This window comes from Notamacropus eugenii, chromosome 1, assembly GCF_028372415.1.
Source record: "Notamacropus eugenii isolate mMacEug1 chromosome 1, mMacEug1.pri_v2, whole genome shotgun sequence".
Taxonomy (NCBI): domain Eukaryota; kingdom Metazoa; phylum Chordata; class Mammalia; order Diprotodontia; family Macropodidae; genus Notamacropus; species Notamacropus eugenii.
Window position 1 is genome coordinate 13640625 of NC_092872.1, and position 120358 is coordinate 13760982.

General features: G+C 42.6%; 2 protein-coding genes across 5 annotated transcripts; both read left to right on the top strand.

Annotated features, from left to right (window-relative positions):
• The first annotated feature begins 16887 nt into the window (after positions 1-16887).
• On the top strand, positions 16888-71149 carry LOC140533854 (antibacterial peptide PMAP-36-like). Of its 4 annotated transcripts, none has more exons than XM_072654178.1 (6): positions 16888-19159; positions 20341-20448; positions 20706-20777; positions 45648-45755; positions 46009-47143; positions 55404-56461. In XM_072654178.1, the coding sequence occupies exons 1-5, from the start codon at positions 18974-18976 to the stop codon at positions 46108-46110; spliced, it is 576 nt and encodes a 191-aa protein (XP_072510279.1). In that variant the 5' UTR covers positions 16888-18973; the 3' UTR covers positions 46111-47143; positions 55404-56461. The 4 variants fall into 4 exon arrangements, with proteins under 4 accessions (XP_072510279.1, XP_072510288.1, XP_072510293.1 ...); XM_072654187.1 differs by lacking the exons at positions 46009-47143; positions 55404-56461 and adding exons at positions 63862-63985; positions 70648-71149 and having other exon boundaries at positions 16891-19159; XM_072654192.1 differs by lacking the exon at positions 46009-47143 and having other exon boundaries at positions 16902-19159.
• Positions 71150-77935: 6786 nt separating this feature from the next.
• On the top strand, positions 77936-81127 carry LOC140533887 (antimicrobial protein CAP18-like). The gene is made up of 4 exons (XM_072654234.1): positions 77936-78154; positions 79334-79441; positions 79699-79770; positions 80913-81127. Exons 1-4 carry the CDS (start codon positions 77969-77971, stop codon positions 81033-81035), a joined length of 489 nt encoding a protein of 162 aa, XP_072510335.1. The 5' UTR covers positions 77936-77968; the 3' UTR covers positions 81036-81127.
• Positions 81128-120358: the final 39231 nt, after the last annotated feature.

A 120358-nucleotide genomic window follows, 5' to 3' on the forward strand; every position in this document is an offset into this window, starting at 1 on the left:
GGTCTCATGAGCTTCAAATAACATCTTACCATGTAGGATTTTAACCAGTTCAACTTTAAGAATTTCCTTAAGGCTTTTTCTTTCTGTTTACTTTTTCTTGTTTCTCATGATTCTTGTATTTAAAAGTCAAATTTTCTATTGAGCTCTGGTGTTTTCTACAAGAATGCTTGGAAGTCCTTTATTTCACTGAAATTCAATTTTTTCCCCTGAAGTATTATACTCAGTTTTTCTGGGTAGGTGATTCTTGGTTTTAATTCTATCTCCTTTGACCTCTGGAATATCATATTCCAAACCCTTCCATCCATTAGTGTAGAAGCTACTAACTCCTGTGTTGCCCTGATCATATTTCCACACTGCTTGAATTGTTTCTTTCTAGCTGCTTGTAATATTTTCTCCTTGACCTGGGAACTCTGGATTTGAGTATAATTTTCCTAGGAGTTTTTCTTTTGGCATCTCTTTTAGGAGGTGATCAGTGAATTCTTTCCATTTCAATTTTACCCTCTTGTTGTAGAATATCAGGGCAGTTTTCCTTGATAATTGCTTGAAAGACTATGTCTAGGCTTTTTTTTGACATTGATTTTCAGGTAGACCAATACTTTTTAAATTTTCTCCCCTGGATCTATTTTCCAGGTTGGTTGTTTTTCCAATGAAATATTTCCCATTGTTTTCCATTTTTTCATTCTTTTGGTTTTGTTTTATAATTTCTTGGCTTTTCATGAAAGCTTTCATCCATTTTCTATTTCTAGGGATCTGTAAGTTCTCAGTTTCTCCAAGGCAATACAATGAAGGGAGAGGAGTTTATGCCTCTTCTGGGCTGAGCTCTGTTCTGAGAGCAACCACAAGCACTCTTTTCTGCCCAGGATCTGGGAGTAGGATTACCTCTCCAGAGCCTCCACCAGCTACACCATGCCAGTGCTCCTCCTCATCTGAGGACTGCCACTCAGGACTGAGACCCAGATGAGCTACTCGATTCCCTCATGGTCTTTAGACCAAGGGATCCAAAAGTGGATGCTGCTGTTGCAATGGCTGCTGCTGTGGGACTGGACCTGTGGCTGAAAGGCATACCCCTCTCACCCAGATGAAATAGCTTTCTCCCTGACTCTTGAAGCATTCTTTGGCATTTGTGAGTTGAGAAATCTGGGAATCACAGCTGCTATCCATGATTCCCTGCCCTGAAGTCTGTCCTTTTCATGTGGTACAGCCAAGGCTGGTCTGGGCTCACGCTGAGCTCAGTGCTGTAGATGTTTCCTGTCAGCCTTCCAGGCTGTCTTGGGCTGGAAATCTCTTTCACTCTGTCATTTTGTGGCTTCTGCTGCTCTAGAATTCATTTAGATTCATTTGTTGCAGGTATTTTATGGACTATGGGGGGAGAGCTACCACAGGTCTATCTTTCTACTCCACCATCTTGGCTCCACCTCCCTCAAACTCATTCTTAAAACAATATTTCTGTTGTTATAGAAAATAGTCTCTTGATTCTGCTCGCTTGACTCTACATTTCATGCAAGTCTTTCCTTGCCTTTCTAAGATCAGTGACTTCATTATTTCTTGTACACAGGAGTACTCCATCACAACCATGCATCACAACCACTCCTGCCATTCCCCAGTTGATGGGGATCCCTGCAGTTTCCCGTTCTTTGACACCACAAATAGAACTGCTTTAAACATCCTATTCACATTCAAAGTTATAATCACTGTTTGTGAATTTCCCTCCATCTTATCACTATTTTCACTATTTTCTTTCTCTGCCCTTCTTTTTACCCTGTCCTTGTTACTTTGTTTTCACCCCCTATCCTCCCATCCCCCACTTCACTCACCCCTCCAAGAGTCTACCCATCCCTTCCTCCAATCTCCATCTTCACAGTTCTCCAAAATGTCCCACCTACTTTCCCCCCACCCTCTTCCATTCCAATCCACACACCACTCTAAAAGTCCATTTTCTACACTTTCCCAATATTTTCTCACCTCTTTACATATTCAGAACACTTCTGTAACCTTTGAGATATCCATGCCCTTTCCTCTTCAATACAGATGAGAGGATGGTTCCAACTTTAGTAAACTTCTACCCCCACTTGGTTCCTGCACATTTGTTCTTTCTTCCCATTTGTTCTTGCCTCCCTTTTACCTTTTCCTACATAATTTTGTTTTTTATGATCACTCTATTACACATAACTCAATCACAAGTTTTCCTTCAAACTAACATAGGATTGATGACAGTTTTAAAAATTCTGATAACATTTTCATGTTTATAATAAGGAAACATGTTGACCTTCATGAGTGATTAATAATTGGACTTTATTGTTATTCTTATATTGGTTCTGGATCTTTTAAATCAAATTTTCCAATGAATTCTTATCTTTCTGTTACAGATAATTGGAAGTCTTTCCATTTGTTGAACGACCATTTTTTTCCCTTTCAACTTTACTGACTAAGTTGATCTTGAATATGACTTTTGCTCTATCAGATAGAATGTTCTAAGACCTGCTTTGACAGTCTTTTGGAGTAGATGTTGCCAAGTCTTGTGAAATGCTGACCACGTTTTCACAGGATTTCAATGGTCCTTTTCTTTTTTCCCCAATTTATTTATTTATTTTTAGTTTCCAACATTCCTTCCCACAAAACTTTGAGTTTCAAATTTTCTCCACATCTCTCCCCTCCCCACACCCCAGAACACCTTGCATTCTGATTACCTCTTCCCCCAACCTATCCTCCCTTCTATCATACCTCTCCTTTCCCTTATCTCCATCTTCTCTCTGTTCTTTAGGGCAAGATAGATCTCTATACTCCATTACCTGTATTTCTTACTGCCCAGTTACATGCAAAACCAATTCTCATTATTTATTCCTAAAACTTTGAGTAATAACTTCTTTCCCTTCCTCCCTTCCTTCCCATCTCCACTGAGAAGGCAAGCAATTCGGCATAGGCTATATATGTGTAGCGTTGCTAAAGACTTCCATAATAGTCATGCTGTGAAAGATTAACTACATTTCCTTCCATCTTACCCTGCCCTCCCATTTATTCTATTCTCTCTTTTGACGTTATCCCTCCTCAAAAGTGCTTACTTCTAATATCCCCTCTCCTCTCATTTCCCTCCCTTCTATCATCCCCCCACACCCTACTTATCTCCTTCTCTCCATCTTTCCTGTAGAGTAAGAGAGATTTTCATACCAAATTGAGTGTGCATCCCTCCTTAAACCAAATGTGATGACAGCAAGTTTCACTTTTTCCCTCTCACCTCCCCCCTTTCCCCTCCATTGAAAAAGCTTTTTTTTTTTGCCTTTTGTATGAAAACTAATTTGCTGCATTGCATTTCACTTTTTCTCCTCCCAATATATTCCTCTGCCACCAATTAATTTTATTTTTTACATATCATTCCTTCCTATTGAACTCACCCTGTACCCTCTGTCTATATGTGTGCGTGTGTATGTGTGTATGTGTGTGTGTGTATAATCCTTCCAACTACCCAAATACTGCGAAAAGTCTGAAGAGTTACAAATATTATCTTTCCATGTAGGAATGTAAACAGTTCAGCTTTTGTAAGTCCCTTATGATTTCTCATTCTTGTTTACCTTTTCATGCCTCTCTTGATTCTTGTGTTTGAAAGTCAAATTTTCTATTCAAGTCTGGTCTTTTCATCAAGAATGATTGAAAGTCCTCTATTTCACCAAATAACAATTTTTCTCCCTGAAGTACTATATTCAGGTTTGCTGGGTAGGTGATTTTTGGTTTTAATTCTAGTTCCTCTGATCTCTGGAATATCATATTGCAAGCCTATTGATCCTTTTATGTAGAAGCATCCAGATCCTGTGTTATCCTGATTGAACTTCCACACTACTTGAATTGTTTCTTTCTGGCTGCTTGCAATATTTTCTCCTTGACCTGGGACTTCTGGAATTTGGCTTCAATATTCCTAGGAGTTTTTTGAATCTCTTTCAGGAAGTGATTTGCGAATTCTTTCAATATTTATTTTACCCTCTGATTCCAGAATATCTGGGCAGATTTCCTTCATAATTTCATGAAAGATGATGTCTAAGCTCTTTTTTTGATCATGGCACTCAGGTAATCCCTTAATTTTGAAATTCTCTGTCCTGGATCTATTTTCAGGTCAGTTGTTTCTCCAGTGAGATATTTCACATTGACTTCTATTTTTTCATTCTTTTGGTTTTGTTTTGTAATTTCTTGGTTTCTCACAAAGTCATAAGTCCATCTGCTCCATTCTAATTTTAAAGAATTCTTTTCTTCAGGGAGCTTCTTAACCTCCTTTTCCATTTAGCTAATTCTGCTTTTTAAAGCATTCTTCCCCTCGTTGCCTTTTTCGTCCTCTTCTGTCATTTGTGTTCGTCTATTTATAAAGGTGTTAATTTCTTCAGCATTTTTGGGTCTCCTTTAGCAAGGTGTTGACTTGTTTTTCTTGCATCGCTCTCCTTTCTCTTACCAGTTTTTCCTCTACCACTCTCACTTGATTTTTGAAATCCTTTCTGAGCTCTTCTAAGACCTGAGAGCACTGCAAATTTATTTTGGAGGTTTTTGATGAAGAAGCCTTGAATTGTAGGTCTTCCACTTATGGTATGCATTGTTTCTCCTCATCTGAAAGGATGGAAGAAAATACCTTCTCACCATGAAAGTTAACCTCTATTGTCTTATTCCTTTTCCAATTTTTGGTCATTTTCCCAGCCACTTACTTGACTTCTGAGTTTTGTCAAGAGGAGGGTATATTCTGTTGACCTGTAACTTCTCAGTTCCTCTAGGGTGGCACAATGAAGGGAGAGGAATTTGCTCCCCTCCTGGCCTGTGCTCTGGTCTGTGAGCAGGGTCTCCCCTCCACAGCTTCTACCAGCTCCACCATGTCAGCCCTCCTCATCACCCCAAAGCTGCCACTCAGGCCTGAGATCCAGGGCAGCTGCTCAATCTCCCCAGGATCTTTAGACAGAGGCTCCAACAAGAGAAGCTGCAGCTGCTTGGAGCTCGGGCTAGACTGTTGTTTTCCCTTCTCACACAAGTGAAAGAGCTTTTTCTCTGACCTTTGAAGCTGTCTTTTGCATTTGTGAGTTGAGGAATCTGGGACACGAAGCTGCTGTTGGTGATGCCTTGAAACCTGCTCCAGTCCTGTCCTTGCTGGGCCACAGCCAAAGCTGCACTGTGCTGTGCTCCTCACCCGGGTGTGATATAACTTGTCTGTCAGCCTTCCAGGCTAGAAATCTCTTTAACTTTGGAAAAGCAAGGATAGAGACAGTGGGGGCATTAACAGGATCAGGGAAAGGCTCACAGTAGAAGTTGAAGTGAATTGAGCTTTGGGGAAGATAAGGATTCTGAGAGGAAGAACTGAAGAGGGACTGCACTCCAGGCATAGGGGATAGCCTGGGTAATTGAATGACATGCAAGATAGAATTCAATTTGGGGACCTGGGTGAGGATTTCAGTTTTGCTAGAATGCAGACTTGATACTGTTTATTCATTTCCTAAATGCCTGTCTCTGCATGACCTTATTTGGGGTACTTTTGGCAAAGATACTGGAGTGGTTTGCTAGTACCTTCCCCAGCTCATTTTACAGAGGAGAAGACTGAGACAAACAAGGATAAGTGACTTGCCCAGGGTCACTCAACTAGTAAGTGTCTGTGCTCTGACTTGAAATCAGGTCCTCCTGACTCCAAGCTTAGCTCTCTATGGGCTGCACCACCTATCTGCCCCAGAATGCAAAGTATATTAACTTAATTGAAGGAGTATCAGAAAAACATGAAATGCTATCAAGTTGGCCCAGGAGGCAGGGAGACATGGGTTCAAGTCTTGCCTCTCACACAGACTGGCTGTATCACCCTAGACAAGTCACTCAGTGGTTTTTTGGAATTATTTTTTTTAATTAATTAATTTTTAGTTTTCAACATTCATTTCCACATTTGAGCTCCAAATTTTCTCCTCATTTCTCCCCTCCCTCCACCCCAAGACACCATGAACTCTGATTACTCCTTCCCACAATCTACCCTCTCCTCTACCACACCCCTCCTTTCCTTTCTCCCCATCTCCTCTATTTTCTTGGAGGGCAAGATAGATTTCTATATCCCCATTGCCTGCATTTATTATTTCTCACTTACATGTAAAAGCAATTTTTAACATTCATTTTTAAACCTTTGAGTTCCAACTTCTCTCCCTTTCTCCCTCCCCACCCATCTTCACTGAAAAGACAAGCAATTCCATATAGGCTATACATGTGTAGTTATGCAAAAGACTTCCATAAGAGTCATGCTATGAAAGACTAGCTATATTTCCCTCCCTCCTATCCTGATCACTATTTATACTATTCTCTCTTTTGACCTTGTCCCTAACCAAAAGGGTTTGCTTCTAATTACCACTTCCTCCCATTTACCCTCCCTTCCATGATCACCCCCACCCTGCTTATCCACTTCTCCCCTACTTTCCTGTCGTGGAAGATAGATTTTCATACCAAATTGAGTGAGCATGTTATTCCCTCCTTAAGCCAAATGTGATGAGAGTATGCTTCACCTTCCCCTCCACCTTTCCCCTCCACTAAAAACTTTTTTCTTGCCTCTCTTGTGAGAGATAATTTGTCCCATTCCATTTCTTCCCTTCTCCTCCCATTATATTTCTCTCTCACCCCCAAATTTTATTTTTTTTTTGATATCATTCCTTCAAATTCAACTCACCCTGTGCCCTCTGTCTATATGTATCTAATTCCTCCAACTACCCAAATATTGACACAAGTCTCAATAGTTACAAGTATTATCTTTCCATGCAGAAATGTAAACAAGTCAAATTTAGTAAGTCCCTTATGATATCCCTTTCCTGTTTACATTCTCATACTTCTCTTGATTCTTGTCTTTGAAAATCAAATTTTCTGTTCAGTTCTGGTCTTCTCATCAAGAATGCTTGAAAGCCCTCTATTTCATTGAATGACCATTTTTTTCCCCTGAAGTATTTTACTCAGTTTTGCTGGGTAGGTGATTGTTGGTCTTAATCCTAGCTCCTTTGACTTCTGGCATATTATATTCCAAGTCCTTTGATCCCTTAAGGTAGATGCAGCTAGATTTTGTGTTCTCCTGCTTGTATTTCCACAATAGTCCAATTTATTTGTTTCTGGCAGCTTCCAATATTTTCTCCTTGCCCTGGGAATTCTGGAATTAGGCTGCAATATTCCTAGGAGTTTTTCTTTTTGGACATCCTTCAGGAGGTAGGATTGATGGATTCTTTCAATATTTATTTTGCCCTCTGATTCCAGAATATCTGGGCAGTTCTCCTTGATAATTTCATAGAAGATGATGTCTAGGCAATTTTTGAACATGGCTTTCAGGTAGTCCCAGAATTTTTAACTTGTTTCTTGTGGATCTGTTTTCCACGTCAATTGTTTTTCCAATGAGATATTTCACATTGCCATTTTTTCATTCCTTTGCTTTTGTTCTGTAATTTCTTGGTTTTTCATGAAGTCGTTAACTCCTATCTGCTCCATTCTAACCTTTAAGGAATTATTTTCCTGAGTGAGCTTTTGGATCTCCGTCTAAATCTAACCAGTTCTGCTTTTTGTGGCATTTTTGTCCTCATTGACTTTTTGGATCTCCCTTGCCATTTCAGTTAGTCTACTTTTTGAAGTGTTATTTTTTTCAGCATTTTTGCATCTCCTGTAGCAAACAGTTGACTCATTTTTCATGATTTTCTTGCCGCATTCGAATTTCTCTTCCCAATTTTTCTTTGTTTCTCTTACTTGATATTCAAAATCCTTTTTGAGCTCTTCCATCACCTGAAAACTCCAATGTGGATGGAGGAACTTTGACTTTGTTTTCTTCTGTTTGTATGCTTTGGTTTTCCTTGTCACCAAGACAAGATTCTATAGTCTGATTCTTTTACTGGTTTTGCTCATTTCCCAAGTCATTTGCTTGACCTTTGAGCTCTTTGTCAAGGCACTTCTCTGCTTCCAGTGGGGCTAGGGTAGTGTATTGTCAGTCATGGGATCCCCCACAATCTGTGGGGGTAGAACTCTAGAAAAAGTGGCTGCAACTGTCAGTGTTGCTGCCATGGGTGCTGTGGGTTCCTTTGCATCTCTTCCCTCAGGGGGAATTTGGGTTGAGGCCAGAGCACTCCACTCTCCTGCTCTGGTCCCAGAGGTATTTCCCACTTACCTGCCAATCTATCCTCAGTGTTTTGGTGTCATGAAGTTTGGAAACCACCACAGGTGCCTGAGATTCATTCCCCCTGAGGCCTAAAATGGTCTCCTCCATGCAGGCACAGCCCATGGTGCACTGTGTTCTGCTCACTTTCCAGCATGAGAGACACATCCCAGGGACCTACCAGGCTGTCTTGGACTCCAGATTTGCTTCCCTTCATCATTCTGTGGATTCTGCAGCTCTAGAGTTTGTTTAGAGCCATTTTTTACAGGTATTTGGCTGAATTTGGTGAGAGTGCTCTGGAAGGTGAATGTAATTACTCTGCCATCTTGACTCTGTCCCCAGGAATTCATTAAAAATAAACATTACTGATGTCAATCAAGAAACTTCTTTTCTTATTTTATAGTATTTTTCTAATTACATGCAAAGAAAATTTTTAGCTTTGCTTTTTTATAAAGTTCTGAGTTCCAAATGTCCTCCCCGCTTTCCTTCCCTCTCCCCTCCCCAAGCATTTTGATATAGTTTATATATGTGCAATCCTGTAGCACCATTTTCATATCAGTCACATTGTGAAAGGAAACAGTTTACCAAAATAATTGTCCTTTGGAAAAGAAGAGAAATCATGGAAATAAATAAAGTAAAAACAGGAACTTTTAATCTGCATTGAGTCCATCATATCTTTCTCTTGATGCAGGGAGCATTTTCTACGATGAGTCTTTCTCAACTGTCTTGGAGGTCAGTTCACATTTATTAAGTGCCTACTATGTGCCAGGCAATGGGTTAAGTCCTGGGGTTACAGAAGGAGGCAAAAATAGCTCCTGGTTCAAGGAGCTCACAATCTGATGAAGGACACAAGGTGCAAACAAATACAGAGAAGTTGAGCTACATACAGTATTAAGAGGAACTAAGTAATAGAAGGAAGGCACTTCTAGGACTTCAACACTCTGTAGGGAAGCCATCCTGGAAACGAAGGCATTTCAGTGGGGACCTGGAGGGAACCAGGCAGGTCAGGAATCAGAATGAAGGAGGGAGAGCATTCCAGGCATGGGGCAGAGCCAGAGAGAAGGCCCAGAGGAAAGAGATGGGGGTGATAGTAATTCAGGAATTGAAGAGCTGTCCTGGCAGATAGGGATTAGACTGGTTCAGTTCAGCCTGAGAAGAGAAGACCAGAAGTAATGGGTGAAAGTGTGAAGTGCCAGATTTAGACTGAATAATAAGGACTGACTTGCTGAGGAGTAGGGCTCTCCTGAAATGGAATGGGCTGCTCAGAGAGATGGTGAGTTCTCTAAACTATCCCTTTCATCTTCTGATTGGTATAGCATAAAAACTATAAATGAACTTGGATAGTTTTGTGATTTTCATAATATTGGCATGACCCAGCCATGAGCACTGAATCTTCTTCCTGCTACTGCAGTTGGGTTTTGTTTCTTTAAGGAGAACCTGATATCTGTGCAAGTACTGAGTACAGTGATAGATAGACCATGCTCAAATTTTATGTATTTGGTAGTTGTTTTCAGTGGGATTTCCTGATATCTTAATGCCTCTTAGATTAGTCATTAGATTAGTCCAATGGCAAGAGAAAAGTCAAGATGAGTGGTAATGGCTTGAGAAGCAATGGCTGAACTTGGCATCTGATGTCTGATCAAGCTCTGCGAGTACCACAGTAGCTGCATCAGCCACCTTTGTGGCCTTTGGAGAAAATTGGTTTCTTCAACCCCTTGCACTGGGGAAATCTTTACATGCTTGGGATAGAAAGTTCCCCAACTTCCCAATGGATTTAAATCACCATAAACCTTATTTAGTAAGTCTGCCAAGGTAGTTTTGGTATGATGTGGTCTCCCCACTGCTACAGTTTTTGGAATCACAAGAGAGATTTTGATGTCAGATGGACAGAGACAAATGGATGAGTATCCCTCTGCAAGTCTTCATAACACAAATCCTAGCACCCTCAGAAAATCCCATCCACTCTGATATGGTTAGACTTGTTGAAAGGAAGAATATTTTGGCATTTTTGCAAACTATGTAGAGTTGGATATATAGACAAAATCAGAAAAAGTTAAGTCCATTTGCCTAAGAATCAATGAAAGATTGGTCTTTCTTCCTAATTGGACTTCTTGGAGAGAAAAGGGAATTATGTATTTTTTTCTATCTGGTCGATGAAAATCAGCAAACCAGGATCTCTCTTTGCTCAGGCTCTTACCAACTCCACCCATTGCATAAGTTCAGCATATAAAGAAATCAATCTCCACCAAGCTAGAAAGTCTTATGCAGATCATCTTTCATGAGAGGGTTACATAAACAACATTTTTTACACAAAGAGAATACACAGGGAGACCATACTAAGATTTGAAAAGGAAGAGATCATTTCTAGGTGGAGTGATCAGAGGAAACTTTGTAAAAACATGACCAATGTTTCTTATAGAAGAGCAAGGATGTCAGTAGACATAAATGTGTGAGGAGGGGAAGTTTTCTTGCAAGCAGATGGCACCTATGCAGCCTATGCAAATACATGGAGAGGGGAGAGCAAAGGGTGGAATGAGAGAGCAACAAATAATACAGCTTGTCTAGAGAACAGAAAATGAAAAGGGGAGAATGGGAAAATGAGGCTGAAAGGATGTCAGACTCTCCCTCTGTCATGCTGGGGGCCAGGATGTCCCCTCTCAGCTTCTCTGCCCTTTCTCTCCCTTCTCCCCTTTGACATCTTTCAGGCTCCCCCTCAGTCTTTGCTGTGACACTGTGCTTCAGATTAACAGGTCATTTTCTTTCATGCAGGGAAGTAGTTTCTGGGCTGGGGAGGAAGAAACCTGTATTTAGGCAGGAGAAAAGAAGTACAGTCTGGGTTGGTCTCAAACCTAGTTCTCCCCTCTTCTGGGGTCAAGCTCAGGCTTAGAAGTTCCCCAAAGGAGTCTGAGGCATCACATTCAAAAATTGTATTGGAAATATTCATCTCTGATCACAGGCATGTGGACAGCACCAAGGGAAGGTGAGTATACTGCAGTGAGTGCTGGCCTTGGAGTCAGAAGGTGAGAGTTGAGGTCTTGGCTCTGGTATTTACTGGCTGTGTGATGCTGGGTAAGTCCCCTGCTGATGCTGAGGCTCAGGTGCCTGATGCATATAATCAATAATAGCGTCTGTGCTACCTACCTTAAAGGAGATAATGCATGTAAAGGGATTGGTAAACTTTCAAGTGCTACAAAAATCTGTTATGACTGAAGGTAAAGACAAGTAAGGCAAGGAGAGTGGGGAAGAAAGAGAATAGTGTTGGCTCCAATGGCCCAGGAAGGCTACATGTGGATAAGAGAGCATGACGATCCATAGAATGTCAGAACTGGAAGGGATTTTGGGGACCCTAGAGATCAACTGATTCAGGTTTGTACCCATAATGTGTTTGACAAGGAGTGATTGAATTAAAAATTTCTAGGAAGCCTCTGCAATGTGAAAATTCCTGTTCCAGGTGCTGGAAAAGGTGAAAAAAATTAAAAATTGAAGCAAGAGTAAGAGAAACATAGAGTTGTTTCCACTCCATTATCATAAAGTAATGACAGGGATAAGTAAGAGGGTGAGAAATTCCAGAAAGAAAGAATATCTTCCAGTCACATTTAATGTGTTGGTAGAATTTGGGGACTGCCTAGTTTAACAGCAAAGTCACTAGGTCTCAGAGCCTGGGACAGGATGTATAGGAAAAGTAGGAAGCTTCAGGCCAAGGCAACCTCAGTTGGGGGTGGGTGGAAGTGAGATTAAAAGATTTTCTGTGCCAGGTAAAGTTGTGTCCCGTGCTCTGAAAGAACAGATGATGGTGCCCAGACCTCCACTCCGTAGGAGGATGTGGCAATGTGGTGAAAGAGGGAATGGGCTGTAGACAGGGGTACTCTAGGAATATAAGCCCAGGGAGAAGGGTCCCAGAAGAGGGAGAGCCTGAGGAGATTTGGTGTCAGCCTGGTGCCAGATGAGGGAGGGGAAACAAGCTGGAGGACTGCCAAAGGGACTAATCATGGCTGCAGAAGTCCATTCCATGGACAAAACCCCCACCACTCTATCCTAACTATAGCTCCGCCTAGATTCCTCTGTCAGGCTACAACTGGACATACATTGAGAAGCATTCATTGCCTTGATCCTGCTGAAGAAAAAGCAGTACTTGGAGAGATTCTCTGACATTTGAGTTGAGTCTCTGTAGAGATGAGAATGAGGAAATGTACAGGAAATTTGGGAGTTCTGATGACTGTTTGCCTGTCTTTAGCGTTGGGATAGGGAGTCTCTAATTCAGAGTATTGATGATGAGTAAACACTAGGGCAAGTGAGGGGTTTTCCACCCAGACAATCTGAGAGGCATTGGTTGAACTGTGATATTGGTATAGGGAGTAGGGACAAGAGATCTGGATCTGATTTCACTTCTTGCTTGCAAAATTCTCTTATTCAAAGGGACAAGTCTTCTTTTCCCCTCTCCCCATTCACACCCCAGATGACTTACTCACAAGAATTACTTGATTTGGATAGCTAAAGTGACTTGGGTCTAAACAGGCAGCTCATTCCCAAGACAATGGAGCCAACTTTCACTCTGCTTTCAGATGGCAGATCTCATCAATTGTCCAGAGCAAGCCCTCGTCACTTTCACCTACTGTGATCATCTCCTCACTGATCCCCCTGTGCCTAATCCTAAATTTCTCCATTCCATTGTCCACTCAGCTTCCAATGAAAATATGTGATCTCGTCACTTCCCTCCTTAAAACAAATAGTCAAAGAAGCAAACAAAAACCTTCAGGAACTCCCTAGAGTCTGTAGGATAAATGACAGGCAACTCGACAACACATGATATTTAAGACCCTCCTGGCACTTATACCACCTTACAAACTACACCCCTTGAAATATTTTGCTGGCAAACTAGATTTCTTGCTTTTCCATAGTCTTATCTTGATGTGTCTAAAGAGAGTTCCCTGTGCCAGGAATGAATCCCTTCTCATCTCTGCCCACTGAAAGCCCTCTGTTCCTCCAAGGCCCAGCTCAGACATTGCTTTTTTCATGAAGCCTTCAGAGGTCTATTGCCCCTCCAACCCCACCCCACAGTCCTACCCATGAAGCGATCTCTCTCAGACTGTCTTGACCACTTAGTCTCTAGGTGTTGCCTGGTCCCAATCCCTGATACATGTTCCATTGTGTGTTTCGGATTCTGCTCCCGCTCCCATGCTTCCTAGATTCTCAGCCACTTTAGGGGAGACATTTGAGTGGGGTTTTCTTTCCATCTTTTATGTGCAGTCTAAGAGTACATGAGAAGTCCTTAAATGAGAAAACATGGAGGCAGAAAGTATAAGTGAAGGGCAAACTGCAGTAAGTAAGAGACCTGGGAATGAACGAATGAACAAATGAATGAAGGAATGAAAAGACATTGATGCTTTCAGTGCTTTCCTCTCTTCGTGATTTCCTATTTATCTGCTAACACCTTGGTTTCTGTACATTCTTTTGCATGTTGTCTCCCTCTCATTAGATTGTAAGTTCCTTGAGGGCAGGGTCTGTCTTTTGCCTCTTTTTGGATCTCCAATACTAACAGAGTTCCTGGCACATACTAAGTTACTAACAAATGTTTAGCAGTTAATTGAATGCCTTGCTGTGTCCCAGAAACAATGCTAAGTACTTGGAAAGCAAATATAATCCATGTATTCTGGCTCCAAATCCAGAATCCAAATCCAGGCCCCTCAAACATTTGCCTTCCTCATGAGAAGCCTTCACAAGAAGGGCTTCATCTTCCTCTGCCTTCACTGACTGCTCCAACTCTCAGAGATCTCTCCTCCTACCTGGTTTCATACAGAAATGGCAAAACAAACCTTGGGACTTAGACCAGAAACCTTAGGAAAAGCCCCACCTCTGTGACCTCAGGCTGCACCATCACTGCTCAGTTCTTCATGTTTCCAATCTATAAATTGGGGGCTCCACAACCAAGTTGGAGAGGCCCTGTGAGGTAGTAGGTTGAGGACCCCCAGGAAGGAGTTAGGAGGCCTGGATTCCAATCCCCTCTGACACCATGGGCATGCTGTGACGTTGGACTAGTTGCTCCAAGCAACCCTCCAAGACCACAGACTTCAGAACAATTGCCTGTCTGAATGGGTCCTGGGGGATTCTTCATTAGAAACTCCCTACATCAATCAAGTCACAGATCTCTACTGCTCCCCTACCCCGCCCCCACCCTTACCAAATCAGAATATAAAGTCACTCTGTACTTTACCAGATCATTGTGAGAGAAGACTCTGTGATTGTTAAAGTGCCATCAGAATAGCACATGTCAGTATGTCCTAAAATACCACCTGTATACTATTTTATTTTTATTTGATGATTTCCTTTGTGCCTACATTATCTTCCTCACTACCCAGAAGGATGAAAGTTGGAGACTGAAGGCACTGGCCCAAGAGAGAGGCCCTACTAAGCAGCAAAACCAGGATGGGCTTGGTTAGGGTCTCCTCATTTGGCCACCCATATTACCAATGTGATACTCACAGCAGTTGCTATGAATACACAGGTGTATTTCCAGGGTTGAATTACAGAATATAAGAAACTGTCTTCCTCAAAGGTGAAACCAAGGTACTGATTCAGATACCGGAAAAGAAATTCTACCATGGTAACAAGGCAGTTTATACACATCACCAACCCAGGGAGCACAGATATCCCCAAGCCTTCCCTCCCTTAGGCCTCCCCACAAAAAACACTCCCCTAGGCAAAATTCCTCCCTCTCTCACTCATGCTAGCTGCTCTCTCCCAGCTCTGCCTCCCTGTCACTTCCTGCTCTACTCATTTGGAAAGCTCCTCCCACCATGGCCTACATGTGACTCAGGCTCCATCACAGAAGTCAACTGGATCTGAGCTCAAAGCTGTTCACATAGGCCTATTAATGGGTAGGAAAGATCTTCCCATTCTATTAACATTACATTCAGCCCCAAGATCTTTAGTGTCCATTATACAGGTCAATGGGAGATTAGGGCTAAATGGTATCAACAAAACTTCACACCAGTAAAACTGGGATAACACAAAGTAAACATATAAAACAGTGTTTTAGGGTGGGGGCTTAGGCCTAAACAGTCCATCTTTCTTCCTCAAATGAATGGGACCAAAAATCCCTTGGAGTATTCAATGTTAATTAGAGAGCTAATGATCTTCTCCACCCTGATGGTCCTCTCCATTAAGGGAAGCTTGATGAGGGGAAGCCATATCTATTGTTTATTTCCAATGAGGCACTGGTTCTCAAGAGTTGTGATGCCATCTGGTTCTGAAACGTGTATAAATATTCTTAGGTGAGGTTTTAGTTTGGGGCTCACTCATTGGAAGTATTTGCTTGGCCAGATCAGACTCTGGACAACTCCTAAGGAGTCCCCTTGCTTTGAAAACCCAAATGTTGGTGCTTCTCTCTCTGGTAACTAACTATGTATGTATGGTCAGACAGCTGGACCTTTCGGTTGATCTGTGATGTATGTATTGCTTACAGTCACACAATTGGAAACCCTGTCTGTTGGCTAAACTTTATTTCTGTGCTTGTCTTTTCTCTGAAGTTCAGGGTGCTGAATTTTTACCCTGAATTAAGTGAATGACACATGTGCTTGATTAAAATGATTGTTGACTCCTCAAAAGTTGTTTTCCTTTTAGAAAAGCAGATTAAGAACCTGTGTAGCTGGCCCTCCTGTGTAATGTCAGGGTCCTTGCTGTTACAGGGTAAGGTATCATCCTTCTACAATTACTTCCTGCTGAGCTTGGATGGAGAACTGTCCCTGCCATGACAGGTCCCATTCAAGGGTTCAGTTCTTTAACCAGCATCCAGAGCTTGGTCGATGCCAGGTCTAGGCATGATGGATCACAGTCTTAGACAGAGAAGGACATCAATTAAGCAGTCAGTCATCTACAGCTGGAGGGCAGTAACCTGAAGGAGACAAATCTAGTAAAGAACTTGAGCAGACAAAAGCCAAAAGGAATAAAGAGTAATAATGAGAAGCAGGATGGTTCTGGAGTTCATGAAGCCACTATCATAGCCTTATTCACAGTAAAATATATGAGTTAAGGGCACAATTTGGTAATCATCAAGTCCTTGATAAACAGCAGTTACTGTATTATCTTTTCCATGTGCTATAATCTCTGTAGCCTTTGGAACACCATCTGGCTTCTGTTTTACTCATCCTTTAGCTCCCAATTTTATTCTATCAGTGGAACCAAATCCTTTAGTTCCTCTGACAATGACTGTGGAAGGAGGGTCAGTTTTCACAGGGGATATTACTTCATCAGGAATAATGATCACTTGAACAATTCTATCATTTTTACAAAACTATATAGGTTCTTCACCTAAAGTTGGGAAGATCAATAATTTCTTCTTGATAATGAGAATCTATTACTCCAACCAACACGTGTTCCTTGAGCTGCTAATTCTGAGTTAGGTAATATTTGTCTAAAATTATTTTTAGAGATTCTCATACATATTCCAGTAGAGATTTTTCTTATTTCTTTTCTATCCAACAAAAAGTCCTCTAAACAATGTAAATCATATCCTGCTGAACCAGGTGCTCCTAGATATGGTGCTGTGACATCTTGCCTTATAGTCCAGTACTCAATATTTGGGATCTCATGGGTTTGCTCTTTTCTTTTTTTTTTTAGTAGGATGAAAATTTTTATTTTTAAGTAAAACTATAATTGTTTTTGGAGAGGGCAATCAATTGATGTCTCTAGTTGTTCTGGTGCTAAAAGCCTGGGATTATATTAGGCTCACAAACTTTTACTTAGCACATAGAATTCTGAGACTTCACCTGAATGCCAACAATGTCCTTATATCAAGGACCTGTGATTTCAGCATTTTGAGAAATTCCTCCAGTGTGCAACCCAGTGTAACTTACAGACTTCAAGAGTTTCCTAGGCTCGCAGAGATCAGGTGATTAGCCTGCCATCACACAAATGTTCAGAAGCACGATTTGAACCCAGATCTTCCTGATTCGCAGTCCTTTACTCACCAAATTATGTTACCTCTCATTCACAGGCAAGAGGAGTAAAATGATTGTAGATAATGAGCTCCATTAACAGTTCAGTGGCAAAACCACCGCACCTTTTCTCTTAGCAGCTAGCAATGATTGTTTTCTGTATTTCACTCACAGAACAATTTTTGATACTTATCTAGCACACTTAATCTAGCCAAAGAGGAAAAGTTAGCTTTACTTCTTACAACTTCCCATTAAATCTAAGATCAGCTCCTTCCTTTTTTTTCTATGAAGCAAAAGCAAAGAAGAGATGTAAAATATATGCACTCATTTAAAAAGTAAAAAATTAATTCTATTATGAGTAAAATCACCTCAGTACAATGCCTGCCTAACAAAGCTATTAAAAGGTGTAAAGAGTTACGTGGAAAAAGGGGAGGAGAGTGTGACTTTCCTCTCAAGAAAGAGGGATTCTTGTTGAGGCATAGCTTGAATTAGATGACCTCTGAAAAGTCTGTCCCCGAAGCCTGCTGGGAACTGTTCCTCTTGGTGCCGCGCAGCCAAGCCAGGGCTGGGCTCTGCTCCGGGTCTGGTGTATGATGGACCTTTCGAGTCAGGTTTTCAGGGATCTCTGGAACAGAAATCTCCTCAGCTCTGTTGTTCTGTGGCTTCTGGTGCTCCAGAATTTGTTGGGAGTTCTTCTTTACAGATATTTTATGGGCTGTGGGTTAAGAGGTAGCATATGTGTGTCTTTCTACTCTGCCATCTTGGCTCCTCCCCCCGACTGTTCCTTCAATAATCCATTCATTCTTCCAATTAAACCAGATGTGTGTGGATAATATGGAATATGATATATTCATTCTCTTTTGCTTAATATACAATATCTCTTCATTTCATTACCTTTCAGATGTGACCCATTGTCACTATGAATCTGTATTCCATAATAAAGACTTACAATATCTAGAGTTTTAGAGATGTTTTTCTGGGTCACATTCTCATAATGACAAGCCATTGTTACATCTCAATTGGTGTCAACACAAGTGCATATAAATTTACATCCTTTATGTTGGGGTAGGAGTCCAATATAATCCATTTGTCAAATTTGGACTAGGACTTTTCTCCTTGCTTTCTTTCCATTTACTACCCAAGGAATAGTTCCTTCCTTCTCCAGTTGACATATATGACATTCCTCTGCCACCTGTTTCAGCAGTGAATGAGAGATAGCAATACCTCAGTCTCACGCCCACTGGTAGGTGGCCACCCCTAAATGGCCAACTGTTGCTGGACTCATTTTGCTAGTACCAGATGATCAGGTGGTTTCAGAGTAGGGACAAGATGTTGAGTAGCAATCTTTGCTAGTCAATCAACATATGCATTGTACTCATGTTCCGGTGTATTGAGGGCCACGTGAGGATCTACATGAAAAACTGACTAATTAGTAACCTGTGGCCTGAGCATTTGGGAAGGATTAGAGTAGAATACAGAGGTCAGTTTAAACAACTCTAACTCTGTTGCAAAGTTCCTTGAGTAACTAGAAAGACAACCCAATATGGCAGCTGACTGAACCATCCACTCATCTGCACATCCTCTAGGATTTTGTAAGACAGAGAGAGGTGGGGAACATATTTATTTCTTCATATCCCTGTGCCTCTCAAATTTACTGTCTTCCTCCTCTACTTTTTCTCCATACTTCCCCTCTTTCCCCAATCCTTCCTTTTGATTAAGTCAAGGGCTATATGATGAAATTGAAGGAGACTGCTAGCCCTGGGGACAAGAGGTGACCAATGACAGAAGAATGGAGGAAATCCCAGACCTCACCTCAGGGAACCGTTAGAGGCCAGTGGCTGGAGGTATCTATTGTCCTTGTGTAAGGGTGGGGAGGAGCCAGTAAATAAAAGACAGTTTCTTTCTGCCCAGAGCATTGAGCACAAAGAGGATGAGGGGCTCAACCATGCAGGTAGTCTTATTGGTGCTGGGGCTGCTCAGCCTGATGACTCCACTTGCCTGTGCCCAGGACCAGGCATACCAGGATGTGGTGAATAGATTCATTCGGGAATACAACGCAAAGTCAGAATCAGAAAGCCTCTTTCGTCTCTCAGTCCTGACTCTGCCACCACAGGAGGTGAGTAGCATTGGGATGATGGGGGAGGACTCCCTCTGCCAAGATTGTGTAACACGACCCCTTCACTCCAGAAAAACTTGATCTCCATTTGGGGAGCCATTGAGATACAGTGGAAAAAGTCAGGCAGCTAGGTGGCAGAGTGGATAGAGCACTGGCCCCCAAATTCAGGGAGACCTGAGTTCAAATGCACTCTCACACACTCACTAACTGTGTGGCTGGGCAAGTCCTTTTACCTCTGGTTGCCTCAATTTCTTCCACTGTGAAATGGAGATAGTAAAAGCCTCTACCTCCTAGACTTTTTTTCAAGGTCTAATGAGATAATAACAGTAAAGCACTTAGTACTTTGCCTGGCATGTAGTAGCCAGGCACATAAATATATGTGTGTGTGTGCATGTATGTGTGTACATATGTACACGTATGAATATGCACACATGTATTTGTATAGATGTTTGCTGTTTTTATTGGCATTATTGGCCTCAGAAGATCTGAAAAGGCATTTCTGGATCCAGTGCTTTCCCGTTCTTCATGATTTCCTATTTATCTGTACACGGCTTGCTTTGTGTATATTCCCTTGTTTGCTGTCTCTGTCTCATTACATTGTAAGCTCCTTGAGGGCAGGGACTGTCTTTTGCCTCTTTTTGGAACTCTAGTACTTAGCAGGTTGCCTGGCACACAGTAGGTGCTTAATAAATGTTTAGTGATTGACTGAATGCCTTGTTGTGTCCCAGGAACAATGCTAAGTGCTCAGAATACACACAAATTCCAGGTCTTCAGACTCCACATACAGGACTCTTAACCCTACTGAAACAGTCATATGGCCCAGTGCAGGTTTAAACTTGTATTGGTTTTTTTCCTTTTTGAGAGTTTTAGTCTCCCTCCCAGCCTGAGGTGCTCCCTGAGGACCAGGAATGTGGAAGCTGAGCACATGGGATGCCCCCAGGTCACTCAGTGTTCTCTGTTTGGAGGAATGACTGTTCTGGATGCCCCTGTTCTGATCCTGCTGCCAGTGTGACCTTGGGCAAGTCACCTAACTTTCCTAGTTCTTAGTTGCCTCATCTCGAGACCCATGGGGTCAGACTAGATGGTGTCTAAGGCCCTTTCAGCACTAACTAGCTTGCTGCTGGCCCCGGAGGTGCTCATAGGGGCCTAGCTCTAAAAGGCTGTCCTGCCTTCCTCCCCAGAGCAACGATCCTACTGCTCCACAACTTCTGCAATTCACCATCAGAGAGACTGTATGCTCTAAAACTGAACATCGCAATCCAGAAGAATGTGATTTCAAGAAAAATGGGGTGAGAGTGTCCTGGGCTGGGGAGGGATTCTGACTGAAGGAGTCTCTTTCTGGGAACATGCACCCCTTGGGGCAGGGTGGGTGCTGAGCTCTGCTTTTCTGCTGCCCTGAGGAAAGTGATTTGTCTCACATGAGAAGCAGAAAAACTGTCCCAGGGGGCTGGCTGGAGACAAAGTTTGAGCTTGTTGTCAGTCCTGGCCTGTCAGGGGCAGACATTACAGACTGGCAGTCCTGAACTCTCTCTGCCACCCTTCACAGCTGGTGGAAGAGTGCATTGGAACGGTTGACCTGTATTCCTCCAATCCCTCTGTTGATATTTCCTGTGATGGGGTAAGTGATGAATCCTTCTTGGGGGTCTGGGAGAAGAGTGCTAACCTCCATTCCCCACTAGGGGTCCGTGGTGCCTTCCCTCTTGGGGGCTGCTGGGATTGATGTGTAGCTAGAGGGGATTGGGATCAACTTTGACCCTTCTTCCCTCTTTCCAACCTTAGTCTCTGCCTAGTCTCCCTTTTCTTCCTCCAGGCTCCAAGAGGCGATGTAGATACAGAGACAGGACCATTTCTCTCCCCTCTCCCCTATCCAGTTTCCTCAACCTCACCTCTGGAGCTAGAGAGATCTCTGACTTCAGAGTCCAAGGGAAAGAGGGAGAAGTAAAGAAGGCCAATTGTACAGGAAATGTCTAGATAATGTGTTTTCAGAGAATCACTCTGAGCAATTTGAATTGGAGGAAGCCTTAGAAATTATCTAGTCAATCACCCCTCCTTCAATTTATAAAGACAATGAGGTTCAGAAATATGTAGTACCCATCCCCCAAGTCATAGTACTAGCTAACGTCTGAACTGAAACACTTCTTCTGACTCCACCTATCTTGGTAACCCCAAGAGCTCAGCTCTGGCCCCAGTGATGAAATGGGTTAACAGAACTAGGGTGGGACGGGCTAAGGGCACAGGGAGTGACCCTGCCAGCCACTGTGAAGTGGGGGCTATGAGGCCAGGGGAGGTTATGTCAAGGGCAGAGTCAATGAGACCTGGTCCCAGGGTGTTCCTGGAGGGCAGAATCGTTGAAGGGGTGGTGTAAGGCTTTCTTGTTCTCCTTTGCATCTCCTGGGCACAGAAACAGGAGGAGGGTGTCCTGAGAAGCATTTCAATATATTTTCAAAATGAACATGAAGAAGCCCCTGAGGATTTAGCTTTCTGTGCTGGTGGAGTGCTGCTGTTAGAGTAGAAGGCTGCAGATTTGGGTTCTACTTCTGAGTGTGTACCCTGCCAGCTGTGTCAGGATCTGTCTCCTGTTTCCTCTTTTCCCATGGGGAGGTTGCACCAGATGACTGTGGAGGGTCCTCCAAACTCGGAGTCTCATGAAGCTCTAAGTTACTCTATGCCCCTGGTGGCAGGAGGGCTGGTTTTTCTTCCCTCTTCAGCAGGACCCCCAGAGGCCCTGGACTAAGGGGCTCTGTTTGTCTTCCCTCTGCAGCCTGAAAAGGTCAAGAGAGGAATTGTGCCGTTGATCACACACGGCGTGAAGATAATTGGAAAAGTCCTTGGGAAAGTACTTCCAAAAGTTAACATTGGATGGAGTTTCCCACTGCCATGGCAGTCTTCTTGATGATACTGAGTTTCAGTTTCTATTTTAAGGCCTTGTACTATGCCTTGGTCTGCTCAGATTAATAAACCCCAATTTTACACTCTCTCGATATTTTCTCGGACTTCCTCCTCCACTCAGTTCATTTCTGACTGAACATTTAAATACTTATCATCTACTCTTGGACTGCACATAAAAAGGTGAACAAGCCCTACCCATCATGTCTGCCCTGAAGGAGTTTATAATGGAGGAGGGGTGGGAGCAGGAACAGGACTGCAAGCATACAATGTTATGTGTGGCAGTGGGTTGGGACCACAACTCACCTAGACAATGTGATCTAGGCAATCTGAGAGAGATGACTTTGTGGTTAGGCCTGCAGGGGAGGAGGGGGTGATTGGGAGGGGGAATGGGTGGGGGTGGGTGGGAACACTAGACCTGAGAAGGCTTCAGGAAAGAAGTGAGGTCTGAGCTGGGCTTTGGAAGAAGAGAAGGCTTTCAGTGGGCAGAGATGAGGAGGGACCAATTCCAGGCACAGGTTGAGGAAACAAATCTAGTTTGCCAGCAAAATTATTAGACCATCAAGGAAAGTAGTTTGTAAGGTGGTGTAGGTAGGCTGGGGACAAGAGGATCTTATTAGCAGGTGTTCTCCATGCATTTGTAATTTATGTTATAGAAAATAGGGAGTCCCTGAAGGTTTTTGTTTCTTTCTTTGGCTCTTTGTTTTAAGCAGGGAAGTGACAAGATCATATGCTTTCAAGAGGAGAATAATTTCATTAGGAAGCTGGGTGGACAATGGAGTGGAGCAGGTTAGGATTAGGCACAGGGGGACCAGTCAGTAGGTTATTGCAGTAGGTGAAAAGTGATGAGGTTTGCTCTGGGTTGGTGGTTAGAGCAAAGGAAAAGAAGGTTTGGATGGGAAAGGTGAAGTGGACAGGACAAGAGGGAGAACCGACCAGATTTGGTAACTGACTGGATGAGGTTCATAGTGGAGAGAAAGCAGAGTGAAAGTTGACCCCATTATCTTGGGAATGAGCTGTCTACTTAGAACCAGTTTCCTTTAGAGAACCTAATCCAGTGGTTCTTGTGAGCAAACCCACCATAGTGTATACAGGAAGAGGGAAAAGGAAGACTTGTCCCTTTGAACAAGGAAGAATTTTACTAGCAAGAAGTGAAATCAGATCCAGATCTCTTATCCCAGTTTCCCAAACCAATATCCCACTAGGCCCCAAAGCCTCTCAGTCTGTCAGGGCTCCATTCACAGGCTAGGATGGCAAACCCCTCACTTTCTCTATTATTTACCCATCACCATTTCTCTGAATTAGATACTCTTCCCATTCCACATTTAAAAATAGGCACACAGTCAACAGAACTCCCAAATTTTCCCACGCACTCCCTCACTGTCACCTTTAGTGAGAGTCACCTCAAATACCAGTGAATGTGATAGTGAAGACTTCTCAGGGATCTAAGTCTAAAGTAGATCTGACCCTAAGCCTAAGTTTCAATTTCTTGGGAATCAAGTGATATAGGGGAACTCGAAATTGTGAAACCACCTGAAACCATCCCTCTCCCTTTGTTCACCATTTCCTTATTCCTTGGATCTGGGGCAAATTTCTGAAAATAAGTTACTTGCCCAAGCTCTTGATCAAAAGTGTAAGGGGGGATGGGTTTGTGGGTTTTGGCTATATAACCATGCTTCTGCTTCTCTATTGCATCTCCCTTCTCTAGACTGCCTAGTGAAGGTGACACCTGCTTCTCTTGGGAACCTCATAAACCACTTTTGGTTTGTACCTTGAGATGCCTCTGAGTAGACAGTTTGAGAAGGGGTCTCACCACCCCACACACCAGGAAGCCTCAAAATCTACTGCTTTTTCTTCAGCAACATCAAGGGAATGAAGGCCTATGAATGCATGGCCAGTTGTAGCCTGACAAAAGAACCTAGACAGAGCCATAACTAGGATAGAGTGGTGGGGCTTTGTTCAGGGAATGGACTTCTGGAGGCATGATTAATCTCTGAGGCAGTCCTCAAGCTCATCCCCCTGTCCCTCATCTGGGCCCAGGCTGCCACCAGCCTTCCCCAGGGTCTCACTGTTCTAGATCCCTTCTCCCTGGACTTCTACTCCCCAAACACCCCTGGCTACAAGCCTTCCCCTTCCCCACCCCATTGTCAGATCCTCCTAGGGACTGCAGGTCTGGGCACCATCATCTATTCTTCCAAAGCATGGGCCACAACTGTACCAGGCATAGACTATCTTTTAATCTCAGCTCTACCCATCCCCAACTAAATTTGTCTTGAGCTTAAGATTCCTACTTTTGATTCAGATCCTGTCCCAGCGTCTGAGGCATAGTGACTTTGCTTTTAAACTGGGCAGTCCCCACATTGCATCACACACATTCAAAGGACTGGGAGAGAGTCTTTCTTTCTGGAATTTTTCACACTCTGACTTATGTATGTGATTATCTTATTATAAGGAAGCATCTCTGTGTTTCTCTTACTCTTATTTCAAATTCCTTGAATTTGTCTTTTTTTCCAGCACCTAGGACAATACTTTGCGCATTGTAGATGCTTCCTAGGTATTTTTATTTGAATACCTACTTATCAAACACATTATGGGGGATAAGCCTGAATTGAATAAGAGACTGAACTCTGTGGCCTCTAAAATCCCTTCCAGTGCTGACATTCCATAGATTGTCATGCCCTCTAGTGCACCAGCAGCCTTCTTGGAACATTGGAGCCAACATTATTCTCTCTTCTTCCTCACTGCCATTGCCCTACTTCTCCTTATAGTCACTAGTGAAAGCTTTTTGTAGCATTTTAAAATTTAGTAAGCCTTCTTCATGCATTATCTCATTTAAGGTAGCACAGATACATGAGGCACCTGTTACTCAGAATCAGCAGGGGACTTCCCCAAAGTCAAACATCTAGTAAGTACCAGAGCCAAGACCTCAGCTCTCATCTACTGAATCCAAGATCAACATTCATTGCATTATGCTCACCTTCCTTTGGTGCTGCCCATATGCCTGTGACCAGAGATGAATATTTCCAACAGAACTCTTAGGTGTGATGCTTGAAACTTCTTTGGGGAGCTCCTAAGCTTCAGGTGGACCCCTGAAGAGGTCAGAAAAAGGCTCTTGCTCAACCCACATGAAAATATTTTTTTCCTGCCAAATGCAGGTTTCTTCTACCTGTAGGAACTACTTCTCTGTCTGAAAGAATATGATCTGTTAGCCTGAAACAGTGTTAGAGCTAAGGCTCAAGAGGAGCCTGAAAGATGTCAAAGGGAAGAAGGGAGAGAAAGGGCAGAGAAGCTGAGAGGGGACATCCTGGACCTCAGAACGACAGAGAGAGAATCTGACATCCTTCCAACCTTCTTTTCCCATCCTCCTCTTCTCATTTTCTATCCTCTAGACAAATTGGACTGATTTTTGCTCTCTCACTCCACCCTTTGCTGTCCCCCAACATGTATTTGCATAAGCTGTGCCCTGTTCCTGTAAGAGAACTTCTCCCCATCACCCATTGATGTCTACTGACATCCTTGACCTTCTATAAGATCCACTGATCATGTTTTCATGAAGTCTTCTCTGATCCCCCCACCTAGAACTGATCTCTCCCTCCTCAAATCTTAACATGCTCTCCTTGTGTATTTGATTTTTATAAAAAAGGTAGTTTATGTAACCCTCTGATCAAAGATGATCTGTGTAAGACTTTCCTCACTGGTGGAGATTGAATACTTAATAATCTGAGTTTGTGAGATGAGTGGAGTTGGTAGCACCTTGAGAGAAGAGACACCTTGGTTTTCTGACTTCCAGCACCTAGAGAGAAAAAAAAGACAACATGGTTCCCTCTTCTCTCCAAGGAAAGGTGCCTTTAGGATCAGAGAAAGGCCAATCTTCACTCCTCAGCTGATTCTTATGCAAATAGACAGATTTTTATATGTTTTTGTCCATAAAGGAAATTCTACTTGGTTTGTAAAAACGCCAATATATTCGTCCTTTGAAGAAGTCTAACTATGTCAGGGTCTATGGAGTTGTCTGGAAATGCAAAGATCTGTGGTATGAAGACTTGCTCAGGGCTACTCATCCATGTTTTTTCCCATCTCATACCAAACTCTCTTGTGGTTCCCCAAATCTGCAGCAGGGCAGAGATAATACCTTACCCAAACAATCTTGGTACACTGACTAAATCAGATTTAGAGTGATCTTTAGGCCTCATATCCATTGGGAAGTCAGGGAGATTTCTACCTCAGGTATGTGAAGATGTTCCCCCTTAGAATGCATTAAGGAAACCAACTTTTTCCAAAGGCCATGAAGGGGGCTGATGTAGCTTCTGTGAAACTCACAGAGCTTGGTCAGAGATCAGATACCAAGTTGATCCATTCCTCCTCCAGCCATTACCACTCATCTTGACTTTCGTCTTGCCATTGGACTAATGTAAGGACTAATCTAAGAAGAATGAAGATATCAGGAAATCCCATTCAAAATAACTACCAAATGCATAAGAGTTGCAGGTGGTCAACCTATCACTAAACTCAGTACTTGGACAGATATACCTATAAAGCACTCTTTGAATAAATAAAATCCAACTTCAGTAGCTGGAGGAAGATTCAGCGCTCATGCCTGGGTCATGTCAAAATTACAAAAATGGCAAGACTATCAAAGGTCATTTATAGTTTTTATGCTATATTAATCAGATGATGAGAGGGATGGTATAGAGAACTCACCATCACTCTGACCAGCCCATTCCATTTGGGGAGAGCCCTATTCCTTAGCAAGTCTTTCCTTATTATCAGGCCTAAATTTGCCTCTTTGTACTTTCCCCCATGCCTGGATGGCTCTGCCTCCTTTCTTTTGATTCCTGATCTATCTGGATCCCTCCAAGCCCCCTTTGAAATGCCATCTTTTCCAGGAAGCCTTCCCTACTGTGTCTTAAGACACCAGAAAGTGCTTTCCTTCTGTTATTGGTTCCCCTTCATCATGTATATAGGTCATCTTGTCTGTATTTGTTTACTCTGTGTGTCCTTCATTAGATTGTGAGCTCCCTGAGTCAGGTCCTGTTTTTTGCCTCCTTTTGTATCCCCAGTGCTTAGCATAGCGCCTGGCACATAGTAGGCACTTAGGAAATGTGAACTGACCTCTAAGACAGTTGAGAAAGACTCATGGTGGACAATGCTGCCCACATCCAGAGAAAGATCTGCTGGACTCTTCATGCATGTTAACGCTTCCTGGTTCTCTTTATTTATTTTCGTGATTTCTCTTCTTTTCCAAAGTAGAATTATTTTGACAAACTATTTCTCCTTCCAGAACATGTCTGATATGCAAAAAGTGTCACAGAATTGCATATATATAAAGCATATCAAATTGTTTGAGGAGGGGAGAGGGAAGAGAAGGAGGGAGGACATCATTGGGAACTCAAAATTTTCCCAAAAAGGAAAATTAAAAGTTTTCTTTGCATGTAATTGGAAAAATATTATTACGAAAGAAAGGGTATTTCTTGGTTGATGTCTGTAATATTTAATTTTAAAGATTTCCAATAGGCACTGTGTGACTTGTCCAGGGTCACACAGCCAGTCTGTGTGAGAGGCAGGACTTGTACCCAGGTCTTCCTGCTCCTGGGCCAACTTGACAGCATTTCCTGTTTTTCTCATAATCCCTACATTGGGTTACTATCCTTTTCATTCTGGGGCAGCTGGGTGATGCAGTGGATGGAGAGCCAAGCTTGGAGTCTGGAGTACCTTATTTTAAGTTAGACCTCAGACACTTACTAACTATGAGACCCTGGCCAAGTCACTTAACCTTGTTTGTCTCAGTTTCCTCCTCTGTAAAATGAGCTGGAAAAGGTAACAGAAAACTACTTCAGTATCTTTGCCAAAAACACCCCAAATGGGATCATGCAGAGTTGAACATTTAAGAAATGACTAAACAGCATCTGGACTCCATTCTAGCCCCAAACTGCATTCTATCTTCCGTGTTACTCGAATGACACAGGCCATCCCACATGCCTGGAGTGCACTCCCTTTTCAGGTCTTCCTCTCAGAATCCTGATCTTCCCTTCAAGCTCAACTCAGCTCCAACTTCTCCTGTGAGCCGTTCCCTGATCCCCTGTTAATGCCCCCACTGTCTCCACAGATCTACTCACTTTTCATTTTGGGAATGTCTGACTGGCCGTACTGTGAGGGCAATATCGTTTTGCTGGGAGAAGAGAACATGATCTTAAGTACAGATATGTAATGGACATGCTTGTAAAGCCAACCGCTATATATGGTCTTTCAGTCAGTAATCAGCTCTACACACACAGGGGCACCTGCTCACACAGGTTTTTTGATCTCCTTCTCTAAAAGGAAATGGAATTTTTTTTTTGACTTATTCATTTATTTTTAGTTTTCAACATTCATTTCCACAAGATTTTGAGTTCCAAATTTTCTTCCCATCTCTCCCCTCCTCGCATCCCATAACACCATGCATTCTGATTACCTCTTATCCCACTCTACACTACCTTTTATCACACTTCTCCTTTCCCTGATTCCCATCTTCTCTCTTTTCTTTTAGGTGAAGATAGATTTCTATACTTCATTACCTGTATTTCTTATTGCCCAGTTACATGGAAAATCAATTCTCATTATTTGTTGCTAGAACTTAGAACTATAACTTCTTTCCCTTCTTCCCTCCCAACTCATCCCTATTGAAGAGGCAAGCAATTCAACATAGGCTATAAATGTGAAGTTTTGCTAAAGACTTCCATACTAGTCATATTGTGAAAGACTAACTACATTTCCTTCAATCCTATCCTGCCCTCCCATTTATTCTATTCTCCTTTTTGACCTTATCCCTCCCCAAAGTGTTTACTTCTAATTACCCGTCTCCTGTCATTTCCCTCCCTTCTATCATGCCCCCACACCCCACTTATCCACTTATCCCCTACTTTCCTGTACTGTAAGATAGATTTTCATACCAATTTGAGTGTGTAGATTATTCCCTCATTAAACTAATTGTGATGAGAGCAAATTTCACTTTTTCCCTCTCACCTCCCCCCTTTCCCCTCCTTTGAAAATGCTTTTTCTTGCCTTTTGTATGAAAACTACTCTGCTGCATTGCATTTCTCCCTTTCTCCTCGCAATATATTCCTCTCTCACCAATTAATTTTATTTTTTACATATCATTCCTTCCTATTCAACTTACCCTTTGCCCTCTGTCTATATGTGTGTGTGTGTGTGTGTGTGTGTGTGTGTGTCTGTGTGTGTGTGTGTGTGCGTGTGTAATCCTTCCAACTACCCAAATGCTGAGAAAAGCCTGAAGAGTTACAAATATTCTCTTTCCATGTAGGAATGTAAACAGTTCAGCTTTAGTAAATCCATTATGATATTTCCTTCTTGTTTACCTTTTCTTGCCTCTCTTGATTCTTGTGTTTGAAAGTCAAATTTTCTATTCAAGTCTGGTCTTTTCATCAAGTATGCTTGAAAGTCCTCTTTGAATAAAAATTTTTCTCCCTGAAGTATTATATTCAGGTTTTTTGAGTAGGTGATTTTTGGTTTTAATTCTACTTCCTTTGATCTCTGGAATATCATATTCCAAGCCTTTTGATCCCTTCATGTAGAAGCATCCAGATCCTATGTTATCCTGATTGTACTTCCATACTACTTGAATTGTTTCTTTCTGACTGCTTGCAATATTTTCTCCTTGACCTGGGACTTCTGGAATTTGGCTTTAATATTGCTAGGAGTTATTTGAATCTCTTTCAGGACGTGATCTGTGAATTCTTTCAATATTTATTTTACCCTCTGATTCCAGAATATCTGGGCAGTTTTCCTTGATAATTTCATGAAAGATGATGTCTAGGCTCTTTTTTTGATCATGGCTTTTACTTAGTGCCATAATTTTGAAAATATCTGTCCTGGATATCTTTTCCTAGGTCAGTTGTTTTTACAATGAGATATTTCACATTGTCTTTCCATTTTTCCTTCTTTGATTTTGTTTTCTCATTTCTTGGTTTCTCATAAAGTCATTAGCTTCCATCTGCTCCATTCTAATTTTTAAAGAACTATTTTCTTCAATGAGCTTCTGAACCTCTATTTAGCTAATTCTGCTTTTTAAAGCATTCATCCCCTCATTGACTTTTTGGCCCTCTTTTGTCATTTGTGTTAGTCTATTTTTAAAGGTGTTAATTTCTTCAGCATTTTTTGGGGTCTCCTTTAGCAAGCTGGTGACTTGCTTTTCTTGTATTGCTCTCCTTTCACTTCCCAATTTTTTCTCCACCTCTCTCACTTGATTTTGGAAATCCCTTTGGAGCTCTTCTAAGACCTGAGACCATTGTATATTGATTTTGGAGGTTTTGGATGCCGAAGTCTTGACTTTGAGGTCTTCCTCTTATGGTATGCATTCTGCCTCCTCATCTGAAAGGATGGAAGAAAATTTCCACTCACCAAGAAAGTAACTTTCAATTGTCCTATTTTTTTTTTCAAATTTTTGGTCATTTTCCCAGCCACTTACTTGGCTTCTGAGTTTTGTCAAGAGGAGGGTATACTCTGTTGACCTGTAACTTCTCAGTTCCTCCAAGGTGGCACAATCAAGGGAGAGCAGTTTACTCCCATCCTAGCCTGTGCTGTGGTCTGTGAACAGGGTTCCCTCCACACAGCTTCTACCAGCTCCACCATGCCAGCCCTCCTCCTCACCCCAGGGTTGCCCCTCAGACCTGAGATCCAGAGTAGCTGCTCAGTTTCCCCAGGGTCTTTAGACCAAGGCTGCAATAAGAGAAGCTGCAGCATCTTGGGGCCAGGGCTACACTGTTGTTTTCCCTTCTCACCCAAGTAAAAGAGCTTTCCACTTGACTTTTGAAGCTGTCCTTGGCATTTGTGAGTTGAGGAATCTGGGATATGAAGCTGCTGCTGGTGGTTCCTTGAAACCTGCTCCAATTCTGTTCTTGCTGGGCCACAACCAAGGCTGCACTGCACTCCACTCTGCACCCAGGTGTGATAGAGCTTTCCTGTTGGCCTTCCAAGCTAGAAATCTTCTTAACTCTGTCATTTTTCACTTCTGCTGCTCTAGAATTTGTGAATAGTCATTTTTTACAGGCATTTTATAGACTTTAGGGGTGAGTTAAGAGTAGATCCATCCTTCCATTCCTCCATCTTGCACTAGTGGCAAGAGCACTAGGCTAAGAGAGGCAGATGATCTAGTGTCAAGCTTTGGCAATTACTGTCTGAGGAGTTTATGTGAGATAAGGGGTGTGTGTGTGTGTGTGTGTGTGTGTGTGTGTGTGTGTGTATGTGCATATAGGTACGTATATATACATATGTATGCATATATTTAAACACTTCAGAAGCATACTACATTAATTTTATCTGCTATTATTCACGAGAGAAAAGTACAGTGTTTCCCTATTGTTCAGGCTTTACATGTTACAATAAGAGCAACATGTATATTGTTGAGATAATTGCAAGGCGGTTTGAAGGCTTGGGTGGGTGACTGAAGCATTTCATGGAGGATGCTGACCCCAGCTGCAGTAGAATTCTGCAACAGAAAAGCAATACATTGTTAGGTCATTTTAAATCCATCCATCCTTCTTTCTTTACCTTGCTCAATACCCTGTTCCATTACCACCACGTCCCTGTGGAAAAACTATCCAGGCTTGGAATGAAAGAGCAGCTTGGTCTCCACACTTTCTTTTATCCTTCCTGATAACCCAAACTTGACAACTTGGAAAAATCACAAAAGTTTCTTCAGTCTGTTTACTACTCTAGAAAACGGGGAGAATCAGACTTGGATTACCATCCTCACATGACTCGGTTGAATTCCATTCAATTCATCTTATTCAGAAATGTTGTTTAAGAATAAAATCTGGATTTCAGGACAACAGCTGAAAATATGGAAATAAAAGGCTTCTACTCAGAGATGGAAAGCATCTAAGAAAGCCTGATAAGATTTTCGGCACCTGTTCCTGTCCTTTGCTCTCACGTCTTTGCAGAGATGAAGGACAATGGCTATGACATGATGCCTATAACACCATTTTTCAATAATTGGGGTAGTTTTGTTGAAGTTTTTTCCCCCTGAATTATTTTTATTTTGTAAAGGTTGACTTCATGGAAGGAGGGAAGTGGAAACATTGTGACATATAGTTCATATAAAAAATATAATATGTCAACATTTCATTTAAAAACTCATAAAAGCTGTGTTCCATGAGGGAAGGAGAGGAGTGAGAGAATACCTGTGATTACAGTCTGGTTAATTTAATCCACTTGACAAGGCAGGTAGGGGTAATGCTGTGTATTCACTAAGCTAGAGACCATAAACTGTGGTTGGCTATAGGAGCACATCCGTTACATATATGTATTTAGACACATGTTCCCTTCTCCTTGGAAAGCTAAACTCCTCAAAGGAGTTTCTGAATAGTTGGGCAACTGTTTCATTTTTGCTTTCTGGCACAAATGACTAGCAGAGCAGTTTGCTCAGAATACATTTTCCACAAAGATAATTGAAATCGAATTCATGTAATCATATGATCTCAGAGTTAAAGTGGAGCTCAATTCATCCAACCAGTACCTGAACAGGAATTCCTTTTATCTCACTCCCTACAAAGACCTTGCAACCTTTGTTTTAATGCCCTCCAGGGATCATCTCTACAGAACATCCAATACTCTACCCAGCCTGGCTATTGTCATCTGAACATCTCCTTCTGCACTAAATTGTCATCTATCCCTGCAATCCTCCAGGGATCACCTGAAAGTTCATTCCCCTGTAGTACTGCCTATTTTTCACAATCTAGGTCCACAAGCTGCAAGAGGACAAGCACTGCTGTCGGTGATTTCAACCACCATTCCTTTATGCCTGAAATTCCACATACTGCCCTTTCTCTTTGGTCACACTCTGAGCCAAACCATTCTGGAGCATCTTGGGTCAGAAACCAACCTGAAAATTCTCCTGACCTGGCATTCCCTATGGAGACACTGTTTCATGGGGATTTGACACACACTGAGACCTTGTAAGATGGCATCATTTCCTGTGTGGAAGTCTCTTCTGAAAGGCAGGAGAATTGGGTCATTCAAGGACATTCTACATTGGCCTATCAAGAGGTAGGAGATTTTCTTCATTGACAATTTAGTGGGAACTTTTCTGGGGTTTTTAATTTGTCAAGCTGTGGGCTTATTTTGTGTTCCACCCTGAGACTGTGGCCTGCCTCCTTGTTGCTTTCTGTTTAGGTCATGTGGCCCCTGGAAATGATCCAGTGGCTTTGACTTTGGCCATTCCAGGAGCAAGGAATGAATTCCCCAATCTGAATACCAGGCATCAGGGAATCCAGGCTGGGGGTCACAGCCAACTCAGCAGAGAAATGCTGTGGAATAATGATCTGGGAACCATATCCCAGCAAGGCTTTGGATTTGAACTTGGTGGATTAATGTTACATAGAAACTAAGTTCTACTGTGAACTTCACTTCCCTCTCCAGGGACAGGTGGCGTGTGCCTGAGGGTGAGGACTCTCACGTCCTGAGTGGAATGTTGGTATGTTTCTTTTTGCTATGTCTTTGAAGTAAACATCCCTGTGTCATAGCTAATGGGGATATGAGTGTTTACATGGAAATGGGGTACTAGTCCCTGCACCCATAATAACTGGGGTAACTTAATGCAGACCAAAGTTGATGGCTCAAAAGAGAAACACATCAGTGTACTGGAGAGGCCAACTGAATGCAATATAACCGCTCTTGCCCTCAGAGTAGGGCCAGGACTGTTCGGTTACCATATCCTGTCACAACAAGAATATCCACTCAGACGTTCCCAACATGAAAAGCAAGGACAGGGACAGTGGGGCATTAACAGAGGATCAGGGAAGGCTCACAGAAGAAGTTGGAGGAGAATTTAGCTTTGGGGAAGATAAGGAATCTGAGAGGAAGAACTGAAGAGGGACTGAACTCCAGGCATAGGGGATAGCCTGGGTAGGTAATCGAATGACATGCAAGGTACAATTCAGTTTGGGGAACTGGATGAGGATTTCAGTTTTGCTAGAATGCAGACTTGATGCTGTTTAGTCATTTCCTAAATGCCTGACTCTGCATGACCCTATTTGGGTTATTTTTGGCAAAGATACTAGAGGGGTTTGCTATTACCTTCTCTAGTTCATTTTACAGAGGAGGAATCTGAGACAAACAAGGATAAGTGACTTGCCCAGGGTCACTCAACTAGTAAGTGTCTGTGCTCTGACTTGAAAACAGGTCCTCCTGATTCCAAGCTTGGCTCTCTATGGGCTGCACCACCTAGCTGCCCCAAAATGCAAAGTATATTAACTTAATTGAAGGAGTATCTGATAAACATGAAATGCTATCAAGCTGGCCCAGGAGGCAGGGAGACATGGGTTCAAGTCTTGCCTCTCACAAAGACTGGCTGTGTCACACTAGACAAGTAGCTCAGTGCCTCTTCGAATTATTTTTTAATTAATTAATTTTTAGTTATCAACATTCATTTCCACATTTGAATTCCAAATTTTCTCCCCATCTCTCCCCTCCCTCCACCCCAAGACACCATGAACTCTGATTACTCCCTGTCACAATCTGCCCTCTCTTCTACCACATCTCTCCCTTCCCTTGTCCCCATCTCCTCTATTTTCTTGGAGGGCAAGATAGATTTCTATACCCCCATTACCTGCATTTATTATTTCTCACTTACATGTAATAACAATTTTTAACATTCATTTTGAAAACTTTGAGTTCCAACTTCTCTCCCTTCCTCCCTCCACACCCATCCCCACTGAAAAGACAAGCAATTCCAAATAGGGTATACATGTGTAGTTATGCAAAAGACTTCCATAACAGTCATGCTATGAAAGACTAGCTATATTTCCCTCCCTCCTATCCTGCCCACTATTTATTCTATTCTCTCTTTTGACCTTCTCCCTCCCCAAAAGTGTTTACTTCTAATTACCACTTCCTCCCACTTGCCCTTCCTTCCATGATCACCCCCACCCTGCTTATCCCTTTCTCCCCTACTTTCCTGTAGTGGAAGATAGATTTTCATATCAAATTGAGTGAGCATGTTATTCCCTCCTTAAGCCAAATGTGATGAGAGTATGCTTCACTTTTTCCCTTTCACCTAACCACCTTTCCCCTCCATTAAAGACCTTTATCTTGCCTCTTGTACGAGAGATAATTTGTCCCCTTCTATTTCTTCCCTCCTCCTCCAATTATATTTCTCTCTTACCCTAATATTTCATTTGTTTTAGGTATCATTCCTTCCCATTTAACCCACCCTGTGCCCTCTATCTATATGTATCTAATTCCTCCAACTACCTAAATATTGAAACAAGTCTCAAGAGTTATAAATATTATCTTTCCATGTAGGAATGTAAACAGTTCAACTTAAGTAAGTCCCTTATGTCTTCTCTTTCCTGTTTCCATTTTCATGCTTCTCTTGATTCTTGTGTTTGAAAAACAAATTTTCTGTTCAGTTCTGGTCTTCTCATCAAGAATGCTTGAAAGTCCTCTATTTCATTGAATGACGATTTTTTCCCCTGCAGTATTACACTCAGTTTGCTGGGTAGGTGATTGTTGGTCTTAATCCTAGCTCCTTTGAATTCTGGAATATCATATTCCAAGCCCTTTGATCCCTTAAGGTAGATGCAGCTAGATCTTGTGTTCTCCTGATTGTATTTCCACAATAGTCCAATTTATTTGTATCTTGCAGCTTGCAGTATTTTCTCCTTGACCTGAGAATTCTGGAATTAGGCTACACTATTCCTAGGAGTTTTTCTTTTTGGATATTCTTCATTAGATAGAACAGATGGATTCTTTCAACATTTATTTTGTCCTCTGATTCCAGAGTATCTGGGCAGTTCTTCTTGATAATTTCATGGAAGATGATGCCTAGGCTAATTTTTGATCATGGCTTTCAGGTAGTCCTATAATTTTTTACTTATTTCTTGTGGATCTGTTTTCCAGGTCAATTGTTTTTCTTTTCTTTTCTTTTTTTTTTTAAATTTATTTATTTATTTAACATTTAACACTCATTTTCACAAAATTTTGGGTTCCAAATTTTCTCCCCTTTTGTCCCCTCCCCCCACCCCAAAACACCGAGCATTCTAATTGCCCCTGTCACCAATCTGCTCTCTCTTCTATCATCCCTCTCTGCCCTTGTCTCCATCATCTCTTTTGTCCTGCGGGGCCAAATAACTTTCTATACCCCTTTACCTATATTTCTTGTTTCCTAGTGGCAAGAAGAGTACTCAACAGTTGTTCCTAATACTTTGAGTTCCAACTTCTTTTCCTCCCTCCCTCCCCACCCCTTCCCTTTGGAAGGCAAGCAATTCAATATAGGCCAAATCTGTGTAGTTTTGCAAATGACTTCCATAACTGTCCTGTTGTATAAGACTAACCATATTTCCCTCCATCCTATCCTGCCTCCCATTACTTCTATTCTCCCTTTTGATCCTTTCCCTCCCCATGAGTGTTGACCTCAAATTGCTCCCTCCTCCCCATGCCCTCCCTTCCATCATCCCCCTCACTGTACTTATCCCCTTATTCCCCACTTTCCTGTATTGTAAGATAGGTTTTCATACCAAAATGAGTGTGCATTTTATTCCTTCCTTTAGTGGAATGTGATGAGAGTAAACTTCATGTTTTTCTCTCCCCTCCCCTCTTTATCCCTCCACTAATAAGTCTTTTGCTTGCCTCTTTTATGAGAGATAATTTGCCCCATTCCATTTCTCCCTTTCTCCTCCCAATATATTTCTCTCTCACTGCTTGATTTCGTTTTTTAAAGATATGATCCCATCCTATTCACTTCACTCTGTGCTCTCTGTCTCTGTGTGAGTGTGCTTGTGTGCGTGTGTGTATGTAATCCCACCAACTACCCAGATACTGAAAAGTTTCAAGAGTTACAAATATTGTCTTTCCATGTAGGAATGTAAAGAGTTCAACTTTAGTAAGTCCCTGATGACTTCTCTTTGCTGTTTACCTTTTCATGCTTCTCTTCATTCTTGTGTTTGAAAGTCAAATTTTCTTTTCAGCTCTGGTCTTTTCATCAAGAATGCTTGAAAGTCCTCTATTTCATTGAAAGACCATTTTTTCCCCTGAAGTATTATACTCAGTTTTGCTGGGTAGGTGATTCTTGGTTTTAGTCCTAGTTCCTTTGACTTCTGGAATATCCTATTCATGCCCTTGGATCCCTTAATGTAGAAGCTGCTAGATCTTATGTTATGCTGATTGTATTTACACAATACTTGAATTGTTTCTTTCTAGCTGCTTGCAATATTTTCTCCTTGACCTGGGATCTCTGGAATTTGGCCACAATGTTCCTAGGAGTTTCTCTTTTTGGATCTCTTTCAGGCGGTGATCTGTGGATTCCTTGAATACTTATTTTGCCCTTTCGTTCTAGAATCTCTGGGCAGTTTTCCTTGATAATTTCACGAAAGATGATGTCTAGGCTCTTTTTTTGATCATGGCTTTCAGGCAGGCCCATAATTTTTAAATTGTCTCTCCTGGATCTATTTTCCAGGTCAGTTGTTTTTCCAATGAGATATTTCACATTATCTTCCATTTTGTCATTCTTTTGGTTTTGTTTTGTGATTTCTTGGTTTCTCATAAAGTCATTAGCCTCCATCTGTTCCATTCTAATTTTGAAAGAACTATTTTCTTCAGTGAGCTTTTGAACCTCCTTTTCCATTTGGCTAATTCTGCTTTTGAAAGCATTCTTCTCCTCATTGACTTTTTGAACCTCTTTTGCCAATTGAGTTAGCCTATTTTTCAAGGTGTTATTTTCTTCAGCATTTTTTTGGGTCTCCTTTAGCAGGGTGTTTACTTGTTTTTCTTGCTTTGCTTGCATGTCTCTCATTTCTCTTCCCAGGTTACCTCCTCCTCTCTAACTTGATTTTCAAAATCCTCTTTGAGTTCTTCCATGGCCTGAGCCCATTGAGTGGGCTGGGATACAGAAGCCTTGACTTCTGTGTCTTTCCCTCATGGTAAGCATTGTTCTTCCTCATCAGAAAGGAAGGGAGGAAATATATGTTCACCAGGAAAGTAACCTTCTATAGTCTTATCTTTTTCCCCCTTTTCTGGGCATTTTCCAAGCCAGTGACTTGACTTCTGAATATTCTCTTCACACCCTCTTCGCCTCCAGATCCACCCAGACAGCAGCTTGGGGTCTGAGATTCAAATGCTGCTTCCCAGTCTCAGGGCTTCGGATCAAGTTCAGGTGTTTAGGTGCTCAGGTGGGGGCAGGGCCACCTCACAGGCTCAGTTCCCTCAGGGGGTTTATGCAGAAACCTTCAACAATGGATCCAGGCTCCTGCCTGCTTGGGGAGCCCAGGTCTGCTGCCACCTCTGCTGCTGCCTCCTGAGGGGGCCTGAGTTATGGGGGCACTCCTCCCCTCTCAACCCACCAAAGAGACCCTCTCACCGACCCTTGTCACCTGTGGGTGGAGGGACCCGTGCGGCCACTGGAGATTCCATCCCTGAAGCCTGCTTGGTTCTGCTCCTCTCGGTGCAGCACGGCCAAGGAGGGCTGGGCTCCGCTCCCGGTCTGGTGCAGGAAGGACCTTTTGTTAGAGGTTTTCAGACTCTCTGCAACAGAAATCTTACCTGCTCCATTGTTCTGTGGCTTCTGATGCTCCAGAATTTGTTAGGAGTTCTTTTTTACACATAATTTATGGGCTGCAGGTTTGGAGCTAGCATATGTGTGTCTTTCTACTCCACCACCTTGGCTCCGTCTCCTCAATTGTTTTTCCAATGAGATATTTCACATGGCTATTGTTTCATTCCTTTGCTTTTGCTTCATAATTTCTTGATTTTTCATGAAGTCATTAACTCCTATCTGCTCCATTCTAATCTTTAAGGAATTATTTTCCTGAGGGAGCTTTTGGATCTCCGTCTAAATCTAACCAGTTCTGCTTTTTATGGCATTTTTTCCTCATTGGCTTTTGGATCTCCTTTGCCATTTCAGTTAGTCTATTTTTTAAACTGTTATTTTTTTCAGCATTTTTGCATCTGCTTTAGCAAACAGTTGACTCGTTTTTCATCATTTTGTTGCCTCACTCTCATTTCTCTTGCCAATTTTTGTTCTGTTGATCTTACTGAATATTCAAAATCCTTTTTGAGCTCTTACATGATCTGAGACCTCCAATGTGGATGGAGGAACTTTGACTTTGTTTTCTTCTGTTTATATGCTTTTGTCTTCCTCTTCAGCAAAGGAAGATTCTGCAATCTCATTCTTTTACTGTTTTTTCTTCATTTCCCCAGACATTTACTTGACCTTTGAGCTCTTTGTCAAGGCACTTCTCTGCTTCCAGTGGGGATAGGGTAGTGTACTGTGAGTCATGGGATCCCCCACAATCTGTGGGCCTAGAACTCTAGAAAAAGGGGCTGCAACTGTCACTGCTGCTGCCGTGGGTGCTGTGGGTTCCTTTGCACCTCCTCCCTCAGGGGGAAATGGGGCTGAGGCCAGAGCACTCCACTCTCCTGCTGTGGTCCCAGAGGTATTTCCCACTTACCTCCCAATTTATCCTCAGTGTTTTGGGGTCATGAAGTGTGGAAACCACCCCAGGTACTAGAGATTCATTCCCCCTGAGGCCGAAAATGGTCTCCTTCATGCAGGCTCAGCCTATGCTGCATTGTCTTCTGCTCACTTTCCAGCTTGAGAGACACATACCAAGGACCTTCCTGGCTGCCTTGGACTCCAGATTTGCTTCCCTTCATCATTCTGTGGATTCTGCAGCTCTAGAGTTTGTTTAGAGCCATTTTTTACAGGTATTTGGCTGGGTTTGGTGAGAGGGCTCTAGAAGGTGAATGCAATTACTCTGCCATCTTGACTCTGCCCCCGGGAATTCATTAAAATTAAACATTACTGATGTCAATCAAGAAACTTCTTTTCTTTTTTTATAGTATTTTTCTAATTACATGCAAACAAAATTTTTAGCTTTGCTTTTTATAAAGTTATGAGTTCCAAATGTCCTCCGTCCTTTCCTTCCCTCTCCCCTCCCCAAGCATTTCGATATAGTTTATATATGTGCAATCCTGTAACACTATTTTCATTACAGTCACATTGTGAAAGGAAACAATTTATGAAAATAATTGTACTTTGGAAAAGAAGGATGTCATGAAAATAAATAAAGTAAAAAGAGGAAGCTTTAATCTGCATTAAGAGTCCAGCAGATCTTTCTCTGGATGTAGGGAGCACTTTCCACCATGAGTCTTTCTCAACTGTCTTGGAGGTCAGTTCACATTTCCTAAGTACCTACTATGTGCCAGGCACTGGGCTAAGCCCTGGGGATACAGAACCAGGCAAAAATAGCTCCTGGTTCAAGGAGCTCACAATCTAATGAAGGACACAAGGTGCAAACAAATACAGCAAGTTGAGCTACATACAAGATGAAGAGGAACTAAGTAATAGAAGGAAGGCACTTCTAGGACCTTAACACATTGTAGGGAAGCCTTCCTGGAAATGATGGCATTTTACTGGGGGCTTAGAGGGAGACAGGGATATCAGGAATCAGAATAAAGGAGGGAGAGCATTCCGGGCATGGGGAACAGCCAGAGAGAAAGCAAGAGAAAAGAGGTGGGGGTGACAGTAGTGCAGGACTTGAAAGACTGTCCTGGGGGACAGGGATTAGATTGGATCAGTTCAGCCCGAGAAGACAGGACCAAAAGTAATGGGTGAAAGTGAGAAGTGCCAAATTTAGGCTGGATAATAAGGAAAGACTTGCTGTGGAGTAGGGCTCTCCTCAAATGGAATGGGCTGCTCAGAGAGATGGTAAGTTCTCTAAACTCTCCCTTTCATCATCTGATTGGTATAGGATAAAATCTATAAATGAACTTGGATAGTTTTGTGATTTTTTAATTTTGGCATGACCCAGCCATGAGCACTAAATCTTCTTCCTGCTACTGAAACTGGGTTTTGTTTCTTCAAGAAGAACTTGATGTCTGTGGAAGTACCGAGTGCAGTGATAGACACACGATGCTCAAATTTTATATATTTCTTAGTTGTTTTCAGTGGGATTTCCTGATATCTTAATGTCTCCTACATCAGTCATTAGATTAGTCCAATGGCAAGAGAAAAGTCAAGATGAGTGGTAATGGCCTGAGAAGCAATGGTTGAACTTGGCATCTCATGTCTGACCAAGCTCTGTGAGCTCCACAGTAACCGCATCAGCCACCTTCATGGCCTTTGGAGAAAATTGGTTTCTTCAACCAATTGGGGAAATCTTCACATACTTGGGATAGAAATTCCCCTAACTTTCCAGTGGATTTGAGGCCTGTGAATTACCATAAACCTTATTTATTCAGTCTACCAAGGTAGTTTTGGTATGATGTAGTCTCCCCACTGCTACAGTTTTTGGAATCACAGGAGGGATTTTGGTGTCAGATGGACAGAGACAAATTGATGAGTATCCCTCAGCAAGCCTTCATAACGCAGATCCTAGCACTCTCAGAAAAACCCATCCACCCTTATATGGTTAGACTTGTTCAAAGGAAGAATATTTTGGCATTTTTGCTAACTATGTAGAGTTGGATATATAGACAAAACCAGAAAAAGTTAAGTCCATTTGCATAAGAATCAGTGAAAGATTGGTCCTTCTTCCTAATGGGACTTCTTCTTGGAGAGAAAAGAGAATCATGTTTTTTTCTCTCTGGATGATGAAAATCAGAAAACCAGAATCTCTCTTTGCTCAGGCTCTTACCAACTCCACCCATTGCATAAGTTCAGCATATAAAGAAATCAATCCCCACCAAGCTAGAAAGTCTTATACAGATCATCTTTCATCAGAGGGTTACATAAACCACATTTTTTACACAAATAGAATACAGAAGGAGACCATACTAAGATTTGAAAAGGAAGAGATCATTTCTAAGTGGTGGGATCAGAGAAGACTTCATAAAAACATGACCAATGGGTCTTATAGAAGGGCAAGGATGTCAGTAGACATAAATGTGTGAGGGGGAGAAGTTCTCTTGCAGGCAGATGGCACAGCCTATGCCAATACATGGAGAGGGGAGAGCAAAAGGTGGAAGGAGAGAGCAACAAATAATACAGCTTGTCTAGAGAACAAAAAATGAGAAGGGGAGAAAGGGAAAATGAGGCTGGAAGGATGTGAGACTCTTCCTCTGTCATGCTGGGGGCAGGATGTCCCCTCTCAGCTTGTCTGCCCTTTCTCTCCCTTCTCCCCTTTGACATCTTTCAGGCTCCCCCTCAGTCTTTGCTGTGACACTCTGCTTCCAATTAACAGGTCATTTTCTTTCATGCAGGGAAGTAGTTTCTGGGCTGGGGAGGAAGAAACCTGCATTTAGGCAGGAGAAAAGAAGTACAGTCTGGGTCGGTCTGAAACCTAGTTCTTCCCTCTTCTGGGGTCAAGCTCAGGCTTAGAAATTCCCCAAAGGAGTTTGAAGCATCATACTTAAAAGTTCTATTGGAAATATTCATCTCTGGTCACAGGCATGTGGACAGCACCAAGGGAAGATGAGTATAATGCAGTGAGTGTTGGCCTTGTAGTCAGAAGGTGAGAGTCGAGGTCTTGGCTCTGGTATTTACTGCATGTTTGACGTTGGGTAAGTCCCCTGCTCATTCTGAGGCTCAGGTGTCTCATGTGTATAATCAATAATGGTGTCTGTGTTATCTACCTTAAATGAGATAATGCATGTAAAGGGATTGGTAAACTTTCAAGTGCTACAAAAATCTGTTATGACTGATGATAAAGACACGTAAGGCAAGGAGAGTGGGGAAGAAAGAGAATAGTGTTGACTCCAATGGCCCAGGAAGGCTACATGTGGATAAGAGGGCATGACGATCTATAGAATGTCAGATCTGGAAGGGATTTTAGGGACTCTAGAGGTCAGTTTTTCATTTAATTCAGGTTTGTCACCCATAATGTGTTTGACAAGGAGGTATTGAATTAAAAACACCTAGAAAGCATCTACAATGTGAAAATTCCTGTTCCAGGTGCTGGAAAAGGTGAAAAAAATTAAAAATTGAAGTAGGAGTAAGAGAAACACAGCGATGCTTCTACTCTCTTATCCTAAAGTAATCACATGGATAAGTGAGGCTGTGAGAAATTCCAGAAAGAAAGAATATCTTCCAGTCACATTGAATGTGTTGGTAGAACTTGGGGACTGCCTAGTTTAAAAGCAAAGTCATTAGGTCTCAGAGCCTGGGACAGGATCTATATGAAAAGTAGGAACCTTAAGGTAAGGCAACCTCAGTTGGGGGTGGGTGGAAGTGAGATTAAAGGATTGTCTGTGCCAGGTAAAGTTGTGTCCCATGCTCTGAAAGAACAGATGATGGTGGACAGACCTCCACTCCCCAGCAGGATGTGGCAATGGGGTGAATAAGGGGATGGGTTGTAGACAGGGGTACTTTAGGAATATAAACCCAGGGAGATGGGTCCTAGAAGAGGGAGAGCCTGAGGAGATTTGGTATCAGCCTGGCGCCTGACGAGGGAGGGGGAACAAGCTGGAGGATTGCCAAAGGGACTACTCATGTCTCCAGAAGTCCATTCCCTGGACAAAACCCCCACCACTCTATCCTAGTTATAGCTCTGCCTAGGTTCCACTGTCAGGCTACAACTGGCCATAAAATGACAGGCATTCATTCCCTTGATCTTCCTGAAGAAAAGGCAGTACTTGGAGGGACTCTCTGGCATTTGAATTGAGTCTCTGTAGAGGTGAGAGTGAGGGAAAATATGGGAAACTTGGTAGTTCTGATGACTGTTTGCCTGTCTTTAAGTCTAGTGTAGGGAGAGGGAGTCTCTAATTCAGAGTACTGATGATGAGAAAACACTAGGGCAAGTGAGGGGTTTTCCACCCAGGCCTGTGTCTGGTGCCCTGACAATCTGAGAGGCATTGGCTCTACTGTGATATTGGTATGGGGAGTAGGGATAAGGGTCTGGATCTGATTTCACTTCTTGCTAGCAACATTCTCTTATTCAAAAGGACAAGTCTTCTTTTCCCCTCTCCCCATTCACACCCCAGATGACTTACTCACAAGAATTACTCTATTTGGATCTCTAAAGTGACCTGGCTCTAAGTAAGTAGCTCACTTCCAAGACAATGGAGCCAACTTTCACTCTGCTTTCAGATGCCAAATCTGGTCAATTCTCCCTCCTGTCCTGTCCACTTCACCTTTCCCATTCAAGCCCTCCTTTCCATTCCTCTAACCACCAGTCCAGAGCAAGTCCTCATCACTTTTCACCTACTGCAATAACCTGCTGACTGATCCCCCTGTGCCAAATCCTAAATTTCTTCACTCCATTGCCCACCCAGCTTCCTAATGAAAACATGTGATCTTGTCACTTCCCTCCTTAAAACAAATAGCCAAAGAAACAAACAAAAACCTTCAGGGACTCCCTATTGTTTATAGGATAAATCACAAACAACTGCAGAACACATGATGTTTAAGACCCTCTTGGCCCCAGCCTACCTATACCACCTTACAAACTACACCCCTTAATGTTCAAAATATTTTGCTGGCAAACTAGATTTCTTGCTTTTCCATAGTCTTATCTTGATGCGTCCAAAGAGAGTTCGCTGTGCCAGGAATGTGTCCCTTCTCATCTCTGCCTCCTGAAAGCCTTCTCTTCCTCCAAGGCCCAGCTCAGACACCACGTCTTTCCTGAAGCCTTCACAGGTCTATTGTCCTTCCACCCCCCACCCCACAGGCCTACCCATGAAGTGAACTGTCTCAGATTGTCTTGACAACTTAGTCTCTAGGTGTTGCCTGGTCCCAATCCCTGCCACCTGTTCCGTTGTGTGTTTTGGATTCTGCTCCTGCTCCCATGCTTCCTAGATTCTCAGCCATTTCAGGGGAGACATTTTGAGTGGGGGGGGGATTTCCATCATTTTATGTGCAGTCTAAGAGTACATGAGAAGTCCTTAAATGAGAAAACATGGAGGCAGAAAGTATAAGTGAAGGGTAAACAGCAGTAAGTAAGAGACCTGGGAATGAACGAATGAACAAATGAATGAAGGAATGAACAGACGTTCCTGCATTCAGTGCTTTGCCTCTCTTCATGATCTCCTATTTATCTGCACACAGCTTGCTTTGTGTACATTCTTTTGCATGTTGTCTCCCTCTCATTAGATTGCAAGTTCCTTGAGAGCAGGGTCTGTGTTTTGCTCTTTTTGGATCTCCAGTCCTAACAGATTGCCTGGCATATAGTAGTTATTAATAAATGTTTAGAGGTTAATTGAATGCCTTGCTGTGTCCCAAAAACAATGCTAAGTACTCAGAAAACAAATAACATCCAGGTATTCTGGCTCCAAATCCAGGATTCTTCTCAGTAATGTAACTGTCAGGTGCCTCTGAAGAGGTATAAGTTTGTATTGGCTTTTTTCCAGTTTGAGGGCTTTTGTCTCTCTACAATCCTGACATATCCCCTGAGGACCAGGAATGTGGAAGCTGAGCACAGGGGACGCCCCCAGGTCATTCAGTAGACACTCTTTGGAGGAATGACGGTTCTGGATGTCCCTTCTCTGACCCTGGTGCAGGTGTGACCTTGGGCAGTCACCTAACTTTCCTAGTTTTTAGTTTCCTCATCTAGACACCCATGGGGTCAGACTAGATGGTGTCTAAGGCCCTTCCAGAACTAATCTGCTTGCTCCTGGTCCCAGAGGGGCTTAGAAGGGGTCTAGCCTTAAAAGGCTGTCCTGCTTTCCTCCTAAGAACAAAGATCCTGCTGCTCTACGACCTCTGACCTTCACCATCAGAGAGACTGTGTGCCCGAGAACTGAAAACTGCAATCCAGATGAACGTGACTTCAGTGAAAATGAGGTGAGAGTGTCCTAGGCAGGGGAGGGAGTCTGACTGAAGAAGTTGATTTCTGGGGATATGCACCCTTGGGACAGCACACTGAGTTATGCTTTTCTGCTGCCCTGTGGAAAGTGCTTTTTTCCAAGATGAGAAACAGAAAAAAACTCCCAGGGGGCTGACTGGGGAGAAAGCTTGAGCTTGGTGCCTGTTCTGGCATGTCAGGGGTAAAGGTCACAGACTGGCAACCCTGAACTCTCTCTTCCACCCTTCACAGCTGCTGAAAGAGTGCATTGGAACCATTGACCTGGATTCTTCCAATCCCTCTGTTGATATTTTCTGTGATGGGATAAGTGATGAATCCTCCTTGGGGGCCTGAGAGAAGAGCCCAAACCTCCAGACTCTACTAGGGGTCCATGATGCCTTCTCCCTTGGAGGCTGTTGGGATTGATCTGGAGCTAGAGTGACTTCGGCCAACTTTGACCATTCTGCCCTCTTGCCAATCTTAGCCTCAGGCTAGCCTCCCTTTTCTTCCTACAGGTTCCAGGAGGGGATATAGATACAGAGGCAGAAGCATTACTCTCTCCCATACCCCATCCATCTCACCCAATCCCAGCTCTGGAGCCAGAGAGGTTTCTGACTTTAGAGTCCAAGGGAAAGAGCGGGGTGTAAAGAAGGCCAATGGGACAGGAAGTGTCTAAACCTGCCTTTCCAGAGAATCACTTTGAGGAGTTTGAATTGGAAGGAGTCTTAGAAATTATTTAGTTTAATTCCCCTTCACTGAATTGACAGAAAATGAAAGTGAGGTTCAGAGATATGGAGTGATCTTACTGAAAAGTCATAGATTTAACACGTCTGAACTGAAGCAGATCTTCTGACTCAGTCTAACTATATGGCTTTGCCCAATACCTCAGTAATGAGATGGGGTAGCATAAATAGTGTGGGGTAGGCTGGGAGTATCACCAGTGTCCCTGCCAGCCAATATGAAGTGTAGGCTGTGAGTTCAGGTGTGGCCATCCCAGAGCTATAGTTAACTTGACCTGGTTCCAGAGTCTTGCCAGATGTAAGGGGCGCTGGCCACCACACCATCTGGGACGCCACACTGACGGACATCAGGTAAACTGAGTCCGGTGCAGGGAAGGGTGAACAAGATGGCGCTGGAAGGGACGGCCCCACCCCTGGTTTGTTTTTGTCACTATAGTTCCAGCTTGTGTTCATTTCTATAGCTTCGAGTTTGTTTGTGTGTGTTACCATGGTTCACTGGGCTAGCTGGCAGAGACTATATAATCAGAGTGCTTGCTTGAATAAATTGGAGTTGCTTACTGACCCACTCTCCCACCTCATTCTTTTACTCACGAGCTCCACAGGAGGAGGAGCAGCCTGCTGGCCAGGCATAAGACTTGCTCCTCTCGGTAAGCTATGCCATCACCACAGCAACTTGGCGCCCAACGTGGGGCCACAAGCAAGGGGAAGGAGCAGGAAGCTCAGCCAAGGGAAGTCAGGTCCCTTAAGAAACTCAGCCAAGGGAAGTCAGGTCCCTCAGGAAACTCAGCTGAGGGGATCAGGTCCCTCAGTCACCCCCTGAGTGAGTCAGGCTCTCCAGAAGCCTAGACAGTGTACAGGAGCTATCAGGACAGGGTCAAAAGCCGATACCTGAGCGCGACAGGAAACGGTAGCCTTTCTGTCTCACTGAGTTCCTCTGGGAAGCGAATCCGAGAAGTGGACGCAGGAGAAGACGTGCACATTCAGCTCGAGTGAGACAAGGTGTAACCGTGAGTAAGATTGAAATGGGGCAAAGCTCAAAAAAGTTGAGTCAGGGTCGTTACACATTCTTCTTATATAACATGCTGAAGAATGTGTTCATAGAGGAAGATGGTGGCAAGGCAGTGCAAATGAGAACATTCATCACATCCTCACAGACAGCCCCGTCAGAGTCAGAGAGTAGTACAAGGAACAATAGCAGAGAAAGTCAGCCAGCACCCAATATCTAAACTTAGAAGAGAGATGGACAAACAGACAGATGGTGCAGAATTTGCAAGACAGTGTTAAAGAGCTAACTGATAAATTGAGAAACCTACTGAAGAAAGAGAAAAGAAACCTCAGAGACAAGGCTTTGAAACTCCCAGGTGAAAAGGAGGACACTAAGAGCCAATGGACTTTGTTCCAGAGTCTCCCTCACTTCCACTTGCAGTTTCACAACGTTTTCTTTCAAAAACATTTTTAAGGAGTGGCCACAGATGTGGAAATTTTCTTGAGTAAAAGTTAGAACCATCAAGATTTTTATTTTACTCTATAATCCAGAAATGGTGTCAGAGAAAGTAATTTGTAATCTGAATTTTATTGAAACTAAAAGATGTTGGAAAACTTACTTTATTTAGAAAACCAGATATTTTCACCTTTGCCTGTTAAAAAAGTTACAGCTAAAAAGCTGCTGTTTTAATGCTAAACCTAAGATTGTTAATGGATTACTACATGTGGAAAGAAATGAATGGAGTAATAATTTATTTAGACTGGTTCTGCCTATTCAGAATAGTCCTCCTATATGTTTGGGGTTGGCAGGCATGGGATCCATGCCAATTCTTTTTATTTTGTAAAACTGCCAAGGCTCCTTTCATGTGGACACAGTCATCAGTCCTAAGAAAATTGTTTGGCTTGTATAATTCATAAATAATGATGTGACTTGCTCAAAAGTTGTAACAATTGGCTTTTATATCAGACCAAGTTTTAAATTTGAGAAGGAAGGATCTGAAATGAAATCTCTTATGTATGTGAGTCCTGTTAATCTTCATTGCTTATTTCAACTCCATGGGAATACAAATAACTGTATTTGGCTTTAAGTTGGGATTAGTGAAATTTGCTGTTTAAGGTAAAAGCATTTGGGACCACAAATAATTTTGTTTAAGTTTGAATTTGGGTATAGTTGTCTGCATTAAATCAGTATCTGAAAGGATATGCCACAAGTTACTTAGAGGGACTGTGATCCTTCATCCTGTACTGTTATCAGGTGAAATTTGTATCTGGAGAGGAAACACCGAGGGGAGAATTCTAGACTCAATCTAGGATGGGAGGATCCTCCTGGTCAGTTTCCCCACTGTGACCTTTTATAAAGGAATGTTTCCAACCTGACTGTTCCTGAGTCTGGCTAGAATACAGATACTGAATGACTGGAAAATTTCACTCCTATCTGAATTCAAACAGAGTCAAAGATGTTTTATATTTAGAAATTCTTTAATACCTAAGAATCTGGTTTGTGATCATCTATTCATTTGTGAGAAGATTTATGGTACTTTGTAGAGTACTTGCATAGTGGCTAAATAAAATTTCTTTTCCATAAGGTCTCTCTCCTTAGATACCTGAGTTCTAGGTATCCAGGGCTTGTGGACAGTCGGTTGGTTTCCCTCCCTTACCAGCTACCAGCTTTCTTTGTGAAAGTGCTGTGGGCTGTAGCTGAAACTTGGAAGGTACCCAAAAGTTACTCAAATCTCCCCTCTTTTCTAAAGCCACATGAGCAATTAAGTTGGATTCTCTGTGTTAGTATATAAAAATTGTGCTTCAGTTTCTGTAAGTTGTCTCCCTCCACCAGGTGGAAGGACGTCTCTTTCTCGAGAATTGCAATATCACCTATCACCCTTTGAATCATCAAGTTCCTTATACTGGTTAAAGACCTAACCCCTCCAATGTTGGGACCCTGTGAGGCAGGGTCAGCTCTATGTCCAGTCTCAGCAGGAAGCAGTTTCAGAAGCTGAGACCTTCATCCCTTATCCCAAAATATGTGGCGTCCCATCTGCTTAAAGGGAGACAGGGTGGGGTGCTTGAATACATGTACTTGGACCCCAGAATTCAGGCAAGGTAGAAAGGATGAATAGAACCCTGAAGGAATGTACTGCTAAGCTTAAGGCTAAAACTGGCAAGAACAAAAATGAGATGCTTTAAGTGTGGAAAAATAGGACATTACCAGAGGGAGTGTAGAAACAATACAGAGGGAAGAAAAGGACTTCAGAACCAAGGGAACAGAACGCCATTTAAGAGTAAGCCAACCACACCCTGTCCAAAATGTAACAAAACAGAACATTGGGCTTCAGAGTGTAGGTCATTCTCCCCTCTCAAGGGTAGCGTTCAATATTTATACATGCAGACGGGCGTCCCTCCAGCCCAGGAGAAAAGGAGGGGCTACTGGGAGGATGCAGAGATGATCCCACAGGCCACTTTAGAATTCAGGAGGAGGTACCAGCCACTCAAGTCGGTGCCATACAGTCAAAATTAATTAGAAGCCTAGGGAATTTCCTGATACCTCCATGCACAACAGTATGGTTACCAATAGAGGGAGTATGCATCAAAACAAAGCAAGAGATGATCATTTCTGCACCAGCAAATGCTTACCCAGGCTTACAGGCCGTAGCACAGCAACCACCAATTGGTACCTTACACAAGATCCTGATGTGCAACTTTAATGTGGAGGTTGAGGTTGATACAGGGCAGCCGGTAGCACAATTGATACAAATGAATCATAACACAGAACAAACAATATATCGGACTCAACAAATTGGCAATCAGAGACCAATGCTTACCATATATATAGAAGGAATACCTAAAACAGGCCTTATTGACACTGGTGCAGACAGAAGCATATTCCCTTTTTCACAATGGGAATCTCAATGGCCAATAGGAGAGGAAAACAGTGTATATGGCATAGGAGGCTCACAATGGGCCAGGGAGGTGGCCAGCCCACTACGGTGGACTTTTGAAGACAGATCAGGAAAATTTTGGCCACAAGTATTGAAAGGGCTTCCCATAATACTATGGGGAAGAGACCTGCTTACACAATTAGGGGTAAGATTAACAACAAATTTTTGAACAGGTCCATTGATGACAGTGCCGTGAGAATTCCACCACCAACATTATGATGGATCTCGGATGATCCCATCTGGGTGGATCAATGGACCCTAAAATATGAAAATCTCACGGCCCTGAAAGACCTAGTACAAGAACAGTTAGAGTGAGGACACATTGAGGAATCCTTTAGTCCTTGGAACTCTCCTGTATTTGTCATAAAAAAGAAATCTGGAAAATACAGAATGTTGACTGATTTGAGAAAGATCAATGACATCATGCAGCCGATGGGTGCTTTGCAGCCAGGTTTGCCATCACCCAATGCAATTCCCAGCAGTTATAAACTTTGGGTGATTGACATCAAGGATTGGGTGTTTTTTGTTTTTTTTTTTTAATTAAATTTATTTATTTAACTTTTAACATTCATTTTCACAAAATTTTGGGTTACAAATTTTCTCCCCTTTTATCCCCTCCCCACCAAACACCAAGCATTCTAATTACCCCTATGACCAATCTGCTCTCTCTTCTATCATCCCTCTCTGCCCTTGTCTCCATCTTCTCTTTTGTCCTGTAGGGCCAGATAGCTTTCTATACCCCTTTACCTGTATTTCTTATTTCCTAGTGGCAAGAACATTACTCGACAGTTGATCCTAACACTTTGAGTTCCAACTTCTTTACCTCCCTCCCTCTCCACCCCTTCCCTTTGGAAGGCAAGCAATTCAATATAGGCCAAATCTGTGTAGTTTTGCAAATGACTTCCATAATAGTTGTGTTGTATAGGACTAACTATATTTCCCTCCATCCTATCCTGTCCCCCATTACTTCTATTCTCTTTTGATCCTATCCCTCCCCATGAGTGTCGACCTCAAATTGCATTCTCCTCCCCATGCCCTCCCTTCTATCATCCCCCCCACCCTGCTTGTCCCCTTATCCCCCACTTTCCTGTATTGTGATATAGGTTTTCCTACCAAAATGAGTGTGCATTTTATTCTTTCCTTTAGTGGAATGTGATGAGAGTAGAATTCATGTTTTTCTCTCACCTCCCCTCTTTATCCCTCCACTAATGAGTCTTTTGCTTGCCTCTTTTATGAGAGATAATTTGCCCCATTCAATTTCTCCCTTTCTTCTCCCAATATATTTCTCTCTCACTGCTTGATTTCATTTTTTTTTAAGATATGATCCCATCCTTTTCAATTCACTCTGTGCACTCTGTCTCTATGTATGTGTGCATGTGTGCATGTGTGTGTATGTACTCCCACCCAGTACCCAGATACTGAAATGTTTCAAGAGTTACAAATATTGTCTTTCCATGTTGGAATGTAAACAGTTCAGCTTTAGTAAGTCCCTTATGACTTCTCTTTGCTGTTCACCTTTTCCTGGTTCTCTTCCTTCTTATGTTTGAAAGTCAAATTTTCTTTTCAGCTCTGGTCTTTTCATCAAGAATACTTGAAAATCCTCTATTTCATTGAAAGACCAATTTTTCCCCTGAAGTATTATACTCAGTTTTGCTGGGTAGGTGATTCTTGGTTTTAGTCCTAGTTCTTTTTACTTCTGGAATATCTTATTCCATGCCCTTTGATCCCTTAATGTAGAGGCTGCTAGATCTTGTGTTATCCTGATTGTATTTCCACAATACTTGAATTGTTTCTTTCTAGCTCCTTGCAATATTTTCTCCTTGACCTGGGAACTCTGGAATTTGGCCACAGTGTTCCTAGGAGTTTCTCTTTTTGGATCTCTTTCAGGCGGAGTTCTGTGGATTCCTTGAATATTTATTTTGCCCTCTGGTTCTAGAATCTCAGGGCAGTTCTCCTTGAAAATTTCATGAAAGATGATGTCTAGGCTCTTCTTTTGATCATGGCTTTCAGGTAGTCCCAAAATTTTTAAATTGTCTCTCCTGGATCTATTTTCCACATCTGTTGTTTTTCCAATGAGATATTTCACATTATCTCTCATTTTTCCATTCTTCTGTCTTTGTTCTGTGATTTCTTGGTTTTGAAAAATGTCATTAGCCTCCATCTGTGCCATTCTAATTTTGAAAGAACTATTTTCTTCAGTGAGCTTTTGAATCTCCTTTTCCATTTGGCTAATTCTGCTTTTGAAAGCATTCTTCTCCTCATTGGCTTTTTGAACCTCTTTTGCCAATTGAGTTAGGCTAGTTTTCAAGGTGTTAATTTCTTCGACATTTTTTTGGGTCTCCTTTAGCAGGGAACTGATCTGCTTTTCATGCTTTTCTTTCATCTCTCTCATTTCTCTTCCCAGTTTTTCCTCCACCTCTCTAACTTGATTTTCAAAATTCTTTTTGAGCTCTTCCATGACCTGAGCCCATTGGGTGGGCTGGGACACAGAAGCCTTGATTTCTGTGTCTTTGCCTGATGGTAAGCATTGTTCTTCCTCATCAGAAAGGAACGGAGAAAATGTCTGTTCTCCAAGAAAGTAGCCTTCTATAGTCTTATTTCTTTTCCCTTTTCTGGGCATTTTCCCAGCCAGTGACTTGACCTCTGAATATTCTCCTCACACCCACCTCGCCTCCTGATCCTCCCAGCCAGCCTTTGGGATCTGAGATTCAAATGCTGCTTCCAGCCTTAGGGCTTTTGGCGGGGGCAGGGCTGCTAATCAGTGTGAGATTAAGTTCAGGTGCTGAGGTTGGGGCAGGGCAGCCTCTTAGGCTCAGTTCCTTCAGGGGGTTTATGCACAGACCTTCCACAATGGATCCAGCTTCCCGCCCGCTTGCGGAGCCCTGGTCTGCAGCTGCCTCTCAGCTTCTACCTCCCGGGGGGGCCTGAATTATGGGGGCACCTCACTCCCCTCTCGACCCGCCAAAGAGACTCTCTCACCGACCCCGTCACCTGTGGGTGGAGGGACTTGTGTGGCCGCTGGAGATCCCGTCCCTGAAGCCCGCTCGGATCTTTTCCTCTCGGTGCCGCAGCCGTGGCAGGGCTGCACTCAGCTCCCAGTCCCGGCACCCAGTCCGCAGTGCGAAGGACCCCCCGCGAGAGGTTTGCAGGTCTCTCCGGAACAGAAATCTCCCTCGCTCCAATATTCCGTGGCCTCTGGGTGCAGAATTCGCCGTGAGTTACTTCCCTGTAGCCGTTCTATGGGTTGTGGGTTCGGAGCTATGTGCATGTGCGTCTTTCTATTCTGCCATCTTGGCTCCGCCCCCAAGGATTGTTTTTACAGTATTCCTGTTCATACTGAGGATAAGGAAAGGTTTGCGTTCTCAGTACCCAGTGTCAATCTACAGGAGCCACACCATCGTTACCAATGGAAGGTACTACCGCAAGGAATGAAAAACAGTCCCACAATTTGTCAGTGGTATGTAGACAAGACATTACACCCAGTCAGGAAAAGAATTCCCCAGGTGTTGATACTCCATTATATGGATGATATCTTAGGAGCGCATGATAACATTGGAATCTTAGAAATGACATTACAAATGATAGAGGAAGGGTTATTAGAGTGGATACACTTGAAGAGAGTACACAACAGGTCTTTTGTCCCTTACTGTGTACTAGTTGCACAAGTGGTTTACAACGTAATTCAGAGAGTGAGGAAACTGATAGGAAGAGATTCTGATGCCATCTACTGTAGATACACTAAAGAACAAGGAGAGAAATGCTGTACAGCATACCCAGAATGGCAAGTCATTATTAATCAAAACTTCAAAACAGGGAACATAAAGAAGGCTCTAAGCATATACCAGGAAACACCATGGACATGGGCTGAGAAACACCAGAACACTCCGGTTATAGGAAAGAATGTATTTACTGATGCCACGAAATTAAATAGAGCAGCCACATACGTATATCAAGATAAATGGTTGCAGGTATATAATACTCCTTTCTCATCCACCCAAAAGAACGAACTATTTGCGGTCTGGAAGGCTTTAGAAATTGATGAGCCTAACAATGTCATTACTGACAGTAGATATGTAGCCACACTTATACCAGACCTAGAGACTGCCTGCATATCAACTCAATTAGAAATTGGACAGTTGCTAGCAGAAGTGCAAAACACCATAAGAGGACATATGTTCCCATTCCACATTTTACATACAAGATCACACTCCAATCTACCAGGGCCTCTAGCAGAAGGAAATGAGGTTGTGGATCGAGTAGTGTCAGGAGGTGTATACCTAGAAACCACTGAGGGAGCTCAGCAGGCTCGCAATAACTTTCATATATCAGCAAAATCATTAAGACATTTATATAAACTTACTAAGAAAGAGGCCCAAAAGATTGTAAAATCATGCATAGCATGCATTCCTTTCCAACCACCGATGCCATGCAGAGTGTACAATCCTAAGGGATCATATCCTAATGATATCTGGCAAATGGATGTGACTCACATAGCTTCATTTGGGAGGCTTAAATATGTCCATGTGTCTATAGACACTTTCTCCGGTTTCATCATGGCTACTCTACGCACCGGAGAGGCATTAAAGGATGTGTGTAGTCATATGCTTCAACGTTTTGCTGCCCATAGCGTCCCACGACTATTAAAAATTGATAATGGCCCAGCATACACTGCTTCAGCCTTCCAAAAATTTCTTTCAGAATTCGCAATCTCTCATGTGACTGGGATCCCCTATAACCCCACAGGACAAGCCATAGTAGAACGTGCGAACCGCACCAGAAAACAATATGTCCAAAAACAAAAAGGGGGAGCTTTGGGACCCAGGTCCAAGGCACATGATGAATTAAAATTGGCACTTTACACAATCAATTTTTAAAATTCAATGAGTGCGGTCTTACGTCTGCCAGGAAATACATGGTCAGCTCAGACTGACTGCTAGAACACATACCATACTAACTTGGGGCAAGGCTTATGCTTGTATCTTTACAGGAGACAAGGAGATGTGGGTACCAGTGAAAAGACTACGGGTCGTACAGCACCAGGAAGAAATCACAGGGATTCTGCCAGAGAAAGAAGAAGAAACTACAACGCCTGAGCCATGAAATTAGTCAGCTGCATCTTACTGCTTCTAAGAGTGAGCCAGGCCGAGGACCAGTATTGGGCCTTTGGACATTAGTAGACATTTCAACTTCACAGGACTGGTGAAGGGCTATCCTTGGTGTTTGTACAAATAATGTCTCAATGGGATTTAGGGAACAATTGAGGATGGATCACGAATTCTATCAGGCCATTCTAATGTTAAAAAATGATGTAATAGCTATTGGGGATGAACTTCAGGCCATAGAAACACAATTGGCTCTAAGATGTGATTACAGATATCGTCATTTTTGCATGATGAACAAATTGTACAACGATACTGAATTTAATTGGGAAGAAATAAGACCTCAGTTGCATGGTTTAACACTCACCAACGTTTCTAGTGAAATGAAACTGTTGGAAAAATTGGCATTGGATATAAATACTCAAGGGACAAAAAAGTTAATACCTGAAAATTTTGTTTCAGACATGATGCAGCTTTTGGTCATTCCACGTCATTGATTGGCTAGGTCCATTGTTGTCAAGAGGTATTGTTATCTTGATTGTTATATGTCTCATACCAGCATGTCTCAAATGTGCCTTACGAACTGTAACAGATACAATGAAGATGCTTACTGAAAATCAATTCAAGCTGAGAGATGTATAAACCCGTGAAGGTCATCAGGTCTTAAACAAAAAGGGGGAGTTGAAAGGGGCGCTGACCACCATACCATCTGGGACGCCACACTGACGGACATCAGGTAAACTGAGTCCGGTGCAGGGAAGGGTGAACAAGATGGCGCTGGAAGGGACGGCCCCACCCCTGGTTTGTTTTTGTCACTATAGTTCCAGCTTGTGTTCATTTCTATAGCTTCAGGTTTGTTTGTGTGTGTTACCATGGTTCACTGGGCTAGCTGGCAGAGACTATATAATCAGAGTGCTTGCTTGAATAAATCGGAGTTGCTTCATGACCCGCTCTCCCACCTCATTCTTTTACTCGTGAGCTCCACAGGAGGAGGAGCAGCCTGCTGGCCAGGCATAAGACTTGCTCCTCTCGGTAAGCTATGCCATCACCATAGCAGCCAGAGGGTAGAAGTTTAGAAGGGGTACGGATTTCGTGTTTTCCTCTTCATCTCCTGAGCACAGAAAGAGGAGGAATGTGTCCTGGCAAGACTTTTAATCTTTTTCAATATGAACATGAAGAAGCCCCTGAAACTAGCTGTCTGTGCTGGGGGAACGCTGCATTTAGAGTAGAAGGCTGCAGATTTGGGGTTGAGTCCGGGGTCTGTCACCTGCCAGCTGTGTCATGATCTGTCTCATGTTCCCTCCTTTCTCATGGTGAGGTTGTATCAGGCTATGGTGTAGGACCTTCCAAACACTGAGTCTTATGAAGCTCTAAGTTATGCCCCTGAGTGGGGCAGATTTTCTTCCCTCTACAACCTGACACCTGGAAGCCCTTGACTAAGGAGCTCTGTCTTCCATCTGCAGCCTGAAAAGATCAAGAGAAGAGGATTTTTCCGTAGGATTTGGAGAGATTGGGAGGAGGTACATTTAGAAAGGATGCAGGAACATTCCATTTCCTATCCCATTTAGAGGTGAGACTCCTATGTGAGACTGAGCATCAGTTTCTGTTTCAGGCCTTGCCCTCTCCTTTGCTCATCTCAGATTAATAAACTCCAGTTTTATTCTCTCTACTTACATGTTTTCTCATTTAAGTACTCAGCATGTACTCTTAGACTGCACATAAAAAAAAGGAAAAAGATTTGTAATCTGGGTGTAGTGGAAGTGGGAGCAGAAGCAGAAGCACACAGTGGAACATGTGGCAGTGGGTTGGGACCAGGAAACACCCAAACGCAGTGATCTAGGCAATCTGAGAGAGATCACTTTATGGTTAGACCTAGGCTGGGGGTGGGGCACAATAGACCTCTGAAGCCTTCATGGAAAAAGGGAGTCTGAGCTAGGCCTTGGCAGAAGAGAAGACATTCAATGGGCAGGGATGAGAAGGGATCCATTCTTGGCACAGGGAACTCTCTTTGGGCAGGTGGAGATAAGGCAATGGAGCAGCAAGAAATGTAGTTTGCCAGCAAAATACTTAGAGCATTAAGGGATGGACTTTATCGACTGGTAGGGGAGGCCAAGACATTCTTAAATATCAAACTTTTCTCCCGAGTTTGCAATTTACTCTGTAAACAATATGACTTCTGTGAAGATTTTTGTTTGTTTCTCTATTTATTTTAAGCAGGGAAGTGACAAGGTTATATCTTTTCCTTAGGAGGATAATTTCATTGGGAAGTTGTACGGACAATGGAGTGGAAAAGATTAGGATTATGCACAGGGGGATCAGTCAGGAGGCTATTGCAGTAGGTAAAAAGTGATGAGGGCTTGCTCTGGGCTGGTAGTTAGAGAAATGGAGAAGTGGGGTTGGCTGGGAAAGGTGAAGTGGACAGGACAGGAGGGAGAAATGACCAGATTTTGTAACTGACTGGATGAGGCTCATGGTGGAGAAGGCAGAGTGAAAGTTGGCTCCATTACCCTGGGAATGAGCTACCTACTGAGACTTAGTTCACTTTATAAAACCCGATCCACTGATTCTTCTAAACAAGCCATCTGCAGTGTATGTGGCAAAAGGGGAAAGGAAGGCATCCCTTTGAAGAAGAAAGAATTGTACTACAAAGAAGTGAAATCAGATCCAGTTCTCTTATGCCTGTTTCCTCAAACCAATATCACACTAGGTCCCAATGGCTCTCAGATCGTCAGGGCTCCACATACAGACTAGGATGGCAACCCCCTCACTTGCCCTAGTCTTTACTCATTGCCAGTTCTTTGAGTTTGAAACCCTCTCTCCCTACTCCAGACTTCAAAACAGGCACACAGTCACAAAACTCCCAAGTTTTCACACATTCTCTCACTCTCACCTCTAGAGAGAGTCAACTCAAATTCCAGGGAGTCTCAATATCTACTTCCTTTTCTTTAATAGCATCAAGGGAATGAATGGCTGTGAATGTATGGCCAGTTGTAGCCTGACAAAAGAGTCCAGAAAGAGCTATAAGTAGGAGAGAATGGTGGGGGTTTTGTCCAGAGAATGAATTTCAGGAGGCATGATTAGTCACTGTGGCAGTTCTCCAGCTTATCCCTCTGCCCTCATCTGGGCCTTTTCCAGTGTCTCACTGTTCTAGATCCCTTCTCCCTGAGCACTCCCAGAGCACCTCAGCTTCAAGTTATCCCCACCAGCACATCGTTGTCACATCCTCTTGGGGACTGGAGGTGTGTGCACCATCACCATCATCTATTATTTCAGTTTGTGGGGCACATCTGAACCTGGGATAGACTATTTTTTAATCTCAATTGCACCCACCCCCAACTGACTTTGCCTTGGCTTTAAGATTCCTAAGGTTAGAGGGGAGGGAACCAAGATAGCAGAGTAGAAAGACAGACCTGCTCTAGCTCTACCTGCATAACCCATAAAATATCAATAAAAAATGATTCACAACAAATTCTAAAGCAACAGAAGCCACAAAACAACAGATTAAAAGAGATTTCCAGACCAAGACAGCCCTAAAAACTGACAGGAAAGGTCTATCACACTGGGCTGTGAGTGGAGTGCAACCCAGCCTTGGCCACACTGCATGGCATGGACAGAACTGGAGCAGGCTTCAGGGTATGTAATCGTGGGTAGCTGCTGTGGTTCCCAGATTTCTCAACCTACAAACACCAAAGACAGCTTCAAAGGTCAGTGAGAGATTTTACCTGGTTGAGAAAGGAGCACAGCCTAGTCCTGGCACCATTGTGGCAGTGGTCACTGCTGCAACAGCATTCATTCTAGGATCCCTTGGCCTAAAGATCCTGGGGGAACTGAACAACTGATCTGCATCTCAGTCCTGAGTGTTGGTCCTGGGGTGAGAAGCAGCACAGGACTGGTAGAGCTGGTGGAGTGGGAATTCTACTCACAGATCCTCTGCAAAAATTCTTGTAATTTCTCCTTGAACAGAGTGTAGGCCAGGAAAGGAGTAAACTCCTCTTTCTTGATTGTGCCACCTTAGAGGAACTGAGAACTTACAGGTCTCTATAATATACAATCGACTTGACAAAGGACTCGAAATTTGGGTAAATACCTGCAAAAGTGTGCCAAAAAGGGGAAAAAAATAAGACTATAGAAGGTTACATTCTTGGTGAACAGGTATTTTCTTCCATCCTTTCAAATAAGGAAGAACAAAGCATACCATTAGAGGAAGGCATAAAAGTCAAGGCTTCTGCATTGGAAACCTCCAAAAAATCTATGCAATGATCTCAGGCCATGGAAGAGCTCAAAAAGAATTTTGAAAATCAAGTAAGAGAGGTGGAGGAATAATTGATAAGAGAAACGAGAGAGAGCAAGAAAATCATGAAAACTGAGTCAACAGCTTGTTAAAGGAGACCCCAAAATATGCTGAAGAAAAGAACACCTTGGGGGCGGAGCCAAGATGGCAGAGTAGAAAGATGCACCTATACTAGCTCTTCACCCACATCCCATAAAATACCTGTCAAGAAAGACTCTCAACAAATTCTAGAGCAGCAGAAGCCACAGAACAAGGGAGTGGAGGAGACTTCCAGCCCAGAGGGACCTGAAAGGCTGATGGGAAAGGTCTGTCACACCTGACGTTGAGCAGAGCCCAGCCCAGCCTTCGCTGCTAGGCACAGTGCCCAGAGGAGGACCCCAGCAGGCCTCAGGGATGGAAAACTCCACTGCAATAGGTGGTTGGCTGATCCCTCAACCCACAGGCACCAAAGGTCAGTGAGAGGGTTTTTTCAGCTGGCCAAGGAGGGAGCAGGGTCTTTCTATAGCTCCAGCCTCAGGCAGCAGTGGCAGAGGCCACAGGGGGCTGCAGTAGCTCCCACAGCAAGCTGCATCCATTTTTGAATCATAAAGCCCCTTGGGGGAACTGAGCAACAGATCCTTACCTCATCCCTGTGTGGCAGCCCTGCCCCTACCTAATGCTCCTGGGGGAATTGAGCAGCTGATCTTTATCTCACACTGAATGGCTGCCCTGCCCCTGCCTAAAGGCCCTGGGGGAATTGAGCAACTTATCTGAATGTCAGCCCCCAGTGCTGACTTGGTGGAACTGGAGGCCAGGTGGTTGTGGAAAGGAAACTACTACTCATAAATTCTGGGCACAAAAGTTTCTGGTTGCTCCCAGACCAGGGTACATGCTTGATTGTGTTACACTGGAGGACTTGAGATCTTACAGATCCCCGTAGTATACCCTACTCTTGAGAAAGGACCCAAAAGTCAAGTAACTGGTTGGGAAAATGCCCAAAAAAGGGGAAAAAAAGAAGACTATAGAAGGTTACTTTCTTGGTGAACAGGTATCTTCTCCCATCCTTTCAGATGAGGAAGAACAATGCTTACCATCAGGGAAAGACACAGAAGTCAAGGCTTCTGTATCCCAGTCCACTCAATGGGCTCAGGCCATGGAAGAGCTCAAAGAGGATTTTGAAAATCAAGTTAGAGAGGTGGAGGAAAAACTGGGAAGAACAATAAGAGACATGCAAGCAATGCATGAAAAACAAGTAAACACCCTGCTAAAGGAGACCCAAAAAGTGCTGAAGAAAATAACACCTTGAAAAATAGGCTAACTCAATTGGCAAAAGAGGGTCAAAAAGCCAATGAGGAGAAGAATGCTTTCAAAAGCAGAATTAGCCAAATGGAAAAGGAGGTTCAAAAGCTCACTGAAGAAAATAGTTCTTTCAAAATTAGAATGGAACAGATGAAGGCTAATGAGTTTATGAGAAACCAAGAAATCACAAAACAAAATCAAAAGAATGAAAAAAAATGGAACATAATGTGAAATATCTCACTGGAAAAACAACTGACCTGGAAAATAGATCCAGGAGAGACAATTTAAAAATTATGGAACTACCTGAATGCTATGATCAAAAAAAGAGCCTAGACAACATCTTTCATGAAATTATCAAGGAAAACTGCCCAGATACTCTAGAACCAGAGGGCAAAATAAATATTGAAAGAATCCACCAATCACCTTCTGAAAGAGATCCAAAAAGAGAAACTCCTAGGAACATTGTAGCCAAATTTCAGAATTACCAGGTCAAGGAGAAAATATTGCAAGCAGCTAGAAAGAAACAACTTTAGTATTGTGGAAATACAATCAGGATAACACAAGATCTAGCAGCTTCTACATTAAGGGATCAAAGGATTTGGAGCAGGATATTCCAGAAGCCAAAGGAACTAGGACTAAAACCAAGAATCACCTACCCAGCAAAATTGAGTATAATTCTTCTGGGGGAAAAATGATCTTTCAATGAAATAGAGGACTTTAAAGCATTCTTGATGAAAAGACCAGGGGTGAAAAGAAAAGTTGACTTTCAGACACAAGAATCAAGAGAAGCATGAAAAAGTAAATAGGAAAGAGAAATCATAAAGGACTTTCTAAAGCTGAACTGCTTACATTCTTACATGGAAAGACAGTATTTATAACTCTTGAAACTTTTTTCAGTATCTATGTAGTTGATGGGATTATACACACAGACACACACGTGCACACACACGCATATATATAGAGAGAGAGACAGAGAGCACAGGGTGAGTTGAATAGTAAGGCATCATATGCATAAAAATAAAATTAAGGGGTTAGAGAGGAATATATTGGGACAAGAAAGGGAGAAATGGAATGGGGCAAATTATCTCTCATAAAAGGTAAGAAAAAGACTTTTCAGTAGAATGAAAGGGGGGAGAGGTGAGAAGGAAAATGTGAAGCTTACTCTCATCACATTTGACTCAAGGAAGGAATAAAATGCACCCTCATTTGGGTATGAAAACCTATCTTACAATTTGGGAAATTGGGAGAGAGTGGTTAAGCAGGGTCGGGGGGATGATGGAAGGGAGGGCAATGGGAGGAGGGAGCAATTGAAAGTCAACACTCTTGGGGAGGGACAAGGTCAAAAGAGAGAAAGAAGAAATGGAGGGCAGGATAGGATGGAGGGAAATATAGTTAGTCTTACAGAACATGACTATTATGGAAGTCATTTGCAAAACTACACATATATAGCCTATATTGAATTGCTTGCCTTCCCAATGGTGATGGGTGGGGAGGGAGGAAGGAAGAGAAGTTGGAACTTAGAGTTTTAGGAACAACTGTTAAGTATTGTTCTTGAATACAGCTGGGAAAGAAGAAATACTGGTAATGGAGTATGGGAATTTATCTTGCCCTACAGGACAAAAGAGAAGATGGGGATAAGGGAAGAGAGGGATGTTCAAAGGGAGGACAGATCGGTGGTAGGGGTAATTAGAATGTTTGACATTTTGGGGTGGGGGAGGGGTGAGATGGAGAGACAAATTGAGACTATTGGAGAGTCAGAGCCTTGAATCATAACTATTAGTATTGATAACAATAACAATTAATCATAATAGTAATATTAACATCCTTTTAAGAAGTGGAAGGGGGAAGAAGATGCTAGAGATGTTCATTCTTGGCTTTCCTGTGAGCCACATGACACTCCTTGCTTCGATAATAATGTTAATTTAAACAATAATTTTTATGAAGCTTATGCTTTAGAGCACCTTTGCGTACTACAGCTCTCTAAGGCAGGCAGTGGAGATTTTGTTCCATTTTTACAGATAAGGGAACTGAGGCTCAGATAGGTTCCATGCCTTGCCCACATAGCTACTAACTGGTCTCTTTGTGGCAGCTCTTTACCCTCTGCACTCCATCTTCCACAGAGCTGCCAAAGTGGTTTTCCTACAGTTCAGGTATGATTATGTTACTCCTTCACTAAATAAGTTCTGATAGTCTCCCACTAGGGCAGCTAGTTGGCACAGTGGATAGAGTGCTGGATCTGCAGTCAGAAAGACTCATCTTTCTGAGTTCAAATCTGGCCTCAGACACTTCCCAGCTATGTGACCCTGGGCAAGTTACTTAACCCCATTTTGCCTTGGTTTCCTCATCAGTAAAACGAGCTGGAGAAGGAAATGGCAAACTGCTCTAGTATCTCTGCCAAGAAAACCCCAAATGGGGTCAGGAAGAGTAAGACACAACTGAACAACAAAATAAATATGAACCACTCAAGTAGTTCTTGTCTTGTTAGAGAACAGTGTGATAAAGTGGATGAGATATCGGACTGGAAGTCATCAGAACCTGATTTCAAATCCTGTCTCTGACACTTGCAAACTATGTGATCACACTAAAGTGTTTCATTTCTCTCAGCCTCAGTTTCCTGATAAATAAAATGGATAAAATGATAGTGTTTATTGCTTGTTGTGAGCATAGAATGAAATAATATATTATTATTATTAGGAAGGAGGGCTTACAAAAATGATCTTGTTTATCTCATTATTAAATGACAAGGAAATCCTTTCTGACATGTATTTTTTCTTCAGGACTCAAATTTTATTACTAGAAACTATGACTAGAAGAATAAACCAATTCTCATCCCAATAAGGAAGATGACATGAGATCCTATGTTTACGTCCTAAGGAGCACCAAAGGCTGATAACAGAAATGGTATGATGTGAATTTTATTTGCTATGGGGGATTCAGTTAAATTCTTTGTTATTAGTTTTGGCTTTCAAAATTTTCATCTTGGACAAGCAACTGAAGGCAAGCAAGGTTCCTGGCAATGGACTATGAATGCTTTAGGAACTGGATAAATTGCTTATAAAAATGAAAGGGAATCTGTGAAATTTAATCAGAAATGAATGAGGTCAAAACTAAAAAGAAAGCCAAATCAGAAATCATTGGTTTTCATTCTAATTTGAAGAACGAGGCAATGCGGGAGGAAATGTACTGCATTTGAAGTCAGGAGATCTGAGTAAGAATTTGCGTGAAAAAGATCATGAGTGTCTAGATAGAGGACCTAGACTCACATCCTGATCATTCACCTTAGCTTGTGTGACCTTGGCCAATCACCTAACCTCTCTGTAGTTTGATTTTCTTGTAAAATGAGGAAACTGGGCTCCAAGATTACTTAAGGTATTTCCATTATGAAATCCTATGACACTCTGATAATATCTACCAGCATTTTCTCACAATATAGATTAGACTTATTTCTCTTCCTTCCCTCCTGCAACAGGATTTCCATTTTTATAAAAAAAAAAAAAAAAAAAAAAGGAAAAAAATCAAAGCAATTTGAGGAACTGATTGTCACCTAAGGGCATAAAAAATCCCACCCATGAGAAGTCCCAGCCCCTGTGACTTGCTGAAACCCATATGAGTCACCATGTTCCTCATCAGCATTATAACTAGATGCATTTCTACATAGAGATAAAAGAAGAACATTTCTAGAAAAGCTAAGTCCCACTGCATTCTGTTTTTTTTTCACATCCTTGCTGTGTTAGCATAAAGTAAAAAGAAAATTTCTTTAAAGTTCAAAAAAAGAGAACACCTTTAAAAATAGACTAACTCGGATGACAAAGAGGTTTCAAAAGCCAAAGAGGAGAAGAATGCTTAAAAAAGCAGAATTAACCATACGGAAAAAAGGAGGTTCAAAAACTCACTGAAGAAAAGAGGTCTTTAAAAATGAGAATGGAGCAGATGGAAGCTAATGACTATATCAGAAATCAAGAAATTACAAAACAAAACCAAAAGAATGAAAAAGTAGAAGAAAATGTGAAATATTTCATTGGAAAAACAACTGACCAGGAAAACAGATCCAGGAGAGACAATTTTAAAATTATGGGACTACCTAAAAGCCATGATCAAGAAAAGAGCATAGACATCATCTTTCATGAAATTATCAAGGACAACTACCCTGATATTCTAGAACCAGAGAGTAAATAAATATTGAAATAATCCACAGATCACCTCCTGAAAAGAAAAACTCCTGAGAATATTGTAGCCAAATTCCAGAGTTCCCGGGTCAAGGAGAAATTATTGCTGCAAGCAACCAGAAAGAAGACACAGGAACTAAGATTAAAACCATGAATCACCTATCCACAAAACTGAGTATAATACTTCAGGGGAAGAAATGGTCATTCAGTGAAATAGAGGACTTTCAAGCATTCTTGATGAAAAGACCAGAGTTGAATAGAAAATTTGACTTTCAAATACAAGAATCAAGAGAAGCATGCAAATATAAACTAAAGTTGAACTGTTTACATTCCTACATGGAAAGATAATATTTGTAACTCTTGAAACTTTTCTCAGTATTTGAGTAGTTGGAGGGATTGTGTACATATAGATAGAAGGCACAGAATGAGTTGAATAGAATGGGATGATATCTAAGAAAATAAAATTAAGAGGTGAAATGAATGTATTAGGAGGAGAAAGGGAGAAATGGAATGAGATAAATTATCTCTCATAAAAGAGGCAAGAAAAAGCTTTTTCAATGGAGGGGGAAAGTGGGGAGGTAAGAGGGAAAAAGTGAAGCTTACTCTCATCACATTTGCCTTAAGAAGGGAATAACATGCACACTCAATTTGGTATGAAAATTTCTTACACACAGAAAAGTAGGGGAGAAGGGGATGAGTGGGGTGGGAATGATAGAAGGGAGGGCAAATGGGAGGAGGGAGTAATTAGAAGTAATTACTTCTAATTTGGGGATGAAACAAAGTCAGTGCTGATATATTGTGTTTTAAATCATCTATAGTTGACAATGCATTCTTCTTTTGTGACTTTTCCAAGTTGTCAAGTGTGGGGTCCAAGGATGGATGAAAGATAGTGTGGAGGCCAAGCTGGTTTTTAGCTGTAAGCCTAGACAATATGCCACAGGGCCCTGGTGTTAAGGGCATTGAGCAAGGTAATGAGTGACAGATGGATGGTACTGAATGGGGACAGATTCAGTGACGACTTCTCAGGAATGTGGATTCTTCTCCTAGGTGTAAAGGAGACCAAAAGGCTCAGGTTACAATGCCTTCAGAGTCAGGCGATTCCCATATAAGGATATAAGCTATGTACTGTATGAGGATCAATGATTGGATAAAACTCACTAACTCTTCAATGACTAATTTGCATGTGCATCACCAGTTGGCAGTCCTCGCACATGTCCACCTCATTTTCATAAACTCTCAATATTTCATTTGCATATACTCTCAATGCTTTATTTGCATATACTGACATGTATTTTCGTGGGTTTTGTAATGGACAGGGAGCAAGAAAATTCGATCCAAACTTAAGATGGGATTGGTTATATTTCCCGCCCAGAATGTAAGACCACATTCTCAGCCAATGAGAACAATGGTCAGTGGTGGGAGGGGGTTTCCACGTTAAGGTCTATATATATCACTGCTCTGCCTTTATGCTTCAGCTTCCCTGCTCCAGACTACCTGGTGGAGGGACTGCCCCAGTTCTGGCAAGAATGGAATAAAGGAACTTTCTGTTAACACTTGGAGATGCCTCTGAGTAGTCAGTTTGAGTAGGGGGTCTTGCTGTCTCACACAGTATCAAAGATGACCGAAGGAGATGTTGTTTTCTGTTGTAGAAATAGATTGCAACTGAGATTGAGATGGGAAATGCTTTAGTCATACTTCTCATGAAGCCCCTTGTAATTATTTGTAGCAAATGACTTTGGTTTGACCAATAATAGGTCACTGGTGAAATAGGAAGAGATTATGAATGAGTTTTCACAGCTGCTCATTTCTTTGTTTTTCCACAACCAGGGATGCCATCTGAGTTCAACCAGGCTGGAGAGTTATAGATTCAGAATCAAAGATGTGGGAGGGACTCCAGCTCCCACATTAGAATTCTTTTGGGACTTAGAGGCAATCCCCAATTAATCCATATATTTCTTCCTCTGATGCAGATCTCTTCTACATTCATTCAATTAATCATCAAAAGCGGAATAATAACCCTTGCTCCATCTGCCTCAGAGGGTTACTGAGCCATAGTCCTTAAGTCTTAAAATACTATAGAAATGTTAGGTGGTGTTATTATCCTAACCTTTACAATAGACTGAGCTCCTCCTCTCCTGTCTGTCTCCCCCTCCCCTTCCTTCTCCTCTCCACAGGAAGGCAAATTTGAATATCCAAAAGATGGCCAGTTGACTTGGGTTATACTGGCTAGTCTCCCTCCTTTCCATTTTCTACCTTCCCCTTCCCTCCCCTTCCCTCCTCTTCCCTTTCCTTCCTTGAACCTTGAGTCTCCTGCTCTGTGAAGCTCAGATACAATGGGGGCCCTGTCCTCTGCCTAAAGGCTCTCTTCTGGACCCTCCTGGTTTCAGAGTGATTATCAGGGGTAAGTGTTGCTGGTTCCCTCCCAGCCTCAAGTCTTTCTTTTCTTTACATCATTAAAGGGGCCATGCCCTTGCTACTTCTTGAACAGGCCTATTCCATGAATGGGCATTACCTCACCTTAAGTGAGTACCTCAATAGACCTTGGCCTAAAGACACCAAGGTCTCTCAGTGCATCCTGGGTCATCTCCAGTCATCCTGATGAATATCTGGTGACTGGATTCAGATGGCTGAGGAGGAGAAGTGAGGCTGGTGACCTGCACGGCCCTCCCTCAGTCAAAACAAAGGCATGTGTAAATCATGTCATCATTTCTCTGATGGCATAGTCTTCTTCGGTAACAAAGGGCAAACACAAACTATCTGGAAACATTACGCCTTTTAGATCCAATTAAGGTAGTATGCTTTTGACATGTTTATATATGTATATATACAAGCATATATATGTGTGTGTCTGTCTGTATGTGCATATTAATGTATATTCACACATATATCTATGCATGCATGTATGTATGATTATATACACAGATTACCTCACTTAATCTCCTCAAGTCAAGACTTGATCCTAGGCCTTCTGTATGTCTCAGCCTAATGTTCTTCCCACTACCCACAGGGACATTTAATCAGCATTTATTAAGTATGTACTATGTTACTGTTAGTAGCTTATTTTTAAGTTTGAATTGCTAGTTTTGGGCATTTCGCCTTAGGCTTCAGGTCTTCCTTACAGTTGTTTCTTGAATTCTGTCTGGGTTCCTGTCCTCCCCTAAGCCAGAGTTATGGCCCCCAGCCACATTGTACCCAAAATGTTCTTATTCCTTGAATTACCACACTCACTAAAGGCTGTGAGCTCCTTCCCACCTCTACAACCTCAGCCCTGGATCACTCTGGTCAGCACCACCAGCCCTGGCTTCTGCAAATAGCCAGTCTTTTGAACTTTTCCCACTCAGCTTCTGCTGGTCTTTAGGTGAAAGTTTGTGAGGTCAAAGTTTCTGAGGTCAAAGCACCTGAGACTCTGAAGTGGAAATTGAGATGAGATTTCCTGAGACTGAGTCCCCTTCCCCACAGAGCTGCTCTAGGCCTGTTTGTCCAGTCACTGAAGTTGGCCTGGAGGTGTCTACACTTCCCTCAGGCCCCTGGAGGTCCTGTTCCTCCTAAGGTCCTCTCCATGTGTCTCAGGACAGCTGCTTCACCCCTTCATTTCTGCTGCTTTACATTCATTTCAAGATGATTTTCTGTCAGTTTGTGCAGGAAATCTGGAATGCCTGGAAATTTCTGTCTTATTCTACCATCTTCACAGACTGCTCTCTAGAGTAATAATAAGCTGCTAAAATTTAAAAAAAATGAGTAAGAAAAGGAAAAAGATCCTATTGATGCCTACTTTGATATAAAATAGGTTCTATGTTCATATTGAGAGGAAAATAATGAGGTAAATGAAAAGTCACTCATACCCCCAAAAAATAATATCAAAGCCCAAAAAGAGTTCATGAAAGAACTTAAAAAGGAATTTTAATATCAAGCAAGAGAGATCAAGAAAAAATATGAAAAAAAAATAAAAGCAATTCATGACAATTATGAGAAGAAAATTAAGCAATTGGAAAAAGAAGTCCAAAATCTTAAGGAATAAAAGAACTCTTGGAAAACTAGAATCAAGCAAGAGGAATTGAATGACATAATGCACAAAGAAATGCACAAACGTAGAAAAAAATAGAAGAGAACCTGAAGTATCTCATTAGAAAAACAGTTGACTAGTCACCAGAGTGAGGAAAGATAATATAAGAATGGTCAGAGGACCTGGATGTCATGGCCAAAAAAACTGCCCTGAAGTTCTAGAACAAGAGTGTAAAGCAGAAATAGAAAAAAAAAATTTACCATTCACCACTTGAAAGAGATTTAGAGAGGAAAATTTACAGGAAAGTCATAGCCAGATTTCAAAATTCCTGGTTAAAGAGAAAATGTTGCAAGAAAGAAGAAAGAGACAATTGAAATACTGTGGAAATACAGTCAGCATTTCACAAGACCTGGCAGCTTCCACCCTAAGAGACTCTCAAAGTAGGTCTTGGAACTTGATGTTTCAAAAAGCAAAAGAGCTGGGGTTGTATCCAAGAATCACTTAGGAAAGTTGAGTATCATCTGGAATGGGAAAAAAAGGTCACTCAAAAAGTTTAAAGACATTCAGGTATTTATAACAAAAAGACTAGAATTCCTGGGAAAATTCTATACAAAAGATCAAGAAGAAATATAATGAAACCAATAAAGACTAATTATAAATTAATCATGCAGGTCAAAGTGTTTGCTCATTATATACATGAAAATGTTGCCAGTATTCTTAAAACTGCCATCATTCCTATGTTAGTTTGAAAGAAAAGTTGTGACTGAGTTGTCTATAATGGGGTGATCCTAAAAATCAAAATTAAGTAGGAAAACATGAAAGGGAGTCATTGCGTTAGCAAATGGGGTGTGAGAGGAAAAACTAATATAGAAGCCAGTGAGGTGGAGGATTAGTAAAGCTGGAACCTTTCTGTCATCTGGGTTGAAGAGGAAACCACGTACACATCTGAAAGGAAATAGAAGTGGTCTGAACATGTAAAGAGGTGGGAAAACAGCAGGACAGGGTGGAGGGTAGACTTTGGGGGGTGTGGATTGAGATTTAGTAGGGAAGGGGAAAAGAAAATATAGCCTTTTGGAGAGGTGGGTAGATGGAGATTGGGGATAGTGGGTGGAGGGGACTCTGGAAGGGGTAGATGAAGTGGGGGTTGGGAGGACAGGGGGAGAAGATAAGGTAACAAGGACAGGGTAAGAAGAGAGACTGAGAGAGAAAATATTGAATAAAAATAAGATGGAGGAAAACTCACAAATAGTGATTATAAGTCTGAATGTGAATGGGATGTTTACAGCAGGTGTTTGTGGTGGCAAAGAACTGGAAAGTGCAGGGATCCCCATCAAGTGGAAAATGTCAGAAGTGGTTGTTGTGTATGGTTGTGATGGAATACTTCTGTGCTATAGGAAATGATGTACTCATTGACTTTAAGATGGCATGGAAAGACTTGTGTGAAATGATGAAGGACCAAGTGAGCAGAACCAGGAGAATATTGGGTAGAGTTGTAACAAGATGGTTTGAAGAATGACTTTGAGCAACGAAGTAATTCATACTATTATAAATACACAAATTCAAAATAAAGGACATACAAAGAATGATGCTGTCTATATTCATAGAAAATGGATAAATAGAAGTACGTAAAGAATAATTTTACACACACACATACTCACACTCACACATTTCTATTTGAATTCAATGGCAGTCAGCTCTATGGTGGTGGGTGGGAGAAGGGAAGAAAAACAGAGGATAAAAGAAATTCATAAGATTAATACATTTTACGTTTGGAGAGCACAGCAAGTTGTACACGATAGATTAGCATGTTCATGTACAATCATCTTTTTTGTTGAACTGTTATGGAAAAGCTTGCTTTGTTCCCTGAATTGAAAATAAAGTAACTTTGAACAAAAAGTGTTTATGATGGGTCAAATATTATGATAATCACGGGAGATATGAGGAAAAGCAAAAATCAGTCCTTTTTCTGAAGGAACTCATTGGCTAATGTGGGAGATCATTTGTTAAGAACTGTGTTAAATAAGATACATGTGGGAGAAATTGGGGATAGTCTCAGAGGGAAGGCTTCATGAGGAAGGGGAGTGAGACCTTAGAGAAGTCAAGAGGCTGCTTGATCCCTCCTCTGCTCCAACCTTGCTGGTCTCTGCACTGTCCCCTGGGTGTGCCTTGTGTATTCAGGCCCCTCAAATGTTTGTGTTGCTCATGAGAAGCCTTCACGAGAAGGTCTTCATCTTCCTCTGCCTTCACTGACTGCTCCAACTCTCAGAGATCTCTCCTCCTACCTGGTTTTATACAGAAATGGCAAAACAAACCTTGGTACTCAGGCCAGAAACCTGAGGAAAAGCCCCACCTCTGTGATCTCAGGCTGCACCATCACTGCTCAGTACTTCATGTTTCCAATCTATAAATTGGTGTCTCCATAACCAAGTTGGAGAGGCCCTGGGAGGTAGTAGATTGAGGACCCCCAGGAAGGAGTTAGGAAGCCTGGATTCCAATCTCGCTCTGACATAGTGGACATGCTGTGACATTCAACAAGTTGCAGTAAGCAACCCTCCAAGACCACAAACTTCAGAACAATTGCCTGTCTGAATGGGTACAGGGAGATTCTTCAGTAGAAACTCCCTACATCCAGGAAATCACAGATCTGTACTGCTCCCCTGCCGCACCCTTGCCCCCACCAAATCAAAACAATAAATCACTGTATATATTACCAGATCATTGTGAGAAAAGACTCTTACATTTTTAAAGTGCCATCAGAATGGCATATATTAGTATGTCTTATAATACCACCCGTATAATATTTTATTTTCATTTGATGATTTCCTTTGTGTCAACATTATCTTCCTCACTACCCAGAAGGATGAAAGTTGGAGACTGAAGGCACTGGCCCAAGAGAGAGACCCTACTAAGCAGCAAAACCAGGATGGGCTTGGTTAGGGTCTCCTCATTTGGCCATCTATATTACCAATGTGATACTCACAGCAGTTGCCATGAATACACAGGTGTATTTCCAGGGTTGAATTACAGAATATAACAAACTTTCTTCCTCAAAGGTGAAACCAAGATATTGATTCAGGTACCGGAAAACCAATTTTACCATGGTAAGAAGGAAGTTTATACACATCACCAACCCAGGGAGCACTGACATCCCCAAGCCTTCCCTCCCTTAGGCCTCCCCAGAAAAAACACTCCCCTAGGCAAAATTCCTCCCTCTCTCACTCATGCTAGCTGCTCTGCCTCAGCTCTGCCTTGCTGTCTCCAAGCTCTGCCTCACGGTTACTTCCTGCTCTACTCATTTGGCAAGCTCCTCCCATCATGGCCTACATGTGACTCAGGCTCCACGTGACTCAGGGTCCATCAGAGAAGTCAAATGGATCTGAGCTCAAAACTGATCACATAGGTCTATTAATGGATAGGAAAGATCTTCCTATTCTATTAACATTACATTCAGGCCCAAGACATTTAGTGTCCTTTATACAGGCCAATGGGAATTTAGGGGTAAATGGTAGCAACAAAACTTCACACCAGTATAACTGGGATAACACAAAGTAAACATACAAAACAGTGCCTTAGGGTGGGGGCTTAAGCATAAGCAGTCCATCTTTCTCCCTCAAATGAATGAGACCAAAAATCCCTTGGAGTATGTAATGTTAATTAGAGAGCTAAAGATCTTCTCCACCCTGATGGGCCTCTCCATTAAGGGAAGCTTGATGATGGGAAGCCCATATCTATTGTTAATTTCTGATGAGGCACTGATTCTCAAGGGTTGTGATGCCACCTGGTTCTGAAAAGTGTATAAATACTCTTAGGTGAGGTTTTAGTTTGGGGCTCACTCATTGGAAGTGTTTGTTTGGCCAGACTAGAACCTGGACAGCTGCGGAGTCCCCTTGCTTTGAAAACCCAAATGTTGGTGCTTCTCCCTCTGGTAACTAACTATGTATGTATGGTCAGACAGTTGGATCTTTCTGTTGATCTGTGATGTATGTATTGCTTATAGTCACACAGTTGGAAACCCTGTCTGTTGGATAATCTTTATTTCTCTGCTTGTCTTTTCTCTGAAGTTTAGGGTGCTGAATTTTTACCCTGAATTAAGTGAATGACACATATGCTTGATTAAAATGATTGTTGACTCCTCAAAAGTTGTTTTCCTTTTAGAAAAGCAGATTAAGAACCTGTGTAGCTGGCCCTCCTGTGTATGTCAGGGTCCTTGCTGTTACAGGGTAAGGTATCATCCTTCTCTAATTACTTCCTGCTGAGCTTGGATGGAGAACTGTCCCTGCCATGACAGGTCCCATTCAAGGGTTCATTTCTTTAGCCAGTATCCAGAGCTTGGTCGATGCCAGGTCCAGGCATGATGTATCACAGTCTTAGACAGAGAATGATATCAGTTAAGCTGTCAGTCATCTACAAGTGCAGGGCACTAAGCCTGAAGCAGTCAAATCTAGCAAATAAGTTGTGCAGACAAAAGCCAAAAGGAATAAGGAGACAATAATGAGATGCAGGATAGTTCTGGAGTTCATGAACCCACTATCATACCCTTATTCACAGTGAAATATATGAGTTAAGGGCACAATTTGGTAATCATTGAGTCCTGAATAAACAGCAGTTACAGTATTATCTTTTCCATGTGCTATAATCTCTGTAACCTTTGGAATATCATCTGGCTTCTGTTTTACTCATCCTTTAGCTCCCAATTTTATTCTATCAGTGGAACCAAATCCTTCAGTTCCTCTGACAGTGACTGTGGAAGGAGGGTCAGTTTTCGCAGGGGGTATTATTTCACAAGGAGTAATGATCACTTGAACTATTCTATCATTTTTACAAAACTATATAGGTTCTTCACCCAAATTTTGGAACATCACAATTATTTCTCCTTGATAGTGAGAATCTGTTACTCCAACCAACATGTGTTCCTTGAGCTGCTAATTCTGATCAGGTAATATTTGTCTAAAATTATTTTTAGAGATTCTCATGCATATTCCAGTAGAGATTTTTCTTATTTCTTTTCTATTCAACAAAAAGTCCTCTAAACAATGTAAATCATATCCCGCTTAGGCAGGTGTTCATGGATATGGTGCTGGGACATCTTGCCTTGTAGTCCAGTACTCAATATTTGGGATCTTTTGGCTTTGCTGTTTTCTTTTCTTTTTTTCCTTTTCAGTAGGTTAAAAATTTTTATTTTAAAGTGAAATTATAATTTTTTTTTGGAGGGAGTAATCAATTGACGTGTCTAGTTATTCTAGAGCTAGACGTCTGGGATTATAACAGACTCACAAACTTTTACTTAGGACATACAATTTTGAGACTTCACCTTATTGCCAACAATGTCCTTATATAAAGGACCTGTGATTTCAGTGTTTTGAGAAGTTCCTCCAGTCTGCAACCCGGTGTAGCTGACAGCCTTAAAGAGTTTCCTACGCTCAAAGAGGTCAGGTGATTAGCCTACTGTCACACAAATATTCAGAAACAGGATTTGAACCCAGGTCTTCCTCATTCTCAGTCCTTTACTCACCAAATTATTCACATTCACAGGCAAGAGGAATAAAATGAAAGTAGGTAATGAGCTCCATTAACAGTTCCGTGTCCAAACCGCAGCAACTTTTCTCTTAGCAGCTAGCAATGATTTTTTTCTGTATTTCACTCACATATCAGTTTTTGATACTTATCTAGCTCACTTAATCTAGCCAAAAAAGGAAAATTAGCTTCACTTCTTAGAATTTCCCCTTAAATCTAAGATCAGCTCCTTCCTTTTTTTCTATGAAGCAAAACCAAAGGAGAGATGTAAAATATATGTAGTCATTTAAAAAGTAAAAAATCAATTCCGTTATGAGTAAAATCACCTCCTCACAATGCCTGCCTAACAAAGCTATCAAAAGGTGTAAAGAGCTACTTGGAGAAAGGGGAGGAGAGCGTGACTTTCCTCTCAAGAAAGAGGGATTCTTGTTGAGGCATAGGTTGAATGCGATGACCTCTGAAAAGTCATTTTCATCTCTCACATTCTGTGATTTTGGTCAAAAGAAAGTAGTTTTCCACATTTTTCCCCCTTCGTTTTGAAATAACACTGTCTAATGTATCTCTCACCACTGGTTCTCACAAGCAATTTAGCTTAAATCACTGTATACAATACTGGTTTGCAAGGAGATAGATGGAGAGACAGGCAGACAGGAAGGAAAATGGATTTCAACAGAGTTTCAGAGAAATAAAATTAAAAATAATGATAGTAATATCGCACCATACCTACACAATACGTATACGTATGTGTATGTGTGTATATATGGATATGGATATGGATGTGTAGCCCTTTATAATCTTTTAAGATTTTGACATCAAAACAGTCAAGCTTACTAAGCATTCTCTATGCATCTACACTGACATGTAGATATGTAGATATAAGTAACATGAAAATTTAATTATAAAAGAAATAAATGGGCAATTACTCATAAAAATTATTTATGAAAGGAGCTTTATGCCTCCTTCAAATAATACATGTACAATTGTGCAGTTTACAAACATTTAATGAACATACTTTTCAGAAACACATTACATAAAACAAAACAATGTGTATCATGTATGGTGGTTTATGCATGCATGCACCTGAGTTTTGAGTAAGGGGTGGGCAGAGACAGTCTAAACCTATGATTTTATCCATGAAGAAAATTCCTGGTCTACCAAATTTCCTTAACTGATGTCGATATACAACTCCTGTGTAACTTACGGTCTTAGAGAGTTACTTGTGACACTGAAAAATTAAATCACTTCCCCAGAGTCAAAAAGCTACCAAGTGTCAGAGACATAGCTAGAAGTCAAGGCTATCTCAATTCAGGGACACTTCTATATTCAATATGGTAGGCTGCTCCTTTGCAATGAGTCCATGACTTGGGTCTGACACATACTGATTACAGGCAAGTTTATGTATTGTCTTCCCCCATGAGAATGTAAACTTGAGGGATGGAACTGCCAGCTTCTTCTTCATCTTCTTGAAAAAATCCCCCTGGCTTCTATCTGTAATGCCAGCTCTTACCACAGTACCCCACACATAGTAAATGCTTAACAAATGTTATTGACTTCACCTCTTGGTGCCCTTGGCAACTCTTCTTTTTAAATATGCTTGTTCTATTTCTAGGACTTGTTACACAAGATGGAATTCTGCAGATACACTGACAGTATTCTGCGCAGAGACTGTCAGGCAATCGCCTGCTGGGAAGTCCATGCGTCCCTTGGACCAGAGCGCTCCTGCTCCTGCCACCGCTGCCCCCTGCACCAGAGGCTGCCCCAAATCGCGATCAAAGCCGCTCTCCGCGCACTCGCTGCCCTGTTCACGGAAGTGTCAGCTCAAGGACTTTGGCTGCCTTCCGATGAAGGACCCCCAGGAGCCACTCCGCAGACACCCCGCGGCTGCCTCCTCTCCCACCCCCACCTCCCCGTTTTCTAATTGGTAGATCTGGAGTCATCATTCTGGCTAGAGATGTGCTTTCTCCCAGTGGTCCAGTATTCAAATTAAGTAAAGCAGTGAACAAATTATCTTTCCGATGTTGATAAGAATTATTAGAACTTAACTTCCTTAACTGTCCTTTCAGTAATCCATTCCTTCTTCCAATTAAGCCAGATGTTTGTGCATAATATGGAATATGATATATTCATTCTCTTTTGCTTAATATACAATATCTCTTCATTTCATTACCTTTCAGATGTGACCCACTGTCACTTTGAATCTGCGTTCCACAGTAAAGACTTACAATATCTAGAGTTTTACAGATGATTTTCTGGGTCACATTCTCACAAGGACAAGCCACCGCTACATCTCAACTGGTCTCAACACAAGTACATATAAATTTGTGTCCTTTATCTTGGGGTAGGAGTCCAATATAATCTATTTGCCAGATTTGGACTGGGACTTTTCTCCTTGCTATTTTTCCATTTACTAGCCAAGGTATAGTTCTTTCCTTCTCCAGTTGTCGTATGTGACATTCCTCTGCCACCTCTTTCAACAATGAATGAGAGATAGTAATACCTCAGTCTCATGCCCACTGGTAGGTGGCCACCCCTAAATGGCCAACTGCTGCTGGACTCATTTTGCTAGTACTGGATCATCAGGTGGTTTCAGAGTAGGGACAAGATGTTGAGTAGCAATCTTTGCTAGTCAATCAACATATGCATTGTACTCATGTTCTGGTATAATGAGGGCCACGTGAGGACCTACATGGAAAACTGACTAACTAGTAACCTGTGGCCTGAGCATATGGGAAGGATCAGAGTGAAATACAGAGGTCAGTTTCAACAACTCTAACTCTGCTGCAAAGTTCCTTGAGTAACTGGAAAGGCAACCCAATATTGCAGCTGACTGACCTATCCACCCATCTGCCAGCCCTGCAGGTCTTTGTAAGACAGAGAGAGATGGGGAACATATTTATTTCTTCACTTCCCACTACCTCTCAAATTTACTGTCTTCCTCCTCTACTTTTTCTCCATACTTCCCCTCTTTGCCCAATCCTTCCTTTTGATTAAGTCAAGGGCTGTATGATGAAATTGAAGAAGGAGACTGCTAGCCCTGGGGATAAGAGGTGACCAATGACAGAAGAATGGAGGAAATCACAGACCTCAGGGAACTGTTAGAGGCCAATGGCTGGAGGTATCTATTGTCCTTGTGTAAGGCTGGGGAGGAGCCAGTAAATAAAAGACAGTTTCTTTCTGCCCAGAGCATTGAGCACCAAGAGGATGAGGGGCTTAACCATGCAGGTACTCCTATTGGTGCTGGGGCTGCTCAGCCTGATGACTCCACTTGGCTATGCCCAGGACCAGCCATACCAGGATGTGCTGAATAGATTCATTCAGGAATACAACACAAAGTCAGAATCAGAAAGCCTCTTTCGTCTCTCAGTTCTGAATCTGCCATCACAGGAGGTGAGTAGCATTGGGATGGTGGGGGAGGGCTCCATCTGCCAAGATTCTCTAACACGACCCCTTCACTCCAGAAAAACTTGATCTCCATTTGGGGAAAAATTGAGAAACAGTGGAAAAAGTCAGGCAGCTAAGTGGCAGAGTGGATAGAGCACTGGCCCCCAAATTCAGGGAGTCCTGAGTTCAAATGCACTCTCACACACTCACTAACTGTGTGACTGGGCAAGTCCTTTTACCTCAGCTTGCCTCAGTTTCCTCCACTGTGAAGTGGAGATAGTAAAAGCCTCTACCTCCTAGACTTGTTGTCATGGTCTAATGAGATAATAATAGTAAAGCACTTAGTGCATTGCCTGGCATGTAGTAGCGAGGCACATAAATGTAAGTGTGTGTGTATGTATGTGTGTGTGTATGTACACGTATGAATATGCACACATGCATTTGTATAGATGTTTGCTGTTATTATTGGCATTATTGGCCTCAGAAGATCTGAAAAGGCATTTCTGGATCCAGTGCTTTCCCGTTCTTCATGATTTCCTATTTACCTGCACACGGCTTGCTTTGTGTGTATTCCCTTGCATGCTGTCTCTGTCTCATTGCATTGTAAGCGCCTTGAGGGCAGGGACTGTCTTTTGCCTCTTTCTGGAACTCTAGCACTTAGCAGAGTGCCTGGCACACAGTAGGTGCTTAATAAATGTTTAGTGATTGATTGAATGCCTTGTTGTGTCCCAGGAACAATGCTAAGTGCTCAGAATACACACAAATTCCAGGTCTTCAGACTCCACATACAGGACTCTTATCCCTACTGGAACAGTCATATGGCCCAGTGCAGGTTTAAATTTGTATTGGTTTTTTACCTTTTTGAAGGTTTTAGTCTCCCTCCCAGCCTGAGGTGCTCCCTGAGGACCAGGAATGTGGAAGCTGAGCACAGGGGATGCCCCCAGGTCACTCAGTGGACTCTGTTTGGAGGAATGACTGTTCTGGATGCCCCTGTTCTGATCCTGCTGCCAGTGTGACCTTGGGCAAGTCACCTAACTTTCCTAGTTCTTAGTTGCCTCATCTAGACATCCATGGGGTCAGACTAGATGGTGTCTAAGGCCCTTCCAGCACTAACTAGCTTACTGATGGCTCCAGAGGGGCTCATAGGGGCCTAGCTCTAAAAGGGTGTCCTGCCTTCCTCCCCAGAGCAACGATCCTACTGCTCCACAACTTCTGAAATTCACCATCAGAGAGACTGTGTGCTCTAAAAGTGAACATCGCAATCCAGAAGAATGTGATTTCAAGAAAAATGGGGTGAGAGTGTCCTGGGCTGGGGAGGTATTCTGACTGAAGGAGGCTCTTTCTGGGGATATGCACTCCTTGGGGCAGGAGGGGTTCTGAGCTCTGCTTTTCTGCTGCCCTGAGGAAAGTGATTTGTCCCACATGAGAAGCAGAAAAACTCTCCCAGGGGACTGGCTGGGGACAAAGCTTGAGCTTGTTGTCAGTCCTGGCCTGTGAGGGACAGACATTACAGACTGGCAGTCCTGAACTCTCTCTGCCACCCTTCACAGCTGGTGGAAGAGTGCATTGGAACAGTTGACCTGGATTCCTCCAGTCCCTCTGTTGATATTTCCTGTGATGGGGTAAGTGATGAATCCTCCTTGGGGGTCTGAGAGAAGAGCCCCAACCTCCATTCTCCACTAAGGGTCCATGATGCCTTCTCCCTTGCAAGCTGCTGGGATTGATCTGTAGCTAGAGGGGACCAGGATCAACTGTGACCCTTCTTCCCTCTTTCCAACCTTGGTCTCTGCCTAGTCTCCCTTTTCTTCCTCCAGGTTCCAGGAGGCAATGTAGATACAGAGACAGACCATTTCTCTCCCCTGTCTCCTATCCAGTTCACCCAATCCCAGCTCTGTAGCTAGAGAGATCTCTGATTTCAGAGTCCAAGGGAAAGAGGGGGAAGTAAAGAAGGCCAATTGTACAGGAAGTGTCTAGATAATGTGTTTCCAGAGAATCAGTCTGAGGAATTTCAATTGGAGGGAGCCCTAGAAATTATCTAGTCAAACACCCCCACCTTCAATTTAAAACAAAACTGAAGTTCAGAAATATGTTGTGCACTTCCCCCAAGTCATAGTGCTAGCTAACATCTGAACTGAAGCAGTTCTTCTGACTCCAGCTACCTTGGTAACCCCAAGAGCTCAACTCTGGCCCCAGTGATGAAATGGGTTAACAGAACTAGGGTGGAGTGGACTAAGGGTGCAGGCAGAGACCCTGCCAGCCACTCTGAAGTGGGGTCTGTGAGGTCAGGGGTGGTCATGTCAGGAGCAGAGTCAATGTGAACTGCTCCCAGGGTGTCCCTGGAGGAAAGAATCATTGAAGGGGTGGTATAAGGATTTCTTGTTCTCCTTTGCATCTTCTGGGCACAGAAACAGGAGGAGGGTGTCCTGCAAAGACTTTCAATATATTTTCAAAATGAACATGAAGAAGCCCCTGAGGATTTAGCTTTCTGTGCCGGGGGATCACTGCTGTTAGAGTAGAAGGCTGCAGATTTGGGGTCGACTTCTGACTCTGTACCCTGCCAGCTGTGTCAGGATGTGTCTCTTCTTTCCTCCTTTCCCATGGGGAGGTTGCACCAGATGACTGTGGAGGGTCCTTCAAACTCTGAGTCTCATGAAGCTCTAAGTTAGTCTATGCCCCTGGGGTGGGAGGGCTGGATTTTCTTCCCTCTTCAGCTGGACCCCCAGAGGCCCTGGACTAAGGAGCTCTGTTTGTCTTCCCTCTACAGCCTGAAAAGGTCAAGAGAGGATTTGGGAAGAAGTTGAGGAAGAGACTGAAGAAATTTCGGAACAGCATTAAGAAAAGATTAAAGAACTTTAACGTTGTAATTCCTATCCCACTGCCAGGGTAGCCTCCTGTATGCGACTGAGCCTCAGTTCTCTATCTTAAGGCCTTGCACTATACCTTGGTCTGCTCAGATTAATAAACCCCAATTTTACTCTCTCTCCATGTTTTCTCAGACTTCCTCCTCCATTCAGTTCATTTCTCACTGAACATTTAAATACTTATCATGTACTCTTGGACTGCACATAAAAAGGTGAAAAAAACCTACCCATCATGTCTGCCCTGAAGGAGCTTATAATGTAGGAAGGGTAGGAGCAGGAGCAGGACTGCAAGCATACAGTGTGATGTGTGGCAGTGGATTGGGACCAGGACTCACCTAGACAGTGTGGTCTAGACAATTTGACAGAGATGGCTTTATGGTTAGGCCTGGGGGAGAGGAGAGGGTGATTGGGACGGGGAGTAGGTGGGGATGGGTGGGAACACTAGACCTGCGAAGGCTTCATGAAAGAAGGGAGGTCTGAGCTGGGCCTTGGAGGAAGGATAGGCTTTGAGTGGGCAGAGATGAGGAGGGATCCATTCCAGTCACAGGTCGAGCAAACAAATCTAGTTTGCCAGCAAAATTATTAGAGCATCAAGAAATGTAGTTTCTAAAGTGGTGTAGGTAGTTTGGGGAAAAGAGGGTCTTATTAGCAGGTGTTCTCCATGCATTTGTAATTTATCCTATAGAAAACAGGGAGTCCCTGAAGGTTTTTGTTTCTTTCTTTAGCTATTTGTGTTAATCAGGGAAGTGACAAAATCATATGTTTTCATTAGGAAGGTGGGTGGACAATGGAGTGGAGCAGGTTAGAATTAGGCACAGGGGGATCAGTCAGCAGGGTATTGCAGCAGGTGAAAAATGAGGAGGGCTTGCTCTGGGCTGGTGGTTAGGGCAATGGAAAAGAGGGTTTGGATGGGAAAGGTGAAGTGGACAGGACAGGAGAGAGAATTGAGCAGATTTGGTAATTGACTGGATGAGGCTCATGGTGGAGAGAAAGCAGAGTGAAAGTTGACTCCATTATCTTGGGAATGTGTTGCCAGTGGTTCTTGTGAGCAAACTAATCATAGCGTATACAGGAAGAGGGAAAAGGAATACTTGTCCCTTTGAACAAGGAAGAATTTTACTAGCAAGAAGTGAAATCAGATGCAGATCTCTTATCCCAGTTTCCCAAACCAATATCCCACTAGGCCCCAAAGCCTCTCAGACTGTCAGGGCTCCATTCACAGGCTAGGATGGCAAAACCCTCACCTTCTCTATTATTTACCCATCACCACTTCTCTGAATTAGATACTCTTCCTATTCCACATTTAAAAATAGACACACAGTCAACAGAACTCCCAAAGTTTCCCACATACTCCCTCACTGTCATCTCTAGTGAGAGTCACCTCAAATACCAGTGAATGGGATAGTGAAGACTTCTCAGGGATCTAAGTCTAAAGTAGATCTGAACCCAACCCTAAGTTTCAATTTCTTGGGAATCAAGTGACATAGGGGAACTTGAAATTGTGAAACAACCTGAAACCATCCTTTGCCCCTTGTTTACCATTTTCTTATTTCTTGTATCTGGTGCAAATTTCTGAAAATAAGTTATTTACTCAAGCTCTGGACCAAAAGGGTCAAGGGATGTGTGTTTCTGGGTTTGGGCTATGTAACCATGCTTCTGCTTCTGTACTGTACCTCCCTTCTCTAGACTGCCTAGTGAAGGTGACCCCTGCTTCTCTCGGGAACCTCATGAAGTACTTTCTCCTTGGGCCTTGAGATGCCTCTGAGTAGAGAGTTTGAGAAGGGTTCTCACCATCCCACACACCAGGAAGCCTCAAAATCTACTGCTTTTTCTTCAGCAACATCAAGGGAATGAATGACTATGAGTGCATGGCCAGTTGTAGCCCGACAAAAGAGTCTAGGCAGAGCCATCACTTGGATAGCGTGGTGGGGCTTTGTTCAGGGAATGGACTTCTGGAGGCATGATTAATCTCTGAGGCAGTCCTCCAGCTTGTACCTCTCTCCCTCATCTGGGCCCAGGCTACCACCAACCTTCCCCAGGCTCTTACTGTTCTAGATCTCTTCTCCCTGGACTTCTACTCCCAAAACACCCCTGTCTACAAGTCGTCCCCGTCCCCATCCCATTGCCACATCCTCTTAGGGATTGGAGGTCTGGGCACCATCATCAATTCTTTCCGAACATGGGCCACAACTGCATCAGGCATAGACTATCTTTTAATCTCAGCTCTACCCATCTCCAACTAAATTTGTCTTGGGCTTAAGATTCCTATTCTTGATTCAGATCCTGTCCCAGCATCTGAGGCATAGTGACTTTGGTTTTAAACTAGGCAGTCCCCACATTGCATCACACACATTCAAAGTAACTTGGAGATATTCTTTCTTTCTGGATTTTTCACACACTGACTTATCTATGTGATTGTCTTATCATAAGGGAGTATCTCTTACTCTTGCTTCAAATTCCATGAATTTGTCTTCTTTTCCAGTAGAACAGTACTTTGCACATTATAGATGCTTCCTAAGTGTTTTTAATTGAATAACTACTTATCAAACACATTGCGGAGGATAAGTCTGAATTAAATGAAAGACTGAACTCTGTGGCCTCTAAAATCCCTTCCAGTGCTGACATTCCATAGATTGTCATGCCCTCTAGCCCACAAGCAGCCTTTTTGGGCCATTGGAGCCAACACTGTTCTCTCTTTCTTCCTCACTGCCATTGCCTTACTTCTCTTTATAGTCAGTATGACAGTTTTTTGTAGCATTTTAGTTTACTAATCCCTTTACATGCATCATCTCATTTAAGGTAGGTAGCACAGACACTATTATTGATTATACACATGAGGCACCTGAGACTCAGAATCAGCAGGGGACTTCCCCAAAGTCAAACATCTAGTAAGTACCAGATCCAAGACCTCAGCTCTCATCTTCTGACTCCAAGGCCAACACTCATTGCATTATGCTCACCTTCCTTTGGTGCTGTCCACATGCCTGTGACCAGAGATGAATATTTCCAACAGAACTCTTAGGTGTGATGCCTGAAACTTCTTTGGGAAGCTTCTAAGCCTTAGGTTGACCCCTGAAGCGGTCAGAATTAGGCTCTCAGTGAACCCACGTGAAAATATTTTTTTCCTCCCAAAATGCAGGTTTCTTCTACCTGCAGGAACTACTTCTCTGTCTGAAAGAAAATGATCTGTTAGCCTGAAACAGTGTTAGAGCCAAGGCTCAGGAGGAGCCTGAAAGATGTCAAAGGGAAGAAGGGAGAGAAAGGGCAGAGAAGCTGAGAGGGGACATCCTGGCCCCCAAAACGACAGAGAGAGAATCTGACATCCTTCCAACCTTCTTTTCCCATCCTCCTCTTCTCATTTTCTATTCTCTAGACAAATTGGACTATTTTTTGCTCTCTCACTCTACCCTGAGCTGTCCCCCTACATGTGTTTGCATAAGCTGTGCTGTCTATCTGCAAGAGAACTTCTCCCCATCACCCATTGACATCTATTGACATCCTTGCTCTTCTATAAGTTCCGATGATCATGTTTTCATGAAATCTTCTCTGATCCCTCCACGTAGAACTGATCTCTCCCTCCTCAAATCTTAGTACACTCTCATTGTGTATTCTCTTTGTTTAAAAAATGTAGTTTATGTAACTCTCTGATCAAAGATTATCTGTATAAGACTTTCCTCATTGGTGGAGATTGATTACTTAATAATCTGAGTTTGTGAGATGAGTGGAGCTGGTAACACCTTGAGAGAAGAGAGACCTTGGTTTTCTGACTTCCATTATCTAGAGAGAAAAAAAATAAAACATCGTTCTCTGTTTTCTCCTACAAAAGGGACCTTTAGGATCAGAGAAAGACCAATCTTCACTCCTGAAGTGATTCTTATGCAAATGGACAGAACCTTTTATGTTTTTGTCCATAAAGGCAACTCTATTTGGTTTGTAAAAATGCCAATGTATTCATCCTTTGAAGAAGTCTAACTATATCAGCATCTATGGAGTTCTCTGGGAGTGCAAAGATCGGTGGTATGAAGACTTGCTCAGGGCTACTCATCCATTTTTTTTCCCATCTCATATCAAACTCTCTTGTGGTTCCCCAAATCTGCAGCAGGGCAGAGATAATACCTTACCCAAACAATCTTGGTACACTGACTAAATCAGATTTAGGGTGATCTTTAGGCCTCATATCCATTGGGAAGTCAGGGAGATTTCTACCTCAGGTATGTGAAGATGTTCCCCCTTAGAATGCATTAAGGAAACCAACTTTTTCCAAAGGCCATGAAGGGGGCTGATGTAGCTACTGTGAAACTCACACAGCTTGGTCAGAGATCAGATACCAACTTGTTCCATTCCTCCTCCAGCCATTACCACTCATCTTGACTTTCGTCTTGCCATTGGACTAATGTAAGGAGTAATCTAAGAAGAATGAAGGTATCAGGAAATCCCATTCAAAATAACTACCAAATGCATAAGAGTTGCAGGTGGTCAACCTATCACTAAACTCAGTACTTGGACAGATATACCTATAAAGCACTCTTTGAATAAATAAAATCCAACTTCAGTAGCTGGAGGAAGATTCAGTGCTCATGCCTGGGTCATGTCAAAATTACAAAAATGGCAAGACTATCAAAGGTCATTTATAGTTTTTATGCTATATTAATCAGATGATGAGAGGGATGGTATAGAGAACTCACCATCACTCTGACCAGCCCATTCCATTTGGGGAGAGCCCTATTCCTTAGCAAGTCTTTCCTTATTATCAAGCCTAAATTTGCCTCTTTCTACTTTCCCCCATGCCTGGATGGCTCTGCCTCCTTCCTTCTGATTCCTGATCTATCTGGATCCCTCCAAGCCCCCTTTGAAATGCCATCTTTTCCAGGAAGGCTTCCCTACCATGTCTTAAGGCACCAGAAAGTGCTTTCCTTCTGTTATTAGTTCCCCTTCATCATGTATATAGGTCATCTTGTCTGTATTTGTTTACTCTGTGTGTCCTTCATTAGATTGTGAGCTCCCTGAGTCAGGTCCTGTTTTTTGCCTCCTTTTGTAACCCCAGTGCTTAGCATAGTGTCTGGCACATAATAGGCACTTAGGAAATGTGAACTGACCTACAAGGCAGTAGAGAAAGACTCAGGGTGAACAATGCTGCCCACATCCAGAGAAAGATCTGCTGGACTCTTTATGCAGATTAAAGCTTCCTGGTTTTCTTTATTTATTTTCATGATTTCTCTTCTTTTCCAAAGTAGAATTATTTTGACAAACTATTTCTCATTTCACAACATGTCTGATATGCAAAAAGTGTCACAGAATTCCACATATATAAAGCATATCAAATTGTTTGAGGAGGGGAGAGGGAAGCGAAGGAAGGAGGACGTTGGGAACTCAAAATTTTACCAAAAAGGAAAATTAAACATTTTCTTTGCATGTAATTGGAAACATATTATTAAGAAAGAAAGGGTATTTCTTGGTTGATGTCTGTAATATTTAATTTTAAAGATTTCCAATAGGCACTGTGTGACTTGTCCAGGGTCACACAGCCAGTCTGTGTGAGAGGCAGGACTCGTACCCAGGTCTTCCTGCTCCTGCGCCAACTTGACAGCATTTCCTGTTTTTCTCATAATCCCTACATTGAGTTACAATCCTTTTCATTCTGGGGCAGCTGGGTGGTGCACTGGATGGAGAGCCAAGCTTGGAGTCTGGAGTACCTTATTTTAAGTTAGACCTCAGACACTTACTAACTGTGAGACCCTGGCCAAGTCACTTAACCTTGTTTGTCTCAGTTTCCTCCTCTGTAAAATGAGCTGGAGAAGGTAATAGCAAACTACTTCAGTATCTTTGCCACAAACACCCCAGATGGGATCATGCAGAGTCGAACATTTAAGAAATGACTAAACGGCCTCAGGACTGCATTCCAGCCAAACTGAACTCCTCACCCAGTTCCCCAAACTGAATTCTATCTTCCATGTTACTCAAATGACACAGGCCATCCCACATGCCTGGAGTGCACTGCCTTTTCAGGTCTTCCTCTCAGAATTCTGATCTTCCCTTAAAGCTCAACTCAGCTGCAACTTCTCCTGTGAGCCTTTCCCTGATCCCCTGTTAATGCCCCCACTGTCTCCACAGATCTACTCACTTTTCTTGTTGGGAATATCTGACTGGATACATTCTTGTTGTAACAGGATATGATAACAGGATAGCCCTGGCCTTACTGTGAGGGCAAGATCTTTTTGCTGGGAGAAGAGAACATGGCCCTGAATACAGATATGTAATGGACATGGTCGTATAAGCAACCACTATTTATGGTCTTTCAGTCAGTAATCAGCTCTACACACATAGGGGCACCTGCTAACACAGGTTTTTTGATCTGCTTCTCTAAAATGAAATGGAAATTTTTTTTATTTATTCATTTATTTTTAGTTTTCAACATTCATTTCCACAAGATTTGGAGTTCCAAATTTTCTCCCCATCTCTCCCCTCCTCCACCCCACAACATCATGCATTCTGATTACCCTTTCCCCCAATCTGCCCTTCCTTCTGTCATACCCCTCCCTTCCCTTATTCCCAACTTCTTTTTTCTTTCTATATCCCATTACCTCCATTGCTTATTTCTCAGTTGCATGCAAAAACAATCCTCAGAATTCATTTCTTAAACTTTGAGTTCCAACTGCTTTGTCTTCTTCCCCTCCCCATCCATCCCCACTGAGAAGACAAGCGCTTCAGTATAGACTGTGTATGTGCAGCTTTGCTAAAGACTTCCATAACAGTCATGTTGTGAAGGGCTAACTATGTTTCCCTCCATCCTATCCTGCCCCTTTTTTATTCTATTCTCTCCTTAGACCTTGTCCCTCCCCTAAAGTGTCTACTTCTAGTTACTCCCTCCTCTCATTTTCCTTCCCTTCTATCATTCCCCCACCCCACTAATCCCCTTCTCCCCTACTTTCCTATAGTACAGTTAGACAGATTTTCATACTAAACAGTGAGTGTGTTACTTCCACCCTAAGCCAGATGTGATGACTGTAAGGTTCACTTTTTCCCTCTCAACTTCTCCCTTTTCCCCTCCATTGAAAAAGCTTTTTCTTGCCTCTTTTATGAAAGATAGTTTGCCCCATTTCATTTCTCCCTTGGACAGGCAAGTTTTGAGGGGGTAACAATCTCTTTAATCAAAGACAGGTATCATTTAATTAGTTTAGAGGAAAAACTAAGCTCCCTGAACTTTGGAGAAAATACACAGAAATAAAGGATCAACAGACCGATCTGACCGAAATCTCTGTCTGACCGTAATCAATACACATACCACAGATCAGCAGACAGGTCCAACTGTCTGACCACAGTTACCAGAAAGGGAAGCAACAACATTTGGGTTTTCCAAGCTGGGGGAGGAGGGGACTCCTTAGCTGCTTCCCAGAGTCCTCCTCTGGCCGAACAAACACTTCCAGTCAGCAAGCCCCAAAGTAAAGCCTCAGCTTTCAAGTATTTATACACTTTGGGGGGAGCTAGGTGGTGCAGTGGATAGAGCACCAGTGCAAGAGTCAGGAGACCCTGACTTCAAATCTCACCTCAGACACTTGATACTCACTAGCTTTGTGGCCTTGGGCAAGTCACTTAACCCCAACTGCCTCACCCTGGGTCATCTCCAGTCATCCTGATGAATATCTGGTCACTGGATTCAGATGGCTGTGGAGGAGAAGTGAGGCTGGTGACCTGCACAGCCCTCCCTCACTCAAAACAAAGTCAAGTGCAAGTCATATCATGATTTCTCTGATGGCTTGGTCTGCTTCAGAAAGGCAGGAGGAACACACACTTTTCAGAGCCAGAGGGCATGACCCTCTGACCCAGTGCCTCAACAGAAAAAACCAAAGGTACTTGGGAACCTCCTACAAAACAACTCCCCTCATCAAGCTTCCCTCAAGGGGCAGGCCCATCAGTGGGTGGGGAAGACCTTCTTTAATCACATTCAAATAGAGGCATTATACTTCTGGATTATACTAAAACTGAAACAGCAAAAGATCCTTCCTTGCTTGGCCTCACAGGACTCTAGCTTAGGGGATAAACAGCATCCCCCCACCTGCCTTGTCAGTTGGATTAAATTGACAGGACTCCAATCACATACATTCCCTCACTCCTCTTCTGCCCTCCTGGAACACAGTTTTCATGAGTTTCCAAATGAAATGTTGATATATTTTATTTTTTACCTCACCTATATTTCACAATGCATTCCATTTCCCTCCTTCCGAAGAGTCAACATTTAGAAAACAAAAATAATATAAGGGGCAAAACTTCAACAAAACTAACCCACTTATTGAAAAAAACCTGATGGTATATGGAACATGTCATAGCCACTGTCCTTCATCTCTGCAAAGTGAGCGGTGAGGAGGGGAAATGGTGCCTATAATTTTTTCAGTTGTTTTCAGCTGCATTCCATCCCTGAATAGAAGGCTTTATTCCTATAGTTTCAGCTGTTGTCCTGAAATCCAGGTTCCATGCTCAAACAGCATCTTCTGAATAAGCTGAATTGAAGGGAATTCAGTTGAGTCATGTGAGGTTGCTAACACAGGTCTGATTCTCTCCATTGTACAGAGGAGAAAACAGACTGATGAAACTTCAGTGACTTTTCCCACTTGGCAAGTTTGAAGTATCAGGATGGGTGAAGGAAAGTGTGGAGCCAAGCTGCTCTTTAGTTCAGAGTGTAGATAGAAGGAACACTCATATATACACACACATTATCTCAATCTCCTCAGACAGTGATTGCCAAGACTTGAGCTTAGACCTTCTGTCTCTCTAAGTCACTAGTCAAAGGGATAGTTATTTTTGCATTTATTAAGTGTTTAGTATGTTATTTTTAGTAACTTATTATTAAGTTGAATTGCTAGTTTGGGATGATTTTGCTTTAGGGCTCACGCTTTTTTAAAATATATATATATTTAATTCATTAATTTTTCAGTTCTTAACATTCACTTGCACAAAAATTTGAAACCAAAATTTTCTCCCCATCTCACCCCACCATCCACTACAGGACAGCATGCAGCCCATCCACCCCTTCCTCTAGTCTGTCCTCCCTTCTATTACCCACCTTGCTTCCATCCCCCTTCCCCTCTATTTTCCAGTAGGACAAAATAGATTTCTATAGTTCATTGCCTGTATAGCTTAATTTCCAGTTGCATGCTAAAACAATTTTTAACTTTCATTCTTAATGCTTTGAGGTCCATATTCTCTCCCTATCTCACCACCCACCCTCGTTGAAAAAACAAGCAATTCAGTATAGGTCATCCATGTGTAACAATGCAAAGCACTTCCATAACAGTTATGTTGTAAAAGACTAACCACATTTCCCTCTGTCTTATCCTGCCCTTCATTCATTCCATTCTCTCCCTTGACCTGTCCTCCCACAATAGTGCTTGCTTCTGATTATCCCTTTCCCCAATTTCTTCTACTATCTTCTGTCTCCAATCCCTCTTGCTTTCGTGCAGGGTAAAATAGATTTCCATATCCAATTGAGTGTATGTTATTTCCTCCTTCAGTCAAGTCCCATGAGAGTAAGGCTCACTTATTTCCTTTCATTTCTCCCCTTCCCCTCCATAGTAGAAACTCTTCCCTCTTGTATGTGAGATGATTTGCTAATTCTACCTCTTCCTTTATCTCATTCCTAGTATATTGCATTCATCATTAAATTTTATTTTTTTAGGTATTCTCCCTTCATATTCAGCTCATTTTGTGCCCTCTGTCTTTGTGTATGTATACACATATATATAATTTATACTATATATACACCTACACATATATACATATATACAAATGCACACACATATATACACATATACACATATATATACAAACCCACACATACATAATACACACATAAGTACTTATCAATATACACCTATACACACACACTTACACAAATACATATACATATATATATATGCCCTCTCAGTACTGTAATACTGTAAAAAGTCTCATGAGCTTCAAATAACATCTTACCACGTAACAATTTAACCAGTTCAACTTCAATAAGTTCCTTAAATCTTCTCCTTCCTCTTTACCTTTTCATGTTTCTCATGATTCTTGTATTTGAAAGTCAAATTTCCTATTGAGCTCTGGTGTTTTTTTCAAGAATGCTTGAAAGCCCTCTATTTCACTGAAATTCAATTTTTTTCCCTGAAGTATTACTTTTGCTGGGTAGGTGATTCTTCGTTTTAATCCCATCTCCTTTGACCTCTGGAATATCATATTCCAAGTCCTTCCATCCCTAAATATAGAAGCTACTAAATCCTGTGTTGTCCTGATCATATTTCCACACCACTTGAATTGTTTCTTTCTGGCTGCTTGCAATATTTTCTCCTTGACCTGGGAACTCTGGAATTTGGGTACAATATTCCTAGGAGTTTTCCTTTTGGCATCTCTTTTAGGAGGTGATCAGTGAATTCTTTCCATTTCCATTTTACCTTCTTGTTCTAGAATATTAGGGCAGTTTTCCTTCACAATTTCTCGAAAGATGATGTCTAGGCTTTTTTTTTGACATTGATTTTCAGGTTGACCAATATTTTTTCAATTTTCTCCCCTGGATCTATTTTCCAGGTTGGTTGTTTTTCCAATGAAATATTTCCCATTGTTTTCCATTTTTCATTCTTTTGCTTTTATTTTATAATTCCTTGGCTTTTCATGAAGTCATTAGCTTTCATCCATTTCCTATTTCCAGGGATCTGTAAGTTCTCAGTTTCTCCAAGGCAGTACAATGAAGGGAGAGGGGTTTATGCCTCTTCTGGGCTGAGCTCTGTTCTGAAAGCAACCACAAGCACTCTTTTCTGCCCAGGATCTGCAAGTAGGATTCCCTCTCCAGAGCCTTCACCAGCTACAACATGCCAGTGCTCCTCCTCATACGAGGACTGCCACTCAGGACTGAGACCCAGATCAGCTACTCGATTTAACCATGGTTTTTAGGCCAAGAGCTCCAAAAGTGGATTCTGCTGTTGCAATGGCTGCTTCCATGGGACTGGGCCTGGGACCCGAAGGCATACCCCTCCCACCCAGATGAAACAGCTTTCTCCCTGATTTTGAAACATTTTTTGACATTTGTGGGTTGAGAAATCTGGCAACCACAGCTGCTACCCGTGATTCCCCGCCCTGAAGTCTGTCCTGTTCATGTGGCACAGCCAAGGCTGGTCAAGGCTCACTCTGAGCCCTGTGCTATAGATCTTTCCTGTCAGCTTTCCAGGCTGTCTTGGGCTGAAAATCTCTTTCACTCTGTCATTTCATGGCTTCTGCTTCTCTAGAATTCATTTAGAGTCATTTGTTGCAGGTATTTTGTGCACTATGGGGGGAGAGCTACTGCAAGTCTGTCTTTCTACTCCACCATCTTGGCTCCACCTCCCTCAAACTCATTTCTTAAAGCAATATTTCTGTTATTATAGAAAATGGTCTCTTGATTCTGCTCACATGACTCTACATTTCATGCAAGTCTTTCCAGGCCTTTCAAAAATCAATCAAATCATGATTTCTTGTACCACAGGAGTATTCCATCACAACTATACACCACAAGCACTCCTGCCATTCCCCTTTTGATGGAGATCCCTGCAATTTCCAGTTCTTTGACACCACAAATAGAATGGCTACAAACATCCTATTCACATTCAAAGGTATAATCACTGTTTGTGAATTTCCCTCCATTTTATCACTATTTTCACTATTCTGTTTCTCTGCTCCTCTTTTTACCCTGTCCCCGTTACTTTATTTTCTCCCCCTATCCTCCCATTCCCCACTTCACCCACCCCTCCAAGAGTCCACCCATCCCTTCCTCCAATCTCCATCTACACACCTCTCCAAAATGTCCCATCTATTTCCCCCCACCCTCTTCCATTTCAATCCACACACCACTCTAAAAGTCTATTCTCCACACTGTCCCAATGCTTTCTCACCTCTCTACATATTCAGAACATTTCTATAACCTTTGAGATATCCATGTCCTTTCCTCTCCAATACACATGAGAGGATGGTTCCAACTTTACACAACCTCTGCCTTCACTTGGTTATTCCCCATTTGTTCTTGCCTCCCTTTCACCTTTTTTTTACCTAACTTTGTTTTTTAGGATTACCCTATTATACATAACTCAGCCACAAGTTTTCTTCACACTAACGTAGGAATGATGACAGTTTTAAGAATTCTGATAACATTTTCATGTGTATAATAAGGAAACATGTTGACCTTCATGAGTGATTAATAATCGGTGTTTATTGTTTTCCTTATATTTGTTCTGGATCTTTTAAGTCATATTTTCGAATGAATTCTTATCTTTTTGTTACAAATAACTGGAAGTCTTTCAATTTGTCAAATGACCATTTTTTTTCCTTTCAACTTTATTGAGTAAGTTGATTTTGGATATGACTTTTGCTCCATCAAATATAATGTTCCAAGACCTACTTTGAGAGTCTTTTGGAGCAGATGTTGCTAAGTCTTCTGAAATGCTGACCATATTTTCACAGTATTTCAATTGCAGCTTTTTCTTTTTTTTTTCCAATTTATTTATTAATTTTTGTTTACAACATTCCTTCCCACAAAATTTTGAGTTCCAAATTTTCTTCCCATCTCTCTCTCCTCACACCCCAGAACACCATGCATTCTGATTACCTCTTCCCCCAATCTACCCTCCCTTTTACCACACTTCTCCCTTCCCTCATTCCCATCTTCTCTCCTTTCTTTTAGGGCAAGATAGATTTCTATACTTCATTACCTGTATTTCTTATTGCCCATTTACATGCAAAACCAATTCTCATTATTTGTTCCTAGAGCTTTGAGTTATAACTTCTTTCCCTTCTTCCCTCCCAACTCGTCCCTATTGAAAAGGCAAGCAATTCAACATGGGCTATATATGTGTAGTTTTACTAAAGACTTCCATACTAGTCATATTGTGAAAGACTAACTACATTTCCTTCCATCCTATCCTGCCCTCCCATTTATTCTATTGTCTCTTTTGACCTTATCCCTCCCCAAAAGTGTTTACTTCTAGTTACCTCTCTCCTCTCATTTCCCTCCCTTCTATCATGCCCCCACACCACACATCCCCTTATCCCCTACTTTCCTGTAGAGTAAGATACATTTTCATACCAAATTGAGAGTGCATGTTATTCCTCCCTTAAACCAAATGTGATGACAGCAAGTTTCACATTTTCCCTCTCACCTTCCCCCTTTCCCCTCCTTTCAAAAAGCTTCTTTTATGAGAGATAATTTGCACCATTCCATTTTTTCCTTTCTCCTCCCAATATATTCGTCTCTCTCCAATTAATTTTATTTTTTACATATCATTCCTTCCTATTCAACTTCCCCTGTGCCATCTGTCTATATGTCTGTGTATAATCCTTCCAACTGCCCAAGTACTGAGAAAAGTCTGAAGAGTTACAAATATTCTCTTTCCATGTAGGAATGTAAACAGTTCAGCTTTAGTAAATCCATTGTGATATCTCATTCTTGTTTACCTTTTCATGCCTCTCCTGATTTTTGTGTCTGAAAGTCAGATTTTCTATTCAGCTCTGGTCCTTTCATCAAGTATACTTGAAAGTTCTCTTTGAATAAAAATTTTTCTCCCTGAAGTATTATATTCAGGTTTTTTGAGTAGGTGATTTTTGGTTTTAATTCTACTTCCTTTGATCTCTGGAATATCATATTCCAAGCCTTTTGATCCCTTCATGTAGAAGCATCCAGATCCTGTATCATCCTGATTGTACTTCCACACTACTTGAATTGTTTCTTTCTGGCTGCTTGCAATATTTTCTCCTTGACCTGGGACTTCTCCAATTTGGCAACAATATTCCTAGAAGTTTTTTTAATCTCTTTCAGGAGGTGATCTGTGAATTCTTTCAATATTTATTTTACCCTCTGATTCCAGAATATCTGGGCAGTTTTCCTTGATAATTTCATGACAGATGATGTCTAGGCTCTTTTTTTGATCATGGCTTTTACTTAGTGCCATAATTTTGAAAATATCTGTCCTGGATATCTTTTTCTAGGTCAGTTGCTTCTCCAGTGAGATATTTCACATTGTCTTCCATTTTTTCTTCTTTGCTTTTGTTTTATCATTTCTTGGTTTCTCATAAAGTCATTAGCTTCCATCTGCTCCATTCTAATTTTTAAAGAACTATTTTCTTCAATGAGCTTCTGAACCTCTATTTAGCTAATTCTGCTTTTTAAAGCATTCTTCCCCTCGTTGACTTTTTGACCCTCTTTTGTCATTTGTGTTAGTCTATTTTTAAAGGTGTTAATTTCTTCAGGATTTTTTGGGGTCTCCTTTAGCAAGCTGGTGACTCGCTTTTCTTGTATTGCTCTCCTTTCTCTTCCCAATTTTTTCTCCACCTCTTTCACTTGATATTGGATATCCTTTTTGAGCTCTTATAAGACCTGAGATGATAGCATATTGACTTTCCAGGTTTTGGAGGTAGAATTCTTGACTTTGAGGTCTTCCTCTTATGGTATGCATTCTGCCTCCTCATCTGAAAGGATGGAAGAAAATTTCCACTCACCAAGAAAGTAACTTTCAATTGTCCTATCCTTTTTCAAATTTTTGGTCATTTTCCTAGCCACTTACTTGGCTTCTGAGTTTTGTCAAGAGGAGGGTATACTCTGTTGACCTGTCACTTCTCAGTTCCTCCAAGGTGGCACAATCAAGGGAGAAGAGTTTACTCCCATCCTAGCCTGTGCTGTGGTCTGTGAACAGGGTTCCCTCCACACAGCTTCCACCAGCTCCACCATGCCAGCCCTCCTCCTCACCCCAGGGTTGCCCCTCAGACCTGAGATCCAGAGTAGCTGCTCAATTTCCCCAGGGTCTTTAGACCAAGGCTGCAATAAGAGAAGCTGCAGCTTCTTGGGGCCAGGGCTACACTGTTGTTTTCCCTTCTCACCCAAGTAAAAGAGCTTTCCACTTGACCTTTGAAGCTGTCTTTGGCATTTGTGAGTTGAGGAATCTGGGATATGAAGCTGCTGCTGGTGGTTCCTTGAAACCTGTTCCACTCCTGTCCTTGCTGGGCTACAACCAAGGCTGCACTGCACTCCACTCTGCACCCAGGTGTGATAGAGCTTTCCTGTTGGCCTTCCAGGCTAGAAATCCTCTTAACTCTGTCATTTTTTGCTTCTGCTGCTCTAGAATTTGTGGATAGTCATTTTTTTACAGGTATTTTATAGACTTTAGGGGTCAGTTAAGAGTAGATCCATCCTTCTATTCCTCCATCTTGGGTCCACTGCCTCAATGGTCTTTTTCTTGTTGCTGGCAATATTTTCTACTGAACCTAGGAGTTTGGAAATCTAACTATGTCATTCCTGTAAGTTTTCATGTAAGGATCTCTTTCAAGTGGTAAGTGGAAGATTTTTTCTCTTTCTCCATTACCCTCTTGTTCTAGAAGTTCAGGGCCATTTTCATTGAAAACTTTTTGTGATATTGTATGTCGATTCCTTTTTTGGTCACAACTCCCATGTAGTCTAACAAGTCCTATATTGTCTCTCCTCCATGAATTCTCCAGTCTGTTGTTTTTCTAATGAGATACTTCAGATTCTTTCCATTTTTCAAGTTTTGTGATTTTTGTGGTGTCTCATAATGTCATTCCATTCCTCTTGCCCCATTCTAACCTTAAAAGTCATGTTCTTCCATACGTTGTTTAACCTCTTTTTAAAAAATGCTTAACTTTCTTTTCATAATTGTCACAGATTACTTTTAGTTTTTTTCCTTGATCTCTCTTGCTTGATGTCTAATTTCCTTTTAAGTTCTTCCATGAACTCTTTTTGGGGCTTATGAAGATTTGATATTATTCTTTGTGGATAAAAGTGGTTTTTCATTTACCTCATTATTTTCCTGTGAAAATCAAACCCAGAGCTTCTTTTAAATCAAAATAGGTATGTATACTCAGGATCTTTTTCCTTTCTAACTCATTTTTATTTTATCAATTTGTTATTAGTATTCGGTTTGTTATTAAATCAGAGAGCATTCTGTGAAGATGGTGGAGTAGGGTCAAAATTTTGAGGCATCCCAGATTTCCAGCCCAAATAGACAGAAAATCACCATTAAATGAATGTAGATCAGCAAAAATAAACAGGTGAAGCAACTGTTGTTCTGAGACAAGTTTAGAGCACCTGAGAAATGATAGGACTTCCAGGGGCTGAGGTTTGGTCTGTGGGAAGTGTATGCACCTCCAGGCCAACTTCACTGAATGGACAAGCAAGACTACAGCGGCTCTGTGGGGAAGGGAACTCAGTCTCAGGAAATTTCACCTCAACTTCTGCCTCAGAGTCTCAAGTGCTTTCACCTCAGGAACTTCAACCTCACTAACTTTCATCTAATGAACAGCAGAAGCTGACTTGGAAAAAGATCAAAGGACTGCCCCACCCCTAGCTGTCTTCAGAAGCCAGGTCTGGTAGTACTGACAAAAGTGATCCAGGCCTAAGCTTGTTGAGGGTGGGAGGAGCTCACACACTGCATGTGAGTGTGGTACCCAGAGGGACAAAGAACACTTTGGGAACAACGTGGCTGGGGGTCATAACAGTGGCTTAGGGGAGGAGACGAGTCTTAGAAGTTGAACCTAAACAGAATACAGGAAACAACAGTAGGGAAAACCAGAGGCCCAAGGCAAAATTACCCAAAACTAGCTATTCAAACTTAATTAACAACAAGCTACTAAAAATAACACAGTCAACACTTAAATGTGAATTTACTGTCCCTTTGACTAGTGGCAAGAGCACTAGGCTAAGAGAGGCAGATGTCCTAGTGTCAAGCTTTGGCAATTACTGTCTGAGGAGTTTATGTGAGATAAGGTGTGTGTGTGTGTGTATATGTGCATATATGTACGTATATATGCATATATTTAAACACTTCAGAAGCATACTACATTAATTTTATCTGCTATTATTCATGAGAGAAAAGTACAGTGTTTCCCTATTGTTCAGGCTTTACATGTTACAATAAGAGCAACATGTATATTGTTGAGATAATTGCAAGAGGGTTTGAGGGCTTGGGTGGGTGACTGAAGCATTTCATGGAGGATGCTGACCCCAGCTGCAGTAGAATTCTGCAACAGAAAAGCAATACATTGTTAGGTCATTTTTAATCCATCCATCCCTCTTTCTTTACCTTGCTCAATACCCTGTTCCATTACCACCAGCTCCCTGTGGAAAAACTGTCCAGGCTTGGAGTGAAAGAGCAGCTTGGCCTCCACACTTTCCTTTATCCTTCCTGATAACCCAAACTTGACAACTTGGAAAAATCACAAAAGTTTCTTCAGTCTGTTTTCTACTCTAGAAAACTGAGAGAATCAGACTTGGGTTACCAACCTCACATGACTCGGTTGAATTCCATTCAGTTCAGCTTTTTCAGAAAAGTTGTTTGAAAATAAAATCTGGATTTCAAGAAAACAGCTGAAAATATGGAAATAAAAGGCTTCAATTCAGAGATGGAAAGCATCTAAGAAAGCTCAATAAGATTTTAGGCACCTGTTCCTGTCCTTACTCTTTCTTCTTTGCAGAGAGGAGGGACAACGGCTATGACATGATGCCTATAACACCATTTTTCAATAATTGGGGTAGTTTTGTTGAAGTTTTTTCCCCTTGAATTATTTTTATTTTATAAAGGTTGACTTCATGGAAGGAGGGAAGTGGAAAGCATTGTGAAATACAGTTCATAGAAAAAATATTAAGTGTCAGCATTTCATTTCAAAACTCATGAGGCAAGGAGAGGAGTGAGAGAATACATGTGATTACAGTCTGGTTAATTTAATCCACTTGACAAGGCAGGTACGGGTGATGCTGTGTATTCACTAAGCTAGAGACCATAAACTGTGGTTGGCTATAGGAGCACATCCATTACATATATGTATTTAGACACATGTTCACTTCTCCTTGGAAAATCTAAACTCTTCAAAGGAGTTTCTGAATAGTTGGGCAACTGTTTCATTTTTGCTTTCTGGCACAAATGACTAGCAGAGCAGTTTGCTCAGAATATGTTTTCCATAAAGGTCTTTGAAATTGAATTCATGTAATCATATGATCTCAGAGTTAAAGAAGAGCTCAGTTCATCTAACCAATACCTGAAGAGGAATTCCTTTCATCTCACTCCCTACAAAGACCATGCAACCCTTGCTTAAAGCCCTCTAAGGATCATCTCTACAGAACACGAGTACTCTACCCAGCCTGGCTATTGTCATCTGAACATCTCCTTCTGCACTAAATTGTCATCTATCCCTGCAATCCTCCAGGGATCACCTGAAAGTTCATTCCCTTGTAGTGCTGCCTATTTCTCACAATCTAAGGTCCACAGGCTGCAAGAGGAAAAGCACTGCTGTGGGGTAGTTTCAACCACCGTTCCTTTATGCCCGAAATTCCACACACTGCCCTTTCTCTTTGGTCACACTCTGAGTCAAACCATTCTGGAGCATCTTGGGTGAGAAACCAACCTGAAAATTCTCCTGACCTGGCATTCCCTATGGAGACACTGTTTCATGGGGATTTGATACACACTGAGACCTTGCAAGATGGCATCATTTCCTGTGTGGAAGTCTCTTCTGAAAGGCAGGAGAATTGGGTCATTCATGGACATTCTACATTGGCCTATCAAGAGGTAGGAGATTTTCTTCATTGACGATTTAGTGGGAACTTTTCTGGGGTTTTTAATTTGTCAAACTGAGTGCTTATTTTGTGCTCCACCTTGAGACTGTGGACTGCCTCCTTGTTGCTTTCTGTTTAGGTCATGTGGCCCCTGGAAATGATCCAGTGCCTTTGACTTTGGCCATTCCAGGAGCAAGGAGTGAATTCCCCAATCTGAATACCAGGCATCAGGGAATCCAGGCTGGGGGTCACAGCCAACTAAGCAGAGAAATCCTGAGGAGCAATGATCTGGGAACCATATCCCAGCAAGGCTTTAGATTTGAACTTGGTGGATTAATGTTACATAGGAACTAAGTTCTACTGTGAACTTCACTTCCTTCTCCAGGGACAGGTGGCATGTGCCTGAGGGTGAGGACTCCCAAGTATTGAGTGGAATGTTGGTATGTTTCTTTTTGCTGTGTCTTTGAAGTAAACATCCCTGTGTCATAGCTAATGGGGATATGAAGTGTTTACATGGAAATGGGTTACTAGTCCCTGGACCCATAATAACTGGGGTAACTTATTGCACACCAAAGTTGATGGCTCAAAAGAGAAACACATCAGTGTACTGGAGAGGCCAACTGAATGCAATATAACTGCTGTTGCCCTCAGAGTAGGGCCAGAACTGTTCGGTTACCATATCCTGTCACAATAAGAATATCCACTCAGACGTTCCCAACATGAAAAGCAAGAACAGGGACAGTGGGGCATTAACAGAGGATCAGGGAAGGCTCACAGAAGTTGGAGGAGAATTTAGCTTTGGGGAAGACAAGGAATCTGAGAGGAAGAACTGAAGAGGGACTGAACTCCAGGCACAGGGGATAGCCTGGGTAGGTAATCGAATGACATGCAAGGTACAATTCAGTTTGGGGAACTGGGTGAGGATTTCAGTTTTGCTAGAATGCAGACTTGATGCTGTTTAGTCATTTCCTAAATGCCTGACTCTGCATGACTCTATTTGGGTTATTTTTGGCAAAGATACTAGAGGGGTTTGCTATTACCTTCTCTACTTCATTTTACAGAGGAGGAATCTGAGACAAACAAGGATAAGTGACTTGCCTAGGGTCACTCAACTAGTAAGTGTCTGTGCTCTGACTTGAAAACAGGTCCTCCTGATTCCAAGCTTGGCTCTCTATGGGCTGCACCACCTAGCTGCCCCAACATGCAAAGTATATTAACTTAATTGAAGGAGTATCCGATAAACATGAAATGCTCTCAAGCTGGCCCAGGAGGCAGGGAGACCTGGGTTCAAGTCTTGCCTCTCACAAAGACTGGCTGCATCACACTAGACAAGCAGCTCAGTGCCTGTTCGAATTATTTTTTAATTAATTAATTTTTAGTTATCAACATTCATTTCCACATTTGAATTCCTAATTTTCTCCCCATCTCTCCCCTCCCTACACCCCAAGACACCATGAACTCTGATTACCCCCTGTCACAATCTGCCCTCTCTTCTACCACATCTCTCCCTTCCCTTGTCCCCATCTCCTCTATTTTCTTGGAGGGCAAGATAGATTTCTATACCCCCATTACCTGCATTTATTATTTCTCACTTACATGTAATAACAATTTTTAACAATCATTTTTCAAACTTTGAGTTCCAACTTCTCTCCCTTTCTCCCTCCACACCCATCCCCACTGAAAAGACAAGCAATTCCAAATAGGGTATACATGTGTAGTTATGCAAAAGACTTCCATAACAGTCATGCTATGAAAGACTAGCTATATTTCGCTCCATCCGATCCTGCCCACTATTTATTTTATTCTCTCTTTTGACCTTGTCCCTCCCCAAAAGTGTTTACTTCTAATTACCACCTCCTCCCACTTGCCCTTCCTTCTATGATCACCCCCACCCTGCTTATCCCTTTCTCCCCTACTTTCCTGTAGTGGAAGATACATTTTCATACCAAATTGAGTGAGCATGTCATTCCTTCCTTAAGCCAAATGTGATGAGAGTATGCTTCACTTTTTCCCTTTCACCTAAGTACCTTTCCCCTCCATTAAAAATCTTTTTCTTGCCTCTCTTATGACAGATAATTTGTCCCATTCCATTTCTTCCTTTCTCCTCCCATTATATTTCTCTCTCACCCCAACATTTTATTTTTTTTAGATATCATTCCTTCCCATTCAACTCACCCTGTGCCCTCTATCTATATGTGTCTAATTCCTCCAACTACCCAAATATTGAAACAAGTCTCAGGAGTTACAAATATTATCTTTCCATGTAGCAATGTAAACAGTTCAACTCAAGTAAGTCCTTATGATTTCTCTTTTCTGTTTCCATTTTCATCCTTCTCTTGATTCTTGTGTTTGAAAATCAAATTTTCTATTCACTTCTGGTCTTCTCATCAAGAATGCTTGAATGCCCGGGGTGACTCCCGGGCCTTCGCCTTCTACTTACCTATCCCCGGTCTTCGGACGTCTCCGGCCCCTCTCCTGGTTGGGTGAGGGGAATTCCTTCTCCTTGTTGGGGGAGGGGAATAAACAGGCAGAGCACCCGAAAGGAGTTGCAGCCAGCAAGCTTTATTCCGTTTCCTCTCTCTCAGCTCTCGTGGTCATCCCCTTTTATTATCCTCTGTCTCCTCCCCCCGTACCTCCCATGGGCGGGCGAGCTCCTCCCAAGTGCCTCCCCGTGGGTGGAGCCAGCCTGTTACCAGGGCCATCCCAGTACCCCGTGGCTTGCTAGAACAGCTAGCCTGCCACGTAAGCAGGTTCGGACCCTCAGGTGTTTCACGGTCCTCAGGGGAGACCCCGGTCCAGAGCTGTCCCCCAACATCTCCCCCTTTTTGTTTTACACGGGTAGATTGGGTGGTTCCCCCCACGGGGACCTGTCTTTGCGATGTCTCAGAGACAAAACATCGCCTTTAAGACTCTCTGGAGCCCATTTTAGTAATTGCAGGAGGCACTTCAGGAGACAGGGCAAGACGAGACACATAAGGACAAAAACTGCAACAGAGGAGAGCACGCCTGGCAGCCAATGCAAGTCCAGGATTCGTTGTAACCAATTGAAGATGGAACCCTCTTCTTGTTCACGCTTTTCCTCAAACGTTCTGGAAAGGTTATTCAGCTGATCAATAAGGAAGTCCAACTGATGGATGTCATCTGTGGCATTGTAAGCGAGCATAGCCCCCTGGAGGGCTTTGCGGACCGCCGGCCATTGATTGGGGAAGGTTGAGGAATCAATTGGGAGATTAAGCACGCAAAGCGGGCGATATTTGTAGTGGCACTGCAACATCTTGTAGCGTTGGTGTAAAGCCATCTGGTCTCCTAGCCAAATTACCGTGTCTTGCAGGGCGGTGATTTGGCTTTGGAGGAGATGGTCTATGTGGTCCTGACGGTGCCACGCCGCTACCTCTGATTTCATGAAAGATTGGAGAGTGGAAGCTAATAATTGTCCTTCTTCTATTAGTTGTTGAATCTGAAACTCTTCATAAGGCGGGGAGTCCCTGTGCTAATGCCCAGTAGGTGTCGCCCCTTTGATCCGCGGCTCGCTGCTCTGCGGGGGTGGCGTTGTACCATTTGGACTGGACAGCCTCGGACCCAGGAAGGAACTGTTGTAAGGCCATCAGAAGTGTGAGCATGGTTATCTCACGCTGTTTGCACACCCGCTTCGGACGGTGCCTTCCTCTCCACCCTCATCTCCTCCTTGCTTTCGGCTTTTCGCAGCTCAACTGCCCATTGTGTGGGGATCCAGATCTCCGTCCCTGGGTCGGCTCCATCTGGTTGGACGCAAAGATACCCCTGACCTCTCGCTACAACTACTCCAGGGCCATGCCATTTGCCTTCTTGGTCCCTCCACCGGATTCGAGCTCCGGTGAGGCAGGCAGTAGGGGCCTTTAACAGCCTTTCCCTTCTGCCTCCCATCTCGTGGAGATAAAATCTTTGTGCAGGGCATGTGCCATCGTCTCAGATTTGCAAAAAATTGTGAGTGAAGACGGCTTGTGCCAGATCACCTCGGGAGAGGCGTCCCACCGCACTTACTCCCCCTTTTTGTTTTAACAGAAGAGTTTTTATAGTGCGGTTAGCACGCTCAACAATGGCCTGACCTGTGGGATTATATGGGATGCCAGTAATATGAATAATAGAAAATTCTCTACAAAAGGCGGGAAAGGCAGAGGAAATATAAGCTGGCCCATTGTCTGTCTTTATGGCTCGAGGCACCCCAACCATGGCAAAGCAACCATAATTCATTTTTCTGGGCTGAGGAATGCTCGGTGGTGTACACCTTAAGGAATTGCCTGGAAGGGATATAAACCGCAGCCCTATTGTTTTTAGTAGCATCCGTAAAAACAGTGGGTCCCCATAACTGGCTGTAGAGATACAATAGTAAAAGGCATATGGATAGGAAGGACTTCCCATCCTCTAAGCGCGGGGGGGAGCGGAAGCTTTATGGTATTACACATACATAAAAGAGAGGCCCATTCTGGAATCTCATCGGAGAAGCACCTTAAGGCTTCCTCTGATGCCTCTAAATTCAAAATGGGAAATCTGCCAAAAGCCAATAGGCAGCGCTCGGCACCTAAAAGAAAAAATTGGGCGACCATTCGCCATTTATGTGGAAGGGCCTTTTTGTTGCGAGGGGCGTACAGCCACTCCAAAATGCCATGTGATTGATAGAGGCACCCAATGAAAGTACTGGCTTTTAATATAGTGGCATAAATGGGTTGGTTGTGTTCCTGCCACACAACAACTGTGGAGCATCTGTTGAGGATGCTCTTGGCTGCCATTAAGGCCTCGGATGTCCAATGTCTGGGTGAAAGCAGAGCAGGATCTCCTCGCAGCAAATCATACAACGGGTATAATTCACCATCAGGGATAGGGGTAACTGCCCGCATCCACTGTATAGCGCCAATCAGCTTTTGAAAATCGTTGAGAGTGGTGAGCTGAGAAAGATCAATGCTCGGAGGACGGCGAGCAATCCGTCCTTGTTTCAATTCATGGCCAAGATACTGAAAAGGGGGTGTAGTCTGTACCTTGTCTGGAGCCACAGTTAGCCCGTGGGCAGCTAAGGTATCGACCATAAGTTGAGTAAGCGCCATCGTGGAATCCTGACTAGGTGTGGCAATAAGAATGTCATCCATATAGTGAATGATAATGGCCTTGGGGAAGCACTGTCTGAGTGGGGAGAGGATGGCGTGGACATACATTTGGCACATAGTAGGACTGTTTGCCATCCCTTGAGGGAGCACGGTAAAATGATACCTTTCATATGGCTGCTGGCGATTTTCCGAGGGAATGGAAAAGGCAAATTTGACTCTATCTTGTGGATGTAAGGGAATGCTATAGAAACAATCTTTGATGTCAATAATTGTCATACTAAAATCTCGGGGGATCGCAGCAGGGCTAGGGAGACCAGGTTGTAGCGCCTCCATAGGCAGCATGCATTTATTAATCTCTCTAAGGTCTATGAGCATGCGCCAAGATCCATTTTTCTTTTTTATAACAAAAACAGGAGAATTGTAAGGGCTTGTAGTGGGCTCAATGCGGCCCTGCTCCAAAAGGGAAGCAACTATAAAGTGTAAGGCGGTGAGCTTTTGAGGGGTTAGGGGCCACTGCTCAACCCACACAGGGGTCTCGGTTTTCCATGTTATAGGCGGGCTGCTCACCGTCACAGTGACCCTGGAATGTTTAATTGAAGGTGTTCTGGGGTGGTAAGGTGTAACCCAAGTTGCTGAAGAAGGTCGCGCCCCCAAAGGGCGTAAGCAAGGCCGGTCAATTTCAAAGGCCTAAAATACCCCTGATGATTCTCAAAGGTCCAATTCAAATGTTTAGCAGCCCGTAGTGCCAAACTGGCACCCCCTACTTCAGCAACCTGGGCAGCACCATCGTTCACCGCCCAACTGGGGTCCCACTGGGATGCATTGATGACTGAAATATCTGCTCCGGTGTCGAGCAGACCCATGATTGGGCGTCCTTCAACCAAAACTTGTACCATGGGGCGATCGCCCACAATGGGAGAGCACCAATTAACTTGATGGGTTTCCTGCCCGGACTCTTCAACCCAAGGCAGAGAGATACCCCTCCCAACGGGAGTTCCTGGGGCAATGTTTATGGGATAACAATGAGGATTGTTCAAATAAATGGTAGAGGATCCGCTAGCCAACAATTGAGTATGGACTATAAATGGCACATAGCCAGAGGGTCCCACCACCAGACGGGGGAAAGGAGCGGGGGGCACGTCGATCCCTTCAGTATGCCAAGGTCTTATAACTAACTTGGCATCGGTGGAATCCGTGGTAGACGTGCATATTAGGGTTGCAATTTTTGGAGAGCCTGTTGATACTGCTGCGGGAACGATAGGGGTACAGAATTCCCAGACTGGGGGGCAGGGACAGGGCCTACAGCCTCCACTGGGAAGAGCTGTTTCTGGGGTCGGGGGTCCCCCCGAGGGAGGCCCCCTTTCCCGTTTCCCGACCGAGGTGGTTGAGGTTGCTGCTTTAGACGGCAATGTTTGGCAATATGGCCCGGTTTCCCACAGCGAAAACAGGTGGGCAATGCTCCCATTTTAGCGACAGGGCACTGGCTCTTAAAGTGCCCCATTTGGCCACAGCGATAACATTGTTTCTGGGCCTTGGTACCTTGAAGGGTCTGAGTCACCCCTTGGGCCACCGCCGTCACCATGGCTTGGTGGGTGTCTTTAGGTGGAATGTCTAACAGCCTCTCTACTATCTCTTCGAGGGAGGCGAGAGGTCCCAAGCCCACTAGGGCTTGGGAGAATTCTGGACGCAAGCCATCTCAGACCAGCTGAGCTATCAGGGAATCCATTCCTGGTCCCGAGCCAAGAGACCGCCGGACCGCAAGCTGGACCCGACTCACAAAATCAGTGGGGGACTCGCTAGCCCTCTGCTTTAGCCCTACCAACTTGTCCCTCATAGTCCCCGGGGCGTCAATCTTGGCAAAACCCCTAATATGACAATACTGAACTGCAGCCATCACCTGAGGATCGAATTGGAGCTGGTCAATAAGCTGCGAGTATGGCCCTGCCCCTGTTATCATATTCACAGCGTCCTCTGTCTCTGCAATATTGTGTTCCTTGACTTATCTGAGCGCCTCTTGTCTAACGGCAGCGCCATAAGCCACTAACTGTCCTGGTATAAGGATAGCCCCCGACACTTCCTTCCAATCAGCTGGGGCCCACGGCCAAGTGGCTGTGGTATTCGCAAAGAGATGCTTCACATAAGGTGACGAAGGGCCATATTTGGAAACGGCCTCCTTCAGTTCTTTCAATAATTTGAAGGGCACCGGTCGATGGAAACGGTTCTCGTTTCCCATCGGATCCCTCTCCACAATGACAGGGTAAGCGCCGGCCCCCTCCCACTCCTCTAAAGCTATCTCCTGTCCCTCCGCCAAAGCTGCGGATAGGCTCTGAGTGAGTACACTCAGAGGCTCCGAGGGCCCAGACCGCCCGTAGGTAAATGACCGCGCTCCTTGTGATGATTGTGACAAGGACGTGGCGGCTGGGGAGAAGGAGAGGGCATTCAGCCCGACCTCGGGAGGACTGGGAGTTCCCAAATTCCGTTGAAACTTCTTCCTGCGAGTTCCCTAGCCCTCTCTTGCTGTTTCAGGGACTTCCCATTCCTTCTTGAGTGTTCCTCCCTCATCGGACTTTTCCTTTGTCTTGGGAACTTTCCACTCCCTCTTGGGCCTTCCCTCCTCATCAGACTTTCCCTTTGTCTTGGGGGCTTTCCAGGGGACCTTCCACTCCCTCTTGGGTGTTCCCTCCTCATCAGACTTTCCCTTTGTCTCCGGGGCTTTCCACTCCCTCTTGGGCGTTCCCTCCTCATCAAACTTTCCTTTTGTTCTTCCCCTCGGGGCTCTAGAGTCCCGCCCCTTGCTCAGCCATGCGCCATCTGGAAGGGCGTGGTCCTGGTCCCTGCCTGCACATTCTCTTAACATACCCCATGGATATAAAGGCTTGGGGTTGGGATCATCCTCATCGGATTCCTCTTCTTCTTCTGTCATCCCTTGAAGGGACTGCCCTGTCTGGGTCTCGCCGTTTGATCGCCAGGGGGGACGGGGATCCGAGCACAAAAGTGCGGCGACCACTTGAAAGAACGTAAAGTCCTCCTCTGTTAATACACCCGGGTTCACCCTCTCATAGGCAACCATCTGTTGTCCCACTATGTCCCATTTAGCTGGGCGTAACCTACAATGCTGTAGCCAAGGGGAGACATCCCAGATCTTTTCCACAAATGCTCTACAGTCCCGAATGTGGGGCTTAAGCCCATAGATCTTACAAAGCTTATACAGCTGACAAGCAAGTACTCCTTTATCTTCGGGCTTTAAACTGGGAAAACTATTTCCCTGACCCATCCTGGCCACTTCCCAATATTAAGACTGCCTGAATCTTCCTGCAGTAGCGGAGCAAGGCTACTACTGCGGGGCAAGGCGGATTCTCCTCTCCCTACGGCGGTCCCAGTTCAGGGCGCCAGATGCCCGGGGCGACTCCCGGGCCTTCGCCTTCTACTTACCTATCTCCGGTCTTCGGACGTCTCCAGCCCCTCTCCTGGTTGGGGGAGGGGAATTCCCTCTCCCTGTTGGGGGAGGGGAATAAACAGGCAGAGCACCCGAAAGGAGTTGCAGCCAGCAAGCTTTATTCCGTTTCCTCTTTCTCAGCTCTCGTGGTCATCCCCTTTTATTATCCCCTGTCTCCTCCCCCGTACCTCCCATGGGCGGGCGAGCTCCTCCCAAGTGCCTCCCCGTGGGTGGAGCCAGCCTGTTACCAGGGCCATCCCAGTACCCTGTGGCTTGCTAGAACAGCTAGCCTGCCACGTAAGCAGGTTCGGACCCTCAGGCGTTTCACGGTCCTCACAGGGGACCCGGGTCCAGAGCTGTCCCCCAACACTTGAAAGTCCTATATTTCATTGAATGACCATTTTTTCCCCTGAAGTATTATACTCAGTTTTGTTGGGTAGGTGATTGTTGGTCTTAATCTTAGCTCCTTTGACTTCTGGAATATCATATTCCAAGCCCTTTGATTCCTTAAGGTAGATGCAGCTAGATCTTGTGTTCTCCTGATTGTATTTCCACAGTACTCCAATTTGTTTGTTTCTGGCAGCTTGCAATATTTTCTCTTGCCCTGGGAATTCTGGAATTAGGCTGCAATATTCCTAGGAGTTTTTTCTTTTTGGGTATCCTTCAGGAGGTACGATTGATGGATTCTTTCAATATTTATTTTGCCCTCTGCTTCCAGAATATCTGGGCAGTTCTCCTTGATAATTTCATAGAAGATGATGTCCAGGCTGATTTTTGATCATGACTTTCAGGTAGTCCCATAATTTTTAACTTGTTTCTTGTGGACCTGTTTTGCAGGTCAATTGTTTTTCCAGTGAGATATTTCACATTGCTATTTTTTCATTCCTTTGCTTTTCTTTTATAATTTCTTGATTTTTCATGAAGTCATTAACTCCCATCTGCTCCATTCTCATCTTTAAGGAATTATTTTCCTGAGTGAGCTTTTGGATCTCCTTTTAAATCTCACCAGTTCTGCTTTTTATGGCACTTTTCTCCTCATTGACTTTTTGGACGTCTTTTGCCACTTCAGGTAGTCTATTTTTCAAAGTGTTATTTTTTTCATCATTTTTGCATCTCCTTTAGCAAACAGTTGACTTGTTTTTCATAATTTTCTTCCCTCATTCTCATTTCTCTTCCCAATTTTTGCTTTGTTTCTCTTACTGGATGTTCAAAATCTTTTTTGAGCTCTTCCATAACCTGAGATCTCCAATGTGGATGGAGGAACTTTGACTTTGTTTTCTGTTGTTTATATGCTTTTGTCTTCCTTGTCACAAAAGGAAGATTCTATAGTCTAATTCTTTTACTGGTGTTTGCTCATTTCCCCAGTCATTTACTTGACCTTTGAGCTCTTTGTCAAGGCACTTCTTTGCTTCCAGTGGGGGTGAGGGAGGGGGGAGTGTACTGTCAGTCATGGGATCCCCCCACAATCTGTGGGCCTAGAACTCTAGAAACAATGGCTGCAACTGTCACTGCTGCTGCTGTGGGTGCTGTGGGTTCCTTTGCATCTCCTCCCTCCAAGGTAACTGGGGCTGAGGCCAGAGCATTCCACTCTCCTGCTCTGGTCCCAGAGGTATTTCCCACTTACCTCCTAATTTATCCTCAGTGTTTTGGGGTCATGAAGTGTGGAAACCACCCCAGGTCCCTGAGATTCATTCCCCCTGAGGCCTAAAATGGTCTCATCCATGCCCAGGCACAGCCTATGCTGTACTGTGTTCTCCTCACTTTCCAGCTTGAGAGACACATGCCAGGAACCTTCCAGGCTGTCTTGTGCTCCAGAATTGCTTCACTTCATCATTCTGTGGATTCTTCAGCTCTAGAGTTTGTTTAGAGCCATTTTTTACAGGTATTTGGCTGGGTTTGGTGAGAGGGCTCTAGAAGGTGAATGCAATTACTCTGCCATCTTGACTCTGCCCCCGGGAATTCATTAAAATTAAACATTACTGATGTCAATCAAGAAACTTCTTTTCTTATTTTATAGTATTTTTCTAATCACATGCAAAGAAAATTGTTAGCTTTGCTTTTTTATAAAGTTATGAGTTCCAAATGTCCTGTCTCCTTTCCTTTCCTCTCCCCTCCCCAAGAATTTTGATACAGTTTGTATATGTGCAATCCTGTAACACTATTTTCATATCAGTCACATTGTGAAAGGAAACAGTTTGCCAAAATAATTGTACTTTGGAAAAGAAGAGAAATCATGGAAATAAATACAGCAGAAACAGGAAGCTTTAATCTGCATTGAGTCCATCATATCTTTCTCTGGATATGGGGAACATTTTCCACCATGAGTCTTTCTGAACTATCTTGGAAATCAGTTCACATTTACTCAATGCCTACTATGTGCCAGGCAATGTGCTAAGCCCTGGGGATACAGAACAAGGCAAATATAGCACCTGGTTCAAGGAGCTCACAATCTAATGAAAGACACAAGGTGCAAACAAATACAGACAAGTTGAGCTACATACACGATGAAGAAGAACTAAGTAATAGAAGGAAGGCAGTTCTAGGACCATAACACAGTGTAGGGAAGACATCCTGTAAACGATGGCATTTCAGTGGGGGCTTGGAGGGAGCCAGGGAGGTCAGGAATCAGAATGAAGGAGGGAGAGCATTCCAGGCATGGGGGAAAGCCAGAGAGAAGGCCCAGAGGAAAGAGATGGGGGTGACAGTAGTGCAGGACTTGAAGAGCTGTCCTGGGGGACAGGGATTAGATTGGTTCAGTTCAGCCTGAGAAGAGACGACTAGAAGTAATGGGTGAAAGTGTGAAGTGCCAAATTTAGGGTGGATAATAAGGCAAGATTTGCGGAGGAGTAGGTCTCTCCTCAAATGGAATGGGCTGCTCAGAGAGATGATGAGTTCTCTAAACTATCCCTTTCATCATCTGATTGTTATAGGATAAAAACTATAAATGAACTTGGACAGTTTTGCCATTTTTATAATTTTATAATTTTGGCATGACCCAGCCATGAGCACTGAATCTTCTTCCTGCTACTGCAGTTGGGTTTTGTTTCTTTAAGGAGAACTTGATATCTGTGCAAGTACTGAGTGTAGTGATAGATAGACCATGCTCAAATTTTATGTATTTGATAGTTGTTTTCAGTGGGATTTCCTGATATCTTAATACCTCTTAGATTAGTCATTAGATTAGTTCAATGGCAAGACAAAAGTCAAGATGAGTGGTAATGGCTTGAGAAGCAATGGCTGAACTTGGCATCTGATGTCTGATCAAGCTCTGTGAGTTCCACAGTGGCTGCATCAGCCACCTTCATGGCCTTTGGAGAAAATTGGTTTCTTCAACCCCTTGCACTGGGGAAATCTTCACATGCTTGGGATAGAAATTCCCCTAACTTCCCAATGGATTTGAGGCCTGTGAATTACCATAACCTTATTTAGTCAGTCTGCCAAGGTAGTTTTGGTATGATGTGGTCTCTCCCCTGCTACAGATTTTGGAATCACAAGAGAGGTTTTGGTGTCAGATGGACAGAAACAAATTGATGAGTATCCCTCAGCAAGTCTTCATAACACAAATCCTAGCACTCTCAGAAAAGCCCATCCTCCCTTCTAAGGTTAGACTTGTTGAAAGGAAGAATATTTTGGCATTTTTGCAAACTATGTAGAGTTGGATATATAGAGAAAAACAGAAAAAGTTAAGTCCATTTGCATAAGAATCAATGAAAGATTGGTCTTTCTTCCTAATGGGACTTCTTCTTGGAGAGAAAAGGGAATCATGTTTTTTTTTTTCTCTCTGGATGATGAAAATCAGAAAACCAAAATCTCTCTTTGCTCAAGCTCTTACCAACTCCACCCATCTCATAGGTTCAGCATATAAAGAAATCAATTTCCACCAAGGTAGAAAGTCTTATACAGATCATCTGTCGTCAGAGGGTTACATGAACAATATTTTTTACACAAATAGAATACACAAGGAGACCATACTAAGATTTGAGAAAGGAGAGATCAGTTCCAGGTGGAGGGATCAAAGAAGACTTCATAAAAACATGACCAATGGGTCTTATAGAAGGGCAAGGATGTCAGGAGACACAAATGTGTGAGGGGGAGAAGTTCTCTTGCAGGCAGAGGGCACAGCCTATGCAAATACATGAAGAGGGGAGAGCAAAGGGTGGAATGAGAGAGCAACAAGTAATACAGCTTGTCTAGAGAACAGAAAATGAGAAGGGGAGAAAGGGAAAATGAGGCTGGAAGGATGTGAGACTCTCCCTATGTCATGCTGGGGGCAGGATGTCCCCTCTCAGCTTGTCTGCCCTTTCTCTCCCTTCTCCCCTTTGACATCTTTCAGGCTCCCCCTCAGTCTTTGCTGTGACACTGTGCTTCAGATTAACAGGTCATTTTCTTTCATGCAGGGAAGTAGTTTCTGGGCTGGGGAGGAAGAAACCTGCATTTAAGCAGGAGAAAAGAAGTAAAGTCTGGGTTGACCTAGAACCTAGTTCTTCTCTCTTCTGAGGTCAAGCTCAGGCTTAGAAGTTTCCCAAAGGAGGCTGAGGCATCACATTCAAAAGTTGTATTGGAAATATTCATCTCTGCTCACAGGCATGTAGATAGCACCAAGGGAAGGTGAGTATAATGCAGTGCGTGTTAGCCTGTAGTCAGAAGGTGAGAGTCGAGGTCTTGGCTCTGGTATTTACTGGCTGTGTGACATTGGGTAAGTCCCCTGTTGATTTTGAGGCTCAGATGCCTCATGTATATAATCAATAATACTGTCTGTGCTACCTACCTTAAATGAGATAATGCATGTAAAGGGATTGGTAAACTTTAAAGTGCTACAAGAATCTGTTATGACTGAAGATAAAGACAAGTAAGGCAAAGAGAGTGGGTAAGAAAGAGAATAGTGTTGGCTCCAATGGCTCAGGAAGGCTACATGTGGATAAGAGAGCATGACGATCTATAGAATGTCAGAGCTGGAAGGGATTTTAGGGAGCCTAGAGGTCACTTTTTCATTTAATCCAAGTTTGTCACTCATAATGTGTTTGACAAGGAGCTAATGAATTAAAAACACCTAGGAAGCATCTACAATGTGAAAATTCCTGTTCCAGGTGCTGGAAAAGATGAAAAAAATAAAAAATTGCAGCAAGAGTAAGAGCAACACAGAGATGCTTCTACTCCCTTATCATAAAATAATCACATGAATATGTGAGAATGTGAGAAATTCCAGAAAGAAAGGCTATCTTCCAGTCACATTGAATGTGTTGGTAGAACTTGGGGACTGCCTAGTTTAAAAGCAAAGTCACTAGGTCTCAGCGCCTGGGACAGGATCTATATGAAAAGTAGGAAGCTTCAGGCCAAGGCAACCTCAGTTGGGGGTGGGTGGAAGTGAGATTAAAAGATTGTCTGTGCCAGGTAAAGTTGTGCCCCATGCTCTGAAAGAACACATGATGGTGCCCAGATCTCCACTCCCTAGCAGGATATAGCAATGGGGTGAAAGATAGGATGGGTTGTAGATAGGGGTACTCTAGGAATGTAAGTCCAGGGAGACGGGTCCCAGAAGAGGGAGAGCCTGAGGAGATTTGGTGGCAGCCTGGTGCCAGATGAGGGAGGGAGGAACAGCTGGAGGACTGCCAAAGGGACTAATCATGGCTGCAGAAGTCCATTCCATGGACAAAACCTCCACCACTCTATCCTAACTGTAGCTCTGCCTAGGTTCCTCTTTCAGCCTACAACTGGCCATACATTGAGAAGCATTCATTGCTTTGATCCTGCTGAAGGAAAGGCAGTACTTGGAGAGACTCTCTGGCATTTGAGTTGAGTCTCTGTAGAGGTCAGAGTGAGGGAATGTCCAGGAAACTTGGTAGTTCTGATGACAGTGTGTCTCTCTTTAAGTCTAGTGTAGGATGAGGGAGTCTCTAATTTGGAGTATTGATGATGAGAAAACACTAGGGCAAGTGAGGGGTTTTCCACCCAGGCCTGTGTCTGGTGCCCTCACAATCTGAGAGGCATTGGCTCTACTGTGATATTGGTATGGGGAGGAGGGACAAGAGATCTGGATCTGATTTCACTTCTTGCTAGCAACATTCTTTTATTCGAAGGGACAAGTCTACTTTTCCCTTCTCCCCACTGACACCACAGATGACTTACTCACAAGAATCACTCAATTTGGATCTCTAACGTGACCTGGGTCTAAGTAGGCAGCTCATTCTCAAGACAATGGAGCCAACTTTCACTCTGTTTTCAGATGCCAAATCTGGTCAGTTCTCCCTCCTGTCCTGTCCACTTCACCTTTCCCATCCAAACCCTCCTTTCCATTCCTCTAACCACCACTCCCGAACAAGTCCTCATCACTTTTCACCTACTGCAATAATCTGCTGACTGATCCCCCTGTGCCAAATCCTAAATTTCTTCACTCCATTGTCCACCCAGCTTCCTAATGAAAACATGTGATCTTGTCACTTCCCTCCTTAAAACAAATAGTCAAAGAAGGAAACAAAAACCTTCAGGTACTTCCTAGAGTCTATAGGATAAATGACAGACAACTGGACAACACATCATATTTAAGACCTTCTTGGCACCTATACCACCTTACAAACTACATCCCTTATTGTTCGAAATATTTTGCTGGCAAACTAGATTTCTTGCTTTTCCATAGTCTTATCTTGATGTGTCTAGAGTTCCCTGTGCCAGGAATGAATCCCTGCCCATCTCTGCCCACTGAGAGCCTTCTCTTCCTCCAAGGCCCAGCTCAGACATCACTTTTTTCATGAAGCCTTCACAGGACTATTGCCCCTCCACCCCCACCCCACAGTCCTACCCATGAAGTCATCTCTCTCAGACTGTCTTGACCACTTCATGTCTAGCTGTTACCTGGTCCCAATCCCTGCCACATGTTCCATTGTATGCTTAGAATTCTGTTCCCGCTCCCATGCTTCCTAGATTCTCAGCCACTTCAGGGGAGACATTTTGAGTGGGGGGGGTTTTCCATCTTTTTATGTGCAATCTAAGAGTACATGAGAAGTCCTTAAATGAGAAAACATGGAGGCAGAAAGTACGTGAAGGGTAAACTGCAGCAAGTAAGAGACCTGGGAATGGGCGAATGAACAAATGAATGACGGAATGAACAGACATTTCTGCTTTCAGTGCTTTCCCTCTCTTCATGATTTCCTATTTATTTGCTCACAGCTTGCTTTGCATACATTCTTTTGCATGTTGTCTCCCTTTCATTAGATTGTAATTTCCTGGAGGGCAGGGTCTGTCTTTTGCCTCTTTTTGGATCTCCAATACTAACAGAGTTCCTGGCACATACTAACTTACTAATTAATGTTTAGCAGTTAATTGAATGCCTTGGTGTGTCCCAGAAACAATGCTAAGTACTTGGAAAACAAATATAATCCATGTATTCTGGCTCCAAATCCACAATCCAAATCTAGGCCCCTGAAACATTAGTCTTCCTCATGAGAAGCCTTCACAAGAAGGCCTTCATCTTCCTCTGCCTTCACTGACTGCTCCAACTCTCAGTGATCTCTCCTCCTACCTGGTTTTATACAGAACTGGCAAAACAAACCCTGGTACTCAGGCCAGAAACCTGAGGAAAAGCCCCACCTCTGTCACCTCAGGCTGCACCCTCACTGCTCAGTTCTTCATGTTTCCAATCTGTAAATTGGGGCCTCCACAACCAAGTTGGAGAGGCCCTGTGAGGTAGTAGATTGAGGACCCCCAGGAAGGAGTTAGGAAGCCTGGATTCCAATCCCCCTCTGACATAGTGGACATGCTGTGACATTCAACAAGTTGCTCCAAGCAGCCCTCCAAGACCACAAACTTCAGAACAATTGTCCGTCTGAATGGGTACAATGAGATTCTTCAGTAGAAACTCCCTACATCAAGGAAATCAACGATCTCTACTGTTCCCCTACCTTGCCCCCACCCTCACCAAATCAAAACGTAAAATCACTCTGTACTTTACCAGATCATTGTGAGAAAACACTGCAATTTTTAAAGTGTCATCAGAATAGTACATGTTAGTATGTCCTATAATACCACCCGTATAATATTTTATTTTTATTTGATGATTTCCTTTGTATCAGCATTATCTTCCTCACTACCCAGAAGGATGAAAGTTGGAGACTGAAGACACTGGTGCAAGAGAGAGACCCTACTAAGCAGCAAAACCAGGATGGGCTTGGTTAGGGTCTCCTCATTTGGCCACCCATATTACCAATGTGATACTCACAGCAGTTGCCGTGAATACACAGGTGTATTTCCAGGGCTGAATTACAAAATATAACAAATTTTCTTCCTCAAAGGTGAAACCAAGATATTGATTCAGATACCAGGAAACCAATTCCACCATGATAATAAGGAAGTTCATACACATCACCAACCCAGGGAGCACTGACCTCCCCAAGCCTTCCCTCCCTTAGGCTTACCCACAAAAAACACTCCCCTAGGCAAAATTCTTCCCTCTCTCACTCATGCTAGCTGCTCTCTCCCAGCTCTGCCTCCCTGTCACTTCCTGCTGTATTCATTTGGCAAGCTCCTCCCACCATGGCCTGCATGTGACTCAGGCTCCACATGACTCAGGCTCCATCACAGAAGTCAACTGCATTTGAGCTCAAAGCTGATCACATAGGCCTATTAATAGGTAGGATAGATCTTCCCATTCTTTTAACATTACATTCAGCCCCAAGACCTTTAATGTCCTTTATACAGGTCAATGGGAGTTTAGGGGTAAATGGTATCAACATAACTTCACACCAGTATAACTGGGATAACACAAAGTAAACATATAAAACAGTGACTTTGGGTGGGGTCTTAAGCATAAGCATTTCATCTTTCTCCCTCGAATGAATGAGACCAAAAATCCCTTGGAGTATGTAATGTTAATTAGAGAGTTAAAGATCTTCTCCACCCTGATGGGCCTCTCCATTAAGGGAAGCTTGATGAGGGGAAGCCATATCTATTGTTAATTTCCAATAATTTCATTCAAATGAGAATAAAATGTTCTAATTTCTAATGGTTCTCAAGGGTTGTGATGCCATCTGCTTCTGAAAAGTGTATAAATACTCTTAGGTGAAGTTTGACTTTGAGGCTCATTTATTGGAACTGTTTGTCTGGCCAAATGAGACCCTGGACAGCTGCTAAGGAGTCCCCCTACTTTGAAAACCCAAATGTTGGTGCTTCTCTCTCTGGTAACTATGTATGTATGGTCAGACAGTTGGATCTTTCTGTGGATCTGTGATGTATGTATTGCTTACAGTCACACAGTTGGAAACCCTGTCTGTATGCTCATCTTTCTTTCTCTGCTTGTCTTTTCTCTGGAGTTCAGGGTGCTGAATTTTTACCCTGAATTAAGTGAATGACACATGTGCTTGATCAAAATGATTGTTGACTCCTCAAAAGTTGTTTGCCTTTTAGAAAAGCAGATTAAGAACCTGTGTAGCTGGCCCTCCTGTGTATGTCAGGGTCCTTGCTGTTACAGGGTAAGGTATCATCCTTCTCTAATTACTTCCTGCTGAGCTTGGATGGAGAACTGTCCCTGCCATGACAGGTCCCATTCAAGGGTTCAGTTCTTTAACCAGCATCCAGAGCTTGGTCGATGCCAGGTCCAGGCATGATGTATCACAGTCTTAGACAGAGGAAGACATCAGTTAAGCAGTCAGTCATCTACAAGTGCAGGGCACTAAGCCTGAAGCAGTCAAATCTAGCAAATAAGTTGTGCAGACAAAAGCCAAAAGGCATAAGGAGACAATAATGAGAAGCAGGATGGTTCTGGAGTTCATGAACCCACTATCATAGCCTTACTCACAGTAAAACATATGAGTTAAGGGCACAATTTGGTAATCATCGAGTCCTGAATAAACAGCAGTTACCAGTTTCTGGTATTACCAGTAATACCAGAAAAGTATTATCTTTTCCATGTGCTATAATCTCTGTAACCTTTGGAATATCATCTGGCATCTGTTTTACTCATCCTTTAGCTCCCAATTTTATTCTATCAGTGGAACCAAATCCTTCAGTTCCTCTGACAGTGACTGTGGAAGGAGGGTTAGTTTTCACAGGGAGTATTATTTCACAAGGAGTAATGATCACTTGAACTATTCTATCATTTTTACAAAACTATATAGGTTCTTCACCTAAATTTGGAAACATCATAATAATTTCTCCTTGATAATGAGAATCTATTACTCCAACCAACACGTGTTCCTTCCGCTGCTAATTCTGATTTAGATAACATTTGTCTAAAATTATTTTTACAGATTCTCATACATATTCCAGTAGAGATTTTTCTTATTTCTTTTCTATCCAACAAAAAGTCCTCTAAACAATGTAAATCATATCCAGCTGATCCAGGGGCTCCTAAATATGGTGCTGGGACATCGTGCCTTATAGTCCACTACTCAATATTTGGCATCTTATGTGTTTCCTGTTTTCTTTTTTTTTTTTTTTTTTACTAGGATGAAAATTTTTATTTTAAAGTAAAATTATAATTTTTTTTGGAGGGGGCTGTCAATTGATGTGTCTAGTTCTTTTAGTGCTAGAAGTCTGGGATTATAACAGTCTCACAAACTTTTACCTAGGACATACAATTCTGAGACTTCACCTTAATGCCAACAATGTCCTTATATCAAGGACCTGTGATTTTAATATTTTGAGAAGTTCCTCCAGTCTGCAACCCAGTGTAACTTACAGCCTTAAGGCGTTTCCTAGGCTCAGAGAGGTCAGGTGATTAGCCTACTATCACACAAATATTCAGAAACAAGATTTGAACCCAGGTCTTCCTGATTCTCAGTTCTTTACTCACGAAATTATACTGCCTCTCATTCATAAGCAAGAGGAGTAAAAGGAATGTAGATAATGAGCTCCATTAACAGTTCAGTGTCAAAACCACAGCAGCTTTTCTGTTAGCAGCTAGCAATGATTTTTTTCTGTATTTCACTCACAGATCAGTTTTTGATAACTTATCTAGCTCACTTAATCTAGCCAAAAAAGGAAAATTAGCTTCACTTCTTAACTTCCCATTAAATCTAAGATCAGCTACTTCCTTTTTTTCTATGAAGCAAAACCAAAGGAGAGATGTAAAATATATGTAGTCATTTAAAAAGTAAAAAATCAGTTCTATTATGAGTAAAATCACCTCCTCACACTGCCTGCCTAACAAAGCTATTAAAAGGTGTAAAGAGCTACTTGGAGTAAGGGGAGGAGAGCGTGACTTTCCTCTCAAGAAAGAGGGATTCTTGTTGAGGCATAGGTTGAACGCGATGACCTCTGAAAAGTCATTTTCATCTCTCACATTCTGTGATTTTGATCAAAAGAAAGCAGTTTTCCACTTTTTACTCCCTTTGTTTTGAAATAACACCCTCAAATTTATCTCTAACCACTGGTTCTCACAAGCAATTTAGCTTAAATCACTGTACACAGTACTGGTTTGCAAGAAGAGGGATGGAGAGATAGGCAGACGGGAATAAAAATGGATTTTAACAGTTTGATAGAAATATAATTAAAAATAACAATAGTAATATCACGCCATACATACACAATACATATACATGTGTGTATGTGTGTATATATATATATATATGCATATTTGTATATATGGATGTGTGGTGCTTTATAATCTTTTAAGACTTTAACATCAAAAAAGTCAAGCTTACTAAGCATTCTCTCTGCATCTACACTGACATGTAGATATGTAGACATAAGTAACATGAAAATTCAAGTTGTAAAAGAAAGAAATGGGCAATTACTCATAAAAATTATTTATGAAAGGAGCTTTATGGCTCCTTCAAATAATACATGTACAATTGTGCTGTTTACAAACATTTAATGAACATACTTTTCAGAAACACATTACATAAAACAAAACAATGTGTATCATGTATGGTGGTTTATGCATGCATGCACCTGAGTTTTGAGTAAGGGGTGGGCAGAGACAGTCTAAACCTATGATTTTATCCATGAAGAAAATTCCTGGTCTACCAAATTTCCTTAACTGATGTCGATATACAACTCCTGTGTAACTTACGGTCTTAGAGAGTTACTTGTGACACTGAAAAATTAAATCACTTCCCCAGAGTCAAAAAGCTACCAAGTGTCAGAGACATAACTAGAAGTCAAGGCTATCTCAATTCAGGGACACTTCTATATTCAATATGGTAGGCTGCTCCTTTGCAATGAGTCCATGACTTGGGTCTGACACATACTGATTACAGGCAAGTTTATGTATTGTCTTCCCCCATGAGAATGTAAACTTGAGGGATGGAGCTGCCAGCTTCTTCTTCATCTTCTTGAAAAAAT

Bases quoted from the DNA above. Each gene is read 5' to 3' on its own strand.
- LOC140533854 (XM_072654178.1), top strand. From the start codon at position 18,974: ATGAGGGGCTCAACCATGCAGGTAGTCTTATTGGTGCTGGGGCTGCTC. The intron at 20,449-20,705 runs GTGAGAGTGTCC...CACCCTTCACAG, and splicing joins GTGATTTCAAGAAAAATGGG to CTGGTGGAAGAGTGCATTGG. The intron at 45,756-46,008 runs GTGAGAGTGTCC...CACCCTTCACAG, and splicing joins GTGACTTCAGTGAAAATGAG to CTGCTGAAAGAGTGCATTGG.
- LOC140533887 (XM_072654234.1), top strand. From the start codon at position 77,969: ATGAGGGGCTTAACCATGCAGGTACTCCTATTGGTGCTGGGGCTGCTC. The intron at 78,155-79,333 runs GTGAGTAGCATT...CTTCCTCCCCAG, and splicing joins TGAATCTGCCATCACAGGAG to AGCAACGATCCTACTGCTCC. The intron at 79,771-80,912 runs GTAAGTGATGAA...TTCCCTCTACAG, and splicing joins TTGATATTTCCTGTGATGGG to CCTGAAAAGGTCAAGAGAGG.